The 133,962-nt window shown below is 40.4% G+C and overlaps 2 protein-coding genes across 2 annotated transcripts; one reads left to right on the forward strand and one right to left on the reverse strand.

Moving 5' to 3' along the window:
• Positions 1-16,145: 16,145 nt before the first annotated feature.
• Positions 16,146-111,287, forward strand: UHRF2 (ubiquitin like with PHD and ring finger domains 2; the record flags this gene model as incomplete). Its single annotated transcript, XM_084277872.1, has 16 exons — positions 16,146-16,298; positions 35,191-35,433; positions 38,320-38,582; positions 52,134-52,352; positions 72,555-72,664; positions 80,370-80,556; positions 84,472-84,595; positions 84,989-85,096; positions 91,557-91,661; positions 101,085-101,191; positions 104,296-104,458; positions 104,971-105,108; positions 105,899-106,022; positions 106,429-106,589; positions 108,562-108,660; positions 110,130-111,287. The coding sequence occupies 16 exons, from the start codon at positions 16,146-16,148 to the stop codon at positions 110,274-110,276; spliced, it is 2,451 nt and encodes an 816-aa protein (XP_084133998.1). The 3' UTR covers positions 110,277-111,287.
• A 2,120-nt stretch (positions 111,288-113,407) lies between these two features.
• On the reverse strand, positions 113,408-115,854 carry GLDC (glycine decarboxylase). The gene is made up of 3 exons (XM_084278030.1): positions 115,792-115,854; positions 115,023-115,103; positions 113,408-114,039 (listed from the first exon to the last, which is right to left on the reverse strand). The coding sequence occupies exons 1-3, from the start codon at positions 115,816-115,818 to the stop codon at positions 113,896-113,898; spliced, it is 252 nt and encodes an 83-aa protein (XP_084134156.1). The 5' UTR covers positions 115,819-115,854; the 3' UTR covers positions 113,408-113,895.
• Positions 115,855-133,962: the final 18,108 nt, after the last annotated feature.

Genomic DNA, 133,962 nt, shown 5'->3' on the forward strand with positions numbered 1-133,962 from the left:
CAGAGAATCAATGTTATAATGTAAACAGGAGCAAAATATTGGTACTTGCCTGGAGTTGTGTCAATGCATATTGAATAAAATTTCAGGCAAAGTCAGAGCAGCTGGAGCAACAGTGGCAAGACTTGATTCTGTGATGGTTTGACCCTGGCTGGATGCAAGATGCCCACCAAAGTCTATCACTCTCCCTTTCAGCTGGTCAGGGGAGAATAACTGTCAAAGATCAGGGAAAAAAAAAATCCAACTTTATTCAGCTTTCCTCCTGATTACTCAAAACACATTTAAGGCTTTGATCCATTAGAACTGGAAAATTAGAAATACAGACACACCTACACGAGGCCGTGCAGGAACAGAACAAGGGGTAAAACTAGAAAAGGGCAGATTTAGGTTGGATATTAGGAAAAAGTTCTTCACTATGGGGGTCTAACAGGTTGCCCAGAGATGTAGTGGAGGCCCCATCCCAGGAGATATTCAAGGTCAGGATTGATGTGGCTCTAAGCTAGAGAAGATGTCCCTGCTTACTGCAGGACTAGGTGATCTTTAAAGGTTCCTTCCAACTTAACACATTCCATGATTCTATATGTCCATTAGAACCCATCTGCAAAACTAAGCGGCAGGATATTTAGCTTTACACCAAAGTGAGTGAATCTTGGGTTTCAGTCCTGCACTCTTTACAGCAGGACAGTAATTTTATGAGCAAACAAACAGTATGGTAATATTTTTATTTTGTCTTTTAGTCACCTGTTCAATTTCAAAACCCACTGCTTTAACTCATCATGATGAAGTTTATTACTTCTTTTTAAAGTTACAGCTCTGGGGGATTGACTCTGGCTGGAGGCCAGATGCCCACCAAAGTCGCTCTATCACTCCCCTTTTTATCTAGATAGGGGAGAAAAGTTATATTGGGAGGCTTAGGAGTTGAGATAGGACAGGGAGAGATCATTCCACAGTTAACATCACAGGAAAAACAGACCCAACACAGACTAAAAAGGAAAACAAGACAAGCATCTAATTTATTACACTACAGTACGCACCCAGTGAAACCAGAGTAATGAGAACTGTGGCCAGATCTTAAAGCACCTCCCCCACCCCTCCTTTCTTCATGAACTTCACTCTAGTCATGATTTCGCTCCCTTCTTCCCCCACATTGTGGCACAGGGAGGGGCAGGGAATAGGGGTTTCAGTCAGTTCCTTATGGGTTGTTTTCCTTCTTTCCTGTGGGGTGGGCATTCTTCACACTCTGCTCCTGCTGCAGCATGGGCTGCCACCCACGGGAGACAGCCCTCCACAAATTTCTCCAACGTGAGTCCTTTCCCACAGAGCATCGCCTCTTCACCACCTGCCCCAGTGAGAGTCACTGCTATGGGGTGCAGTCTAAAATCATAGAATATCTCTCAGTCTTCTCGGGCCCAGACTGCTCCAGCCTGGGCCGCCATGGAGTTACAGACACCCCCCCAGCAAACCTGCTCTGGCCTAGGCCTCTCTCTCCACGGGCTGCAGGTCTGCTGCCAGAGGCTTGCTCTAATGCAGGTGACAGAGTCTTCCATATGTCTCCACCTGCTCCAGCGTGGGGCCTCTCCATGGGCTGCAGGTGGGGTGTCTGTTCCCTGTCATCTGCTATGGGCTACAGGGGGACACTCGCTCCACCATAGGTTGATGTGGCATCTTTCTATCCCATCACCACGGGCTGCAGGGGCATCTTTCCCTCCAGCACCTGGGGCACCTCCTCCTCCACTTCTTCACTGACCTTGGTGTCAGCACAGTTCCTTACGTCTTCTCACTCCCTTCTCTGGGGGCAAAAAGCAGCTGCCTGAGGTGGTTTTTTCTCCTAAATATCATTCCCAGAGGTGCTGTGACCATTGCTAATGGGCTTTGGCCTTGTTCAGCAACAGCTTCGACCTTGAGCTGGCTGGTGTTTGCTCTGTGGGGCCTGAGGGAAGCTTCTAGCTGCTTCTTGCAGAAGCCATCACTGCAGCCCCACCTCCCCACCAGAACCTTGCCATGCATACATAACATGAAATAAAATCTCCTACTTTCCCATGTGGAATATGAAGGTTTTAGAATAAATCAGAACTAGGTTCCACAGTCTCACGGGCAGGACAAAAGCCGAGGATGCCCAAAAATGGATTGCAAGATACAGGACCAAGTATGCAGGTACGTACTGTCCTCTGTCTGGAATGAAGTGCTTGTTCTACTAAAAGGCTTAAATCTCTATCTTATTGCAGGAGGCTGATATGATACTTGCAATTGTAGCCAAGATGTTTTTAAGAGGTGTAAGGTCAGTTCAACTATATGACACCCATTACTCTGTGTTTTTGTAGGACTGAGTCTGTTACGGCTCTAGCTACAAATATCAGTTACATAAGCAGCATTACACACACCTATGGAAGTTAATTTTCTCTCTGGCCCAGGTTTATTTTTTTTAAATTGGTCTGTAATGGTGAGCATAGTAATATTCTCTGATACGGATTGGATTGGAGTGGAGTGGAATAGAATGGGGCATCCTGCAGTTGTCATCTGGATCAACTCCCTGACCACTCTAGGGCTGACCAAAAGTTAAACCAAAAGTATTAAGGGCTTAATTTCCCTTAAGCATTGACAGGGTGAGGGCATTGACCACCCCTCTAGGAAGCCTGTTGTGGTGCTTGACCACCCTCTTGCTAAAGAATGGCTTCCTAATAGCTAATCTGAACCTCCCCTGATGCAGCTATGGGACATTTGCTGGTGATCAGGGTCTACTACAGACTGCCTGATCAAGGAGAAACTGCTGACAAGGCCTTCCTTCTTTAGCTGCAGGAGGCATCACGTTCGCAGGCACTCATAGAATCATAGAATGGCATGGGTTGGAAGGGACTCGAAGGATCACAGAGCTCCAACTCCCCTGCCACAGGCAGGGACACCAACCTCCAGCCTGGATCTACACAAGGTTGCCCAGGGACCTATCCAACCTGGCCTTGAACACCTCCAGGGATGGGGCATCCACCACCTCTCTGGGCAGCCTGTTCCAGCACCTCACCACTCCCTCTGTAAAAAACTTCCCCCCCTAATATCCAATTTAAACCTTCCTTCCTTTAGTTTTAATCCATTCCCCCTTGTCCTGCCATTGTCTACCCTTTTAAAAAGTTGAATCCCCTCCTGTTTATAAGCTCCCTTCAGGTACTGGAAGGCTGCAATGAGGTCCCCCCACAGCCTTCTCTTCTCCAGGCTGAACAAGCCCAGCTCCCTCAGCCTCTCTTTGTAGGGCAGGTGCTCCAGCCCTCTAATCATCCTTGTGGCCTCCTCTGAACCCTCTCCAACAGTTCCACATCTTTCTTGTATTGGGGGCCCCAGAACTGGACACAGTACTCCAGATGGGGCCTCAGAGGGCAGAGTAGAGAGGGACAATCACCTCCCTGTCCCTGCTGGCCACCCCTCTTCTGATGGAGCCCAAGATACCATTGGCCCTACGAGCTGCAAGAGCACACTGCTGGCTCATGTTAAGTTTCTCATCCACCAGAATCCCCAAGTCCTTCTCAGCAGGGCTACTCTCCAGAAGCTCTTCTCCCAGTCTGTACCTATGTCTGGGATTCTTCTGGCCCAAGTGCAAGACCTTACACTTGGCAGTGTTGAACCTCATTAGGTTCACCTGGGCCCATCTTTTCAGCCTGTCAAGATCCCTCTGGATGGGTTCCTTTCCTTCTGTCGTGTCAACCACACCCCTCAGCCTGGTGTCATCTGCAAACTTGCTGAGGGTGCACTCAATTCCATCATCGATGTCATTGATAAAGATGTTAAAGAGCACCGGTCCCAAGACAGACCCCTGGGGGACCCCAGTTGTCACCGGCCTCCACCTGGACATAGACCCATTGACGACCACCCTTTATCTACGATCTGTCAACCAGTTTCTTGGACCACCCATCAAATCCACATCTCTCCAACTTAGAGATAAGGATGTTGTGGGGGACTGTGTCAAAGGCCTTGCACAAGACCAAGTAGATGACATCGGTCATCCTGATGGGGGACTTCAACTACTCAGATATCTGCTTGGAAAACCACACAGTGAGCTGCAAAAGATCCGGGAGACTCCTGGAGTCCATAGATGACAACTTTCTTGTTCAGGTATTGGACAGACCAAACCAGAGGCAATGTGTTGCTGGACCTGGTGCTCACCAACATGGAAGAGATAATTAAAGGTGTCAAGATTGGAGGTAGCCTGGACTGTAGCGACCATGCCCTAGTTGACTTTGTGATCTTGAGGAATGTGGGCCTGGTAAAGAATGGGGTCAGGACCCTGAACTTTAGGAGTGAAAACTTTGATCTCTTCCATGACTTAATAGGAGCTATCTCATGGGCTATGCTGTTAGAAGGTAAGGCAGCCTGTGAGAGCTGGCTAGCATTTAAACAGCACTTCTTCCAAGCTCAGGACCGGTGCATCCCTTCGAGTAAGAAATCAGGAAAGGGTGGCAGGAAACCTGTATGGATGAGCAGGGAGCTCATGGGTAAACTCAAAGACAATTGTGGAAAGAGGGTTGGAGCAGCTGGGAAATATATAGGAATGTTGTCAGGGCCTGTAGGGATGCAACTGGGAAGGCTATAGCCCACTTGGAATTGAAACTGGCAAGGGACATAAGGGATAATAAAAAGAGGGGTTTTAGGTATATGAATAGTAAGAGGATGACCAGGGATAATGTGGGTCCCTTGGTGAATGAGGCAGGTGTCCTGGTAATGGGGGATGCTGAGGAGGTGGAGATACTGAATACCGCCTTTGCTTCGGTCTTCACTTCAAAGGCCCCCCAGGACCCACAGACACTGGAAGAAAGTAATAGAGTTTGGGAAATGAAGAGCTTGCCTCTGGTTGAGGTGGGGGTGGTCCAGGAGTGTCTTAAAGGGATCAATGCAAATAAATCCATGGGCCCCGATGGGATGCATCCACATGTGCTGAGGGAGCTGGTGGAGGTGATTGCTGAGCCGCTCTCTATCATCTTTGACAAGTCTTGGAGAACAGGAGAGGTACCTGAAGACTGGAGGATAGCCAATGTCACTCCGGTCTTCAAAAATAGCAAGGAGGATCCAATTAACTGAAGGCCAGTCAGTATCACCTCTGTCCATGGAAAGGTGATGGAACAGCTTGTTCTGGATGCCATCTCCAAGCAATTGGAAGAGAAGAAGGTCAAGAGGAGTAGTCAGCACGTATTCACCAAGGGGAGATCGTGCTCGACCAATCTCATAGCCTTCTACGATCTCATCACCGGCTGGGTAGATGGAGGGAGAGCAGTGGATGTCATCTTGGGGGTACCAGTCAATGAAAAGCTGGACATGAGCCAACAATGTGCATCTGCAGCCCAGAAGTCCAACCGCATCCCGGCGGCATCAAAAAAGTTTGGGCTTGTTCAGCTTGGAGAAGGCTCTGGGGAGACCTTACAGTGGCCTTCCAGTACATGAAAGAGGTGCCTATAAGAAATCAGAGCAAGAATTGTTCACAAGGGCATGTAGTGATTGAACAAGGGGTAATGGTTTTAAACTAGAAAAGGGGACATTTAGGTTGGATATTAGGAAAATGTTCTTCACTGTGAGGGTGGTAGATCACTGAAACAGGTTGTCCAGGGAGGTGTTGGAGACCCCATCCCTGGAGATATTCAAGGTCAGGCTTGATGTGGCTCTGAGCAACCTGAGCTAGAGAAGATGTCCCTGCTTTACTGCAGCGGGGATTGGACTAGGTGACCTTTAAGGGTCCCTTCCAACCTAATGCATTCCATGATTCTGTGATTCATAATCAGAGGGTCAGTAGAAAGGTTAGCATCCAATCAAAGGAAGTGGTAGATACAAGGAGTTTGCTTACATTAGTTTTAAATGTACACAGTCTGAACCATAGGTGGTGATATACATCTGAAGGGACTAATATTAAATCTTCATTACGAGTTTACTTGGACTATTAAGATTTTACTTAGACTAAAAGTACATTCTTGGCTTTGCATATAAGATATGTTCTGTGGCTCACAGTTGCAGAATTTGTACAAGAAATTGAGGGAGATTCAAACTGTTCTGTAACTCAATGAGTAAAATAGATTGATAATGAAATACCTACACATACATATAGACATAAAAACTCAGGATATGTCCCAGGAAATTTCATCTTGCAAAAGATTGTTTAGAAGAATTAAATGGGTAACAACAATATCCCTTGACATTCTCATATATCCTTGATTTTTTTTTTGTTATCTTGGTTTCTTTTTGTTAAAAAGTTAACTTTGCCTGTGTCTTGGAAATAAATTAAATAAGCCTTTCATTTAAGAAGTCATTTCCAGAAACTGACTAAGTTGGGATCCAGAACTAGCTGCTCAAGATGTTTGTATTTATCTGCAAAAGAGAATTTAACATTTACTTTATTGTTTTTGTCCTTCTGGATCTGTACAAACTGTCCATACTGAGATTAAATAGCTCCCCACTCATCGTGATGCCTGCTTTGGATGTCCTTCTTGGGCATTTAATTTGAGGACACAATGTGCAGTTAGCTTAAATTCTTTACTCAGATGTCTACATTCAACTCCAAAAGTGTTAAGTATTGCATTGCTGTGAGATTAGTTCTACTTATACTACCCATCATTACAGAGATCTAGCTGTTTAACCAGAAACTTTTGTGCTGTTCAGTGATGTAGTGAACTACTGGCACAAGAACCCCCTCCAAATTTCTCATATGCCCCTGGGAGAGCCACAAAGGACAAGAATGTTCTGTGTTTGTGTAATGAGGACCAAATGTGAATCATTTAGAAATTCTCTGCACATTGTTGCTTTGGGTTGTGCATAGTTCATGAATCACTTCTCTGATGGATAGTCAGGAACAGAAGTATTTCTAAAAAAGATAAACTCTAATGCCACTAAAAACCTGCTTGAAAATATAAAGCTTTTCAAGAAGTAAAAAGTCATCTTCTTTACAACTTTGTATCTGTTGGTTTTAGATAACCTGTATTTGTAGCTAAAGCAAATCCTTCCTACTGCAAAGGAAGATCAGGTTCAAGACCACCTGAACATATGTAAGTCCATGGGACCTGGTAAAATGCATTCCAGAGTCCTGAGGGAATTAGCCAAGCCATTCTAAGTGATATCTGAAAAGTCATGGCAGGGTAAAGTCCCTGGTGACTGGAAAAAGGGACACATTGAACCCATTTTTAAAAAGAGTAGAACTACGCGGGAACTACCGACCTGTCAGCTTCACCTCTGTGCCTGGGAAGATAATGGAATAGATCCTTCTAGAAACAGCAGGAGGAGGATAGGGAGGTTATTTGAAACAGTCAGCATGGCTTCATCAAGGGCTTTCTGTGATGGAGTGGCTACAACAGTGGACAAGGGAAGAGCTACAGATGTCATCTATCTGGATTTTGTAAGGCCTTTGACATGGCCTCCCACAACATCCTCCTTGCTAAACTGGAGACATACAGGTTTGATGGATGGACCATTCAGTGGACAAGGAATTGGCTGAATGGACACACCCAGAAAGTCCTTGTGGAGACCAGTGATGAGTGGTGTCCCTCAGGGGTCTGTATTGGGATTAGGACTGTTTAGTATCTTCATCAATGATACAGATGGTGAGATTAAGTGCACCCTCAGCAAGTTTTCAGGTGACACCGAACCAAGTGATGTGGTTGATATGCCATCCAGAGGGACAGGATGCCATCCACAGGGACCCAGACAAGATCAAGAAGTACACCCATGGAAACCTCGTAAGGTTCAACAAGGCCAAGTGCAAGGTCCTGGACATGGGTCAGGGCAAAACTCAGTATCAATACAGGGTGAGGGTGACGGGGTTGAGAGCAGCCCTGGAAAGAAGAACTTGTGGTACAGGTAGATGAAAAGCTGGACATGAGCCAGCTGTGTGTGATCACAGCCCAGAAAATCAACCACATATTGAGCTGCACCAAAAGAAGTGTGACCAGCAGGTCAAGGAAGGTGATTCTCTCTCTCTGGCTGCAGCAAATCCAAAGAGGAACCATGAAGATGATCAGAATGCTGGAGTGTCTCTCCTATGAAGACAGGCTGAGAGAGTTGGATGTGTTTAGGCTGGAGAAAACTCTGGAGACATCTTATTGTGGCCTTTCAATACTTAAAGAGGACTTATAAGAAAGATGGCTACAGACATTAATAAAGCCTGTAGCAACAGGAAAACAGGCAATGGTTTTAAACTAAAATAGAGACTCAGACCAGATATAAGGAAGAAATTCTTTACTGTGAGGGTTGTGAAGCACTGTAACAGGTTGCCCAGGGAAGTTGTGGATGCCCCCTGCCTGGAAACATTCAAGGTCAGGTTGGATGGGGGTCTTATCTAGTACAGTCTAGTGACTCTTATCTAGTCTAGTGACTTACCAGTACAGAGTGTCCCTTCCAAGCCAACCCATTCTATGACTATGGTTCTTCAAAAACATACAAGAATAGGCATAGTTATTCAACTGACCTTACATAATTTATGTAGTTGCAGCATTTAATCATTTGAAGCACACAGCCTCTTAATTTTGATTTCTATTTTCTGGAGCTTCTGATGCTGATTTGGGTTAAACATGGTACCGTTGTGTCGTTGGAGAAGAACTACAATTTAAAATACTTTAAGTTGATGAGGTACAGTTATGGTGAGGCCATGGGACAGCTTCAGTTCTACAGTGACAACTTCACAGAGAAACGGTGGTATCTTATGGAGTGAGGCACCTCCGTACTATATGAAGATGTTTAAAGGAAAAGTGGCACTTCAAACTGGAAAGGAAACAGAAGTCAGTAGGAGGGGAAATAACGATTGTCTAGTAAGAGGTGTTTTGCCACAAAGAAATCATGGAACTCTGGGTCCATCTTAATTTTCTTGCTTGATCTACTGTTTGATTTGCTGATCTAGTTTGATGCAGCAAAGCATGTTTGATGTAGCAATCATGAAACTACCTTCCATATATAATTATCTCACACTGCTTGGCAAGGTACAGATGTTAAAAAAAATACAGAATACTGGTGCAGCATGGTAATATAAAAACTTCCCTTTACTCTGTAGATTGCCTAGAAGCACTTTTCTGTACCTATTCCTACTTAAACTAAGCTGTCCTGATAGTGCTAAACACTATTTTAGATAGCTTTATATGAGGCTTGTACAAATGGAGAAGTTCCTGTTTGATTCCATTTGCATAGGTGGAAAAATAGGTCTAGTAGAAGAAATATTTACATGGTAAAATTATTCCTTTCCAGACTTCGGAGACTTTTCCTAAGGGGTGTGACAGGACTTTAGTCAATATAATTACCGAAAATATGATTTTCTGGATTGTTTCTTTAAAAGTTACCTGCAAAACTGGTGAAGTACACTTTTGCCTGCCTCACTAGAAATGAGAAGGCAGCAGAGGTCCCCTGTTACATGTATAAAACAGTAATTGTGCAAGAAGTCTACAGTAGGTTACACCAACTAAGTTCTTTATTGAAAAATTACGTCAGCACTGGATATCACAACACCCAGACAATTACATTAACCTTTCTTCTATTAGCCTGGTTTTGTAGGCTTATTATTTTGCAGTAAAAATTCTTACTGTGATTATTTTTCACATGCATTCAAATAAGAAATACATTTCCCCCTTTCAGCCAACTCACTACCTAAATTACGGTTCATCATAGTGTTGAAGGTGAGATGAGTTTTCTATTGAGTCATAATCAATTAAAAAATTCACTCTCTAGTGTCTCTTCTACTCGTGCAATGCCAACAGAGTGGCATGTACCCTGCTGATACCACAGGATCAGCTGAAGCAAAAAATGTAATCGAACAATAAAAATCACATGAATCACACAGGTTCAGATGGAAACAGAAAGATGGCATTAGAAAGAAAATTAGGTGTTTTAATAAATCCTGCAATTGAACATGAGCTTACATTAAAGTTCAGGTTTTAGTCACTTCAAGACTCTATTAATTGCTATCATACTTATGTATTTACTTAGCTACCTTGAGCTCTCTCACCAGATCACCAGTTACAAATCCAAATAGCTCTAATTCTCACCAACAATACGCTGGTATTATTTGGAAACAAGGCAGCCTATCTATCCTAACTCCAGGCCTATCAAAATAAAGTCGGTAACTTCAGAATGTTTTCTGATTTTTTTCCTTTGAAAAATTTTAGAACTTTGGAAATTATTTTGTTGTACTGAGGACAAATGAAGAGAATAGAACTAAGAAGTCTAAGAAATAAAATTCACAAATCTAAAACCATAAAGAAAAAAAACACACAGACTTCTAAAAAAAATAAAATCCAAGGCTTTGTTGTTTTTCCTCCTGGTTAATCCAAGCTTTGAGGGCTGGATACAACTCTAGGATAAGGCTGTGTTTGCACCATTCTCTTTTGCAGATGTGGTGATTTGACCCTGGCTGGAGGACAGACATCCACCAAAGCCGCTCTATCACTCCCCTTTTCAGCTGCAAAGGGGAGAAAAGATATGTTGGGAGGATTAGGGGTCAAGATAAGGCCAGGGAGAGATCATTCCATAATCAGAGTCATGGGCAGAACAGACTCAACACAGACTAAAAAAGGAAAAAACACCTGCCTAATTTATTACAGTACACACATACCCAGAGTGACACCAGAGTTGGGTAATGAGAAGTGTTACCAGATTTTAAAGCACCTCCCCTGACCCCTCCCTTCTTAGCAGACTTCACTTTAGTCATGATTTCGCTCCCTTCTTCCCCCCAGATTGTGGCATGGGGAGGGGCACGGAATGGGATTTTCGGGCACTTCCTCACAAGCTGTTTTCCTCCTTAGCCAGGGGTGTGAGTGTGGAAGGGGCATTCCTCACACTCTTCCCCTGCTCCAGTGTGGTGTCCCACCCACAGGAGACTGTTATTCATGAACTTTTCCAATATGAGTCCTTTTGCAAGGGGCTTCAGCTCCTCACCAGCTGCCCCAGAGTGGGTCATTGCTATAGGGTGCAGTCATAAAATCACAGAATGCCTTTCAGTATCTCAGGTCCAGACTGCTCCAACCTGGTCCTCCACAGAGTCTGAGGCACCCCCCAGCAAACCTGCTCTGGTGTGGCCCTCTCTCGGTCCAACAGCCAGTTCTCAACCCAAATGTTAGCATTTTTGCTCAGGTTCATTCTTGATTTTTCAACCTCTAGGTTTACATGGTGAGTTTCAAGTTCCTGCTTAATACTTAAAAGCTCCCTGTTGACCAACTAAGCATTAGCAGCATTACTTGGCATTTAAATTTCTCAAGTAGTTACTAAATAATTTAATATTTATCTGCCTTTCCGTAGAAGGCAGGTTTTATCATACACATAAGATATTTTTCTATATTATAACTATAAACTACAGTACTATCAATACTATTTTCAGCACCGTAGTTTTGCTCTTAAGCATCTTCTTAGAACTATTCATATAGAGAATACAATACAGTCAGTCCTGGACATAACACCACAGAATTTATAAATAAAAATTTGAAAGTAAATTTAATGTCTCATTACTGTAAGGTAGGATTTGAAAAACAATTAAAATACAAAAAATATTGACAAAATATCTGCATTTTCATTTAAAAAATCAACAAATCAAGAGCTCTTACATGCTGTAGTGTATTGATACCTAAATCGAAATGAGCAATTCAAACTAAGAAACAAAGTGTCACATCATATACAGAGAAGAGGGTGTAATCTCATTAACTGTTACTTTTACTGTAAAAATTATATGTCTGAAATAATTAAGCATGACCACCTTACAAACACGAATTAGCTAAGTTTTAAAAGACAAAAGCATATACTGAGATAAATTAGTTCTTAAAAAAACTTTTCTAGAACCAGCAGAATTACATGAGGAAACGATGTGGACTTTTAACTTAGCTCTGATTGGGGGTTATCAGAACAATGCACAATCCTTATATTTATTGTTTACATTTTTACTGTAGAAACTCTATAAATATATATATAAGTACCGATTATATAAAGTATAATTTAATGCTCACTTCACTGAGCTTTAAGTATGTGACTCCAGGAGCAGATATAATGTATTAAAGAAACAGGAAACATCTGCTCCAGGCTGTAAGGTCCTCAATACAGGGACTTTTCTCACTGTAGAAAAAAATAGAGTCTTGTTAGTTCTTAGTCAGGGCAAAACACTCAGTGCTCTGGTGCCCTGAACTTTTACCCTTCTTGGGGTAAGCCTCATCTCATTCCAGCTGCCATAGAACCCACACTTTCTAGTGCCTCAAGCCCCCTGGCAGAAAATCCCCATTGCTACATGTATCATCTTTAATAAGGCAAAGTTGTTACTACTTCTGTTTCTATACTAACCAAATAAAAATATTTATGTTATGAACTCATACTGCCGCAACCTCAGCGTTGTTCATAACTCTCCTTACCCAATGGAAAGAGCAGTCAGCTCTACACACGGGATACCATTCCCATGGATGCTTGCTGCATTATCTGCAAGACCCATTCTTGCTGCATGAGCTGTAACTGCACTGCACCTGGTTTCTGCTCTCTTCATCGAGTATAAATAAAGTTAATTAAGTCAGGCAGCTTGGTTTTCTCTCCCAGCATGTTTACTCTGGAATAGTCACATTGACTTCATGGGAATTAAGCTACACATTTCTGCCAAGTTCACTTGATGGACAATTTCAATTTCCTCCTCTTCTCCTTCCCTGGAAGGCACATCAGCACAACTGAGCAAATCAGTAACCAAGCATCCCGACAGGTTATTGCACTGCCTATAAGTCATTAAAACGCTTTCAGGTGTACAGCTCACTAGAAAAATAAGCCTGTAAAAAGATTTCCTGGCTTGCTGCTTGTCTTGTACAGCTCCTCCTTGAAACTCAGTGGCAGGCAACCCCCTCTCCTGCTGGCCTCTTTCTGCTTCCTCTTCTTTATATTACACTTCCATTCTTCCACCCTTCCTACACATTTGTCTCTTTGCCAAGCTCACCTCTGGCTTCTCCTGCCTATCCACATGAAGGCAATTCAACCAAGAGATCTTCTATTGATAAACATAAACTATGTAAGACAATCTCCAGAATTTGTAGGAATTCATGCAGAATTTCAAACATAATGTCAAGCAACTCATCATCTTTATTTACATGCTAAAACAACCTACACGTGAAAATTATGAAAATGCCTACACATGCAAAGGCTCCATTCTAATAGGTCCCATACTTCACCCCGCAAGTTTAAACCTTAAACTATTTTACCTCACAGAACCCCCCTTATTTGTGTCATGGTTTTCTTTTGAACATTTCACCATAAAATAAAAAAATCTCAACTTCAAAAAAAACTCACCCACACTGTTACATCATTCTCAATCTACTGAAATTAATTTCTCATTCTTGTTCTATAGTTTTCCTCTAGGAAAACTAACACTGTCTTTATCTCCTAAAATCTCATTTCAAATTTTCTTTTCCTATTCTCATTTGTCACTAATGTCTGGTTGCATCTCCAATTACATTGTCGCACTTTTCTCCCTACTCCCTTGTTTTGCTTGTATAGTCTTGATTCCTTTCCTCTCTGCCCTGCTCACTCCAGTAATTCTTTTGCTACCATCACCCCAGCACTATACAGCATGCTATACTGCTCAGTCACTTTCTCCTTTGGCATTACCTAATTTCCTCATCAGTATGAACCTATTCCAATGAGGGATTTCCAAATAGCCAGCTTTCTAAATAACCAGTTTTCTTTTCCTCTAACCTCCTCAACAACTGTCCCCTTTCACATCCTATTTCAGACTACCAGTTGAGAATTTTTACACTTATTTTGCTTCGTACTCTAGCCTCCAGACTGCACTGCACATCATGGAACAGGCAACCTGTAATCACTCCATAGCAAAGTACTCTCTCTCATCAGGAGCTCCCATGCCAGCAACCTGATCTGCTTTTCTTTACAATCCCAGTCACACATTGTGCCTCCAGATAACAGTGTTGTTAGAAACTGATCATCTTCCATTTTCTTTCCCCCTACCAAAAAATGTCTTCTGCTGTAAGAAGTTCATCCTGCACTCTCTACAAAGCATCTCTAAGACAAGCTGATGCTGCTTTCCCAAACTTACCTAAGAATCCTTTCAGCCTGTTTTTCCCTGTTGCAGGAGAGAGAGACATTTTACTGCTTGCTCCAAGAGAAAGGTTGCATTCTGGGGTGGATTACAATTGGATTAAATGTAACTGTTATTTGTAATGTAGAGGTGGGGTGTAACTAAATTAAAGCTGAAGACTGCTTGATCCCCTCCCTGCCCCCCCCCCCCCCCCCCCCCCAGGACTATAGCAACACATTCTTATTGTACTCCCCTGTGTTAAATAATCATTGGATGTTTCACTGAACACAAGTCGGCTGGGGCCAAAAGCTCACAAAAGATCATGTGTGCTGCAGCCTTGTCAGTATTACCACCAACAAACTGCAAACCAAACTTCTGAATTTGTGTAAATGGCAGTTTGGTGACATGCTGTGACAGCGGAAGTAGAAGAAGCTCTGTGCTGTTACAAGAGCAGAGAGAGATTACCAAGGATGGAGAGGAAAGGTATGGTGCTGGCATAGTGCTGTGGTTTGGATTTGTGATCAAAATTGTGTTGATAATGTAGGAACGTTTTAGCAAATGCTGCACTTGCAGCGGGCCAAGGACATTGCCATTTTTCATGATGCCCTGCCAGCCAGGCTAGGGGGTATGTACAAGAAGCTGGGAATGGACCCAGCTGGGGCAGCTGAGCCTTGTGGTATCCCAGATTGTTCGATGCGGTGCTCAGCAATAAAAGATGGAGGAAGGAGGAGGAGCAAGTGTGGGATGGTAGGAATGATGGCGCTTGTCTTCCTAAGTAAACTATACACGTGACGAAGCTCTGGTTTCCTGTAAATAGCTAAACATCTGCCTGCCAATGCTAAGTACTGAATTAGTTTCTTATTTTGCTTGTGCACACAGCTTTTCCTTTTCCCATGAAAGCATCCTTACCTTGACACGCTTTCTGGCTTTTGCCCTTCTGATTCTCTCCCTCGCCCTACTCTACCATGAGTGACCGAGCGAGCGGCTCGGCGCCGCTCCGCCGCCTGCCAAGGCTGAAGGCTGGCCGCGACAGCACGGCCAGCCCGTGTTTCCCCGTTCCTTTGCAGAATTACCCACTGGAGAAACACACGGGCAGGCACACCTGTGTCAGATTTGAAGGACGAATGAGGGTTGCCCGTTTCTAGTGTTGCCCCGTGTTTTCATCCCTCTAACACAACGGGCGCAGCCAGACCGAATCGGCATTTCTTGGGTACAGCTCGCTCCGGCTGGGAGGAGATTTCATGCCTTGGGAAGCGCCGGGGCCTACATTTCGCTAGTGGGCACTCCTGGCTGCGTACGGTTTGCATAGCCATGCCAGCGCCTGCCAGCCGCCGGGCCGGGCTAGGCCGCGGGCCCCAGGGGCCAGGGAAGCCTGCCCCGAGTGGGAGTCGAGGAGACCGTCCCCCTCGGCCGCCATGGAGACGTTAACGGTCGCTTCCACAGCGCGCCAACCCCTCCCCCCGCCAGCCTCGCGCCACCCGCCGGCCAGGGACCGCGCGAGGCTGGCGGGCGGGGCCGGCGCAGGGGGCGTGGCGCGGGGCTGGTGGGCGGAGCCTTGCGCCCTGCCGAATGCGGCGCCTGGGCTGCCGGCCCGAGCGCAGCGCGAGGGGGCGTGGTGCCGCCCGCTCGCCTCGCTCCCCCCCCCGCCCCCGCCCCCGCCCCCGCCCCAGTGTTGTTGTCTCAGTACGGCCGAGGCTGGGGGCTCTCGCGAGATCAGCGTTGGCGCCGTGACCTCCATGTGAGAGCGGCGGCGCCTGGTAAACACTCCCCGGGGTTGGGAGATGGCTCCCGGCGGCGCCCGTTAGACCTGGCCGCAGCGGTTCCCGCCAGACTCCGCCTCGCCTTGTGCCGCCTCCGGGGGGCTCGCGTCGCGGGCGATCGGGAAGCGGCGGGGAATCGGCTCCGGTCTCTTCCCCTCTCCGCGCCCCTCTGAGCGAGGACGGCGGCCCGGCGGGCGGGGAGGCTCGCGTCTGTTCCGCGGGATTTGAAAATCCTGCCCCACTGAGCCGAACAAAGAGCGGGGGAAGCGCCCGGCCCCCTCCCCTTCTCCCTCGCACGCCGCAGAAGCGCGCCCGGGCAGCGGATCCGTTTTCCACCGTCTGCCCCGCACCTACGTCCCTTCCCCGCGGCCAGCCGAGCGAGTGGGAGGGCGCGCACCATGTGGATCCAAGTCCGCACCATTGACGGCACCGAGACCCAGACCATCGACGACCTGAGCCGCCTTACCAAGATCGAGTGCCTGCGGGAGAAGATCCAGGAGACCTTCCGCGTGAGCCCCGACCGCCAGCGCCTCTTCTACCGGGGCAAGCAGGTGAGGCGGAAACGCCCCTTACCTGGATGGCAGGGGTGGAGACGGGGGAGCGTAGGGGGTTTCCCTCTCTCTCTCTCTCTCTGCGCGTCCCCTTCCAGGGCTCGGCTCTTTGTGTGGCCCGGCGCGGAGGTCCCCCATCCCCACCCATGTGTGCTCGGGATCCCGCTTTTGTTTACTCCCGTCCCATCGGGCCTAGAGGGAGGTGAGGGACCGGAGGGAGCCGAAGCGTCTGGCCTGACAAGAGGCACCGGCTCTCCGCGCGGGTTTTCTCTGCGCCCTCCCGCCCGCCTTTTTCCCCGAGGGCGAGCGGGTGTCGGGGAGGCCCCTTTGTGTGTTTGTTTTCCCACCTGAACCGCGGGAGGCTCCACCCCCAGCCCCTGCTTTCATCGTACCGAAGTGACAGGGGATGGGAGGGGGGCGAGACCCCTCCGCTTTCCTCGCACGCATACGCGCAGCCCCTCGCCCGCACCCGCCACCCCGGTCCCGAGAGCCAACCTCTCGGTCGGGCTCGGCCCGTTTCCCTCCGCCCTGCCGCTGCCTCGGCTGGGCAGGGCGGGCAGCGTGCGGCGCGGGTGTACCGCGGGCGGTTTCCAGGGCGGAAAGCCCTCGCCCCCAGGGCCCGCACGTGGCGGGGGGGAGGCAGGGGGGTGCAGGGGGGTGTGAGAGGCGGCGCGAAGTGCGACGTCCCATCAGTACCCGCTGCGGGGTGGGTACGACGCGCCCCTCCCCCGGCGTCCGGCGCCGCGCGACGGAGTAACGGTTTTCGGGGCCCGCCGGCTGTGAATCCCTCCCTCCCCCCCCCCTCCCCTCCCCGCGGCGGGGGGGGGGGAAAGGGTGTCCCGCGGCGGGCACGTGACGGCCCGCCCCGGCCGGGCCCGGGGGTCGTCGTCGGCGATGGGGCCGCCGCGGCTCCCGCGTGGGCGGGGCGGCGGGCTGGTTTGCGCGGGCACCGCTTGTGCGCCTCGACGCCGGGACCGGTGTGTCACGGGTGGGACCCAGGCGCCGCTGGCGGTCCGAAGAAGCGCTTCGTGCGGACCGCGGTCCCGTAGCGCTGGGACGCCTGCGTGGAAGCTTTCTGCGGGCTGATCCTTCCTTTTCCCCTCCGGTGCCAGATCCGTTTTCATCCGAATACGTTGCCTCCGGCTGTGCTTTTGTTGCTGAAGGGTGTAACCTTTCAAACTGCGTTATGTAAACTGTGAAGTGTGCTCGGTGCTTGGGCCCTTAAGTGAGGCACAGCTATTACATGACAAGAAAAGTGTGGAATGGGCAGTGTATTTCTCTTCAGATGCAGCCTCTCATAACAGATGAGTGTTGTACGGCTCACCTAATCTGAGTAATACAAGGCAGTGAGATTTCTGCCTCAGAAGAGATGAAGTGTGTTTCTTTACAAGTCAGGGGAAGAACACCAAAGAAATAAAAATTTAACTGTGAGCAGGAGGTAAGCGTTAGGGGCTAGATGCTAAAGCTGGATTGTGAAGTAGTAGGTTTTTTGTGCTCTACAGACCATAGAGAGTGAACGTTTGTGAAGGCATGTCTGTCAAGACTGTTATGGACAATCTCAAAGTTCTCTGAAGGGATCAAATCAAAGAACATCAGTCTTGAAGTTGTGTAAACCCATTCAGCTTCGTGCTGTGCCAGCACACCTCTTTTTTTCAGCACAAAGCGTGATGTGGGATGCAGGGTTTACCAGAGAAGCAGGGAAGATGAGCGGGTAATGAGTTGTGCTTTTCTGTGTAGCCTGTCAGTGGCCAGACCAATTAGCTTGAACATTTTAGTTAACAGATGTCTTGCTTAAGAAAGGCAGAATAGTGAAATACTCTAGCTGAAGTTGCCTATGTAAGCGGTATTTGTGAGTTTAGTACTCAGTTCATCCAGTTTAGGACACAGTTGGGATCGTGTTCAGTGAAGTGTTAGGGAGTTCCTTTTTTCTTTTTACAGCTTCACTCACATCTATGTCCATTTTCTTGCAATTACCATAATTAATTCTGAAGTTTCTTTGATGGTTAAGGATTGCTTTTCTGATGCTATGTTCTTAGTAGAAAAAAGGCCAGAGGAGTGGCACTTGCACAGCAAATTTGGATGTTGAGAGACATGACTTCAACTTTGTCAGGGTTCTGATACAATAAAAAAGAGCATTTCAGTTAAATGTGAGGAGAATAGAAAGCAGTATGCTGAGGTGAAAACATGGAAAAACTCAAGGTTCTTGCACGTGTTGGAAGACCCATTATATATGCCAAACTCTTCTTTTTTTTTACCTGTTCAGCTGTATTGCTGAATCTGTTCAGTCTGCTAGTAGACCTGTGACCTCGCTGCTACTGAATGTGGCTTACCATAGTCTCTTTGGGAACTTCTAGAAATATTTGTACCTTGCAAGTGGTGGGTACCCAAGGACTAGCTAAATAACCTGCTTTCTTGTAACGGTGGGAGGTGTATGAAGTTGTAAGGACATAGAAACCTAAGTAAGTCACCGTATATGGACTGAGTTTCAATAACTTCATGTTCCTATTTTGCAGTAGAGAACAGCTCAACTAATGCTTTGAGCTAGAGCAGTTATTTTGCAGTTCTTTGAGTGTCCATGTCCAGTTAAAGTAGTTGTCATGGCGGTATACTGTAGTTTGCTTTTGTCTCATCTTCAGATGTAAATGCTAGACCTTAAGTGGGCAGTACTTCATATCCCAGCTCTCAAGGATTAAAATACCCTAGAGCTACTGATGGAAACCTAGTGTTGTGATTAATGTCGTAGTTCATAATGCTATTTTTTTTTCTTGTAAAATAAGAAAAAGCACTACTTGGTTGAACATACTGGTTTCTGTTTTTTAACTCTTTACTGCCAGGAGGACCTACCATTCGCATGTGTCTCTGAAGAGTGAGCAAGATGGTATTACTCTATAAGCTGATCTGGTCTGTGATGGTGTCCCGGACTCTGGGGAATGTGCATTTCTGCAGAGCTGATTGACTGTATCAAACAGAGAAGTCAAGTCATTCTGTAGATCAAGGTAGAGCTTTCTGAGGAAAGGGAGTAGTACTCTCTGTCTGTCCTAATTGGAAAACATATGTAGCACTTCCTAAAGAAAATAGAAATTCTCAGCTTCATTCATGAAAGTGAAGGAGATATTATAGAAGGCAAATTATTGGCCTCATGACCTGCCAGAACAGGTTTTTCTGTCAGATCAAGCTGTAGTCATTGTGGGACTTCTAGCTTCCAGTTACAGTGCTGTAAAAATTGAGCAGTAAGTAGAATTACATTGAAGTTCTTTGAAATTTGAAAACTTGCCAGAGAAGCTAGGGTTGTAAGGATACTAATACGAACTTGTGTTTCACATAGATCTGGATGTCCACACTGCTGCATTTCAGCAGTATTTGTTGCTTATGGAATGTACAAAGTAATGTGATCTTTGGCTGGCTTCTTCCCTGCACCTTTCCCACCCTGTTGGAGGTTGAATTCAGTGAAAGCTTGTAAATGGCTACTGTTGTTAAAGAAAACATTGTGTCAAGTGACTTTTCCATGTTGCTTACCAGAGTGAGGGAAGAAGGACTTTGGGGTTCAAATGCTGTTTCCCAGTATATGTAAGAGCCAAGTGACAGAAAAGCTTTTGAACTTCGTAGTTGTTTTGATGAGGAAGACACTCCAAAACTGTATCTGGGAGATTGAAGTTGGCAGGTGGAAGTGAGAGTATCAAAGCCATTTATTTACTTGATGTGAAAGTTGTTGCAAACTTAGCTCTGCTTTTATGCACAAAATTGTATGGTAATGTGTATCATGTTACTTACCTGTGCTAATTGGTTCTCAGGCTCATGCTGTAATGCACAAGTGTTCAGGATCTTGTTTCTGTAAACTTAGCCAAAAAAATAGAGAGGTAGGGGTGAAGGATGGTCAGTTTGGCATGAGAGCCTCCTTGCGATAAAGCAGTTTCAGCAAAGCACGCAGTTATAAATCTGGCAATAGGTCATGCCTTGATTTGACTTTAGCCTTTCTTATAAAAGATGTCTTTAACTTCTGCTGACCTGGGCTGGCACATGAGCAGTAGATAGAACTTTGTGTGAGTGTGAGCTTCTAAGTGTCAGGTTTGTAAACTGTTTGTTTTAGGGCTTAAATACTTATGGTTTGGGTGCATTTCCAGAAGGATAGAAATACATTATTTCTCATGTCTTTCCCCAAAGAATAGGAGTGCAAACCCTATTCATAGAACAATCAAGTTTCTTCAGACAATCTCTTCCCAGCTTTATTTTGTTTGGAAAATTGTAAACATTTTCAGCTGAAGCTGTCCAAACCCCATCTGCTTCAGGCAGAATATGGGCGTGAGAAATCTTCAACTGGAGTTATTAAGTTTTATGTTTTGAGAAATAGTTTGAAAAGGCCTTAGAACGATGATCACTTCCTTTTTTTTTTTTTTTTTTTTTTTTTTTCTTCAGTGGAGGTGGTATCAAGTAGCTCTGTAGCTTGATGAGATAGTAATCTGGAATCTTTAGGGCATATGATAAAGCTGTGTTTCAAAATTCCTGAAACATAAATGGACTACGCTTCAAACTTACTTGGCAGCAGGTTTGGTAGCCCTGTTAGCAAGTTGTTTATGTGATTGCAGAAGCTGTTTACTGAAATCAGCTTCTTGTTATATTTTCACTGTAAAACTGCTAATGCAACATACCATTCCTTGTTACCATTCCTTTTTTATTCAAAGCACCTAAACAAACTAGAAGGAAAAGCTGGAGCTTGTGTGGAAACAGAATACTTCATACTAGTCTGTATGTATGACTCCACAAAAACCGTAACATGACTTGTAAGGAATTTCAGCCAGCTTTAAGGCTGTGTTTTGTGGCATGTATATTTATTCATGTAGTCTAGTTAGGGTAGTTTAGTACTTGTAGTTTTAAAAATTGTTTCTTTTCATGTAACATCCACCCCATCCTCCTCCTCCAAACCCTAGATGCAGAGCACACTTGATGTGTGGCCTACACTGACAACTGGATGCTGAAGACTTCCATTAAGAAATGTGATCAAATGTTGATGGAACATCAACATTATGATTCACTTTAAAATCTGTTACTTGGATCTATGTTCCTAACCATTTAACTGTTACAATAATTTCCTTCATATACTTGGCTATTCTATTTATTCATTTATTATTACTTTGGTTGTGGATTACAGGAAGTTCAGGTAATAATCAGTTCTTCATTACAGGTATTTTTACAAGCTGCAGATAGTTGTTCGCGCTCCCTGGCGTCACTGTTGCTGAACTTCATTTGCCTGTGTGGTAGAAGTCTATACCATCATTCAGGAGGTACTCGACCCCTCTCATCTAATCATCACAGAGATGGATGAGTCTTTCCACACTTCTCAGGATTTGAGTGCAGCTCTATATTTTGACATACTACTTTTTTTTTTTTTAACAAAAGTAACAGGTAGTCCTAAATATCAGTCAGAAGATGCTGTGAGCTTTTATTTACCTAATTAGAAGACTGTTTAGAACTGCACAAGAGAAACCTTGCTTCTTTAACTTCATCTTCCATCTTGAAGTTAGTGAACAAATGTTCCTTTAGTGGGATTTAGAGTTGCATCCAAGAAGAAAAGGTCATACCTAAATTAACATGTTGTTTTTCTGTATCTCACACAGTGATAAAGAAATAATCTTGAAAATCTGAACATCGTACTAAAAATATTAGCTTGGGAGAGGTGCAGACTTGAACCCTGTAGAAGTCATTGGTTAAGACTGAAAATGCCTGCCTTCACCTGCTGTCTTTTCTTACAGCTCTTGACTTTAAGCAGTTTTTATGTTGGCACTAATCTTGTACACTGGGACCTTTTTTGGGTTATAGTTAGTCCAGATCAAAAGGTAAAATGCTGATACCACCTTTACACTCTGCAGATACTTTCTTTGTTGGAAAACGTGGCCTTAAAATGTAGGCTTCTGTACTTAATTTTAGTTGCAGATGTTAGGGAAAAGTATGGATTTCTTAATGGAGAAAGCTAGTCTTGTTGATAGAGTACAAAGATGACTGAAGTACATTTATGGTGTTTTTTGTATGGAGATTGATGTGTAATTAAGGGTAGTGCCAGCAACAAGATTCTGTAATTTCTGCCTAGGTTGTGTGTCTTTGTGTAACATGCTAGACTTGCTCATTGTGTGAAGAGTTGAGGAAGCACAGCATATTCACACTCTGCTCTGATCATACTTGTTGGTTGTCAGTATAGCTGTAGAAAAGATACCATATTCTTCCTTCTCCATGAGTTCCTTTTGCCGCACGTTTTCTGTGGGAATCTGTAGGACAGTAATACCTGTCTAGATTATGATTTATTTGGAGTAAGATATTTGGTATAATCCTTTTTCCTTGAGTCCAGGCATTATCTGTTGTATACCACAAACAAGCAGTCAGAAGGGAGCACATTCTCTGATGTAAAGACTGATTTTATTACCTTGTTGGTGGGATATAGCACAAGAGTTGTTTCTTCAAATGTTCTTGTAGGCTTCTTCAAAATGCATATCTTGTAGCAAAAAAAATCCCAAACAAACCCCACAAACCCCCCCAAAAAACAACCAAAAAACCTTGAGTCTAATTTGAATTATATTTCCTAGACACTAATAACTTGTTTCGTTGCTGGTTTTTAAGATGTGATCTGCCTTTACTCTTTACTGGAGAGGTACGGATCTAGAGTCTGCTAGAGAACTTCCTTGTCCAGCTGTTTCACTTATGTGTTTCTTTAAGATTTCATTAACTGAGAGTGAGTAAGAAATAGCATTGATTTTTATCTTTTTTTTAAAAAAATTATTCTATTTATGAGCAAAATCTCCTCCTTGAAATGAGGCAATGATTTGCCATTTGCATCTTTACTTCTAACAGCAAGGTATGATGTCTGAGCTATTAAGAAATAAAAGTCAATGTGAGTCTTGGAGAACAGATTGCAAATGCTAGGTCTTTTAATGAAGCTGTGTAAATTAAAGTGCTTGTAGTGGAAAACAAGAAACAAGTTCGTAAAATTCAAATCTGTTTCTGTTTGGGCTTTACCTTCATTGAGGACCATTGTTTGAAAGCAAACGATGAAGAGTGTGGATGAGGGTGACCTAGGGTTACTTTGGTATTTCTAAGACTAAAGTTATTTTCTATTTAGGAATGTAAAACTTTATTATAGTTTTTTTTACTCAGGCTGATAAGTGGTGTTGTTTTGGATTATAAGATCTATTTATGCTATTCAGGATCTTTGCTAAAAATGTCAGCAGCAATAAGGGAGATATATTTAGCAGAAAGCATTCCAGAGTTCCAAGGTGAAAGCAGTATTGAACACAGAGTGCCTTTGTGCCTGCACGGTGTATATGCAAAAGCCTGGTGTAGAATGTGGAGGCAGTATAGTCACCCCACGCTTCAAAACCTGCCTTCTGTAAACACAGGAGAAGGAGCCACAGCTTCATGGAAGTACAGTCTTTGCTTGAAGATGTTTGGGTGTGGTTACTTGCCTCTTATTTTCCTGCTATAATGGATTCTCTGCACCGAGTTTCTTTGTGCAGAGCCGGGAATATCTGGACCCTCAACAGTTACTGATACATTACTCAGTGTTACTGACAGCAGCGGAGCTGTTCCATGTGCAAGAAGATAGGAGAGTGATCTCTAGAAAAAAGACTTTTTTGATACGCCGGCTTATTTTGGAGCTGCAACAAGTACTGTTGAAACAGTAGATATCCTGGAGTTGCAAGCGTGTTAAGACAGCACATTATTAAACATTCCACTTCATAAAACCCCAAATTTTCTTTATGTAGTTACCTGTTAAATTCTCTCTTATTTAGCTTATGTCTTTGTTGCAGTTAAGGCAACTGTACTTCCTTGGGAAACAGTTATTCTAAAAAACCTCACCATGTGCCTACTACTCAGAATGTGGTTAATACATTAATTTAAAGAACCCAGAATCCTGAAGCATAGTTTTTGGATACTATATAATCCACTTATAGGCTACAGTTTTCCATGTGGAATAAAAAAATACTGTTTAGGTTCTTTTTCAGCTTTGAAAGTGTGAACAAGCTGACCACACTTCAAGAACGGCAGAGGTCCACAAGCAAAGTGTCCAATGTTGTGTATGTAGTAAAGATTATTGCAATTTTCTTAACCTGAGGTGGTCACACTGGCCCAGAATTCACTGTTGCATACTTAAAAGCTCATTTTGAATTTTAAGTTAGACGTGTCATTACTAAATGCTGTTTGGAGATGTGATTGAAGGTGTCTGTAAAAACACTAAGTGGAATTCACAATTCCAGCAGCCTTCTGTCAAGCAGCAGAAGTTAGGTTTGTATATCAGTCTGGAGACAGCGAATAGAAGTCTAGAAGTCTACTTTGCTTGTTTTCAGTGAGCACTCAGCTGGTAGTTCTTGATTTCTTCAGACTGACTTACCCTCTGAGCAAGTTCTTCTGATGAACTTGAGCTTGAAGCTCTAATTTAGCCATATTAATTTCCTGTTAAAGAAATAGTACATGCAATACCTGTGCAGAATAAAAGATTGATGTAACTTAATTTTTCATTGTACTATGTTAATTAAAGAACTCTTCTGCATTCATTATAGTTTCTTTCATCTTTATTGCTAGATGTAGGCACTACTTTAGTTCTTGGAAAAGAAAACCTCCCAAGATGCTCAAAGACATGCTTCCATAAGTGATTAAAGGTCTTGATTGTCAAGTGAAATGGCTGGATTAAAGTGACCTAGGAATTTACCCTTTGGATCACAGTTTAAGATAAAAATAGTAGGTAATGTGTTTGTACAAGAATGATAATGTGTTTTCTTGGGAGGTCTCTGTATACATCATATAACCCCTAATCTGTGCTTATGCTGGGACTTGTAGACAAGTTAATGTGATAGTAATTGGTGAATTACTTGTCAGGTGTATTTTTTTTTCCAAGTCATACTGTACTCTGCATGATCATTCACGTTTTAAGTGCAGCTTCCACATGCTTTTAAAGTTATTTGTGGCTTGATGTTACAAGACAGTTCTAACAGTGATAGTAGGTATCAATTCTAGTATTGTGATGCTACAGTTACTCTTGTGTACTAGTGTAAACATAGTGTTGCCTTACCTTTAAGTATTTATAACAACCTCCTCCAAAAGTGCGTTAGAAATGGATCGTCTCCTAAACATGTGGTTACAAAAATGCATTTGAAAGATGTAATCTGTTTCTCTACATAGATATTTAATATAGCAAGTGTTAGATACAGTAAATATAGCTGCTCTTCAGTGTCACTTTATTTGGAATATGTTAATGAAGCCTGAGAGGCTATTGAAGCATACCAGTCATTATGAGGAAGAAAAATTGAAAGTGAAATCTACTGCTAAGAAAACAAACACATCCTTTTTTTTTTTTTTCATGATGGTAGGATCAGAAGAGTACATATTCTAATTACCCATTAAGAAGTCATAACTGACTTGAATGAGATAAAGCTTGCCTGATTACTTTTGTTTCTGGCTTGCATATATAAACTTATGAATGACATGTGTCCTTAAATGCTTAGTGAATGATTAAGTAAATGTATCACAGAATCAAGGAATGCTTTGGGTTGGAAGAGACCTTGAAAATCACTTAGTTCCAACCCCCAGCCATGGTCAGGGACACCCTCCACTAGACCCGGTTGCCGAAATCCCCATCCAACCTGGCCTTGGGAGGGTTGGATGCCCAAATCCCCATCCAGCTGCCAGGGAGGGGGCAGACAGAGCTCATCTGGGCAACCTGTGCCAGTGCCTTAGCACCCTCATAGTGAAGAATTTCTTCCTAATATTTAGTCTAAATTGATCCTGTTTTACTTTAAACTGTTAATCTTTATCCTACCACTGCAGGACCTGGTAAGGAGTCCTTCTCTAGCTTTCTTGTATTCCCCCTTTTAGGTACTTGGAAGGTTGCTATAAGGTTTACCCAGAGCCTTCTCCAGGCTGAACAGGCCCAACTCTCTTAGCCTGTCTTCACAGGAGAGGTGCTCCAGCTCTCTGATATCTTTTTCATCCTCCGCTGGACTTGGTCCAGCAGTTCAATGTCTGTTTTGTCCTGGGGACCCAGAGCTGGAGGTAGGACTCCAGGTGGGGACTTAACAGGAGTAGAGGGCAAAAATCACCTACCCTGGTCTGCTGGTCATGCTTCTTTTGATGTAGCCCAACATGGAGTTGGCTCTGTGTGCTGTGAGCACACTTTGGTGGCTTATGTCCAGCTTTTCATCCACCAGTACCCCCAGGTGATTCTCCATGGGACTGCTCTCAATCTCTTCACTCTCCAGCCTGTAGTGATGCCGGAAGTTGCCCTGACCCATGTGCAGGGCCTTGCACTTGGCCTTGTTGAACTTCATGCGGTTCACACGGACCCACCTCTCAAGGTTGACAAGGTCCCTCGGGTCAACATCCCTTTTGTCCAACCTGACTGCACCACACAGCTTTGTGTCTGCAGACTTGCTGAGGGTGCACTCCAACCGACTTTTCCTGTTTCTGACAAAGATTTTAAAGCAGAACTGATGCCAATAAAGATTCCTGAGGAACATCGCTTGTCACTGGTCTCCACTTGGATATCGAGCTGTTGACAGCCTGTCCTGGTTTCGGTCAGGATGGAGTTAACTTCTTTTGTAGCAGCGGATGGAATGCTGTGTTTGGGAGTTAAAATGAAAGCAGTGCTGATAACACCCCGATGTTTTTAGTTGTGGTCAAGCAGTCAAGGACTTTCTCAGTTCTTCGTATTTCTCTTTTATTGAGAAAGGAGGGGACGAAGCCAGGACAGGTGACCCAAATTGGCCAAAGAGGGTATTCCATGCCAATTACGTCCTGCTCAGTATAAAGGGGGGCTGGTGGGAGGAGGAGTGGGGGGGCTCCAGGACGCGCAGTTTTTGGGGGGACGATCGGGTTCCAGGACGGCTCTGGGTGGCACAGCCTGAGCTGTGGGTTCGGTGAGAAACTGCATTGTGTATCAGCAGTTTCATATATTTTTTTGCTCTAAAGTCCTGTTAGCATTGTTATACTTTGTCTTTCTGCTATTTTAGTGAACTCTCCTTATCCCAACCCACGGGCTTTTGGTTTCTTGGTTTTGGGGTTGTTATTTGCCCCTTCCTTTTCCCTTCCCTTGCCTCACCCCCCTCCACTCCCCCCTTCTCCCCCCTCTCTTTTCCTTTAAAGAGCAGGCAGCTGTGTGGACCTCTGCTCTCAGCTGAGGTAAAACCATGACACAGCCACTGTGTGGGTGACTATCAGCCAATTCCTTATCCATCTTATCTATCCATCAAATCCATGCCTGTCCAATTTAGAGAACAGGGTATTATGTGGGACAGTGTTGGATGTTTTGCACGTCTAGGCAGGTGGCATCAGTTGCTGTAACGCCATCATAAAAGACCACCAGATTTGTCATGCACAGTTTACCCTGGTGACTCTCTTCAGTATCTCCCATCCTCGATATCTTTCAACATGTCTTCTAGGAGGGTTCGCTCCATGACTTTGCCAGGCACAGAGTTGAGTGTGACTGGCCTGTAGCACCCTGGGTCTTCCTTTTTTCCCTTTTTAAAAATAGAGGGCATTTTCCCTTTTACCAGACTGTCATGACTTCTCAAATATGATAGAGAGTGGCTTAGCAACTTCATCTGCCAGTTCCCTGTGGATGCATGTCATCAAGTCACCTGGAATTGTACTTTCAGGTTCATTAGATGGTCTTGGACTTGATCTACAATGGCTGCTTCGTCATTCTCCCTGTCCCTGCCTTTGCCTTCTGTGACCTGGGCAGTGTGGCTAGAGCCCTTGCTTGGTGAAGACTGAGAATTCATTGAGTACCTCAGCTTTCTTCATATCCTGGGTAACCAGGACTCCTGTCATTGTGGAGAGGACCCACATTTTCCCTAGCCTCCTTTTGTCACTAACGTACCTGTAGAAGGTATTCTTGTTGCCCTTACTATCTGTTGCCAAAGTGTAATTATATCAGGACTTCAGATTTACTAACTAGATCCCTGTCTGCTTGGACAGTTACCTGTATTCCTCCCAACTACTTGCCCTTGCTTCCGCCCTCTGTAGGCTTCTTTTTTGTGTTTGAGTTTGCATCAAAGCTCCTTGTTTGTAGAATCATAGGCTAGAATCACAGATTCATTTAGGCTAGAAAATACCCTTAAGATCATCAACTTGAACCGTTAACGTAACACTGCCAGGTTGATCACTAGACCAGCTACTAGTTTAACTACACACTGGTGATCTTAGAATCATAAACAAGTTTAGATGAGAGAAGACCCTTGAGATCAAGTCCAACCATTAATGTAACTCTGCCAGGTCCACCAATAAACCAGATCTTAGAGCATCACATCTACATGACTTTTCAAATACCTTCAGGGATGGTGACTCAATCACTTCCCTGGACAGCCTCTTCCAATGCTGCACAACCCTTTCTGTGAAGAAATGTTTCCTAACATCCAGGTTAAACCTCACTGAAACAGTTTGAGGCCATTTCTGCTTGTCCTATTGTTTTTTGACTTGGGAGAAGAGGCTCACCTGGCTACAACCTCCTGTCATGTAGTTGTAGAGAGCAAGTAGGTCTGCGCTCAGCCTCTGGTTCTCCAGACTAAACACCCCCAGTTCCCTCAGCTGCTGCTCATAAGACTTGCTTTCTGGACCTTTCACCAGGTTTGTTGCCCTTGTCTGGACGTGCTCCCCCATCTCAATGTCCTTCTTGTAGTGAGGGTCCCAAAACTGAACCCGGTGTTTGAGATGCAGCCTCCTCAGTGCTGAGTACAGGGGCACAATCCTTTCCTTACTCCTGCTGGCCACGCTATTCTTGATAGAAACCAAGATGCCGTTGGCCTGTTTGGCCACCTGGGCACACTGCCAGCTCCTATTCAGGCAGCTGTCGACCAGCACCCTCAGGTCCTTTTCCATCAGGCAGCTTTCCAGTCTCTTCCCCAGGCTTGTAGCGTTGTGTGAGGTTGCTGTGACCCAAGCGCAGGACCTGGCACTGAGCCTTGTTGACCTCACACAATTGGCCTTGGCCCATCGATCCAGCCTGTCCAGATGCCTCTGCAGAGCCTTCCTACCCCTGATCCCATCAACACTCCCTCACAACTTGGTGTCATCTGCAACCTTACTGAGGGTGCACTCTATCCCCTCATCCAGATCGCTGAAAAAGATACTAAGCAGAACAGGCCCCAGTACTGAGCCCTGGAGAAGAGTGCTCGTGACCAGCTGCCAACTGAATTCAGCTCCATTCACTACAGTTCTTTCAGCCTGGCCACCCAGCCAGTCTTTTTACCCAGCAAAGTGTGTGCTTGTCTGAGCCATGAGCAGCCTATTTCTCCAGAAGAATGCTGTGGGAAAGGGCATCACAGGCTTTACTAATGTCTAGGTAGAACTAGGTAGTTCATCCACTCACACCTCCTGTAATTTTTACCTGACCTCCTCTTCTTAGATTTGGGATGGTTTTATATAGTTAATACTTAAATTGGTTTTATATAGTTAACTATTGTTAGAAGTGAACATACCACAAAGCCGACTGGGGCATTGGTTGGTACCTATTCCACAACTGCCAGACTATTTTTGACGACCTTTTCTATCTTTCGGTCTTGAATTTGTCTGTTATGTTTTTTTGGACTGTATTCAGTAATGCTTTAATGAATTTTGCTGACAGTAAGGCAGTGTTAGCTGGGAAATAAAAAGGTGGTGTATGTGTGTGGCTGTTTGTGGGTGGTTTAAGGGTTGTGGTTTTGAGTAAGAAACACTGTCCCAGGATTTACTTGAAATGGTAGAAAGGAAGGTATCATACTTCTCCTACAGCTTGTTAATATCCATACGTTGAGATAGGTCCTGAATTCTCAGCATCTGATAAACCCATATACAGGAAGGGCCGGAAGGAGGATCCAGGGAACTATAGGTCTGTCAGTCTGACCTCAGTCCCAGGGAAGACCATGGAGAGGGACATCTTGGGAGCTATCATGCAGCTCATGTATGATGGTCAAGGGATCAGGCCTAGTCAGCATAGGTTTACAAAAAGTAGATCCTGTCAAACTAACCTGATCACCTTCTATGACAAGGTGACCCGCTTAACGGACAAGGGGAAGGCTGTGGATGTGGTCTGCCTGGACTTCAGTAAAGCCTTTGACATGGTTTCTCACAGCATTCTAACTGAGAAACTGGCTGCCACTGGCCTGGACAGGTGGAATGTCTGCTGGGTTAAAAACTGGCTGGATGGCCGGGCCCAAAGGGTGGTGGTGAATGGAACCAAATCCAGCTGGAGGCCGGTCATGAGTGGCATCCCTCAGGGCTCAGTCCTGGGTCCAGTCTTGTTCAGCATCTTTATCAGTGACCTCGATGAAGGGATTGAATGTCCCCTCAGTAAGTTTGCAGATGACACTAAACTGGGAGGAAGTGTTGATCTGAACAGACTGGACCGATGGGCTGAGACCACAGGAATGAGGTTTAATAAGGCCAAGTGTAGAGTGCTGCACATGGGACATAACAACCCCATGCAGCGCTACAGGCTTGGGGGAGACTGTCTGGAGAGCTGTCAGGCAGAGAAGGACCTGGGGGTGTTGGTTGACTGCAGGCTGAATATGAACCAGCAGTGTACCCAGGTGGCCAAGAAGGCCAATGGCATCTTGGCTTGTATCAAAAACAGTGTGGCCAGTAGGTCTAGGGAGGTGATTGTGCCCCTGTACTCAGCATTGGTGAGGCCACACCTCGAGTGCTGTGTGCAGTTCTGGGCTCCTCATCATAAGAAGGACATTGATGTCCTTGAGCGAGTGCAGAGAAGGGCAACCAGGCTGGTGAAGGGGCTGGAGGGCAAATCCTATGAGGAATGGCTGAGGGAGCTGGGGCTGTTTAGCTTGGAGAAGAAGAGGCTGAGGGGAGACCTTATAACCACCTACAACTACCTGAAGGGAGGTTGTAGAGTGGTGGGCGATGGTCTCTTCAGCCAGGTGACAGGAGATAGGACAAGGGGCAATGGCACGAAGCTGTGCCAGGGCAGGTTTAGATTGGATATTAGAAAAAAATTTTTTACTGAAAAGAGTTGTGAGGGCCTGGAACAGGCTGCCCAGAGCGGTGGTTGAGTCACCTTCCCTGGATGTGTTCAAAAAAAGGGTAGATGAGGTACTTAGCGATATGGTTTAGTGTAGGATGGGAATGGTTGGACTTGATGATCTTCAAAGGTCTTTTCCAACCTTGTGATTCTGTGTGATACTGTTTTAATAATATAATTTGAAAAGTTGTTGTACAGTCCTTGGCCAATGTCACACAGAATAGGACATGCTAGTTTATCCAGAGGGACCAGGACATTCAAGAGTGATGTGCTCCACTAGTGTTTTCTTACTCTAGTCAGCTTTGAGTTAATAGTCTTACTGGCCAAGATTCCATGTATTAACATCAGAATAGTGCCAGTAATTCACAGAACAACACCTTACAGTTCTCTCTTTCTGTTGTGGAATGGAGTTCTCTAAACACTGATTGTTTTCCAATGTTGTTACACCTAGGATTTAAATTAGTGATACAATAATGTTGAGTATGGGTATGCTTGTAGTCTTGTTAGTTCTCGCAAGTCAGTATGCGATCTTGATGTTACTAGTTGAGCTTTTGTGTTTCTCTGCTTTGTTCCCTGAAGCAATGTCACAGCATCATTGAATTGGTCTAAATTTACATGGTTGCTAATACTCAGGGAACTTACTTTTGTTAAAGCTATGAACAGGTGCACTTTTCCTATCATGTTGCCAAACACTGCATTTGCCTCACATGAAGTGTGCTTATAGTAATCTTATCTCTCAGGCTGTGCATTCAGACAGAAATGTGTAACAAGTGGTGGGAGAGTGGTTATAAAATATTTCTGCAAAGAATATTAATCATAAAAAAGCAACCCACAACCACTTGTCCAAGAGCAGGGTGCTAATTCCTAATAAATTAGTTGTGTAAAGTAGACAGCTTTGCAGTCACCTGTTTATTCTGCTGACTGTCTTATTTCATGTTCATGAACTCTACCTTCTTTGATTCCTGTGAAGGGATGGGTAGTCTGTGCAGGGTGGTGGCTGTCTGCATTACTAGAGAAGGCTTCTTACTCAAGGCCCAGCCTAGGTATGCCCTGGTTTCTGAACATGTTAAATATATCTGTTCCCAGGTAGATTACATTTTTGAGGTTGTCCTCCCACCATGCTAATAGGATTTATTTGTGGATTGAAGACATAAAATTCTGGAATCTTAACCGACTAATACATTGCAAAGGCTAGGTATTTTTTAGTTGAGTGCTAACAGTAGTGGTTATGTAGATGTGGTAGATCATTCAGGCTGCTCAGATTTAGATCTTCACTGATTTGGCTTCAAATGTTAAACTGCAGTACCTCAAATTTTTTATGTCAGCCTGCACATCATGTCCTGAGAGAAAGAGAACAATGACAGTAATTCTTTGCTCTCACCTATGTGTTGCCTGTGTACCTTCAGTCTTCCAGGAGCAAGGGTGTCTTTTTTTCCTCTCTGCTGCATTAGCTTTCACAAGTTTTCGTCATGCCATAGGAGTCTAGAAATTACACATGGGAATCTCTGCTACGGCTTGTCTGATCCATTTGGAACAGAAAAATGGAGCAGAAGTTACGTTTTCTCCAATAACATCCTTTTTTTTTCATTATTTCACAAGTGATCTGTTCTGCAGATGTACTGCTGATTTTCTAAAAACATTTTGTAACAAAAAAAATGACTTGTTGGGGGATTGAATCTTCAAAGTGGGCATGGAGTAGTGCTCAGAGGCAGTCGCAACTACAGAGATGTGGATCTTGCACCCCCTCCCTCAAATGTACCATTACAAAGTGATTGATGGTCTTTGGGGTTTATTTGCACTTTGAATCTAAGGATAGCTGTTTGTAAAGTTCTTTAATAATCTTGTCAGTGAAAAGACAAACTCCTTGTGGCATGAAAAGGCCCCAAACCTGGATTTTCCGAGTTGCAGGAACACTTGTGTTCCCTTATCTTGAGAACTGTGAAAAACATAGGAACATAGAACGTGGTGGGATGGGAAAGGTTACTTAAACTTGGGTATGTAGCTTTCAGCATAAAACCCTTTCCTAAAGCTCCAGGCATACGAGGCAGTGCTGGTAGTGATCTGGAGAGTGAACTGTTCCTGCAGTTTTCCATTTAAAGACTTGTGTTCATTTAATAGTTACAGAATCAGAGTCTTCAGAACAGTTTTATGTGCTGTGTGTTGAAGTGATTGAAGAAAGTCAGATGAGGAAGGGTCATTCCCCCCCAGCTGTTGACCAGACAGTTGGGTCATCTTGAAACAAACTTTTATTCCTGTTTACACATCCCAGCTGTGGGTACAGCAGTATGGAGGGTAATTAATTTTACAGATGTCTTACTAATTTCTTGAGTGTCAGCTTATGTCCGTAACAGTCCTTTGCCCTTCAGAGTTGTTTTGAAAAAGCAAAAGGGATGAAGGAAAAAACACACATTCCACTCTTTGTCTATCCTTAGATCAACAGAACATTACCAAAAGCTGTATTAGTGAGAAGCTGGAGAATTTCTTCCCATTTATTTTTCTGTTCCTTCATGCTCTCTACTTTTTCTTCTTGTATTGATGCTGCCCATAAGCTCATAAAAACAGATGTGCTTGTGAAGATTCCTGAAGCAGCTATGTTGGAAATAGCACCTATTTTGCAAAAAAGGTCAGGTAATTTTTTTGTTGCAGTAGTAGTTCGGAATCAGGTGGAAGATTTTCCTCCCACTGCAATGTGAAGTAGAATGTAACTAATCAGATTCTAGTTTTGGTGTCTCAAAGCACTGTTATGCTTGGAGGTGAATTAAGTACCTACTCAAAGATACTGTAGATTTTTATGTGTTTAACTAAAGAAAACAGCAGTGCTCTCTCCCTGTTTTTCTTCTCTCCTAGCATCTAACTTGGTGTCTGTGGTGTGAGTTTCTTAGCTTAATTGTAGGCAGGTAAAATGATTGGATGAAAGAAAGATGGTAAGAGGTTATCTTAAAGCTATGCAGAGTGGGGAGAGTGGAGGTCAGAATGATACTTAGTAACTGTGTGCTATACTTCTATTTATATTCTGGTGCTCTGCAGGATCTGGTTGCATCTGGAATATAGTCGGGCCTGATCTACAAAGTTATTTGAGGGAGAGCTATGCACTTCATGTTTCTTTAATTCTGTAATAGCTTTTAAATTGACCAGTTAAAAGTTATTCTAGTGAGTAATCTTGTTTTGGTCTTGGGACTGGGACCTGGCTAAATCTGAAATAAAGATGGTTTTTTAATGCTGCCAATTTATGAGTTTTCATTACATAAACTTGAAAGCCCAGTACGTATTTTTGGTGTTGCTTCCCTCTTAAGTGTAGTTGCTCTGGCATGGTGCTTTCAGGTCAACATGGTATTTCAAGTCTTAGTTTTGAAAAGCAAATGGAATTGTATGTGCATAAGGCTTTTTATATCTAGATATCTTATGTAGAAAATGGTTTGCAAACTATTAGGAAAGTATCAGGTACTGCCTTGCTTTCTAGAAAAGATTGAGAAAGAACAAATTTTGAAATTCTGTAGCTGAAATGTATACAACACAGTGATTGTTAATTTAAAAGTTCCTGTGTATTTGTAATGTATAATTATTGTATATGTCATGTAAGAGGCAACATAAATCTTAACAGTTTTTTTAATTAGAAAAATCACAGCATTATTTTAAATGTTGATTCATAATTAAAAGCTGCAAAGTTTGTAAAGATGTCTGTTTTTAATTAAGCCTTTCAGTGATTTTCATCGGTTGAAATCATGGCTGCAGGTAGCTTGGTGAGGGTTTGTTTCTGAATATATGCAAGACACAGGTTTTTATTTACCTGAAACAGATGGTTTGCCTTTTCTGGTCTGCACAATTACTGTCTGTTAAAGGAAGATTTGCAAACTAATTTGTACCTCAAGGTGGAAATTTACAATTATACCTTTCTTTTTACAGCTAGAAGATGGACACACTTTATTTGACTACAATGTTGGACTAAATGACATAGTGCAGCTTTTGATACGTTCAGAATCTGAAGCTCCTACCACAACTTCTGTGACAGATCAGGATGGAGAAGTCAACCCCTGTGCTGTTTCCAACTGCAAGAACAAAGTCAAAAAAACAAATAGTGGATCACCCAGTCAGCCAAGTACATCATCTCGCTCCTTTCTCATTGATCCTGGTATTGGATTGTATAAGGTATGTACGGATTTTGAAAGCTGGAAACTTGTGTTACACTGGAGCATTTCATTTTATTGTTTAAATAAAATGAAAGGTGTTCTCTAAAAAGTTTAGAGTACCTGTGAAACAGAAGTGCTTTCTCAGAGCAGAAGCAGCTAATGTAAAAAAAATGTATATTTTCAAGAATACTAAAAATTATACCAGGTAGTCTTGTAATTGTCTTGTTCAATGCTAAAACAGAAAATAGAACAGAGAATAGTGATATTGTCAAACAGGAAGACCTGTTGAGTCGGCTGGAATTTTTGCAGTCTCTAATGCTATGGACTTAGCACATTTTCTTTCATTACCTGTGAATTGGTTGCTCTTTCAGCTAACTGTATGTATTTAATATATATGGAGAAAAATAAGGGTGCAGCAATTGCATTATTTGATACTTGTATATGAGAGTAGGAACGTATAGAGGATTTCTACTTACAGAATCTGGAAACTTGTAAGAATATATTTTTAGTCAACAATGTAATCTTTTAAAGTCAAGAAAAGGGCCAGAAACTAAGATGTTAGGTGTCTCAATAGATGGTGTATTTAATTATTTTGCATTTCATTTTTTTTGTCAAACATTAGGGAATTACCTTGTTACAGGTGGGAATAGTTTGTTACAATTTCTTCAGTCTGAGGAAAGTCCCATGCTCCACTAAGTTTGCATCCAGAATTATACTCATCAACATACGTGCTCTGTACTCCACATGATGAATAGTCTCAGCCTCTCCTTTCTCTTTCTGATTTCAACTACCCAAAGGAAAGATAGTATGGAACCTGTAATGTGTGTGGGAGAAAAGTGGTAGAGTTGATACTGGAAGTAATAAATAGTAATTAAATTGTAGTTACATGGTTAAATACTGATTTAAACAGTTTCTCTGCATGGTCAATGTATATTATGTAAATTAAAATGCTTTAGCTTGTTTTATATTCCAGTTGTACGTGATGTCTTATATTTGCATGGGCTCTGAAGGACTAGTAACAGGTGGAATTAACATTTGACTTATCTTCCTTCTTACTAAGACTGAGAATTACAAGAGAAGAGTTACAATAAAACTGGTTAGGCATGCAGAAATTATGTTAGACAACCCAAAACTCATTCAGAAGTGTGTGTGTGTGTTCCCCCTTCTGATTCTCCTCACATCCAAAAATCTCTGGTTGTAATATAAACATTTTAGCAAAGGACTCTAACTTGGAACAAAAAACACACAAACTGAAGCTGTAATTGCAATCTGTATTTTTTTTAATAGTGTTCACAAAGAGCTGCTAATAACCCAGTTCTTAAAAGGCACCGCTTCCATGAAATAGTTGTCAGTTGCTTCTCAGTGGTCTGTTCTTGCTTTTTGCAAGAGTGGGAAGGCTGTGTGTAGGTATGCTCATCAAAATATGGAAGCATGCACTGGAGAGAGATTTTTAAGGGAGCTTTCACAGTTTGGGTTTTTTTTCCCTCCTTTTGGTTGGTTTCTTTTAAAAATGCTTTGATGGGTTTTGACTTGGCTACCATGGCTTCTCTGGCACTTTTGTAACTGGTCACAAGAAGTAGCAGAGCAGGTAGAGTAATCCTTAATAGTGTGTGTCTTGCTCAGCTGTGTTTTTGAGGAGGAAGTAAAGCAGCATTTTGATCTACAAGTAGTTCAATTATGTAAGGTTGTGTAGGGATGCCTTTGTGAGGCTTCCTTCTAGAAGTGCCAGAGTCTACAGTTCATGTTTGAAATAGATTGTTAGATTTAAAATGGGGCTGCCCTCTGATTTATTATGTGGCCGAAATTTTCGTCCTGGTAAAAAGCTGTAGTTTGAATACTGTAGATTGTAAGAAATAAAACAAACATGTTGGCATTTTACATGTAAATGAAAAGAGTAAAATATGAAGTATTGCTTTCCTGGGACAAATGTGTTAGCTCAAACTGCTGTCAGTTGCACTTTTAGGTATACAGTAAGATTGTTCAATGCATAGAAAACTAGCCTTTGAGGTTAGTAAGAGTTAAGTATGTTTACCACTATGTTGATACTTGACAGAGACTTTGTCTGAACTGTACATATCTATATGTATCTCATATTGTTTATTATAAATGTTTTCTATGATATGGCTGTGCAGGAGTTGTTGCAATGTTTTTTTATTTTTTATACTTTGTGTACTGTTGGTGGAGTGTTCTTAAATCTTTTTTTTCTTTCTTTTCCAGTGTTCTCAGTATTATTAAAGGAACGTCTGCTTAATTAGCTGAAGATGTGAGAAAATGAAACATGATTTAGAATAGTAAAGTGGTTTGGTTGTGTAATACCAGTATTATTATGAGTACAGAAGGGAGAAAATCTGGGAGGCAGTTTCATTACTTAGAGTCATAAGATTTTGCTGACAGTGGTGGCTATCTTCTTATATTTGTTTCCTCCCTCTTGCTCCTTGAGCCTTGAAGGGTTAAAAAAACCATGTAGGCCAGAAAGATAGAAGGTTAAATATGAATTCCAAGTTGGAGGATTGGGAAAGTCCCTTAACCCCTCGGTTGTGAGAAAGCAATTTAATACTGTGTATGCTTAATTTTAGACATAAAGGACCATTGGTAAAGCTAGAGGAAAGGCTAATGGAAGAGATTAAACAAATTTTCAGGTCTGGAGGAAAAAAAAACCCTAGCCTTTTAAAAATTCGATGCAGATTATATTTATGCTAGATTTTAATAAGGAAAGGGTAATAAAGTACTGAAAGCGCAACATGTTAATGACTGCACATTACTTTAACTTGCTCAAGCTCAATTGGTTGTTACAGTTGCTGTTTTACTGATAACAAAGTTAAGCAGTAGCATAGGAAGTTGTCTTACTTTTTTTATTTGGGTTATATAAAAAAAGCATGAATTCATTATTGAATTTTCCTTTCAGATAAATGAATTGGTGGATGCTCGTGATGTCAGCATTGGAGCCTGGTTTGAAGCTCATATAGAAAATGTTACCCGAGCAACAAAGGGACATAAGAATGGTAAAGCTCAAGGAAAGAGTGGTAACACTTACAAAAGGACTAATGGAAACTTAAGTCAAGATCATTCTAGAGAGAATGCAAATAATTTGGACAGTACACCATCCACATCTTATTCAGACTGTATGGACACTGATGAAGAAGTTATTTATCATATCAAGTATGATGAGTAAGTGCTCCTGATACTATTTTGAGGACATCACATATTGTTATTGGGTTTGTATGAACCAAGAATTCCTTGAAGAAGCTTGGAATCAAATCAAGTTCAATATTGCAACCAACAAAAAAAATACTAGAAAAATTATAACACTTTCAGTGGGATATAGTGAAGCCATTGGAGTAATCATAATTATATAGCTGTCCAGTACTTGTCAAGTATTATTTTCTTTGTCTTTATGCAATTTAAAATCCCTCCTTCTTATATAAGAAAAAGAAATTACGTAACTGAATTTTCCTGTGTTTTTTGTCCAAGTAAAGTATTGGTTTTGGTTTTGTTTTTCTTTTTTTTTTTTCTTTTTTTCACTATTCCACATGTATATTCAGTTCCTCAGTCTGGAGCTGAAGGAGAACTCTTGTGAGAACAAATTTCTTACTTCATTTGGATCAGTTTTATTCTAAATAAATTGCAGATCTGCACTTGTAGTAAAGGTTTATTATAGGGAACTGTATGACTGAGGGCATGAAAGTGATTTGGAACTGGAGAAGGGGCAGTAAGGGTAGGTTTTGGAGGTTTTTTTCTGTTTGTTTCTGTAGTAAAAACAAATTCTGGATCCTGCAATGTGTGACTGTTTTTGGAGTGGCTTCTTTTTTATGAACAGGTGTTGCACCGTTTCATTTGTTTGAGAAATTGGTCTGGATTCTTTCTTTTTTCAAAATAAATAACAGTTGAATAAATAAATAGTGGTTAAGCTGCTAAACAAATAAAATTTTAAGTGAGTTGAGGATTTTAATTTTTGGTACTGGGATTAATAAAAATACTGCAGTTTGTGCAAAGTAAGATTGAGACAGAAGGATAGAAAGTATATTCACTGTTAACTAAATGTAGATTTCCAAAATCTGTTTTAGAGCAGATATTTCAACTTCAGTTATTTTGGTATGTATCTCTGAATCTTAGAACTTTTTAGTTGCTTTTACTAGTATCAGAACTTAATACACTTTCTCAACTCCATGTTGAGTTCAGAATCAATATCTGCAACTGTGTAAATTTTTTAATTCTCTAACGTTTTAAGTAGAAAAAGTGGAAGTAGAAATCTAAGTATTTCTTTGAATATTGTAAGAAATACATGAAAATAATTTAATCAACCAGTATAATCAAAATGAAAATACTGTGTCTTGAAATTGCATGTCTATTGTGGGTGTGATTGCAAAGTCCTGGCTTTAAGATCACCTAATTTTACAATAAGTAAGTGTAAGTTATCCAGGCACAAACATTTTTGATAAACAGGGTTTGTAACTTGCAGTGATTATATTCCTTATTCATAGATACTGTTATTTTTCCTGAGTACATTTTAGAAGTAGGAAATGTTTAACAATATGTCTGATTTTTCTTGGGTATATTCATACCAGAGAAGAAAGATTGGCCTCTATTTTTATGTACTTCAGGATTTAGCTGTTCACTTTAGGCAGGTGGAAACAGTCTTTGTACTCTAAGAGTATGTATAGCAATTGTCTATTATTAGCCAACAAAATTAGGTAAGGCACAGAACCCCAGTGTTGTAGGGTAGTTGTTAAAATTACAGTTACTTAACTAAACAGCATGAGGTATTGGAAATTTGAGCTTTTGAAAAGAAAACCTATTGGAAGGCTTTCTGGAAAGGGAGCCTTGCACATGTATCAGAGATTGTTTTGATAAATGTTACTGATACAAATCTCTGCAGGGCTCACTTTTTTCTCTGGCATGTATATTCATATGGTAGCTCTGTGTACACTGATGCCACATCAGTGTACACTGATGCCACTTCATTTTCATACATTATTGTTTACTCCTCTGGTGTCTGTAGACCACAAATGTATCCTGGCACCTGTATGCTTCATGTAGATAAAACAGGAGGTTGTGGTATGTTTTGCTCTAGTTGTTTTCTGCTCCAGATGTTTAATTTATCTCTTCACTCTTGTTCTTCAAGGTTCATACTGTACTGCCAGTACTGTCTTCTGCAGAGTAACCTGTTCCTGGGTGTCCATCTCTTTAGGTTTGGACCCAGCATTTCCCTGCCAGATGTACTTGGCATTCTCTAGTCTGTCCTTGCTATGCTGTTCTGGAGAAGCACTTTTTCCTGTTATTTCCTAAAGATGATTCTCTTGGGTGGAATAATTTCAGCTCTGCCTTGCCTACAGCAGGTGTATTCTTACAAGACATGAAAGCACTTGCTGTTATCTGAGACACAGTAAAAATGGCCTACAGATAGGTAAGCCTAGTGCCTGTAAAGCTATCAAAACTACTAATGTGTTGTAAGGAGGACTGTGAGTCAAGAGGTGGACACACGTCCACAACTTCTCAAATCATCACTGATGTTCTGTTTCCAGACTGATTCTCTCACCATGCCTGTTACATCCTTCCAGTTTGGAAAAAAAATCACCAAAAAAGATTACAGCTGAGGGATAGGTCAGCCATAGTGCATTGAATATAGGTTTACTCCAGCCCCTTGACTGATCTGAGGCTTCATTGTGATGAATGTTAAATGTGCTTTACTGTACCACATGAGGTGGTAGGCTCAGTCTGAAAGCCCCATCCCCCTGGGAAAAGAAAAGTTCAATACTTTTTCCTCCTTCTCTTTTCTCCTTTCTCCTCTTTTCTCCTGATCTCTGGAACCAGTAGCAATTTCATGTAGGAGTCTGTGCAGCCACTTCTCAGGAGCAGGTCTTCCATTACCATAGACCCAGTTCTTGGAACAAATTTCTCTAGGGCAGGCCTGTCTGTGCTTGCTGTCTTCAAAAAACACAGATCCATTTCTTGACTCAAATGGAGGCCTGAAACCATTCTTTCCTTCCTTTCTTTCCTTAGTTGTTTCATGGGTATTCAGGCTGTGCTCATAAATTCAGGGCAGATCTAGCTATCTTAGAACTGTGCAGCTGTGAATTTTATCCAAAAGTGAAGCTTTACTTCAGTAATTTTCTGTTGGACTGCCCTTGTCAGAAAAGTTCATCTTGAGCCTTAATTGCATTACTGATTTATACTGGAACATACTTCCTTCTACTTCAAATTTTCTTTGAGGGTGGTAAGAAAATCTGTGGAAGAGCATGAAGAACTAATTAAGTTTTTTTCATTCAAAATGTGTCTGGAAATGGTGTGGTTACTCTCCCTCCACCAGTTTCTGTGAGGGATAATGCTGCCCTAGCCAGTGGTTCTGCTTAGTCCTGTGGCTGTGCATCGAGGAGGCTGGGTCTGCACCGCTTACTTGTATGTTCCACGCTGTATTTAAACAGCATAATCAGAACTAATGATCATCTGGCTTTGGTTTCCTAGCTGGAAACATTTGGCAGTCCTGTCAAGTGAAGAATCCAATCAATCATTAATTCTTTCCCAACAAAATAACTTTTAGGTCACAGTGTTCTCCAAAGAACAGCTGTTCTTAAAGGGTGAAGCAGGACTTGTCCTTCCTTTAAGTAAGAAAGCTGTTTTTAACTGTGGTGCTGATAGATTTACATACCATTAGTCCTGTGCAAAACTCAAACATGTTGTATAGCAGTTCAGGTTTGATAAAATGCACTTTCTTCCAATCTTTCATATGCATGTGCCTTCTCAGAGGGGCTGAGTTGCCATTTATTTCCTCTCTTCTTTACACTTCTTGTTTAAATAGTGTAGTTACAGTGAATTTGAAGGAGAAGGGTATGGCAGAGCTCTACTAGCAAAGAGAACAATTAAGACAAATTAACCTTTCTGGGCAAGAGCTTAATTAGGATAATTTCAAAGGGGTAACTACTTTATGGCTGAACAGAGCTCTCTTATAAACTGTGACTGCTTCAGGTAGGAGGTATGACTTTACCCCTCCTTGATTTTGTAGGGATCAAGAAAGTTAAATTGTTTCTGTTGTGGCTTCCCTCCCTTCCTCTCCTCCTCTCTCCACACCCCCTGAGGCCTAACCTTTAACTCAACACTTGTGAAGCCTACCTATTTCTTCAGAGAGAGTTCTGCTTATTGAAAACCTAATGCCATTCAGAGGAGATAACTTTTCAGTTCCAGATTACTGATGTCAGTTCTTGATAAATTCAAAGACTTGGAGAACCAGATCTTCATTAGTGAGGAAAAGACCATAGTATTGGTTGTGTCAGTGCTGACATCCAGTCAGTACCGACTTGACGTAAAATTGTGGCTATATAGATTTTGCCTAATTGCCCATCTTCTTCTGCATTCTGTTTCTGAAAACTTTTCACCTGGAGCCAGCATTATTTACATTATAGATCTGTTCCTGTTTCTTCCAGTTCTAACAGTGTCCTTTTCCTCTCTTTCTCCCACTTCCTGTATTTCCATTTCACCTGTGCATTTGTTGGTATCATAAAGAGCCATTAAAGACTTTGAAATCAAGGTTATCCTATCAGGTTTCATACACATACATTTCTTCTGCTCTGAGCAATGGCCTTGTAATACAGAAGATGTGAACCTGAAGAAAGTTGAATCCTTGTTTGAAAGGATTTATGAGGAATCCAACACATGCTTAGGTCATGAAGTTAACAGGTACAACTGTAGGTAGAGCCTCTGCCACAGCTAGCTGAAGAATCTCTTCTGAATCAGCACAACACTTCAGTAGCTTGATGTGGCACCATAAGGACTTGTCTTACAGTGCAGTGTCATACAAGTTTGCCCTTTCCTCTTAATTCCATATTTGGAGTTTGTGGAGCTCTGGACATACTTTGTTTGAGAGAGACATTTCCCTTGCTCTGTATTAGCTTCTTGATGGTTAGGTCTTTCCTGAAGTAGTATAAAGACTTGCTGATTTACAAACACTGTATTTTCCTTCCTTTACCTGTTTAATTTGAAATGGAGAACTGCCATTTAAGAAGGCTCTCAGTGGTAATCACAGGAATGCTGTCTGTTTCTGCAGTATGCCTACCTGTATGCAAGAATATAGTATCGCACAAGCATAGGTAATGGTTTTTTCAGGGCCATTGTGTTTGGCTGATGATACTTATCTCAGGTTTTATATCAATTAACAGAGAAGCTTTGTATAAACCTTGAAGCAATATCTGTATGATGTGTCATAAAGTACACCGTGGTTATTTATTCTAGGGAACCAGATATTTTAGCAAGAGGAATCATCTGTTTACTTCATGCTTAATATGAGCCATGAAGTGATGCTCTCTGATCTGATGTCTCTGTTTCTCAGCCCAAGACATTATAGTCAAACCTGTGTCTGTTCTGTGTAGGATGTTTTTATGATCTGTAAGAATTTACATGGGTGTCTTTTCTCTGATGCTGTAAAGAGTGTGTCTGAAAAGCAGTTTGAGGTAGGATGTGCTGTAAGTGGGTTACGTGCCCAGCCTGCTTCTGGCTGTTACATTTAGTGAGGGTTCCTAAAAGCTTTACTATGTTCCTGGATCTGTGCAGGCAGAAGTGTATTTCTCATAGTAAATTTATTAAGAGGAGCATTTTTCTCCTGGAGTTGTAAATGTTACATTTTACTAAAATAGACCTTGTTGGTGGTGAACAGGAAGACTAACCTGATGGACTTAAGTGTCCCTCATCAAAGAAAAGTTGTTTGGCTGATACTTCTGTTTGTCTGATGGATCTTGAGAGATTATTGCATAAGTCCTTGCTTCCCTATTACTACACCTGGATTTACCAGGCTCCTCTGCTTCCATTTCATGACACTTAATGTTTCTTTTGGTTTTGGTGAGAATGCTGCAATCTCTGAGGGATCCTCATAATTAATGGAGTAGAAAACTAATAGTTGATGTTAAACATTAGGACATCTGGCTTGCTGCTTCTGTGCTTCAGAAAGATGACTTTCATGATTTCCCTCACACAGGGAGAATGACAGACTACAAGTGAGTTCAGTTTTGTGTGAGTGTTTTTTGGTTTTTTTTTTGTTGTGGGTTTTTTTTTTTTTAATATTACAAGATTGATTTTGGGACCTAGCCTAGATTTGGACTTAAACTAAATTTCAACATGCTTCTGATTTTTGTTAGAAAACTAGTTTTCCTATATTTTTCTTAAATGGTGTATCTTTTCATAAGTTGGATAGACTGGGCTTGCTTGGGACCAGTGACTGTCTCTGTGCTGCTAGCTGGAAGATGAGAGACTAGAGTGTTCTTGGAGATCATCTCAGTGGATGCTGATCATTCAAGAGTCTGTTACAAGACTTGTAAGGCAGAGCTTACATTGCAGTATATTTTAACTATATTTTAAATATATGTTACCCAGAATTCTACCGTTCTGGATATCTGTAGTATATTAGTACTGGCTATTTCAGAAGCTATGCTGTCTTTAGATGTGATCCTAGAGTAATTACTGTAGGAATGAAGAAATCAAAACCCAGGTTCTAAGCTGTGGGTATGGGGAGCTACCAGTTGTGCCTGTAGACTGATGTGAAGGTCGTTAGGAGGGGTACTTAAGAGCAACTAGTTTCTCTGAGGTATAATTTCCACGTGCATGCTCATCACTTACCTATCCTGGAACTTGCCACTGTTGAGGTTTTGAAGTTGAGCAGAACCAACAGCTGGCTTGTGCAGATCAAGCAGAGAGTTTTGAATGGGTGGATTTTGCACATAGCCTGGCGAGGCAGGCATGACCACGAATGCAGCTTTCCTGTGGTGACACTTGCATTTGCAATGGCCTTCCTTGGGTTACACCCTCATTTCCACTTTGGGTATGCTGACCCCTGTTTCTGGTGGAGGACTCAGGTAGTTGCTGCTAGTGGTGCATATGTGTGCAGTCCATGTACCAAAAAAATAGGGTGGGAGGAATGGCAAGAAGCGAACATAATGCAGATCTGTGCCTGTTACAGAGGCAATTTTGTTTACAGAATAAACCTGTATGCATTTTTAAGACATAAATTTACTGATTAGTAAGTGCATTAATTTTCCTCGGTATCCAGTAAGATGTTTGTTGTTACTGGTTCTGTCTGTAAGTTGTGATGCTGTTGCATCTAAATAAAGAACTTGTGTTGATGTGCTATACCTGCTTTTAGCACTTAGTATTACCAATGAGGACCAGTGGTCCCACTTAGTGTTGTGCTGAACTTTGTAGAATCATTTAACAAAAAAGACCTGCCTTAACTCATACTGACTACAGCCTGCTTTGGAGGTAAAGGTACATAAGAATATGCCACTGCCATACCTGAAAGCCTCAGTTAGTAACTGTGTCTCATTAGCCAGTTAGTCTTCAATCAGATGTATAATGTTATAAAAAATAATTGTGGAAAATACTACAGTAATTTTAGGTCCTGGGATTACAAATGGAGTCCAGGAAAAGATTAGTGTGTGTGGTAGCTTGTAATAAAAGTGATTTGGGACACCAGTTGGACTCCTGTGTTCCCAAGTGTAAATTGAACTCAGTTGTATCAGTCTGTCAGTGGTAATGGTTCATTTTGAGGTGGAAGGTTTGCTGTTAAACACTACTGTAATTAGTGGACCTGTCAACTCAGCACTTTGGTGTTCTCATTTCTGTTTCTGCTTCTGTCTGGGAAGCATTTGTAAGCTTGGATGTCTTTAACCATTTTAAACTTATTTCTTTCTGAAGTGTCCTGATAGGGGCATAGGTGCCTCATGCTAGCTGAAAAAGATACAGAAATAGGAACTTGGGCAACAAACTTTGTTTAGACAGATGGGGAACAGTTTAGGAGGAAAAAAGTTGGGAGGGATCCTACTTGAAATCCCTTTTTTAAAAAAAAATATTTGTTCATTCCGCAGATTTCATTCTGCTTGAATGGAAAACATTTATTCCTGTAGTATTTAATGTTTTAGGAGCTTTTCAACGTCTTTAGGTGCAGAAGGAGAAGGTCTTCAAATACAAAGGGAGCTCTCATTGTCAAGAGGATTACTTTTTTTTATTTAAAAGTTTTTCTTACCCATAGATTCTATTTATTCAGGACTAATATTTATTCAGGACTAATCAGGAGTGCAGACAGTAAAAGAAGTCCACCTTCAAAGTGGTATGAGGAGAAACAGTTCCCAATGAAGGCTAAAGGTATTGCTCACCATCAACCAAACTGTGAGGCATTTTGTTTGAAAGTCTATGAACCCCTCTCTAGCACTCTAAAATGCTCTTTCCTGCTGTAGCCATTACCCTTATCAAAAAGTCATGTCTATTTCAGGTGATTTGTTTACTCTTTCAAAAATTTCTCTTACACAGATTATCAGACATAATTGAAACAGTAGGAGACCTGGTAGGTCACATCTGAGTTTTCTTTAAATCTTCATTAGAAAAAGAGTACCAATACCATGTGGTTCTCTAGGCATATTAGTTCCCACTAGGCTATTAGGCTGCACACTACTGCTTTTAATTTAAAGAAGTTGATTCCTTGTAAGATTCTGTGTCCCGTTGGCAGTTGATTTCCTGAGTGCACAATATCAGAGTGTTTGTCTGAATTAGTTTTGAGGGTTTTAACAGCTGGCATTAACTGTAAGGGTTTGATTTTTAAGGATGCAAACACTTTCCACAAACTGAAAAGGAAAGAGCAGGTATTTCTTCTGCCTCTTCAGAAAGCCTGTGAAATGAAGAGAGGTGGAATCTTTGCTGTCCTGTTATTGGTTGAAAAAACACCTGAAATGTCAACAGTTAAACTATTCCAGCTGCCCCTCTTCCCCCATAATACTCGGCTGGAAAAAAAGATGTGGTCAGTGAGAACAAGATTTAATTCTTCCTACTTCTTACTTTGTCTTTAATTAGCTGCTGTGAGTGTTCCTGGAAAGGTACAGGATTGAACACCTGAGGGCAGGGTTTTCAAAAAATAAGTCAGCAATTCAGTAGTTGTGTGACGTGTGGTCCTGTGTGCCAGCTAGTGAAGTAAACCAGGTTTTCATTATATTCAGAGTATTTAGATTCATTATAAACCAGTTTTGTATTAAAATTTATATTTAAACTCAACCTTTTATGTGTTTCTTAGGCTTCAGAACCTTTGTCTTGATATTCTGTTTCCAGTTTGTCGTCTGTCAGGCATCTATGTTTTCCACACAGTGCAGTGTAAGTCTAGAAGTTAACTTTGCTTAATACTCAGAACTAAAATAATTGGGAAAGTAAGATGTTTCTCTTTAGTTTATTAATATGGTTTCTCAGTGTTTAAGCTCCTTAATTGTGCAGTGATTAGTTGTTAGGTAAGGTTTCCAATGTCTTGATATGTTCTGTCTGACTTATCTTTGTTGATACCCATTTTTCCTTTCAGTCTGTTTTTTAAACTATGTTACTTTTTTTTCTTGTAATGACAATTTGTCAGACCTACAGGCCTTCTTTTGGAAGTAAAAGCACATAGCTTCTTATTATCCTAGTGATTTTTTTTTCTTTCATTTGTAATTGTGGCTTAGATGCTCTTCTATTATAGTATTAACTCACCTCAAAATAGTAGAGCAAAATTATGCTTATTATTTCCTCAGGTAGTCAGTTGTTGGGAGTGTGTGTAGTGTGAATGTAGTTTTTATTCAGGTTTTCCTGATCAGATTTACCTACTCCCTGAGTTAATTCCTTTTCCTTTCTTCTTTTGTTTATGCCCTTCTATTCCTTAATTTCCTGGTATATATTGAGTGCCTCTTCTGTTTCTTCATTGGGAAAATAAATTATACTTTTATTTATATTGGAAAATAATAATTTAAGAAATTGCACATCTGCACTTTCCTTACCATACTAGTATGGAGAGGGGGTGCTTTAAGTCTTGACTCTTATTTCAAGAATTTTATCTTACCAGTTCCAGTTGTTATGGTAACAACTGGGAAAAGTGGGAGAGGATATGTTGCAAGTTCTCAGTAAACTGAGCAGGCTTGTATATATTCTGACATAAAGCTAAGATTTTTTTTTTTTGAATGTTTTAGGAAAGAGCAAATACTGACCATAGCCAAGAAACACTGGAATTTTCACTTCATGGATAATTCTTTGCTATGGAAACTGTCACCACAGATACAAAATCTTAAAAAATAACTTGCTATTCTGCTGTTAGTATTTACAGTTATAAATATTATAGGAAAAGTTACAGGGAAATACGGCTTGCAGATGAACATGAGAGTTCTTATTCATCTTACTGGTATGATTATGTTTACTGTAATTATGCCTGCTTTTTTCAATATTAGTTGCCAACTGTTGTGAAAAACACAGAAAACCAAGAAAATGTCTAAATTTCCTTTTAAGTAAAAAGGCTGAATTTTGTCTATCATCTTCGTTTCAATTGTAGCAAACTTATGGTGGTCTAATTAGAGCACTGCTGTGCAAATGTTTGTTTTCTCTTGAGAATCAACTTAGGATTTTGAAAGTAACTCTATAAATAAGAAAACTCAGTAAATGTTAATGTCTTAACAGTAGTCCTTTATTATAGCTTGCTGGAATGGGCTTCTCACTTCATTAATGAGGCTTGTTAAAAGATTGCATTTGCTCTCTTTGTTTTGATTTATCCATGTAAGTCCCTGTATTCCCATTCAGTGATGCTATATTTAAATACTACTCTTGCATGATGAAGAGATTAGATTTTAACATTTCTAATGTCTTTTTTCCATACTTAACTCAGGTAAATGATGGCATTAGATACATTTGAGGGCACAAGCTTTCTGTGGAAGTACAGTTTACTTATTACAATGAGAAATAGTGGTGCTGTACCTGACATATTTAGTGTGACTGTGAAATTTTGAGCCTAACTCAAAAGCTCATGACAAATGCTGGTTCTGCTGTTCCACCTGGGGTGTCATGTATGGACAGATGTGAGTGGTTATATGTCTGCTAGCCTTCACTGGTGTCCTCAAAAGCATATTGCTGTGTGTGAATGCCCAGCAGCAAAACACAGAATGTCTGGAACTTGATGCAAAAGAAGGGTGAATTCTGGCATAGGAAGTCTCACTGGGCTGTAAGCTGTCTTTTTTATTTCTGAAGTTTCTGAGCTTGATCTGTGATTTTGTCCTAATTGGCTGAAGAGTTTGCCTTCCTTTCCTTTCCTGGAAAAGCACTTGGTTTCTTTCTGTCTGTAAAAGAGGGCTTTGGGGGGGAGTGTCTTTGTGTCTTGTTCTAGTTATGCTGATAAGCAGTTTTCTTGGGGTTCCTTCATAAGATACTTCCAAGTATGAGGTGGAAAAATTATTAACAATGACAGTCTATGAGGTTTCTTAGCAGTACAGTAGGAAAAATTCTGTTTGGAGTTGTATAGGAGTGGGAAAGATGACATATACCTGAATTTGGGGAAAAAGTATTTCTTGTTCATTATATTTAAAAAAACCAAAATGTCCAGAGTTCTCTCAGGACAAATGGAACCTGAAGGGATTTTTGTTTTTCAGAAAGGTCTAGATTTTTCAGGTCAGAGCTAGTTTCTATAAACATAAGCTGCTGTGAGGCACACATTTTGGTTTGGGGGGGGGTGTGTGTGTTGGCTTTTTTTGACAGTGACTTCTGAAACTTCTTTAATATGTTTGTTTTTGTTTTGTTTTGTTTTGTTTTTTATAGTCCCGCTGATCTCATATGTACTTCTCACTTGATTAATTCACTGTATGCATAAAGGATATCTATTTTTATCTATCTTTAGTTTCATGATGTTTAAGCCCTATTTTCATTTCAGAGTTTTAAGTAAACTCAAGTCCTCATTTACTGCGTGCTGCTTGCTGACTTCTCCAAACTTCAGGAAGGTTTACTGCAAGATGAATAAAACTGACGAGTAGCTCAAATATAGCTGTCATAAGATTCCAGTAGCCTCTTGTACTATAACACTGTGTCATTTAGGCACTCAATAAAATAGACATTATCTTTGTAGCTGCTTTTTGCTTTGTCTTATTACCCGTAGGTGAATCTATTTTAAGTTTTTTGTAGATACTACAGTATGATGTTCATAATTGTTACAGTAGAATTCTGTAATAGTTATTTTAAGAGAAAGTTTTATGACATAAAGGTGACAAGACAGATGTCAGCTTTGCAGCACACACTCCCATTGGAAACAAAGTAAAAAATCTCAAAAGGAACTGTGAAGAGTTACATTATAAGATACTGTCACGTGGATAATGGCTGAATGAATGTAATTCTTGGCATGCAGATTTTTATAATTGTGATCTGAAAATGTTGGGGAAAAACACTATTAGGACTTAAATTTGGAACTGGTTAAGGTTATGGTTTTTTTACTTGGCTGTTAGTTTATCTATAGGTACAGACACTTTTGTGGCTCATGTTTCTTTAAATGAAAGAACGGCAATAGAATGCCAGATCTAGCCCCTCTTCCTCTTTGTCTGTAGTATGAAGCTGGTATGCTAGGTTTAACAGAAGACATAAAACAAAGTGAAATGAACTTTTTTAAAATGTCCCCAATTATATCAGTGGGCTTTCCATCAACTGTTTAGGAGTAGATGTCCTGATTTTAGTATGTAGTTTATCAGAGCCTCATACTACTAATTAAGTTTTAGTATTTGTGTAGTGATGTAGTAAGTTACAATGTCTGATTTCCTCAAGACCTTAAAGTTCAATAAAGAGAGTCATGCTGGGAAGTGACAGAGCCAGTCTTTCTATTAGTAACACTAGGATTTTGCCATTACAGTTTAACAGGTATATTAACATCTTATGCACAATACTCACCCAATAAAGTATGAGTGCTTTTGCTAGAATACCAATAATTGCATGATGAAAATGTAATTTAAGATACATCATCCTCAGCAATGTTTGTTGAGAAGAAAAAATAATTACTTTTCATAGCACTCATTTAATTTTGTCAAATTTGTACTGTAGACAAAGTATCAGCAATTATTCTTTACTCTTGTATTTTTAAGTATTTTTTTCATGTATGATAGCATACACCAGAAGGAAGAAAGCAGTCTGTTACAAACCCTAGCAATTTGTGGGTAAAGTTAAGTAAAATTTCTTCTATTATTGCATTCTTTGCTATATATCTTGCCAAGAGAAATTATGATTCCAACACTTTTCTTTCTAAATTTTTGTTTTGTGATTTAAAAAGAGGAACACTTGCCACTTGTTAGTTCACATATCTCATTGAGAGTCTTTGTTCTTTTTCTCACTTACTATATTTTGTAGTTAGACTTTTTTCTTAAATGGTACATGGAACATGAACTTGGGCTATATTCACTACATTTTCAGTTTGATATCCTGTGTTTGTAGGGGTGAATTTTTCAAAAGAACTGTCCTGAATGCATTATTCCTGAAGTTAGTGGGAAAGTAACAAGTATATGAAGGCCAAGCTAAATTAGAAATATGCTGAGTTGAAGAACGTAGTTTTAATCTTCATTACTTTTTCATTGTCATATTAATTTGAGTATTGACTTGGAGTAAACTGGGGCCATGTGCATGTAAAAACCTTAACCTTGATGGCATTCCAATCAAAAAGTCATCCACTACTTACAGATTTACTTTTGTTTGGTTATTTTTGGGTTTTTTTGAGAGAGAAAACTCATGGAAGCATTTCTTTTCGTCTGAGATTAGTCAAGTTCCTGGTTTGTGTTTATATTAAAACTAAACTTTCAATAAAAGTATCTGACTTAATATCTTTTTATGTTCCTTATATGCCCAAAGCATATTTTTAAAAATTACGCTTTTGAAAAATTATCTGTAATTTTTTACTGTTATAGGAGTCCTAACCAACTGTTGTTGGTTTTACTTTTCAAGGTACCCAGAGAATGGCATTGTAGAAATGGACACCAGTAATCTTCGACCCCGAGCAAGAACCATTCTGAAGTGGAGTGAACTAAAAGTGGGCGATGTAGTGATGGTGAACTACAATGTTGAGACTCCAGAAGAAAGAGGATTTTGGTTTGATGCAGAAATTACCTCTTTGAGAGAAATCTCAAGGACTAACAAAGAGGTTCATGCTAAAATTCTGCTGGGGTAAGATTTGTTTGACCAACTCATAAAATCTCTACGTATCATATAAAGTATGTTTCTTGGATTATTTTTTTTTGTCTAGTAGTCATCACAAGATTAAAATTAATGTCATACTTTGATTCCACAGCTGTCTGAGTCATAGAATTGCAATGCATAGTTCTTACAGTGCGCGGACTTAGCTATGAGTCAGAATTTTCACATTTCCTGAGATTGCTGGAGGCAACCACAAGGTTTCATGTATTATCTATGATTCAGGTTGATCAGTGTGTTTTTATTTGTATTCCTTTACATGTTAGATATTTACATGTTTATATTAATTTGTATGTGTTAGATGTTCAATTCTGCTGAAAGCTGAAGAGTCTGTTTGCAGTAGGTTTTGAGATAATCAGGAACCCTTAGGTGTTGCTGATTATTAGTCATCTCTGACAATTTGAATACATCTCTGAACTGGCCAAGTGAAATTTTAGAGAATAAAATATTTGCGTGCATATTACAGCTTCTGATAAGTGAAATGTGTAACTACGTTTTCACATGGCTGAACTCACCTGAGTGTCCTTGCTTTGTCTTCCTATTTAATTTTAAAACTTCTGTATAGTTCATTAGGAACAGTGTTTTCTACAGAAATCCATATGGTAGTAGTGCTAGTAAGGTGCGTGATTCCCTTCTTAGGGATGAACAGATGACCATTCTTTATTGACAATCTCTTTGAGGAACTCACTGTAAGCTTCCTTCTCATTAGCTTTCCTCATTCCTTTTCTAACACAAAAGAGCCAAAAGTTGATGCATCCAGTCTGCCACTTCTGTCCTTGCAGAAGAGGGAGGGGTGTATGGATACTTCTACCTTAGGAATAAAGCTGATCATAAAATTAAACTGTAATTAAAGTGAAATATCTTTTTGCTTAAGGAATGATTGATTTAATGTTGGCATGCCCCACTTTTATTCAGTATTCTGGGAATATATTCCTTAAAATTATTTGGACTGTTAGTGTATTAGTGTAATTTTCTTTATGAGAAGAGAGAATTGTAATCTGTGGGAAGACTTACAGTGTAGAACGTGGTTAAGGTGAAGAGACATGCAAAAGACTTACAATCAGGTGCAATTCAGTATTTTGTGTTTCAGAAAAAAAGTACCTAGTACTGAGAATTAGGGAAGACATTGACTTGATAAATCATGCAAATAAATGAAAATCTGTTTTGTGGATGGTTTTGCATTTTTGTATAATGTAAGTTTTACTGGACAACGTCAGTGCACCATGGGCTTCTTGTATTAGGCAGAGCAGGCATATAGGGACTTGTTTTGTGGACAAAGAAAAAAACCCAACTTCAGTTGTAAAGGAAGAAGAGTAGGTTTGAATTACTCTGGAAAGGAGAATAGATTAAGAAATAGACACTAGAGAGGTGAAGCTTTTAATTGTAATGCATTTAATATTAGTATGGCATTTGGTGAATCAGAGATGGAATTCATGAGTCCACAAGACCGTATGCAGACAGAACTGCCCAGGTACCAGCTAACATGAAGTTCAAACCTAAAACTGCTGCCCGCGTGTATTCTGTCAGCTTTTCCCCATCTATTAAAATACAATAATCAAAATATGTTTTCTATTGACAAAAGCAAACGTGGTTGCTAATAAAAAAATAAATCTGTTGATGCTGAGTGGAACTCTGTAGGACAGTCTTTTTTTATTTAAACTGGCTGAGACTTATTTTTCAAATGTGTAGATTGTAATTTGAAATACCATGGGTGCCATAGCAAGTACCATGGGATTCCCCATAGTATTGACACTTACTATCCTCTGGAAGGAATTGGGGATTGGGAGTGGCACAGTTGACAAATAGCTTATTCTAATATGGTGAATTTAAGTTAATTTTTGAAATGGAATCTTGTTTCAGTAAGTTTTCTTCCTGACTAACACATCAGGCTTCATTTACGTGTTAAAAGATTGTATATACAGTAATCTTACTTTCTGCAAACTAGTTGATAACAGCCGTGCTATTTTTGAAATTTATCAAAGATCATTTTGTATTACCTGTGCTGAATGATTCCTCTCAGTTAGCGGTAAAAGTGCAAGGTAAATCAGCTACTTTTCATAACCTTGTGTAAGGAACATCCTGCAAGAAGAATCACTTTACACTTCAGGTATGCTAGTTTGCAAAATAGTACCAAGTCAGTTAGTGTTTCAATGTTTATTAATATGAAGATTAACATAAATATATAATATAAATATATAAATTAAGGTATGAATATACTATACGATTATTTCAGCCTGTTTTATAATTAAGCTCTTATTCTATAATTTGTTATTGAGATGTTATGATGAATTCTTACCATGGTAGTATTAGCTAATTGATTTAAATAAAGGTGAAATCTATTTTGAATACTTTGTGAATATTATGTTAGTGATTAATTCATGCTATGTTAATGACTAATTGTTTGTATACTATGTAAGAACAATCTTAGGCAGTAAAGGGAGTCAGAGTTCTTAGGCTTGCTTCATGTCTTGGACATTTTCCCCATTCTGATACTATGTCAGGCTTTGTGTAAACCAATGTTTTATGTGGTAGTGGAATGTTTGATTTATTGATCTTGATTGCTTTTCATAAAGATTTCATGAAGCTGTTGGCACAATGACAGGAAATAACCTGTACTGTTTGTGATAATGCTTTGGAGATAGTAGAACATGTGATGAGTACTTATTTTTCTACCGTTTGTTACATGCATGATTGTTAGGTGTTACTTATGTCTTACTCATAACCTGAAGGAAGTGTCCTGTACAGTCTGTCATCATTAGTTTGTCATTTGGGAAACAGATACAGATTAGAGTACATTATCAAAGAGAGTACTGAGACTGAACAGGGGAGAAAAAGGCATCATTTTACAGAAGAATTGACCACATGCTGATAACTCTCATTTGTACTGTATTTGCATTGCAACTGAAGTGTCTACTTGTGGGAGGTCTAAAACCTGTCCATGCTGCACTTACCTGTGTCTCAGATACAAATCCAGGGAAACAGTGGTGCTTTGACCAAAGAATTTACATGGGCCCAGGATCTTGGGTATGTCACGACTGTGTGTGCCTGCTCACAGCTCAGAACAGTCTCTGTGTGTACAGTACATGTGAACTGATTCTAATTAAATTTTCAGGGTGTACCTGTGTTTCTCTTTTTAGGGACTATCTTCTGTTTCATGATGCAAGCAGATATTTGTAATCCAGAGTAGTGTGACTTACCATCTTTGCACTTCAGAGGTCATCTATCAAATGCCTTTTGGTGATGTGTAGTTGTGAGGCAAACTGTTCACAATTTATTCTGACACTGATACGATTAAAGTCACCACACCAAATCAAACCAAAGCGTTCAAATGCTGTTTTTTATTTTCTTTTTGTTAGACTTCAAGGTAAATAGAGACAAAATCAGCTTTTAGTTCAGTTAACCTTTGAAAGTTTGAGCTTAGCAAGAACTCTGTCAATGCCAAGTTTTGTATTTGGTTTAAGCTTTTGGCCTTAAACAAGAATATCAGAAAAATCTGTTCACTCTGAAGATTATCATCTCTGGCTAAGTGCATGTATAATGAATTTGAGGTCTCTACCTGAGCAGTGGTAATGGAAAATAGTAGAATGTGCCCTAAATTTGAGGTTTCTATTTGTTATCTTTTAGTTCTGCATGTTTTTCTGTGAGGCTTCCTGCGCACAAAAATTAAGGATTTTTTTTGTTTTCAGATCATTCTTTTTTTTAATATTGACTGTTTTTCTATGCAGCCTGCCAGATCTGAGGCTTGGCTTCCTCATTTGAGCACAATATCTGCACTTTATTTTTTGTAGGATACATTCTTCTTTATCTCCTTTTAGATCTCTTATTCCTTTCTGACATGTTTTTGTTCTCAGAAGGCATTAGGTTGTTTTTTTCCCAGTCTTATGCTACCTGTATGGGTTTAAATTTGAGCTGCTTCTTACTTCTTTTGAACAATTATTTTCTAATTATATTTGACTTCTGTTTTTTCAAGTTATACATAATACTTGTTTTTATGTCTTTGCAAAGGTACAGCATTTAAACACATTATAGAATAGTGACCTAACAGTGAGACAAGTCTTGCATGTTGTTCTGGATGATTTCAAGAGTTCTTGTGCTTCTGTGGATTTCTGTCTAGTTAGTTGTCACAACCCCCCCCATCCCCACCCCCCAAAAACTGTATCTTGTGTTGACCCTTAGCAAAATAACAGTGCCATAATTCCTGTTCCTCTCAGTATATATTGTGATAATCAGCATGCCACAGTCATTGTCATACTTTGTAGGTACCCAGGAGCGTGGTTCTCATACTGTGCTGCTTCTTTAGGCCTGGAATTTCTGTATACATGGTTTATCCCCTACAGATATATGTATACTTTTGTGGTATAATTTTCTACCCAAAGTAACTTCCCAGGTTTTTTGTTTCAATGTAGCATCTTTGGCTGTTGCTGGTTGATCTGGGAAGACACTATTTTGCTCTTAAGTGGACTATTAACAAGATTTACTTGGAGCCATTTTTTAAAATAGCTTTCATGCTGTATCAGCAGGTATTCTGATAATAAGAATTCTAATTGCTGAAGAGCTTGCCCACAGCTTTCTTGCACAAACGTAAAAATGGCATATTTCTTATAGGCAACAAAACTTCTGAAAGGGTGAATTTGTGTCTCCCTCTTTCCTCTTCTCCTTATGACTTCAGTGGAGCTGGTCACCTCCTTTGAAGAAGAGACCTCCTTTTGAATCAACGCATCTGTTTCCAATCAAGATAGATTCTGGTTGTCCAAGAAGCCTGCTGGGATTTTTCATGGTCATTCTGTAGAGGTGATGCATAGAACTTCTTAAACACTTCTGCCTAGTCTCTGCAGCTAGAGATGGCTCTTTTTGTGATCCACAGACTTAGGTAATGATCTTGCAATTCTTAACAGGAATGACAACAGGAGGAATATTTTGGGTCCAAATTACTTATGCTGCTGGATAAAACTCATGTTTGGGGGTGGGAGGAGGGATGGGTGGGTTTATGAAAAGAATTATCTCTTTGAAGATAAGAAGTGAAATTTATTGGGAATCAAACTGTTTATTTTAAAATTCCAAATTAGTTTTTTCATCTTTCTTCAGTGATTTCATTCTTGAGGAAAACATAAAGAATGAGAAGATAAAATGGACAAGGGGTCAGAATATTACTAAAGATTCTTTTGGTAACATAGAGTGCCTGCTCTTACACACACAAAAAACCCAACCAACCAACCAAAAAAAAAAAAAAAGGAGCCTGAGGTGCAGGACAAAGTACCCAGAAAGTATTGGAACACAGTGTTGGCTACTGGGATGTGGGGCAAAGGTTTGTCCACTGGGACTGGAGAAAGGGTGGTGTCCCGAATGTGTTAAGTCAAATGTGAGAGATAGAAGAAAAGTATCTGACTGAGAATAGTTCGTGAAGGGGACTGATCAGAGTGAATTCTTTAAGCACTCACAGTGAAAGTTATCCTGTCCACTAAGGTCATAAATGAGATATAGTAGTTTGGTTCAGCACCTATGAAATCAAAGCCAGCAAGTTTAGAAAGAACTGACATTTTGAAGTCATATGAACCGACATATTTGGCTCACTTGTTTTTACAGGTGTCCTTTTCATGTTTCCTCTTTTTCCTGTTCCTTTTTCTGTGGACAAAAAAATCCATTTTACAACTCTACTGGAGTACCTATGATAGTCAAGCTCTACACAGATCGTAGCTGTTCCTTCACACACTGTTTTCCTGCATGCTTTGTTCCCTTGTTTGAAGACCACAGATCTTCAGAAGATTCCATTGTGCAGACAAGAGTGGAAGGATTAAATTTTTAAGATTTGTTTACCTGTAATGATTCCTTTTAGAAGAAATATTTTGTCTCTTGGTATTATTTTATCCCTCTTCCTGATTCTTAAAGAGAGAGCATAAAAAGTAATTTATTTGTCCTTTTTGCCATTCCACTGCACACAACCTCTAGGCAGGGTTAGGCTGTGGTTGGACTTGATAATCTTAAAGGCCTTTTCCAACCTAAGTGATGCTGTGATTCTATGATTCTTAACTGGCAATAGGAAGAAACTGGTACTTGAGTTTTTCAGTTTGCTTCCCCAGAACAGCAGGGAAGTAGACTAGGTACTTCTAATTTATGTTGAGTCTTTTTGGCTCTGAATATACTGTTCTTTTCTCTTGAAAATCAAAAATCTGAGTTGTTAAACAAGTCTGCCTTACTAGGGACAGTGTTATCTCTTAAGCTAAGTAGTCCCGTTATGCAAGAGCTTCTCAGCCCTGATGGTGAAAGGGTAAGACTTTGGAGGACCAATGCTCCCAAGGGAACAGAGCAGGTAAATCCTATTGGTCAAGACTGGACAGCTCACATCACTGGAGTGGGTGGGGTATAGATACAAACTTATGAGGAAAGGGAAAGGTAAGGAGGGGCAGGGCTGCCAGTTTGTGAAGAAGTTTGGATGTAGGGAGCTCTTCAGTGTGATGACAACAGTCTGCTGGAGAGCTTTTTGGTCAGAATGGGGGCAGTGACCAAAAAGGATGATACTGTGGTGGTAATTCACCTGATCTCAGTGAGGAAGAGGACAAACCTGTCTTAAAAAGTTTCTGTATCACAGGCACTGTATTGCACATGGAGGACTCAAATTCCCTGATATCCACTGGCAGGATAAGACAGAAATGTAAGCTCTTAAGCATGTCAGGGATAACTTCTTATTATAAGTACTGGATAGATCAACAGGGTGATGCACAACTGGATCTGCTCTTTATTGTCAAGAACGGCTTAGGTATCAGATCATCAGTGGCAGCCTTGGGTGTACTGGCTGTGAAATAGATGCTAAGTTCATGATGGGAATGAGGAAGGAGTAGCAGAGTACAGATTCTGGAATTCAGTAGAGCAGATTTCAGGTTTGCTGAAGGATCTGGTCAATCAAATTCTACAGAAGACAACTCTGGAGGGTGAAGGAGCTCTGGAGATCTGGCAGGTGCGTGAGAACAACCTCCTCCAAATGCAAAGGTGATTCATCCCAATACTCAGACTTAGAAAAATAGATTTACTGGGAGACTGGCAAGGCTGAACAGGAAACTCATGACTAGCTCCAGGGCAATAAGTCAGTTGGAAATGGGGGCATTATAAAAAAGAATTTTGAACATGGAGGATAATGTAGTGAGAACCAGAACTTGTCTAGAGATGACACTTGGAAGAGACATCACAGGCAGTGCAGAGTGCTTTGACCACTGCTTTGGCAGTAGAAGGCTTAACAAGGAAAATACAGATCTATTGATGAAAAAACAAATTACACAGTGTCAGCAGATACTGTCTTCATTGCCTTCACTAACTCTCTAGCTTTACCTAGCAAAAGCATTCAAGGAGAATCCTCAGCATTGAGGACTGAGTTAAGGAGTGCTTCAAGAATCTGACCAATACAAGTCCATGGGACCAGATGGGTTGCATCCAGTTATGCCAGGGGAACTTGCTGATGCAAGCGTGGTGTTCCTTTGCAGCAGATGTAAAAAGTGGAAATCGGGGAGGCCTCTGACACTGGAGAAAGGCAAATGCACCCACCTTCAAAAAAAGCCAGTCAGCCTTATTTCAATCTGAGGAACACCATGGGACAGATCTTTTGGAAGTGCTGGCTATATGAAGATGATTTGGAATAGCCAGGGTGGATATTTGCAAGAGCAAATCATCCTTTACAAACCTGGCTGCCTTCTCTAAGAAAATAATTTGCTTGGTGGCCAAGATGACATTTGCTTCATCTTCAACTTTAACAATTCTTTCATCTGTGTCCCATAATATCCTTTCCCAGTTGGGATGCTGTGATATATTTTTAATAAAAAAGGTAAGATTGAATGATCTGGCTTAGAGAATAGTGGTTAATGAGTTGTATGCTACCTGGAAAGTGACTAACAAGCAGGAACTGCAGGGGTGTGTCATGGGAACTGTGTTGTTCAGTATCTGAAGCAGAAGTGTGGCAGTGGCGCAGAGATACCAAATTGATGGAAACTCCTTGGTATTGCCAGTCAGAGCAGGCTGGAAGAATGGGCAGACAGAAGCCTCATAAAAATTAGCATGGATAAGTGAAGAGTTTTCTTGCATGGAAGGCAGTTTCTTGGAGCAACGCTGACTGGGAAGTAGCTCTGAAGGACCTGTGGGTCTTGGTAGACAGCAAGCTAAACATGAAACAGCCGGATATTGTAAAGACTCAGTATTTGTGCTGTATGAAAAGGAGTGTGATCACAAGACCAGGAGAAGTTACTTATTTCCCATTACTGAGCATATTAAACTGCATAAAGAATACTAGACTCCCCCCAAAAAAACTTCACACATGCCTTTTTGCCTCAACACATGAAAGATGAAAGAACTAGAGTTAAATCAACAAAAGGCTTCTGAGATGGTTCAGGGAGCACAGTGGTACACAAGGCAGGCCGACCAGAGGTGATGGGCATAAATTGAAGAAAAAGAGGCAGATAAAATTGGATCTTTGGATTGCATACAGTATTTTAACTCACTAGTTTATTGTTATGTGTTAAAGCTTTGACTGCTTTAATCAAAAAAAAAGTGAGTAAGCACTAAATGTTAAATGCTGTTATGTTTTGGTCTTCATAACCATTTCACAATTGCCATGAGACAAAAGTATCTTCTGAAGGTAAAGAATGGGTTGACTTGAGGTTTTTGTTTGTTTGTTTTCCCAGAACATAAACGATACCTTCAGTATTTGTAACACTACCCCTTCTCTAATAAACCTGGAGATTTGTAACCACAGTCTCTTGACTTATTTTCTAGGGGGGATTTTTGTTAAGGTGTTTTGAAGTTTAGTTTGTTCCCACTGAGGAAGCTAATTCCAGAGAGAATAAAACAGACCTAAGTGCAAAAATGCAGAATGTGGAAAAGAGACGCAATTGGTAGTGAGCACAATTTTATGAAAAGCATTCTGGAAATGAGTAGTGCTGAAATACATTTAAGAGAATCACTGAAAATGGAAAGGAGCTTTTGGGATTGCTCAGGAAGCATCAGCTAGACCAGATTACTTGAGACTATCTCAAATTGGGTTTTGAGTATCTTTATGGATGCAGACTCAACAAAACTCCCTGGACAATTGCTGTACACGAGTATTTTATGTGGACAGAGAGAATTTCATGTGTTTTCTGTGACAGTTATATACCTTGCCAGTATATACCTATATACCTATGTCCTGGCAGTAGGCACCAGTGAGAGGAGGCTGGCTCCCTGTTTATTCACATGGACAAGAGCATCCCACACATGAACCTTCTCTTCTCCAGGCTAAACACTCTGATACCATAGAATCGGTGTTGGAAGGGACTTCGGGAGATCATCGGGTCCAACCTCCCTGCCAAAGCAGCTCCCCAGCTCATATTGCACAGATAGGCGTCCAGATAGGTCTTGAATATCTCCAGAGAAGGAGACTCCACCACCTCCCTGGGCTGCCTGTCCCAGGGCTCTGTCACCCTCACTGGGAAAAAGTTCTTCCGCATGTTGGTGCGGAACTTCCTGTGCTCCAACTTGCAGCCATATCCCCTTGTCTTGTCTCCACAGAGCACTGAAAGGGACTGGCCATTTCCCCCTGCATCCCATACTTAAGATATTTATAAACATTAATAAGGTCCCCCCTTAGTCTTCTTTTCTCTAGGCTGAACAGTCCCAGGTCATTCAGCCTTTCCTCATAGGGGAGATGTTCCAGCCCCTTAATCATCTTTGTAGCACTTCTCTGGACTCTCTCCAGAAGATCCCTGTCTTTTTTATCCCAGTGAGCCCAGAACTGGACACAATACTCCAGGTGGGGCCTGACTAGGGCAGAGTAGAGGGGGAGGATCACCTCTTTCAACCTTCTGGTCACACTCCTCCTGCACCCCAGGATCCCACTGGCTCTCTTAACCACCAGGGGACACTGCTGGCTCATGGCCAACCTGCCATCTACCAGGACCTCCAGGTCCTTCTCCACAGAGAACATATCAAACATGTTCAGTTCATTAATCATTTTTGTGGCCCTTTTCTGGAACCACTCCTGTAGGCCCAATTCTGTCTTAATAGGGGGAGCCCAGACCTGGCCTCACCAGTGCTGATTAGCAAGGAACGTTCACCTTCAGCAGCTGCCTGCTGGCAGTGCTCTCCTTACTGCATTCTAGGAGGCTGTTGATCTTCCTTGCTTACTAGGGCATATTGCTGGTTTATAGTCAGCTTGTTCATGAGCTCCCCATGCCTTTTCTCTACGGATCTGCTCTCCAGCCACTTGGCACTCAGCATGTACTGGTTCATGGGGTACTACTCAATGTGCAGGACTTCCTGTTTCTCTTTGTTGAGCATTCATCTGTTAACTCTCCAGGTCAGAGTGCATCTAGTACATTGGTGACTATACCTTGTTTTCCATCATCTGCGAACTTGCTGAAAGTTCACTCTGTTCCCGTCATTCAAGTTATTAGTGTGGGTGTTAAACAGAGCCAGGTCCAGGATCAGCCCTTGGGGTGCTGTTGACTTGCCTCCAACTGGACTTTGTGCCATTGGTCACTGTCCTGTGGATTCAGCCAGTTTTCAGTCCTTCCTGTGCACTTATCTGTCAGCTAGTATGCAAGGATGTTATGGTTGAACATGAATAACATCTCCTGCTCACTTTTCATCTTCCAAGCAAGTCACCTCACTGTAAAAGACTGTCAGGGTGGTTAAGCATAATCTCTACTTTGTAAGTTCATGCTCACAATTCCCGATAACTTTATTGTCCTCATATCTGGAAATTATTTCCAGGTTTATTTTCTCCATCAGTTTCCCATTGATTGAGGTGAAACTGACCAGACATGTCAGCAATCCCTTTCTTGAAGATGGGAGTGACATTTGTTCTCTTGAAGTTCTCAAGAACTCACTATAACCTTTAAAAATTAGTAGCCTTGTGCAGATGTCAGGCAGGTCCATAGCATTCATGTATACAAGCTGCATCACCCCGTAGACTTAGATATGTCCAGTTTAAGTGCTCTGTCATCTCACCCTCTTTCACTGAGGCTTTCTTCCTTGTTCCAGACATTCCTTTTGGTCTTGTGACTGGGATTCCTGAACAGGTAAAACAATTTGCTGAGTAGCTTGGCATTTTCTGGTTTGTTGTGTTTTTTGTTATCAGGGGCCCTGCCATGTTTAGCAGCAGGCCCACGTTTTCTTTAGTTTTCCTTTCCTGTTAAAACAGTTGCAGAATCACTCCCTGTTGCCATTCATGTCTCTTGCCAGGTTAAAATCAGGGTAGACCTTGGCTATCCCAACCCTATGCCTACACAACTGAATAGAAACTCCATAGTCTCATATGGGTCAGCTGTACCTGCTTCCACTTCTTAAACCCTTCCTTAAACCCTAAGGATCCTGAACTCCATCATATCAACATCATTGCAGTCAATTGCCTGGACTTTTAATGTCTCATGTTCCAGTTCCTCCTAGTTTTCAAGTATTTGGTCTAGCAGTGCACCTGGCCTTGATCACCTGTGTCAGAAAGTTGTTACTGCTATGGAAATCTAGGTTGGTTGTGTTCTGCCCTATGGTCATTGCAGCAGACATCAGGGTTCTTCAAATTTCCTGTGATTTGTCTGAAGAGAATTGGGAAATACAAGGAATTAAGACATTCCAAAATGAGTGACTCCTATCTAAATGCCAAATTAATTAGGACTTTTCTCTCCGTAGACCCCTATGTACTCTCTGACTTTCAGAAAATCTTGGTGAGATAAGATTCATAATGTTCTGAGCAAGAGCATCCCTGGCTGCCAAACTTTTTCATTCAAGTAGTGTGGTCATGTATTTTCCAGCTGTCATAATCCGTTCATTACTTTTTAGGCTAGAAATGTGGCTTTGGCTTTGTCTGTGAGCAGTTCTCTCAACTGCTCAAATCAAGAGTATTTGTCTTTGGTTCAGTGTGAACCATTCTACGTGAAATGTCTTAGTGTCTTTGTATTTAATATTTTATGGTGGATACCTTAAGATTTTTTTTTGTTTTGTTTGTTTATTTGTTTTGGTTGGTTTTTTATTGGGTTGGGTGGGGTTTTATTTCTTGGCTTTGAAACACTTAAAATTTTATTTATTCACTTAGTATTATTTTTATTCTATTTACCAACTTCAGTGTTTTCAAGCCTTTTCTCTTGCTGTGCTTTGTTTTCTGGAAGGCCTTTCTATCCTGGCAGTATCCCTGTGAGTTTTTTTTTGCGAAGGGAGGTGCTTCAGTTTTAGCATTTTTTTTTAATTAAGGTTTTCTCTTAATCCCTGTAACTTTATCTAAACTCATGATGAGTATGCATGCTGTATCTACTTTCAGAATTACAACATAAAATCTGGATGAAAGCTTTTAATCTAGTAAGAACAACGGGCTTGTAGCTTTGCTCCTCCTAGTGTGAAAGAGCTTATTTAGTAGTGCAGATCCCATGGATGATGTGTTGAGCAGACTCCCTGTGTTGTTCCAAATCTTGCAATTCAATCTAGAAATACACAGAGAAGTGAACTGAGCTTAGGCCATACCCTGTGATGACAAGCACAGCTCCTGTGGCTTTGTTTATTATGTAAGAAGCCACTGGGGTTCCATCTTTGTGGGCCTTTGATTGGTTCTTTATGCCCAGTTCTTTATGAATGTTCAGCCAAGCAGCTGCTAACATCTGCATGTTTGAACCTGGGTTTGGAAACTCTGGGTGCCCATTTAGCATTGTGATTGTGCCAGACACAAACTTAATCGTGTTGGAGAAGAGCGTTGCTGTAGTAATGGCGGACCGTTGGAACCAGTGACTGTCCTGCAGGACCATGGACAGGGCCGCAGGGAGGCGGCCTGCTGGCCTGTGCTGATCTTAGCTGCTGGGTGGGTGTGATCCACCTCCCTTCCCTGCCTTTTACTCTCAGTGGATTTTGTGGCATAGGGCAGAGGCTTGCTCCTGAGCAGCTGTGGTAAACAGATTATTAGGACCTGTCAGGGGGACTTGATGCTCTCTCAGGATGGTACTTTTCCCTTTCCCCAGGTACTAAGCTTACGCTTGCTTTTTAATATTCATTTCCTTTACAGATTGCAGGCTTATGGAAAGAAGGATAAGCCCTGCAACCAAACCTTGAAGTATAGTACATTCTTTTGTGACTATTCTGTGATTCTATGAAATGCATCAAGCATTATGCCCATTACTAAGATTAGATAATTTAATATTCTGGCTGGCTTGTCTGTGTATCCCCAATGTGAATATGTAGGTTTGCTCTCTGTCTGCGTGTTGTGTGTATTTTGGAGGTTTTTTGTTTGTTTTGAAAAGCATTAACAATTCATATTAGATGATGATTTTTTTAAATAGTAAGATCTTTGATGTGTCCTAGAAAATAAGTGTTGTTTTTGTTAAGTTTTTGGAGGGGTTTTGTGTGGGGTATGTGTGTGTTAAATCTTAGTGCTGTATGTAGAATCATAGAATAGTCTGTGTTGGAAGGGACCTGCCATGGTCAGGGACACCCTCCACTAGACCAGATCACATGATGTCCAACCTGGCCTTGAACATTGCCAGCAAGGAGGCATCCACAGCTTCTCTGGGCAACTTGTTCTAGTGTTTCACCATGCTCATAGTAAATCCTTTCTTCCTAATATCTAATCTAAACCTGCCTTCCAGCTGAGGTCATTACCCCTCATCCTATCACTCCCTGCCCTTGTAAACAGTCCCTCTCCAGCTTTCCTTTAGTCTCTGTTTAGGTATTTGAATCTATAAGATCTCCCCAGAACCTTCTCTTCTCCAGGCTGAACAAACCCAACTCTCAGCCTGTCTTCATAGGAGAGGTGCTTCAGTACTCTGATCATCTTCACGGCCCTCTGGACTCTTTCCAACAGCTCCACGTTCTTCTTAGGTTTGAGTAATAAAGTTTCAAATAGTTGTAAAGTTGGATTGTGTCTTTGTCATTATAGTAATGTATGTATTAAAAATTTTAAAAGTTGAATTAAAAGCCCAACTAATTTGTATTTTCATGATGAAACCAGTGGGTGTGAAATATTCTGAAAAAAATCTTGAAAATGCTCTTTTGTGCTTGCATACAATACAAAATAAAAGAACTTTTATGTAATTAAATGCAACCTAGAAAATTTTGCTCAAATTGTAATATACTGTCTTCATGTGGGAAATCTTGCCAGTTACCTTTAAAAGAAGCCTATTAAGAATCAAATCTGCAGTGATGTTTGATTGCCATGTTTTAGCCTCTGTTTAATTCAGTGTAGATAACGTGTATTTGCGGTTTGTTGAAAGTACAGTTCAGCCCAGGTTGTAGCTGATGATTAAATGTAAAACAACCAGTAGAGATTTTCATATTCTAACATTTAATGTTAGATTGAGGTCTCTTCCATCTAATATATTTTGAAACATGCATGCTGTTACACATACTTACCTCAATTTCAAAACACCCTTTTGGGTGATGATGAATGATGATATTTAAGGGAACGTCACAACAGAGTTCTGTTTTTCAAGAGTAGATTTCTGTACAGGTTGTTACAACAGTACATATTTAATTCTCTAGCCTCATGATTTTAACACATTTGTAACATTTTGATAGTAAAAGTTGATAATTGTTCCTGAGCTTTGTTCAGGAACACAGTTTCTCTTGTTTCAAAGGCAAAGTCAGTCCTCACTTTAAAAAGTGTGTATTGAATCAGGATAGAAATTTATGCAGCTGTTAAATGAGAAAGCACAGAGTGTAAAGACGCCATGAAATGCTGTTGATGTCAGTGTCATTGGCTAAATTGTTTCTAATGGGATGATAGTAATAGTTCTAATGAGCAATTTGAGTGGTAATATTGAAAAGATGGTTGGCGTATTTCTGATGAAGTTATCCACCTGTTTGTTGTTGATGTGGGAGAAAATAGACGAGCTGCTGGCTGGAAGCACTGCAAAAGCAGAACAGACTGATGGATCATAAATGGGATGTCAACAAAGCAGTGCATATGAAAAGAGATACTGACAGTGGTAGTAAATTTGGTCCTGTTTTGATTTTTGTATTGTTTGTTAACTAAATATATACATTTTGAGAATATAGCAATCATCACATTCTTTTAGCTTTTATTCTGTTTGTGGCTGTTTCTCTGCTGACCTGGACAATACCCTTTGACAGCTGCAGTACAAGCTGGCAAATGAGCTAGTTGTCTGAGCTAAACATGACTTCGTGTGAGTAACGTTTTGCGCTTCGGAGGCATAAAGATAAATTGCTATTAGACTCTTTACCTTTTAATTATTTGTGTGAACATAATATTTATGTGTGGGTTTTTTAATAGTAAATTTTTCCTTGTTTTAAATCAGCATTGTATTTTGACTCAGTGTGCGTTGAAATATTTTTCTTCTAATTTCAGTGTGGTAAAGTGATAAACCCAGAAAATTCCAGACAGGGTTCTGACAGTTGTAACTGAATGTCTAGAGTTTTCAGTGTGGTAATTGTCGTGTAGCGGCTTCTATTTTCTTGAAAGTTGACCTTTGAAATATCCAGGATAATGCCGACTTGTCATAATTCTAGTCAGCTATGGTTATGTATGTCCAGAGTATTTTGCAACTGAAGGTTTAAAAAAATTTAGGAAATGAATAAAACCCCCAGATATGAGAAGGTTCGGTTAAATATTTCTCTCTGGCTATGGCTAAATTCTCTGAAAGCAAAGCTTGTATTAGAAGCTGTGTTGTACTGAAAGGTCTTGCTCTGGTTTGGGATTTAATTTCTTTAAAGCATTTATGATACTTGCGTGAAATAAAAATGCAGTCCCATTCACTAGGTATAACATATAATTAAGTATTTTTTTAAAATAATATATGGAATGGCAAGGTGAATAAATAAAGGTGATATATCTTGTGTACATTTGCTTGAATAATATAACCACAAGTTTACTAGATAACCCTAATTTTTAAGATAAATGATGTGTAGCCTGATCATTAGTAAAGCTATTGCAGTTTAATGTGACAGAAGAGTTAATATTTGACGAGCAACTGGCTGAGCAGAGATTTTTAGCTTTGGTAAGTCTTAAAACCATTTATTGTTGGCCATCATTTGTCACAGTGGAAGTTGATCTTCCTCTCTAGTTCCGGATATGGAGCTGTGGCATATGTTGGAACATACCAGCTTTGTAAAGTTATTTGATAGTATTTGCTTGCTCCTTATGTAGCTCATAGCAGAAAATAAAATGTTTTCTCTGGTTCAAATACTGGCTATCAGTTAGGAGAAACATAGTCTGAAAGTTACTTTCTAAATATCTTTATCCCAAAGGAGAAATACAGGAGATACCCAAAAGACAAGGAATGTCTACCATGACTAAATATGTGGTACAGAAATTATGAATTCCATGTGTTTTATCAACTCCATCCACATATGGAATGCTACTGCTTATGTCAGTAAGATTGTTGTACTATGAGGAGAAAAGCATGCGTTTACCAATTATCTCCACACAACTTTTTTGAGAGTTCTGTGGTTTTGAGTATTAATCAGAGGAATTGTTTTATTTAAGTAGTTATGTATAAAAACCATGTTGCAGTTAACCCCTTTAAGGTTGAGATAATATACACATGACTTTTTGTAATGAAGTTGATTAAACATCCATGCTTCTGCACACTTCACAAAACGTTTTTGCTGTGGTGCCTTTTGTTAACACTAAAATCACTGAACCAACTTATTTACCAGGAGTTTACTCCTAATAAATATTCTACTTCAGGTTTAACTTGTTTCCCAAAGACATGGGTAGTAGTAAAGCAAGTGTCTAGATTTCTGAACACAACTTTATGATGTTTTGCCATCTTTCTTCTTGTCTAAAGAATGTATGCAAGCACTATGCGATGAAAAACCTTTAAAAAAGGTTTCTAAATTTCTGGAGAAAATGCAGAAAGAGGAGGATATCCCTAGATACAATTTTCTTCGTAAAAGAGATATGGAATATTTAGTCTACACACGTGGAAGATTTGAAAGATACAAAATTGGGGGAAAGTGCACTCTGCAAATACGCTGAAATTTGTCTGAAGTGTACTGGAATTTGAGACCATCCCATAGCATGGCTAAAGTCATGTTTGTAGCTGCTGCATCCTTTGTCATTATTTATTGACAAGATTTTAACTCAGTTAATAAATTATGTTTCAGGTTTTTTGTGGATGCCCATGTAGTTGTATGCTTATTATTATCCAAGACATTATTCAACTTCTATGACTGTTTTGACTTTTCCATATGGAGACATACATGTATATAAACCAATGCACGTCATTTTTTAATATGAACATAAACTTTCACATTGCTTAGGTGAAAGAAGACCTAATTCTGCATTTTTGTTTTAAAATACATTTAGCACTTTGAGTTGTGCCACAAATAAGCCCTAAAGGAATCAAGTTGTATAGGCAGGCGAGCAGTGGTATAGGTAAGGAAGGTCTTAACATAATTACATTTATAGCAGTAGTGTCAGGAGATTTGTTTAATTTTGTCTTTAACTTTAATCTTGATCCAACAAAATGTATAGGGCAGTTAAGACTCTCTTGAGGTACAGAAGATAAAGCAGGGAAGCCATGAGGCTTTGAAAATTGAGTCTGTATTTGTTCATTAGGTTTTTCTGCCATGATACGTTTACAGTCTTGCCCTTCCTGTATTTGAATGTATAGTGGCTTTATCACTGTGAATGAGTGGGCATATGGTATAGATAATTAAGTGCCTTTGCGGGCTACTGCAGAAGAGAGAAGTTTCCACTCTCACCTACTCTGCAGAGGTGTATTGGCACCCACAGTTCTTTTAGTGGAATAGTCATTCTTGGAGGTCATCTTCCCTGTTTCAGGAGCAATTTTCTAGTTAAATAGTTCACTTTAAACTAACTCTGGAAATTGTGCCTTAAGTACAGCTGCAGATTTGGTAACAGCACAGACAGGAGGTATCTCTGTATCCTTATGTTGTCAGAGGCGCACTTGGTCATAGCAGAAGCTGACATCCAGCATTACAGGACCATGCAGCCTCATTCAGACTGAGGTGCAGAAAATCAGACTTGCTGTGAATAGAAACCTGAATAAATCTGAGGTGTGTCACCCACAGTGGCCAGAACTGCTGTTATGTAATGCTCTGTTGAGTGCAAATAGAGATTATCTTAAAAGCATGGTTTTTCTGGTCAGGAAAACAGTCTCTTTAATAGATGTGTTTGCATTGATGTAGTGTTTGTGTGTGCTGTTGCAGTATCACAAATTTTTGAAATTCACTAACTTTTACTGCTTATCCATGTGTCCAACAATGGGGAATGTTTTCGTTCCAAAAACTGCAAGGAAAACAAAGGATTAAAATAAATACAGATGCCGAAGTAAACCATTCTTGATACACTTACAAGACAACTGTAGTGAATCAAGACATTTTCAGAGTCCTCTCAACACCAGTTCCATGTAGATGTAAATACTGTGGTGTTCAGGGCCACCAGGAAGTGTTGCCTGTGGTTTTTTTTCCCTGGGTTAGTTTTTTTTTCTCCCCTAATCAGTCAGCATATGGCAGCATCCAAGAGCTAGTCATCCAAATGGAAGTGGTGGGAGCAGACAAGGAGGTAGACCAGACGGCAGCGGATCCCAGACTAAAGCCTGCTCTTTCTGGAGGTGTTCTGTTACTGTGGGTATTGTTGTTTAATATGGACCTAATATCTTGTTTCCCTACCTGTCTACAGCTTGCTTTAGTTTTGCAGCCTCAGCCTTTTTATGGGGATATGTCACCTGGCTGAATTTCCTTAAAAGGATTTTTCAAGTCACCTCTGTGATTGGTTCTTACAGTGTAAGGGTGTAGCCTCTCTACACTCTAAACATTTGAAAGAAACATTTGGTTTTCATTTACTGATGGTCTTCACCTGGAACATAGTTTCCAATGTGGCAATATTTAATCGTTGTGTGTACAGACATTCATTCTCATTATTTCCCTGCTTCTCAGGAGACACTTGTAATGGTGCAGTGTGCTTCAGCTTTGCTTAGGAGAGTTTTGGACAACCTCCTTCAAATACTGAACTGTAACCAATACAATAGTTTGAGGTTTTTTCATTCACGGTAAACGCTTTAAAAAAGTGTGTAACCTTCACTCTTTCCTAACTTGGAATTAGCCTGACTGTGTGCTGCTACTTCTCTGTTATGTCTAGCACATCTGATGTTTATGTAGGAAAGAAGAAAAAAAAACCACTGTATTTCTGTGTTACGGGAAGTTCACTGGATATTTTAACTACATTGCAGTAATGGTAAAATGTTAAGCTTCATAATTCTCACTATAGTATTTCTGGTGTGTATTCATTTAGATGCTCGTGTAGTTTCAGATTTTAAAGTGTTTTTCCAGAATCAAAACAGGGCAGTACAACAGAATTAGATTAACTTTTGAAGAGTTCATAAAACCCAAATCTCCTTCACAGATTTTCTTTTTAATGTTTGGGTCTCATTCTGCAAGAAACAAAGCTCTCCAGCTAGTAAATTTATTTTACCTTGTGTCAAACTGCTAAACTGAAATCACTAATGACATGTGGTGCCATTTTATCAGTGAGAATAGGTTCAGTAGTTAATACCTCCAATTCGGGTTTTACTGAAAATTCCTGCTAAGCTCTAGATGAGGCATTAAATTGAAAATGGTAGCAGAATGGGCTGTTGAAGAAGACAGAAGATCATCCTGAGGAGGAAAGCGTTTTAAAGATGTTGGTTGACGTTAGCAGGACTGCTCATAGTAAATAATTCAGTATTGTCCGTGTCTGCTGTAGTGGGGTTTAGGTGTCCAAAACATGTAGGATTGCAGAAAGGCTTGTGAAGCTTTCTATTGCTTTTCTTATTCTGTGGGTTCTATGTAACATCTGTTATTGCACCTTGTAAGTCATGGTTATGGTTCATGGTTATGGTTCACTTCTCATATGATGCTTTTGTAATGACATGGTGTATTTGAGAGGGTATGATTTCATCGGGACTGCTGTGTTCAGCCAAAACCCCTCAGGTTTTGAGGTTTTAGAAAATTACTGGCTCTCAGAAAGGGCACTCTGTGCTGTCAGGTAGTCTGAGGGTAACGGAGAAGTCTTTTCTTTAAGGGAGTTTTAAATACGTGTTTTGGTTTTCTTAGAAGGTACAGTACTAGACTGAATTTTCTATGTAATTTGGAATAAAATATTCTATCAGTGATTAAGGTACTAGTTAGCTTTATCTCATTGCTTAGGTTTCACAAAGCACAGAATCTAGGTCTGAGAAACGAAGTTGAATGTACTTTTTTATTCTTTTTGTTTTTCAGAGGCCCAGAAGACACAATAAATGATTGTAAAATCCTTTTTATAGAGGAAATGTACAAGATTGAAAAGCCAGGAGCCTATCCACTGACATTTGGGGATGGAGATTTCAAAAGTATGCTTTTTTAAAAATTATTTGAATAGAAGTACAAATTTAATGATGTTTCTTTTAAAAAAAAAAAGTAAGGATCAGTATACAGAGGTAATAATAGTTGGTTTGTGTTTTCAGAAAGTAATAAAATATAATCCTTTCTAGATTTCTGTTCTAAAAATGTATTTACTGTCAGGTGGCTCAGTTAACATATTCCAAAACTGGTAAGCTCTTAGAGAAACACCTGATAATGTTCTAAATGAACTGTGCAGAATTAATTCATAGTCTCAATTAAGTTCATGGACGGGTGTGCAGGTCAGCAAAACTGCTTTTGCCACTGACATGTTATTTAAACTTTTAATAAACTAATAAAAGCCAAAGACAGTGAATCAGTCTGTAACGATGATTTCAACCCTCTTATTATGTCAGAATTAAAAGAAAAGATTAGGAACTTCGTGCCAAGGCTGTTTATACCATGAAATAAAAGGCGTAATTAATGGTTGGATTTTTATTTCACACTGCATGACCTTCTAAGAAATAACTATGCCGTAACTTCTCATCCTCCACACAGCCACTGGAAGGAATTAGTCCCAGCTTTTCTAACAAGTAGTGTGAAATTTTATCCTAAATTTAATATTTGGAGTATGAGAAATTAAAAAATCTACAGATCACAGGATCATAGAATGGTAGGGGTTGGAAGAGACCTCTGGAGACCAACTAGAGCAGGCTATACAGGGTTGTGTCCAGGTGGGTTTTCAACTCTCCAGAGGAGGAGATACTGCTTTGCATTTACATACAAACCTATTTTTGTAAGTCTGATTGTTTATGAAACTTTTTAAAGGTCTTAAAAAATAATTACTGTCCATTTAATTCTTCTCTGAATGTCTGTAAAGATTTGCACCCCTCTTATGTTTTATTTCGTTTCGTTCCTGGTAGCATTTTTATTCATTTCAGGAGATTGTTCACGAACATTTGTAAATAAAAGCAACACAGAAATACAATCTTTGTAAACCTAACACTGGAAACATAATTGATCTGGCAGTGTCGTCTTACTTATTGTTTTGAACTGCTCTTTTTTCTTGAGGCCAACTTTCTCACTATTCTGCCCTTTTCATTTCTGTTCCTATGATTGCGATTTTTTGGTCAGCTCTCTTGTTTTTGTTCACATATGCACAGTGCACATCAGTTGAGCTGTCTGCAATAGGCGTTACACCGATTACCTCTGGACTGTGTTTACATCCCTATTTGTACTTTGATTTAAAATTTTAAAATATATACATGTATATGTATAAACACGTACAGAGATTGCATGCAATGAAAAGCTGCAAATATTTCTTACAGTAACAGCAAGTGATATTCAAAATTTAATTTGTTTTAAATATTCTATTGGATTGTTGTAAGCAGAATCAGAAAATGACAAATTATATTTTCGACTGTATTAAGCTACTGCCCATGTCCTTTCCAAAAGATGGAATGACTGTTTTGAAAATAGTCTTTAGCTGGTAAACCATGTTGCCTACCTCTGCAGAAAAAATATTTGTTCCTTGAGGTGGCCATATTTTAGTTGGGATTTAGACAGAAGTATGTGAGTATAAATTTAGCAGTTGTGGTTAAAAATAAGGTAATTGTTTAATGGAAATCTAAATTCTGCAGCCCAGGAAAAGAGTAGAGTAAACCTACTAGAAAATGCTATTAGAAAAATTAGAAAATGAAGCAGCAACATAATTGTAAATATGTTTCAAACATTTCTGTATTTTTAAATATATTAAATAGCTATTTATATTTATTTAAATGGAAATAAGACATAGATGTCAACATCTGTTACTTTCATCATAATCTAAATTTGTGCAATGAACATGAGATGACTTTTCCTGCAAAGGAAGAGAATATGAAATGATGTGTGCAGCTAAACTCTACAGCATGGTAGGGGTGTCTTCCTGTGACCGATGTACAGATGTAATCACTACATTTGACTTATGATGTGATTAAAGCAGAAATGTGAGAAATTAAAGTCATGTAATGAAAATGACAATTTGTATTTTGTTTGCATATTGGAGAAAATTTAAAATTCTGGATGTTTTTTAATTGAACTAAAATATGTAAATTTTTTTCATCTTAAAAAAATTACTGACCTTTGACCTAAAAACCTGTTCTTTAACCAAAACCAGTAAATTGCATAGGCTTAAACAACCTGTGGTGGTAAGAGATAAAGTAGTTTCTTTTTGCTTGGTATTTATTGGATGAGGTAGACTTGTGAGATTCTCTAGGGAGTTCTCAGTCACGATTTTAAATTTTTTAGCAGTTTGACTGGAATTGGTGTTGACACCTTAGGCAGACCATGAGTTTTCCTTAGGCATTCTGGAAAATCCACCAGAGTTGTTCATTAGCACTCTCACAATGTTTCCTTTCTCTTCAAATGACCCACATTGTCTAGGCCAGACTTTGGTAAAAGAGATTTTTGCTTTCCTTTTAACTGAACTTCTGCCCTTGAGGTTTTGTAAAATAACCACTGCTTCTAGCCTCACTTTGCTCCTCATGTTTTCTAGCCAATACCTATCACTAGACCTTCTATCTGTAGCTGATAACTTTCCCTCTTAAGTAATTCTTCTTTTATGTTCTTCAGCTTTTGTTTTTTCTGTGTCAGAGAAAAAAAATCTTCCTCTGTTACAGTGCTTGTTGTCATAAAATGGCTTTATTTGGAAGGGACTTTTAAAGGTCGCCTAGTCCAATACCTCCTAATGTGGGCAGGGGCATCTTTCACTAAATCAGGTTCCTCAGAGTCACATCCAACACCTGAACACTTCCAGGGATGGGTCATCCACAACCTCTTTGGGCAACCTGTTCCAGTGCCTCATCACCCTCATCAAAATATGTCTTCCTAACCTAGTCTGAATCTACCCTTAAAAGAGGGTTTAAAACCATTATCCCTTGTCCTATTGCTGCTGGTCCTGGTAAAAAGTCTTTCTCATAAGCTCTTGTTAGGCACTGAAGGGCTGCTATAAGGTCTTCCTGGAGCCTTCTCTTCTCCAGGCTGAACAATCCCAACACTCTCAGCCTGTCTTTGTAGGAGAGGGGCTGCAGCCCTCTGATCATTTTTGTGGCCCTCCTCTGGGCCTGCTCTAACAGGTCCGTGTCTTTCTCTTAGTGGGGATCCCAGACCTGAACACAGTACTCCAGGTGGGGTCAGAGAGCAGAGTAGAGGGGAAAGTCACCTCCCTTGACCTGCTGGTCACGCTGCTTTTTATGCAGCCCAGGGTATGATTTGGTTTCTGAGCTGGAACTGGTGGGTTATATCCAATTTTTTTGTCCACTGGTACCCCAAATCCATTTCCACTGGCCTGCTCTCAATCCATTCAACCCTAGCCTGTATTGATACTGGGGACTGTCCTCTACAGGGCCTTGCACTTGGCCTTGTTGAAGTTCATGAGGTTCCTGTTGGCGCACTTCTCAAGCCTCTCAAAGCCCCACTGTGTGACATCCCTTCCCACTGGTGTATCAACTGCACTACTTATCTTTGGCATCTACAAACTTGTTGACGGTGAGATTGATCTCACTGTATTTGTGAAGGTATTACATAGTATTGGTCCCAGTATGGACTCTTGAGGGACACTGCTTGTTACCAGTTTCCACTTTGATATTGAGCCACTGGAGGGAGACCATCCATTCTTTGGATGCTGCCATCCAAACAAATCCTTATCCATCTAATAGTTCATCCACCACACCCATATCTCTCCAATTCAGCAGCAAGAAGGTTGTGGGGACCATATCAAAGACCTTATGGAAGTCCAGGCAGTCCATAGTTGTTCTCTTGTCCACTGGTGCAGTCAGTCCACTGTTAGTGAAGGTTACTTGATCAGTCAGGCACAGTTTGCCTTTGGTGAAGCTACACTGGCTATCCCTAGTCATGTCCCTCTCTTCCCTGATTCAAGATCACTTCATGAGCGTTGGTTCTGTGATCTTACTGGGTGCGGAGGTGAGGCTGACTGGTCAGTAACTCCCAGGGTCCTCCTTTCTACCCTTTTAATAAAACTGTGCAGTGTTCCCTTCCCTCCAGTCCCTGGGGCTTTCCCTGACACTGCCGTGACTTTTCAGATGTGGTGGAGAGCAGCTTGGCAACGCCATCAGCCAATTCCCTCAGGACTTCAGGTGCATCTCTCTGGGTCCCATGGAGCTGTGTATGTCCAGGTTCCTCAGTTGGTCTGGAGCCTGATCTTCTCTTACAGGAGGAGGGACTTCATTCTGCCAGTCCCTGCCTGTAAGTTCAGGAAGTTGAGAGATGAGGGAAGAGTGATTACCAGGGAACACTGAGCCAAAAAATATTGCTGCATACCTGGGCCTTCTCCATGTCAGTTTGCACCAGTGCTTCTGTCTCATTTATGGGGGAGGACAGGGAGATGGGGGAACGGGTACATCTTCCTAATTTTCCTTTTCTGACCAACATGTAGAAGCCATTCTTACTGTCTAGCTGTGCCTTAGCTTTCCTATTCCCATTCCTCCACCCCTGGGCAGCTTGTTCCCAGAGTACATGTGCCTGGTCCCACTGTGTGTACATTTCCTTCTCATGCTTCGGTTTCAGCAGAAGGTCCTTACTCAGCCATCCTGGTGTCCTGCACACCTTGTCTGCTTGCTTAACATGGGAGTTGAGGACTCTTATGTTTGAGGAAAAATGTCCTTAAAGAGCAGCCAGCTCTGTTCTGCTCCTTTGTCCCTGAGGGCAGTTTCCCAGGGGCTCCTGCCCAGTAATTCCTTAAACTACTAGAAGTTCAGTCTCTTAATATGCAGGGTCCTGACTTTAATCTTTGGCCTGTTTTCCTTGAGATTGTGGGTTCTGTAAGGGCTTGATCACTTCAGCCCAGGCTGCCACTGATCTTGACCTCCAATTAGTTTATGTTGGTAAGCCACAGATCCATTAGTGCTTCTCCTCTGGCTGGGCTGTCTATCACCTAGATTAAGTAATTATCTGTGATGGTCTCCAAGAGTCTCCTGGTTGCCTGCAGCTTGCTGTGCTGCTTTTTGCAGCAGATGTCAGGTGGCTGAAGTCCCCCAGCTGGACCAGAGACTGTGAGTGTGATGCTTCAAGCAGTTGAAGTCAGAATGCTTCATCAGCAGACTCACGTAAATCAGGTAGCCGGTAATAAGCACCATCCGTGAGTTCCCCTTTGTTGTCTTGGCCACTGAAGTTCACCCACACACAAGCTCTCGACCTGTTCATTGCTGTATTTCAAAGGCAGCTTTGTGCCATCAGTCCAGAAAGGCCAAATCATCCACCCCTCCTTCCCTGCCTGTCCCTCCTGAATAGTTTATAGCCATCCATTGTAGCTCTCTAGTTGTGAAATTCGTTCCACAAGGTTTCAGTGATAGAATTAGATTGTAGCTTTCCAGTTCTGCGGTCACTTCCAGGTCCTCCTGATCGTTATCCATACTGCATACATTGGTGTAGAGATATTTCAGTTGAGCTACAAACTGTATCACATTTTTTGAGTAAAGAGCTTTAAATACTTTGAGGCATTTTACAGGTTTTTCCCTGTTGGTTCTTCATATATGAACAGCCCCTGACTCTCTTTGTTGTTCAAAACTCAATCACCTTCCCCCTCTAAGTCTCGTTGTTCCACCTCTGAAGATAATATTCTTCAAGGTCCTCCAGAAAGACACTTAGCATTCTAATCCCCTTTTCTTACTTTCAGATTGGAGTTTCTTTCCACAGAGATTTCACACTGATCTGTGTGCATCAAATTTTCTGTCAAGTCTGTTCAGTTGGGATGGCAGTTTTTTTCTCATCAGGAAGTGCCTGGGATTTCTGCAAAACCTTAGTCATGCCTTTCCTTATCACTGCACTTAGGAAAAATGTCTTAAGTACCCAGAAGTCCTCTGGATACATCAGGGATCAACTTTGTCTTCCTATTCAAGAATCAAATAATATAACAAATATTTACTTTAATTGCTTATGTTAGCCAAGCAAACTAGCTGACAAGGAACTGTTAATCTTTACAGCTTCTAAAGGCAGCAGCTTAGAGTATGACTCATAGTAAAGAAAAATGAAAAATAAAGCTGAGAGAAGAAGGAAGCTTGTTCTTGAATATTGTTCTGTTACGCTAATCAGAGAAACCTGGGATAGTTCTTCATGTTTGGGATTTGACAATTTCTAGTCCCCCCAAAAAAATGTATCAAAAGGCAGCAGTCCTTTAGTATTAAAAAAATTTTGTGTTTTCCTTAGGGTTAAATCTTTCATGGGAACAGGCATTTTTTTCTTAAATATTACAATTTGTTGCTTCTCCTCTTCTTTTTTGTGTGATATTCTGTCTGCTTATCACCTGTGGAAGAATTTGAAGTTGGTGCTGCTTTGAAGGTCTATACCTGGGTTTTGGGCTTGGGGGAAGTTGTTTGCTTTTATTTTCATCCTGGGACTGCTCTTCGAATTCTTTATTAATGAACTTGTTTGTGACATCACGGACATACTTAGTAAGGTTTTGTCCCAGAGAATGAAAGTGTTATTTTTCGTATGACTAAAGACTTCTGAGTATTTTTGGCAAAGACCATGACAGGAATAAGGTGGTCTTTGTCACACTGTCCTTCTAAGTCAATCGCCATTCTGAGTTCAGAAGTTCCCCAGTTTGCCTATGTAAGCCTATGGGCTTACAAGGAAATTCATCCCAACTGCTGGTACTCCCATCTTTCTCAGTTTCTGAACATCTATAACCTGTGGGGTTTTTATCTTCCAGAATGGTACTCAAAAGAACATTTCTGGCCCATTCTAAAATTTAAGGAAAATGTTACCTCAGGTGTTTAAATTGTCCCTTTTCCTACTTCCAGCTCCGAACTCTCAGTCTTTTTAGTTTTCTTTGTCTTCTGTTTCAAAGCCAGTTACATCTTTGAGATAAAACATTCCAGCCAGAGAAATTTGGAAGTACTCAATTGTTGTATTAGACTAGTTTAAGATCAAATTCAGTTCCATGGCATTTCTAGATGACTTTTTCACAGAATATGCTATCTTTTTTTCTTTCGATGTTGAAAATCTTTGGGTTTTGATCAAGTCGTCTTCTGAAGTCTTCTCTCATTTCTCTGAACCGTCTACTTGTTTCAAACATCTCTCCTGTAAGTGTGAATTCTTCAACAGCTATTCAGTGTTTCTTCCCTCACCTCTTGCATGTCTAGTTCAGGCTATGAAAAGTTTTTTCTCCTTTATGAAAGCAACTTTTCCCTGACTGAGGAACCAATGCCAACAGTTTTGCTTCGTGGTGGGGTTTGTCAAACCAAATTTCCAAATGAACTGAAACAGAAAGTTAGTGTTTCTGTGTAAAAGGAACAGCTGGTGATTTGGGGTTGTTTGTGGTCTCAGACTACTAATTCTTCTGTTAAACTGTGAGTTTAAGGAGAACTGTTCCAAATCATAGCTTCATCTTCATTTGACAGTTACTAGTTTCCTAATGGGAATTTCATTATGGTTGTATTTAAGAGGTTGCATAAGGCTTTCTGTAGGGAGAGTGTGCAGGTGGCATGTAGGTAATGGGAGGACAGAAAATAAAGGAGATACTTCTGATTAATTATTTTCATTACTGCTTGTTTATAGAGCAGAAGACATCCCATTAGCCTGGATAGTCAAATACCTCATTGTAAGAAAAGAGCTCTTTCAAGAGGACAGTGTTCATGTGCAGACATATTTTTTCCTGTAGATGCAGTAATGCACTTTTCTACGATACATGGCATTTGACTTTTTCTTTGTTTTTGACAGGAAAAAGTGGCCCTGAATGCAAGCACTGTAGGGCTGATCCAGATAAGGAGTGCCGTTTTTGTTCGTGTTATTTGTGTGGTGGAAAACAGGATGCTCACATGCAACTCCTGTGTGATGAATGTAATATGGCTTATCATATATACTGCCTGAACCCTCCCTTAAGCAAGATACCAGAAGATGAGGACTGGTAAATATACAAGGATGATTTACTTGTCTACATTGCCATTCTGTACATGGTACCTTTTGGTTATTTGTACCTTGCGAGAGACAGTGCTGAAGAATTTTTTTTAATTCTGCTGTTTTTCATCCATCTACTTAATATAAACCTTACATTTTCTGTCAAGGTAATCCTTTTAAATCATTCACAAAAGATAGTAAGCTCTAACGACCATTATAGAGATTCAAAAGTGGTATGTTCATTTTATTCATTGTGATCTTCTGCAAGATTACCTGATCTGGTTTTGTGTATCAACAGTGGTTGTTCTGCAGCCTTATGATTTTGTTGAAGCTTCACTGCTTGAACAATCCTCTTACACTCACCCTTTTCTTTCAATTCATCCACTGTCCATGTTGCTGCCCCTGTGCCCTTCCTGTGTCCTCTTGTTGCTTCTATTTATTTCTCCTGCTGTGGGAGAACCACCGCCTTGCTACTACTCTTCATTTCTGCTGTCCCTGGTTCTGCCAGCAGGAAAATCAAGCTAACTGGCGTTGTTAAATCAAGATAATTATCCTTTGAAGGGAAACTGCATGGACCCATTAGCAGCCCATTAATTTATGTTGGGCTCTGTACCATTTTTTGTCTCTATTAGCCATCTACAATTTATAGTGGTTTTGTTTATCACCCAGCTGTGACTTAAATGAAATGTTAATCCTTTATCAATAATAATAATAAATAGAACTTTATTCTGTTACAGTTTTCCATTACACAGACAACAGTAAGAGTCTAATATGTCTATGGTACATTTTATGGAATCTCTTTGGACCTTGTGATTAAATTTTATCTAACGTCTTTGTAACTACTTTGGAAGTTTTAGCATTCTCTGGAAACAGATAAATCAGTGTCCTTTATCATAGAAAATGCCATAGTACATTTATTTATTGATCAGTGCCTGAAGGTTTGCTTGTTTTCTGGGGCATTGCATTTTTTCTGAACTCCCATGTTTATGCCAATGTGTGATTTTGTGATTGGGACCATGAAGTATGATAGGTGTTCCTCAGTGTGTACAGTTGGCCATAGGGATACTGTTGTTGGAAGTTGATCTTTTTCTCATGAAACTTCTGCACTGGGAAGAGTTGTATACACAGCTTTTGGAGGAACTGGCTTGAAACACTATGTAGAAATGTTTTCAGTACCTACTAGAAATGTGTATGGTCATGTGGACTAAAAGTAACACTTACCTGAATATTATCTATGTGCCTTCCACTTACTGCATATGCAGAATGATTACAGTGTTTATTCAGCTGTGTTTATTACACAGCATGGTAGTCTGAATTAACCTCAGGTTTTCTGCTGTCAAGGCAGACTGGTCTTCTGTGCGTTGACATCTTCTTGCTTCTTATTACTTGTCAACATAAGTGAGTTGATGTCATGTGTTGGAAACCATTTTCAACTTGTAAGTGGTTTATTACTCACAGTCTATAAGCACTATTCTTACCTGATTACACCTGACCTTTGTATATAGCAGCTGAGAAGTTATTTTTAAACTTTCCTTCATTCAGAATATTCAGTGAGACCATCTGTCTGGAAGTACACATCCTTTTGGTCCGTTCTTTCTTCAGTTGCCCTTTACTTTCAGAACGAGCACTCCAGCAAGTCTCTATTTTTCAGTACTAGTCACAGGATAGTATCTCATAAAGTAAATACATATGCTTCAAGTCAGTGACCCCTCCCCACAAAATACCCAAATTCTTTGTTCTACCCTGAAAACAATTTGATCTCTCTTGATTTCTTCTGCACCCTCGAATACACAGGTTTGATAGGTATGCCAAGATACTGGTACTAAAATCTCACCAGAATCTCTTTGGTTTAGCTATTGTGCTGAGTTTATCTTGGCCTGCTGGGTACTTGTAAGTGCTTTAGTCTTCACTGGCACCAATTATTTTTCAAAAGCTTCTTAGGAAACATTCTGAAGGGTTACACTACTTCTATTTCAGAGAGCTGTAGGGAAAGTTTGAAGAATATACATTTTTGCAAAGTGTAGCCATTACTGCTCTGTTCTCCCTACTCTCTCCCAGCATTACGGTAACTACACTGCATAGGTCCTCAGGAATGTTTGCCTTCATACAGAAGAACCAGTGCTCTGTAGACAACCAAAGAAGAATTACATTAACTGAAAACATAGTCTTTGAAGTACTTCAGCGCGTATGTTAAGTGCCCTTTCAGACCATTCCACTTACATTTCTGGCCAAAAAATTGCGAATCGCCACAAGTAGCACAAATGTAGTGCATATAATTAAAATGTCTGGAAAATTGGCTGTTGAACTTCTCAACTTGTATGCTATGTAACAAAATCTTTTTTTTTTTTTTTATGTGAGTAGATAGCTGCATCTGTGGATGAAGTCACTGGTGGGAGTGGTGGGAGTGGTACTGTTACATAGCTGGCTTGTGACAGTTAATTTTGGGATACTTGGTGATGCCAGCCCTGTGCAGTCTTGATGCTTGGTCGTGTATGGAAAGAGTGTAGTTGCACTGGGCAAAGCAGTGTCTCCTACCAAAAAGGCGGTCTGTGTTCTTCCTTCTTGCGTACTAGCAAAGAGTCATGGCTGACTGATCCTTAACTTTTTGACATATTTTGTTTGGTTTAGAAGTGGAAAAGTTTCTATTTAGTATTTTTGAGTAAAATTTGACAAACTGTTGGCAAGGGATAAGTCTGCAGTTTGGGAAAGGGTAAGTTTGTCTTGCAGATATTAAGCTACTTTGTATGTGAAACAGTATTTAATAATCCTTACCATACTCCGTTTAAAAAATATTAGGGTGATACGGTTACCTATCAAGAAGTGGGGAATGACTTTGTTAATGACCTTTGTGAATTTTCATTATGTCATGTTCCTCCTTTTATTTGGTCATTGCATACTCTTTAGAAGGGGACTACAACAATAACATCGTTCAAATTCTTAGTATTAGGCAATTGCAGCATGTTGTATTACTTTTAATTTTTCTTTATGTATATAGTTTCATCATCTTAATGGTTCAAACCCTATCAATGTAATGAAATCTGTTCCTGTGGATGTTAATCATTAATTCTTCTATTCATATCCACATACAAAAGTTAATAAATACAAAACTGTAGTAGTAGTAGTGGTAGATATCTAAAGTAGGCTATCAATGTTAGTGTAGATCAGGCTTCCTCCACTAGTGGTGTATGGGCCAAACCTAGCCCGTGGAATCCAGAAACATGGAAAATTGCCTTTGTAATTTGCAATCAACTCCAGTGGCATTCCTGGAGTGGGATAAAAATGTTATTAGAAGCAGCAGAAGTATACCAGTGTACTCCCTTTCTCTCTCTGCTGTGGTCACTGCATACTAGTATCTCCTACTTTACTATTAGGCTGGCTTCGTGTTAGCTGGAATTAGTCTCAGGACTATATTCCAGCTAGTATCAGTAATGTGAAGCTTGTGTGTCAACACACATTATGTGATACCTTGGCTCTGTTTGACATTCAGCAGTCTGCAGTGAAATTTATTGCACTACAAGAAACAATAAGGGTAGAGTGGGCAGGACATAGAACAAACCATGAGTACTTATTAGCAGCGTACTCTCATCTCAGCTGTCCTCTTTACATGACCTAGTATGAAACAGAGCAAAATGAAGAGAGAATACAGAAGTGGGAACATCCCACATATCACGTGAGAAAGAACAGCTAAATGTTTTGCCTCTAGCCCTCTACCTTCAAAGGTATTGAAATACCCTTTTTTAAAAGTCAACAATATTTGTTCATGTTGGGTTCTTTTTTTTTAAGCCATAGGCCTCAGCTTAAGACTGGTTATGTTTACTAGCTTGAAATGTTCAGTCAAGATGGACAAATTGACACTATTTTGGCTACAAGAAATGTATTGCCATTATTATGAAGTAATTGAGAATTTACTGAAACCTTTTTTTAGGTATTGTCCTTCCTGCAAAAATGATTCTAATGAAGTTGTAAAGGCTGGAGAAAAGCTCAAACAGAGTAAAAAGAAAGCAAAGATGCCATCTGCCAGTACTGAAAGCCAGAGAGACTGGGGCAAGGTAGAGTGTATTTTAGAAATAGCTGTTACTCTTGATTGTTCATGTATGTGCTACATCTGTAATTCTATTTATATATGCACTACACAAAATTCAGTACTGGGTTGCACAGACAATAAAACAATGTTAAATCCAGCCCACTATCTACTCATAGTTAAAGCAGTGGAAGAATTCTTAAGGTGACTAGATGTAAAAAAAACAAACCAAAAAAACCCCAGACCCCAATCCCTTCCCCAAACCCATAAACACATAATACACATTTAACATTACTTACAACATTTTTTAATATATTTTAAAGTATGTGTTTGTTATAATGATCACATTTCTTGATACATTGAATTTGCAAGTAGTCTTCAATATAATAATGCTAATTCACTTTGTCTGATGTATTTTTAGGGCATGGCCTGTGTTGGTCGCACTAAGGAATGCACTATTGTTCCTTCAAATCATTATGGACCTATACCCGGTGTTCCTGTTGGGACAACGTGGAAATTCAGAGTTCAGGTATGTTGTTTCAGTGTTAGCTGTGGTTAAATTAAGAATATCAATGAACAGGTTGGCCACTAAAATAAATTTCACTGACGTTTGCCATTTTCACCAGGACTAAATAAATTATTTTTATGATTCTAGTATTGGAAATTATGATGACAGTAGTTAAGGTTGAATTACACTGATTTTATAATAAAACTGAATAAGAAATCTTCTGTCATTAGGATAAATGAGTTTCAGATGTTACAATTCTAAGTGGGATACTTAGTGAGTAGAGTCAAGTATTTTCTGAAGTGTACTTCACATGTGCTGATTATTCCACTCAGGAGATGTAGGGTGTAGATTTTGAAAACATTAGATGAAAAATGACTCCCTGTTGGATATTTTTTGGTCATAGTAATGAATGTCCAAATCGCCTTTTAGGTTGATGAACAGCAAAAGCCAGTATAAGCCTGTACTGCTACTGGAATTAGCTGTATGTTCAGTCTTTGCTGTTTCTTGCACTGTCTCATTTTCTATTGCAGATATTTCTTAGGGTGTTATGGTGAACTAGATTGGTTTAAAAAAAAAAAAGAGAGAAAAGTAATCCTAAATTTCCCAAACTAAACATATTTAGTTTGTATAAGCACAGTGCCAGTACTCAGAGGAGCAGGAAAAAACAAGGAGGATGGAACAGCTTCATTTTGTGCCAGTACTGGGGGTTTTTTATGGCTTTGAAGTGTCCATCAAACTGTAAACTTACTTCCTTTTTCTCCAGCCTTATCTGGTAGCACTGACTTTTTTTGTTTATCTTTTATTTTTCTTCTTATTGTTGTTGTAGTTGGGGAAATACATGCTTCTTTATTTACAGAATCAATTAGTGCTTTGTCTCTTGCATGTGTAAATGATTGTAATTGAATGTTGTCCATCATTTTTGGAAGAATACAAAGTGTTTTTAACCACTTCAGGAAGGGCTAGCCAAGAATCAAAAACCTCTTCGGATTTGTTTTCTGAGCTTTTCATCACCTCCTTTCTCATGAGTGGAAAACAGATGTGTTATTATTCAATTGGTAGCAGAGAACACTTAGCAGGCAGTTGTCCTCTGATCGTGTTGTCTTCCAGTACTGTGTGAAGAATTCTGTATTTGGAAGGCCATGCAAGTTTTAAGGGCGATATGGTTAGCAGCAGATATTTTGCCCTTAGCAGCAGTTTTCAGTTTCTTTCCTTTGTAGAAATCACAGTGAAGCAGTTGAAACTGAAACTAGTTCTGAAACCTAAACTAGTTCTTTTGATCCTTTCTCACCATTATGTCCATTGTCAACAATACCATCAATACAAGCCTCAGATGAAGCAAATTGAATTTGTAAAGTAAAATCATGCTCTTAATCATACCATTTTATACTAGATGACTTGCTTACAAGGAAGATCCAATTTTGATTCTTTGTGATGTTTTATTGACCTGACCTGTGTTTTTGTGGAAAACAATTAAAATCACAGAATCACAGAACCACAGAGGTTGGAAGGGACCTCATCCAACCTCCCTGCTAAAGCATCATCTCCTACAGAAGGTTGCACAGGATTGCATCCAGGTGGGTTTTGGATATCTCCAGAGAAGGAAACTCCACATAGCGTCTCTGGGCAGCTTGTTCCACTGCCCTGTTAGCCTCAAAGTAAATAAGTTTTTCCTCATATTGAGGTGGAATTTGCTGTGTTCCACTATTGTGTCCGCTGCCCCTTGTCCTGTCACTGGGCACCACTGATAAAGAGTCTGGCCCCATCCTCTTGACACCCAAGAAGCGTTGATGAGATCTCCTCTCAGTCTTCTCCAGACCCATCTCTCTCTGGGGAGCCCTGAACTAGACACAGCAGTCCAAATGTAGCCTCACCAGGGTTGAGTAGAGAGGGAGGATAACCTCCTGGCTATACTGTTCTTAATGTACTCCAGGATACCATTTGCCTTCTTGGCCATGAGGGCACATCACTGGCTCATGCTTAACATCTGGTCCACCAGGACCCCCAGGTCATTCTTCACAGTGCAGCTTCCCAGTGGGTCAACCCCTAACCTGTACGGGTGCTTAGGTTTATTCCTCCCTAGGTGTGGGACCCTACACTTGCTCTTGTTGAATTGTATTTGGTTCTTCTCCACCCAGTTCTCTAGTCTGTCCAGGCCTCACTGGATGGCAGCAGAGCCTTCTGGTGTATTGTCCACTCTTAGTTTTGTATCATCAACAAATTTGCTGAGAGTACACTCTGTCCCTTTGTCCAGGTCATTGATGAATATGTTGAGTGAGACTGGACCTTGGGACAGACCTGTAGCCACAAGCCCTCTTACTAGACTCTGTGTCCCTTATCACATTGCTCTGGGCTCTGCCATTCTGCCAGTTCTCAATCTACCTCACTGTCTGCTCATCCAACCCACACTTTCTAAGCTTGCTTACAAGGACTTTATGAGAGATGGTATTAAAACCCTTGCTGAGGTCAAGGTAGACAGCATCTACTGTGCTCCCTTCATTCACCCAGCCAGTCATATTATCACAGAAGGCTCTCAGATTGGTCAGGTATAATTTCCCCTTGGTGAATCCATGTCGACCACTCATGACAACCACCTTCTCCACATGCTTAAACATGACCCCCAGAATGAGCAGTTCCACCACCTTTCCAGAGATGGAGGTATGGCTGTCTGGCCTGCAGTTTCCTGGGTCCTCCTGTTTGCCCTCTAAGACTGGAATGATAGTGGCTTTTCTTCAGTCCTCAGGCACCTCTCCTGTTCTCTGTGACTTTTCAAAGATGATTGAGTGGTTTAGCAATAATATCTGTCATCTCCCTAAGCTCTTCTGGGTGTACCCTGTCAGGGCCCATGGATTTGTAGATGTCAAGTTTGCCTGTATGTTCTCTAACCTGATCCTCCTCAACCAAGGCAAGGTCTTACCTTCTTCAGATTTTCTCTCCTGCTTCCAGGATCTGGGTATCAAGTGGGCCAGCCTTAGCAATAAAGGCTGATGGAAAGAAGGCATTCAGTAACTCTGCCTCCTCTGTATTCTCTGTCCCCAGAGCCCCCACCTCATTCAGCAGTGGACCCATATTTTCCCTAGCCTTCTTTTTGCTGATGATGTACTTGAGAAAGCCCTTCGTGCTCTCCTTGGTATCTCTTGCCAGTTTTAGTTCCAAGTGGCCCTTGCTTTCCATGTTGCATCCCTATGGTTTCATCCTTAAATTTTCCCCAAGTGTCCAGTCCCTTTTTCCACACTGTAAAATTCCTTCTTCCTTTTGAGTTTTTCCAGATGCTTCTTGCTTATCCATGCAGGTCTCCTCCCTCCTTTTCTTGGTGTACCAATCTTAAGTTCTGAGGAAGTGGTGCTTGAATATTGACCAGCTGTCTTGAACCCCCTACCTTCTAGAGCCTGAACCCAAGCAGGTCTCTGAAGAGAACAAAACTCTTATGAAGCCCAGGGTTGTAATCCAACTTATTGCCCTGCTCCTTCCACCTTCCACGCAGGATCCTGAATTCCACCATCTCATGCTCACTTCAGCAAAAGTGCCGTTGAACTTTGCATCCTCAACCGGTCTTTCTTTGTTTGTTAGCACAAGGTCCAGCAGCACCCCTTCTCATGGGCTTCTCAGCTGTGTCAAAAACTTGTCATGAGTGCTCTGCAGGAACCTCCTAGACTGCATGCCTGCCTGTGTTGCCTTTTGAGCAAATATGAGGGTTGCTGAAGTCCCCCATGAGAACCAGGGTTTGTCATCATGAGGCTACTTCCATCTGTCTGTAGAGGGCCTCATTGACTTGCTCTTCCTCATGAGGTGACCTGTAGTAAACACACGCAACAGTGTCACCCATACTAGCTTACCCCTTAATTCTTACCCATAACCTCTTGACTTGTTCTTCATCTAACCCTAGGCAGAGCTTAATACATACCAGTTGCTCTGTCACATAAACAGAACTCCACTTGCCTTGTTGGCCTGTCTTTCCTATGCAGCCATCCATGACAGCATTCCAGTCACGTGAGCTATCCCACTATGTCTCTGTAATTGCATGGCCCTGCCACCATTCTTCCTGTTTTATCCCCATGTTGTGTTATATAAATACTATTCCTTTTGTTTGCTTTCAGATTATGTAAATTCTCATAAGTGAGAGAAGTTTCTAAAATCACTTACACAAACTTGAAATCTCAAAATCAAGGTTTATTTTCATTGCTTTGGCAATAGTCGAAATGATTAGTTCATCTTTTTGTTAGGAATTCCGCTGGTAACACAAAAGCTAAAAGGTATCAGATATTTCTAGTGGTGGTAGGAAAGAGACAGTGCTGCTTTTGTGTGGAAATTAAGGAGAGAATACCATTTTTCTGTCCCTGTGTGTGGTCTAGACATCAAAAGACAATAACCCTTTCTACATAAATATTTATTTTGGGGTACATATGACAAACTTCATCTTTGGGGTTTTTAAGATTGAAATGTTTTCTACATAGAAAGTTAAATTGCACTTTTGTTTCTCACATGGCTAGTCCTTTTTATGAACAATTAGTTTGTCTAAGCAGATCTGTGGGAATTTAGAGACTATAGTTTCGTTATTTCTGATTTGCATAGTTTTTTATGACTGAAACTCTCTTTTCCCTAGAAGGAAATTGACTAAGTATTGCTTCTGGAGAGAGCATCTGAAGAGCATCTTTGGCATGAATTGCTTACCAGAGTTCATCTTTGGGGTGAATCTCCTACCAGAAACCTAAATTTAATTGATAAAACCTGAAAATGAAAGAAGGAAAGGATGGAGGAAATGAAAGGATGTTTGCTACAGCAGGGAAGATGAGCGCAATAGTGGGCCCTTTTTTATTCTGAATACACATAAATGGTCTGAAAAAAATTGGCATATAGCTGATAAAGTTAGGTGAGAGTGCTAAGTTGTGGATAGTAAACGTGGAGTGGGGAACAGTTCTAACTACGTAAGTTGTAACGGGCTTTCAGCTACTACTTGTTATTTAGGAAAGAGGTGTTCTAATAGCTAATTTTGGAATCGTGTCATGTTAATACCTAACAGTGATCCAAAAATAAATGAAGTGTTAAAATTATTAGGAAAGGAAGGGTCAGGAAAATAAAATACCTTATTACGAACAATCATCAGGATGATTAAAGAAATGGAGTTGTTTCCATTCATCTGGAAAGACGTGATTCTGGAACAATGTTGAAAATGTGGAATGGTGTAGATGGCTACAAAATGGTGCACAGTATAAAAAAAGAGGGATTAAGGACCAATATACATACTTCTGTAGTGCAGAAAGGGGTCATAAAAAATGTTCTTCACAGTGAACAGAAGTAATACTAGTTCACATGACAAATGTTACGACAGTGAAGTCTTTTCTTCCTTGGTACTATAGATCCAGAATTTTTAAGTAGTTGAGGAAGTTTCAGTCACAGACAGCTGGATGGATGTGGAGGCTGCGCATGGAAGTATTGTGTCCTTGCATGATTTTCATACTGTGCACAGCTCTTGTCTGTTGTTAGAGACAGCATTTTTGGTCAGCTAGAACTCTGATCTGGTGTATTCTGGTATGAAAGTATAAGACTGTAGAAGAATGTAAACTTTCCTTTGGGAGATGAGTTCAGGTTGGGAAAAGAAATTCAGGAGTGGGTGAGGCAAAATGAGAAAAATGGGCAAAGTCAAGGTCTGAAGGAAGATCTGAAGGTAGGATATTAATTGGTTTTCTGCTGGGAACCTTTGTTCTGTCAACTGTATTTTTGGCCTCATGTACTGAGAAAATACTTAATTTAAAATGTAGCTTCTTTTTTTTTATTTGTAAAGGTTTTGGCGTTTTAAAATATAATTTGGTAGTTTGAAAAAAATGTATTAAATCAATTTTTATGTTCCAGCGGACTTCAATGATGTTGACAGTTTATGCTGCAGCTGCAGGCCTCTAGTGGTCTGGTTGCAGCTTAGTTGTATATTCATTACAGAGAGTTATCCTGGTTGGAGAGCTAGCTTATGGTCCAAATGTTGTTGCAATGGCTTCTGGTATTTCCTTAGGCATTGTGATAATATTCCTCTGCATTGGTCACATTTACAATGTGTTATGTTAATAGTACCTGACATAATGATTTTTACACAGGTCACTGTGGTCTTCCTTAGTTAAAAAATGTAAAATGCTACCAAACTGGCAGGTCTCCATCTGCTTGGGATTGTTCTAAATGACTGTGCAAGTGGAGTATGGCAGTGAGTACACTCTTAAATACTGCTTATGGAAAGAATCACGGAGATTTTTCCCCTAGAAGAAAGGGTACTTGTACATCTTCCAGTGTCACCACTGTCCTATATTGTCCCTCCAATTTTTGGGTATCCTTCTTCTGGCTTTTATTCCTTAACAATGTTGAATTCTCACCTTTAATGGCAGTCTTACGTTAACTGTTTACACAGACACACCTGTTGATGGTTAAAAGTGATTGTATATGGCTGGTTGTTTGGAAAAAAAATTTAAAATGCTAGCAACTGGCTTCTTTCTGTTCCCAGGTGAGTGAAGCAGGTGTTCACAGACCACACGTGGGTGGAATCCATGGACGCAGTAATGATGGAGCTTATTCACTTGTATTAGCTGGAGGATTTGAAGATGAAGTGGTATGTCAGTTTTGCAACCAACATTTTTGCTGGTTTGTAAGAAGTGTTAATATGACAGTAAAAAAAATAACCACTGATAACAAACTGAATAGTTCTTATTATTTTGGGGAGAAATATTTAAACACATCTTTCTAAAACAATGCTTATGTTTATACTCAAGTAAAATATGTCAGTTACAGCTGGATTTTACATTGTTTAGGGTAGCCAGATTTCAGTATACTTTCAGAGTTTGAATTTAGCATTAGTTAAAATCTTGTAGTTTAATTATATCCAAATAATATGTTTTATGATTTTTATTGCTTTCAAGGTAGGTAGATGCTTCCTCCTTTGAGTTTGCTGTGTTTCTAAACATGAGACATTTATTTTAATGAAGCAAGAATAAAAGGTACTTGATTCTATGAATTTCTGAAGGTTCTTGACTGCTACTGGTGAGCACTTACAGAACTTCTTAAGAAAGTCTTAGTATCTTGCATTGTTATCCCCAAAGGTGCTGGGGAAAAAGAAGAAAAGAAAAACAAAACAGCAAACTAACTTGATGTTAACATCTAAGTAGAGCAATAAAATCAGTTATGCTGATAAACAAAACAACTGCATCACAACTTTCATCTCATGATGCCAACAAATACTGATTTATTAGTACATTACTGTTTTTAGCAATTAAATAATGTTTACATAGAGTGTAACGCTGCCTGGAGTTCTGTTCCATCAGGTTGAATTTTGAATCATGCAGCAGTGAAGGATAAAGCAGTAAGCAATTTTTTTTTTTTTTTTTTTTTTAAATTAACATGCATATCTCTTACTTACAAGGTAACAGGTACTTGGTGTTGGGATATATTACTACGTCCTTAGGGTCAGCCCCAGCCCAGGACGCTAGAGAGGAATGCTAACTACACTGTTCTTCAGTAGTATGGCCTGCTATGTTGGGATGCTGCAGACCCCTTTTTTTAATTTTTTTTTTCCCCCTTCCCAGCTTGGTGGTGATACTGATGTCCCCGCTTCTGTAATTATTTAATTCAAAACATTTAATAAACATAACTGTATCCTTTGCATGTATTTTCCAGTTCACCTAAGTGATGTGATTGTGTGTTTTTATGGACAACTTAAGCACTCTTAAAGGGCTAGATAACATACTTATTTTTGAAGAGACATAGCTGGGGAGAAATATTGTGAAAGATAGGCTAAAAATTTGTATGAAGGTCAGGTACATTTTTGTTAGTTTTTATTCAGTTCTTTTCTCATATACAAGATTTTATTTCCAAATTTACTTCCATTTTTCCTGTTTTTTTTTTTCAGAAGATTGAAATTAAACTCCTACTGAATATGCACAGAACAAATTCTGTACTCTTTAAGTACAGTACCTCATTCCACAAATTAAACTTTTAAATAAAATTTCAGATAAGATACACTGCTCACATCTAGTCACTTTATTGTATGAAAACAAGAAGAGACAAGACTCTTACTTGAATTTCAGTGGTATGACATAGCTACTTGTGTCTTAATTTTTATAAAATTGAGAAATCAATACATTTTCACTGTACGTTTATAAACTTTATGCACTATGTATACATAATGCTGAACATGTGCCATCTTAATGCTCTTATGGCTTTAACAGTTTGTTACTGGGTAAGATAATTGCAAAATTAATATATTGCAGGAAATAGAATTCACTGTTATTTTTATGCTGTGCCTTTGGAAACTTAAAGTCCTGCAGACCCAGACTTGTCCACAACTTCGCTCAGGTCAGGATGTTCTAGATGTATTTGAGTCCTGGCTAACAAGAAGTTCTGACAGCACAGGATCTGTCCCTCAAGTTTGACAGAAGGGGTACAGTCATAGTTTACAAAATGAGCATTGGTTGAAATTGCTTTGCACATGATGCATAACCTCATTCTTAATTAAACCCATATAAAATGTTTGCATAATAATGTCTGTCTTGTCAATTTTTAACTTTGAATTTTAGTGACAACTTAATGTGGCTTTCCTATTTAAGATAAAATATTAAAATAGTTACCCTTAGAGTCTTGAAAATGTTGATATATTGATATTGCTGATGTCCTGGTCTTTTTTTTGACATTAACCGTAATAGGAACATTAGCTGAAGAAATTGAGAAGTCTCTCAGGAATTTAAAAGAATTATTTCAGAACAGACTTAGCATTTAAAAACTAGATATTGGATATTAACAATGCTTGTGCAGTCAGTTCATGATAAAAGTATTTTGAATTGTCTGTTCCTCCAATCAAATAGCTGAAGAAATTTCACTTTTGTGTTGAAAAATTGCCATTGTGTTTTGTGTCATTGTCTTTATGTATCAGAGGTGAAAGTGCTGCTTGTTTTCAAGAGTTTCGAGATGTGTATTTCTGCTGAGTTGAGGTCATGCTCTAAAGATGGTAAATTAATTTTGTGGTGTGCTTAGTTTAACCTGAACATAGATTGTTTCTTCTTTAAATTCTTTTGCACATAGGATCATATGGGAAATTTCTGAACTGAGATTCACAATGTCTTGAGAATAACATCTGCTGTGATCATTCACATCCTCTTGTAAACGATTCTGAGAGTGAAAAAGAGAATAGAACCTCAAATTACCCGAAAGGGACTCCAGACAAATATATTAATTGCTTAGGTTTGGTTCATGGATATGTTATACCAACCCATTCATTATCTGGAACATAGCATTGAGAAATCCCTTGATGAAATGGCCTGCTGTGCTTTTTTAATGTTCTGTGTCTATGCATCAATCCTGTGTGTGGGTAATTGGTTACAAGGTGTTAATACAACTATTGCTCCGCTTGTTTGAAATACTCATATTGCAAATAAACAGTATTTAGCTCACTGGACTTGCCCAAGCCCTGTGATGAGGATACAGCATTCCAGAACCTCTGTTTTATTGTGCATTGCACAGTGAAAGCATTTGGCCAGTTCCAGCAATGCCAAGGATGCAGTGCCAGTAAGGTAGTGAATTGCATTCTTAAATTGCTTTAAATCCAGGTCAGGTGGCATAAAAGCCTCATGTCTGAGTGCTTTATATCCAAAGACCATTTTCACTAGCAGTTGACCTAGGTATATGTGTATGACCTACTCCTTTATTAACCAGCTTCCTAGGTTTACCTGGGCCATCTGAATCCAGCGTGAACCCTGGTAAAAGGCAGATGTACTATCCTGTATAAATTTCCTGAATTATCATGTCCTGCTGACTATATTATCAAGGGAACAGTTTCTGATTCTCCCACCTGTTTTACAGTACTGAGAATCCAATGTAACAAGTTCATTATAGCCATTACACAGAGAGTGTCTATTGTGAGTCACCTGGATTCAGTATGTAGCTGAAAACCAGATGCTTGATGTCATGAAACTTAGTGAAGCCATCACATTTCCAAGGTTGAAGTGCCCTTCTTGTTTGGGACCTGCTTATAATGTGAAAATACTTGAGTGTCTATCTCACTATATGGTAGTTACCACATATCTTCCTTTTCACTCAGCTTTATTATTTGTCCACTTCTGGTACCTGCAATACCAAGGACATACTTGATGTAATTCGTAGTGCAGCAGCTTTAATACTTAGCTCTTACCTGTATTTAAGATTTTCAGGACAGCTCCTATTCTGCAACAGTCTCCTCTCCATCTTTTCTGTTATTCCATATTGTTAGCTCTCAGTCTATACAAAATGCTAATTAACACTAAAAACCCTACCCCTTTCTTGCATTATTTTCTGAATGTCATTGTCTCCTCTATACCTACATTATATTCATAATTATTTCCATATTATGAAAAGCCTTATTTTGTTACACATGTGCTTTTTTGTCATTTTTTTAGTTGAAGTACTGCATCTGTCAAAGTAGTCTTATTTACCTGTTTGCCAGCTTCTTTCATAATGGAGTGTGGAAAAATTGTCTATTAAGCTTGTATCTGTGCTTTTCCAAAGTTCATTTGCAAGATGTCACATATCTGGTTGTTTCTAAAGCATTGAGGAACCCATTTGGCGCAATGATAGAAGTAGATTTTAAAGTAGATATTAATGTTGCTAATGCTTAGCAAAGTGCTATTTAGCTATTTTTTTATATTTCATGCTCTCAGTGAAACAGTCTGTCAGCAACAGAGCCTTAGGTTGAGGACATAGGCTTTGTTTTCTGCTTGTGAATACCTAATTTACTGAGAAAACTTTCTTTCTGAAATTCATACATTTTGAAGAGACATTGGTCACATTAGTCCAGTCCAGGGAGTATCATGAATCTATTCCCTTCATAAAATTCTGAAGGATCAGCATAATTACACTAACCTATGTTGTGTCGAACCTCGAGTTTCCTTCTGGACTTAATAGTCTTCTGTCACATGAAGACTTACAAAAAATTATTTCTTATGATATTAAGCATTTATTTAAATACAGGGGAGGAAAGGGTTGAAAGTAACAATTTTCAGTTGTTTATCTCTGTACAGAGATAAATGAATGTCAAATAGTAATTGCATGTCTTTTAGACAGGCAAGATTTTCCTTGCCTTTTTTTGACTAGGATTATAGTCAGATAATTGAATTACTCATACAGATTGCAGGATTTTTTCCCCTCATACAAAAAATCATCAATCTGCAATACACAGTCAAAGATTAATTGAAATTTTAAAATGTTGCTTCAGAAAACTGTTGTATCTCCCAAGTAATTTCTCACTACAGAAAAGTGGCTTAGACCTGAAAGGGCTTTCTGTGTGTTGTTTCTTTGGAGAACCTGGTCTGAAGTCAGATTTGGTTTTGAACAGAGCAGAAGATAATGAATCCCTATTGGGTAGGCTAGTTGTTTACATATTAATGTTTAAAGGTCTGATAATCTGCCATTTTGACACCAAACTCAGAAAGGAATAAGAAAAACCTCAGAAGGTGGCTCACATACAGTAGTCGTCTGGTACTTTAACTTGGGAGTTATTTTTTTAAAACATTGACCCTCTTTCATTACTAGTTAGCCACGTTCTGCTGTTACCAGCTTTGAAGCTGTGCCTCACTGCACAGGGATCCACACCGCCTGACTCTGAAATGGTTAAATGTTTTTGGCATCATGGAATGATGCTGTCAGGTTCTTGCTGTCAAGGGTGGTTGTGAGGAAGGCTCAGAAACACCAATTATTCGAGCTTTGCACGTAATGCAAGGGATTTTTAATGATTTATATTTGTTATTGATTTATAAATGATTGGGCACCTTTTACTGCAGTACTAAACCCCGAAATTATCAAAAATAAAATCAGACAGTTGAGTGGGTAAGCCAAATCTGTCAGCCCTTATATGTGCACAGACTCCTGAGACTTTAATGGTGATGAATGACATGATTCAGTTTCCAGTATCAGTACAACTAGGGAAAGCAGATCCTTTCAGATGTAACTGTCTAATAGTCAATATTGGATTTAATAACTTCATTTAAATAGGCTTATTGCTTTTTTATTTTGCTTTGTCATATTAAAATATTTTCCTTTTTTCATCATGGCTTATTGAGGTGAAATAATGAATCAAGTGGCTGATGAATGGATTAAATTTTGGGGTTTCTTATATTAAAAAAAGAGTAAACCTTTTTTTCGATTCAGACTGAAGATTGAAGCACATCTAGAAAATCTGTTTCTGTTAATACCATGTTTTACTAATTGATAAATGCAATTTTTGTTTATATGTTGGGACCAGACTATGACCATAATACAAGAGCTGTTAATGGAAAGAGAAAATAATTGAGAGCTGTCTTGAGATAGATGATGCTCATGTAACTTGAAGTAGCTATTGCCCCCCCTCAGCTGCTGCGTAAAAGCAACCCATAGAAATAATGTGATCAAACACTTAGGAGGAATTAAAAATCTTACTTTTTTCATTCTCCATTATCTCTTTGGTAGACTTAGAACTCATTATGTAATGACACTGAAATGGTGGAGTGTGATTTAATAAAACTGACCACTTACGTTCTATGTCTGAGCATAACCAGCTTATAGTACTAGAGGTTCTGGCTCATCTTCCACTCATATGCCACAACATGAGATGCTGCGTCTGTGCTCATGTGGTGGAAGTTCATTTGCTCTATAACATGATCAAACTTTATAAACAGGAGAGTTAAGAAATAACTTTATGGAGACAACATAAGAAAAAGAGACAGAAGGCATTAAGAGAAGACAGAATAATAAAGGTCTTACTAGCTGTTGAAAGTTTTGGTGCAAGGAAGTTGAATTGAGCTGTGGAAAGCAGAAGATAAATGGGAGAAGTACACATTTTAAGGTAAGAAAATGATGAAAAGGTAGGAAGAAAGAAGAAGAGAGAAGGGAAAAGTCAAGACTGTTATAATAGCCTGATGGTTACTTTGTTTTTTAAATAAGAACATCAATAATTCAATAAATAAGACATCAATAATTCACTTTGCCAGATGTTTAACTATTGAATGCAGAATTTACAGCAGTATCAGTACCTTAAGATCTACTTTCTGATCATCTTGTGAAAAATAGCTTTCCACCTTCACCTGTCACATAGAGACTATCAGTTGAACATTGTACAAGTGATAGGAAGATCCTGCACTGTCTATAGATAGAACTCAGAAGTATTGAGAAATTGTTTAGTGAGTCCTTACTCATCAGAAGGTCGCAAATAATAAGCTGTGTGAATATTCCTGGCATACTCCACTTGCAAGATAAAACACCATAACCATGATGGAAGTAGGATCTGTAGGTTGCCCAGTAGGTCTCCAGACTACCCCATTTCACTTCTGCTTGTCATGGGCTGAATTCCTGTCCACATTTAATCCTCTCTGTCTGTCTATCACTTATTCTTGCCATTTTAGATTTTCTCTCTGGAACCACTTACATATTCTCCTGAGCTTTCTTTCTCTCCTTGTTTATGAGTTGCACTCAGAGGTTCAAATGTCCTTCCTGTTTCTCTTCACACAGTCTAGGTCAATGCCCTGCAGGGCAAGATCTCTCTTATTTTCCTCCACTTCTAGGAACTGTGTTTCTTTGTTCTCTGCAATCCTACCCCTCCCTGCCCTCCCCCTCTGCCCCCCTGCCCCTTATTTTTTTTCCTTTTAAATTCATCTGATGTGAAATAAGTGAGTGTAGTTATGGGAAATGAAGCAGAAACGAGCCTTCATGACACTGGCGACTATTAAAAGATGCTATCCTCTTGGGTTTTGACCTGTAGCAATTTTGCTCCATAATGGTTCCATTTCTCCGCCATTCTCCCCCTGGATTTCCAGTGTCACCAAAATCTATATAGTTTTGCCTATTTATACATTGAGCACTTGGATAATTAAAGAGAAGCAAATGTAATCTATCAAGTGTGGAGTCTGTCTGAGGTGAGCGTAGGCATTACACCCATGATACTTCTTCAAGCACAATGTCTTCTGGTTACAAGTGGTTCATGACTACCACCCAGTGAAACACTCGGCCGTTCTCTGAAGACATTGTATGTTTGGTATTTTCAGTCCTTTTACCTTTAGCCCATTATCCATATCATGCCCCAGTAGGTAATTTGAATACTGTTGCGTTTATACCTTCTCTTCTGAGTTTTTTTGCTTTAGTCTGTACTGGTTTGTACTTGATTTATGTTTGCTGCTATATAAGAAAAAAGCCTATTCTGTACTTCATGAAGATTGTACTGCCTGGCTGTTGATAAACAAGTTTGTCAAGAGCCTCTCTTGTGTTATGAATAGTTTTCTTCATCTTGCGTGTGTAAGTAGTGTTTCTGTCTTTACACTACTTTTTATATTCTGATATATATATATGTTATTTCAATATTTGTCTCAACATAGTGTTCTAAAAAGAAGGAAAAATCACCTTCTGATTCCGGTTTATTTCTGTTTGTACATCAAAATCTGCCCTAGCAATGTTCCATACTCCACTGCACCATGAACACGTGTTCAGTTTCTTCTTTTTTCTGAAACCCAGAAATCTTTATGGATTCCTGACTTCCCAAGAAATGTTTTTCTTATTTTCTTAAATTGGTACAAGCTTCTTATTAAGTGTTAAAAGTGCAGTGTGTTTGAAACAGCCTGATACATCAAGCAAATCCACCCCATTCGTATTATTACTATCACAATAATTTTTGTGTAATCTCTTGCATTTTTCTTGCAGTCACTGAGAAATTAAATATAGCTCAGTTCTGTGATATTTTATACATTTGATTTTACATGGTTTCTTGGTAAATAGTCCTTGTCTGGTTGGTCTTTCATTCTTTTGAAGCTGCTTTGTATAATGTCCTCCTACAACATCATTCTATTTCTGTTATTTTGTACAGATTCATTGTACAGAATAAGTAGACTTTTAAGAAAGGGTATATCAGAATTTATACATATCTTAGTTAGGTTTTGAGTATTTTTTTAATGTCATAGCACTTGCTTGTTATTGTGTCTATCGAAATTTTGAATGAGAAATACTCTTTAATACTGCAGCTATATTTCTGTTAGGTTTTCCCTACAAATAAAAAAATGAAACATAACTTCTATAATTATTCTGTGGCCTTGTTCAACCAGCATTTCTTTTTCTAACTATCTTTTTTTCTGCTGTTGTCAGTCATGAAATCTGTAACAGTCTTGCACTGGATCCTTAGTAATGTCAGACTTTTAATAGTGGTAAGAAATTGGTTACTACTGTGTACATGTTCAGATTTTTGCTATAAAAATTCATATGATTTTTCCTATTAAGTATTTATATTATGCTATTGCTTTATACAAAATTTGCAGAATGTATATATTTGTAGAATGTATCCATTTCTAGAAATACTTGAATTTGGCAGAAGTAATACAAATTTCTGCTACATTTCGTAAAGAAAACAGTAATGTTGACTTATGTGTATATAGTATTTTACTTTTTTCTTACAATTCATGGTAAAAGACATTACCAACCTTCTTGGGAGTTAAAGAAAATTATGTGTAGGAACTATACTACAGAATTATGTCATCAATTTACAACATGCAAATCTGAATGAGTTTAAGCTCTTGGTCGTTCAGAGGAGGTGGGATTGATGTTGGTTTCGAACACCTGCTTTTATGTAAGGCAGAGCAATTTGTACTTCTTAGCACTTAGCCCCCTGCGCAGGTTGAAGTGTCCCTCCATGGTATTTATTATGTATTTTGCAACCATGATTTTCTTGAAAACTAAATGAAAGCTCTAAAGCAAGTAACTACTAGCTAGAATGTGTTCCCTTCCTCAGAAGGAAAAATGAATGTCCATTTTTTTAAAGAAAGGCAATTTTTAGGAACAGTTTCCTGGTTAGTAAGTTAGATCCAGACCAGTAGTTTTGTGCTGGCACAGCTGGTGTGGAAGGACAGTGACACTGAAATTGAAAACACATCTTTCCATGGGTTATCCAATAGTTGTTCTCCGACTAAATAGAAGACAATAAATTGGGTTTTGTTTGGGGTTTTTTTATTGGGTTGCTTTATTTTGGAGTGTTAAAAAGAAGGATAATTTTATTGCACAGGATCGAGGAGATGAGTTCACTTACACTGGAAGTGGAGGTAGAGATCTTTCTGGCAACAAAAGGATTGGAGAGCACTCATTTGATCAGACACTGACACACATGAACAGGTAAGTTCTGAAGATAAAATTAACACATATTCCAAAACAAGGACCTGGGTCATAGTGCTTTAATTCTGATTGATTAATTAATTAATTATTTCATATACATACTGCTTATGTAAACAAAGGTGCTTTTGCATTTTTATCAAGCATTGTTTCTTCGATGTAAAGAAACACAAATGAATTTAAAAGAACAGAAATTCATTGCATTGCCATATTGTTGGTGCAGCTAGCAGTTGTGTCTCTGGTTTAAATTGTCCTACAATTTGCTTCTTCGATTGTTAAATCAGTTATGAAATTTGAGTAGGAAGAAGGCATGTTTGTTTTCACATGTCCTATTTGCTAGCCCTTTCTTCCATTATAGTAAATGTTCTGTGAAAAGCAAGGAATTAGGATGTGTTAAAAAGAGGTGTTTGAAAAAGAAACTCTGTCCAAAAGATGAATTAGACATCTGCTTAAAGTATTTTGCACCCTCTGAAAGCCTACGTGAACAAAGAGTTCTCCATCCTTCTCTATTTCTAAGAGCATAATCTCTGTTATGCTGCTGACCATTTAGCACCTGCAGGAGCTGAGATTGACTGGGGTGTTTTCTTTGCCAGGTCTGCTTTTAGATAGGAGCTGCTGCTGTCAAGCAGAGTGGAGAGGGATTCTTTCAAGCTTTTTGGTGGTCTTTCGAGGAGAAAGAGAGCAAAAGCCTGACTTGGCAGCTGAGAAGGCGAGGGAGGGAGAGAAGGGACGTGATATGAACAAGAATAAGGAAGGAAAGAAGGAAGATGGAAGGAAGTAGGCTTAAACCATAGGTTTACAAGCATATTTAGTGAATAGAGCAAACTTGCTTTTGGAAACAGAATTGAAAGCTGGATGCCTTAGTCTCAGTGTTTCTCTGCTCTTAGCAACTGAGAAATCCACTGCTGAAGCTTGCCTTGTCGCTTTGCAGGTGTCAGTGCATGTGGAGTATAACGAGGTGCTGCTCTCAGTTACTGATTTTGATGTAAGGTTTAAAGCATTTTGATACTGAAGATTATGATGATTCTGTGTAGTTGAATCAGTATTAATTTTACTTGACCAGGTTGTTTGGGGTTTTTTTAATATGAGAAACATTTTTAAAGTCAGCATTACATGCCTGCCTGACTGTTCTGTACAGAGTGGGTTCTATGCTTGTATCATGTCTGTTTATAAACGGTATTATTTCTTCTGTTCTGAGATCTGTGGTGGGTTTGAGTCTGATACTGAATGGTTTCAATCCCTCGTCAAATCAGTCTGTGGTAGTAGAAATACGGTTCATTATGGCAGCTTGGTCTAGTAGGTATCTTGCTCCAGGTTTTAAGACGTAGTTAGTGTAGCTAGTGGATAAAGGGCTTTGCTTATCCATGAATTGGCTACTATTATTTAACTCCTACTCTGAAGCAATTTAGGTATTATATGAGAGATTTCAGTTATTTAAGATGGTTTTTTGGTAGTTCCTGTGTACTTTTTTTCTCTATTGCGTTTTTCATCATGTTTGTTACTTTTGTGTAGACACTTTAAAAGCCTTAAAATCTGCAATTAATGGGGAACAGCAACAAGGAAGCTTTGCCTTTTGTTATAATTTATTAAATACTATTTAGGAAGGTATTTTTTTAAAAAATTAACAATATTAAATATAAGATGATTGATTTGTTTTATTTAGCAATACCAACCAAGTTTTCATCTGAAACCTTCTCAAAAAAATATTTTGTGTTCCCATTTTTTTTTCTTACCTTATATGAGTGGTGGTTTGACCCTGGCTGGAGGCCGGATGCCCTCCAAAGTCACTCTATCACTCCCCCTTTTAGCTGGACAGGGGAGAAAATATGTTGAGAGGCTTAGGAGTCAAGATAAGGACAGGGAGAGATTATTCTACAATCAGTGTCATAGGCAAAACAGACTCAACACAGAATGAAAGAAAGAAACTCTCTCATTTATTACACTAGACTGCACAGCCAGAGGTAATGAGAAGTGTGACCAGATCTTAAAGCACCTCCCCCCACCCCTCCCTTCTTCATGGGCTTCACTCTAGTCATGATTGTGCTCCCTTCTTCCCCCCTCCCACATCTTGGTACAGGGAGGGGCAGGGAATGGGGTTTTCAGTCAGTTCCTCATGAGTTGTTTGTCTTCTTAGCTGGGGGGGGGCATTCCTCACACCCGTCCCCTGCTGCACTGTGGGGTCCCACCCATGGGAGACTGTCCTCCACGAACTTCTGCAATGTGAGACCTTTCCCACGGGGCTTCAGCTCTCACCAGCTTCCCCAGCGTGGGTCACTTCTATGGGGTGCAGTCATAATCACTGAATGTCTCTCATCTCTCAAGCCCAGACTGCTCCAGCCTGGTCCTCCATGGAGTCGCAAGTGTGTTGCCCCCACCCCCCCACCACCCAGCAAGCCTGCTCTGGCGTGGGTCTCTCTCTCATCTCTGTGTCTCTCTCTCTATGGGCTGCAAGTGCTGGCAGAGGCTTGCTCCAACGTGGGTCACAACATCTACCATATGTCTCCACCAGCTCCACTGTCAGGCCTCTCCACAGGCTGCAGGTGGGGTCTCGGCCTTTTCCATGGGCTGCAGGGGGACACCTGTTCCACCGTGGGTTTCTCCAGGGACTGCAGGGGCATCTTTCTCTGTGGTGCCTGGAGCAGCTGCCTTCCCCTGCGTTTTACTGGCCTTGGTGCCTGCACAGTTCCTTACTCATTCCCGTCTCTGTGGGCAAAAAGCAGCTGCTTACAGGGTGTTTTTCTCCAAAGTGTGATTCTTAGAGGCGCTGTGGCCATCACTGATGGGCTCGGCCTTCATCGACAGTAACTCTGGTCTCGAGCTGGCTGGTGTTGCTCTGTGGGGCCTGCAGAGAGCTTCTGGCTGCTTCTTGCAGAAGCTGCCCCTGTAGCCCCTCCCTTTCCACTAGAACCTTGCCATGCAAACTTAAGACAACGTGGATCTTATTGCTTCCATCAGATCTGTAGGTGTTAAAAAATACACTAAAAACTTAGCTGCTGCTTGATAAAGCATAATTAGACAAGTAACTGGATATGACTTAATTACATTAATTCTGAAGAATCTGTTGTTTGAAGCAATCTAGATTATGAATATTTTAAATCTTTTTCTAGGGCTTTGGCCCTTAACTGTGATGCCCCACTGGATGACAAAAATGGAGCAGAGTCTAAGAATTGGAGAGCTGGTAAGCCAGTCAGAGTAGTGCGCAGTTCAAAAGGACGGCGGATCAGCAAATACGCCCCAGAGGAAGGCAACAGATACGATGGCATTTACAAGGTATTCGGATTTCTACTGAGTGCAGCGTAACATTTTTCTTCATCTGTTTCAAAATTAGATTGCAACTTATTCATTATTACTTTTTTTTTTCCTCCATGAAGCTTTTTAGCCTTAGCTTATTCTACCAAGAACTGCAATGGAATTATTCAGAGCAGTGATATTAGAACATCATCCATAATAGTATATATAAAGTTGAATATGTAAGCTAATTTATATGTACTTACCAAGTCATAATCATCCCTGGAAATCAAATTATTTCCTCACTCCTTCTAACTATATCCTAGGTTTTTGTGTGTTTAGTGACTTCTCAGCATGTGATAAAAAGGTGTGTGCCTTTTGAAAGCAGTGTATTTATAAGAAATGGAAAAAATTCACACCTGAAGGAAGAGCTGCTGTATAATAGTAATGTATAACTTTGTCTTTCCATTTCCTATTGAGCAATTATAGTATAGCTATGTGCATGTGTGTGGCTCGTGATAAAACAATGGCAGTAACGTTATGTTGTTCTTCAGGTTGTGAAATACTGGCCAGAAATTGGAAAATGTGGATTTTTAGTTTGGCGCTATCTTCTGAGGAGAGATGACATTGAGCCTGCACCTTGGACTTCGGAAGGAATGGAGAGGTCAAAGAAACTGGGTCTGAGCGTACAGGTTGGAATCGGGACGCGCCGAGTTGTTTTTACGTTCAGTTCTAGTAAATGAATTCCAGAAATAGAAATCAGTTAAATGAAAGCCTCATTTTTGTCCTCGTACTTCACTGTGGCAGGATTTAATGCCAAAAACTTCTACAGATTATCTGCAGACTAGAAGAATCCTGTAATAGAACCATAGCAGAAGGAATGGCAGATAAAGTTTTCTGCCTTAGCAGAAATCCATGGATTGGAACTTTTAAGAGTTTGAATCCACTTTTGCAGTCATTAGGCTGAAATAACTTCAACAAGCAACTATTGTTATAGCTGTCTGAAATTGAAAAATTGGTTCTTTTTTATGTCTTTTCCTCTCTGTGTGACTGAGGAATTTGTATTGATAGTTTATTTCAGCCACAGAAATAAACTGACCCATGAGGTCTCTGGGCACTGCAGAATCTATGAAAGGTGGAAATAATTAACATACTGTTTCTTTTCTCAGTAAAGCAATGGTCTCTTACAGCATACTATTACCTTCAACTTTGCCTAATTGATTTGTACAGTTGTAAGGGTATAGCTGTGGATATTGGGTTCCATTTGATACAGACGAGCCTGATTAGATTCTTTGACTTGACTATGCTTTCTTAGTAATAGACATGAACTTAGATGTTTTCTCCATCATGTAGAGTTTAAAAAAATATTTTGTAGTTATTTCAATATCTAGTCACAGGGTTTTAAAGCCTTATAGAAATTAGTCTTCTCACTATTTAGGAATTCCAGTGGGTTTTCTTATAAATCTATGGGTTTTATTTCAGTATCCAGAAGGTTATTTGGAAGCCATGGCTAGTAAGGAGAAGAAAGATAAGGTTAAAAAGCAAACTGTGAAGCATGAGCCAACCAGCCAGAGTAATGGAAACCAGAAAAGGACAATTGATGATGGTATTTCTTTTCACATTTTTAGCATTCATTAGCCATTCTGTCATGTTATGTTTATTAAGCCAGTAGTACAAAAACTATGCCTAAGTGTGAGGTTATTTGCAATTTACTAAAGTAAATTGATAAGCACGTGGTCTGTAATTAAGTATTAGTGTAGGGATCCTACCCTTTTGTTGCTGCTAGGTTTTTTTCCTCTTAAGCTCTGTAGAAAAAATGAACAGTATTCTGTGCAGCTGTGTGCTGCATTCCAAAACTATACTGAATAGCATGAGTTGAAGTGGGGAGTGGATTGCTGTGTTTCATCTGTAGTCTACATTTTAGCCTTTTAGCAAGAGTTTTGTTTTCCCCTTTTATTAGTTCAAACTAACGCTCTATTGTTGCTGTGTCTGATGGTCATAACCTTAAGCAGGTATAGAGGAACATAGGAATACGTCCAAAGCCATGAGGATGGGAGATGGAGGGAAAGGAGAGGCTTTCCAGCTGACCCAAGAGCAGCAATGGCTGATTAGAGAAGACTCTATGAACCAGAAACTGTGGGATGAAGTACTTGCTTCCCTTAAGGAAGGACCAGTAAGTTTGCTACAGGCATAGTTTTTAATGTTTAGCTTTTCTTTAGACTGTTGGAAGAAGTGTCGAGTCTCTCTTAAAACTTAATTTGCTTGTTGAACTTAAGCTTAATACAGACAGTGTCTAGGGTTATTTTTATTTCTAAGAGTTTGATTTCAGTTACACAATTTGCTGTTGATGGCTTGGTTTATGCCTGCATAACAGAGAATTTTTTCTTGCTCAAAAAACATTTTGAAGTTAGAAGTGGCTGCTTCTTTTCATTTTTGAAAGGAGCATGTTTTCTTAAATTATAAATGTATTTTTCTGTTATGCTGATATGAGAAATCAGATATGAAGAAAGATGGTTTTAGTCACTACTTTTCCTTCAGACAGAAAATACAGCTTGCTTTCTTTGTTTAAAATTGAAGTACTGTCATCTTCAAATTTTGATATGAAATGAAAATAGTTTTCATCCAAATCCAGATTATGCCACTTTGTAGAAAAGGAGCCTTAAGTAAGAGAGAAAGTACTTTCCTCCCCCTAAATGTCAAGAAAATAATAAGAACAGCTCAAGGTAAAAGACACTATAGACACTAGTATGAAAAAAGTCAAAAAAAGTAGTATCTCCTGAAATATTACATCTTTCAGTGATAATTAGCCTTACTAAAATAAAGTTCATAGTTATTTTAGCTGTTTTGCAGAAGAAAACTATGGCCCTGAGAAGTTGAAATAACTTGATAAAACTCAGCTCAGTGAACACCAAACCACCTATTCGAAGATGGATATCTAAAAAGTGGACATAGATAATCACTTCATTTGAGAATTACCAGTGGCTATTTGTCATGATTCTGTAACAGAAAAAAATCATCTATAACTCTCTTTTTTTCCACTAACAGTACTAGCATTTGCTATAATGTTGCTGCAGTTTTCTCTGTGTAGGAACTGTATAAAAGTTCTTCACTGTTACCTGTCTTCTGTCCAGTATCTGTAAAGACTAGAAGGAATTTCAGTTCTTAAAATTGTGCATGCTGACAGGCAGTAGAGATATCACAGAATCATAAGGTTGGAAAAGACCTTTAAGATCATCAAGTCCAACCATTCCCGTCCTAAGCTAAACCATATCCCTAAGTACCCCTTAAAGCCTTATAGAAATTAGTCTTCTTGGTATTTAGGAATTCCAGTGGGTTTTCTTATGAATCTGTGGGGATCATTTCAGTATCCAGAAGGTGATTTGGAAGCCATGGCTAGTAAGGAGAAAAAAGATAAGGTTAAAAAGCAAACTGTGAAGCAGGAGCTACCCCCACCCCTTCCTTAAAGAACAGGTGGCTGTGTGGTGCTCAGCTCTCAGCTGGGGCAAAACCAGGACACTGGTAAATCTGCTTTTTTTTCCCATTACCCAGGCTTGTATTCTTGAGGTACTTGGAGAGCACTGACATGCCAGAGACAAGCATGCTTATGTGTGTAAAACACACGATACAAGTGTGTCTAGAGATTCCTCAGAGAATCACAGAGAAGGTTTAAAAACCAGAGAGGTTGATTTACACAGTGCAGGGAGTTTGGCCTGAAGAGAGAAGCAGCAGTTAAGCTAGCCACAATCCACAAGCACAAGTGGAGGTGCAGAAGTGGCTTTCTTAGCAGACGTTTGCTTGGCAAAGAAGCAGGGATCTTTCAGGACATGCACATTTCTAGCAGTGTTCCTGAACAGAATTACTACATTTTCTGACCTGTGTTAAAAATTAGGCATGAGTGGCCCTCTGTTTCCTTTTGTTTCTAACAATGCAAACAAGTAAACAAACTTTAAAACACTCATTCTCTGGTTTGTGGAAGAGCAGGGAAATTAAGCAGTTACCACTTCCTGACTGCTTTTAGAAAGTTGGACTCGTGAATATGGAGGACTTAAGAACTTCTGGATGTTCATCATCTTTATGTAATAAGTGGCATTTACAAGAACTGTAATAGCATTTGTCTTTTTTTTTTTTCCTTTGCCCTGCACTAGAATTTTCTGAAGAAACTGGAACAATCCTTTATGTGTGTCTGCTGCCAGGAGCTGGTTTACCAGCCAGTGACAACAGAGTGCCTCCACAACGTCTGTAAAGTAAGAATAAACTCTGGGCTGTTTTCTTGTCTATGAGGCACCAGCCATCAAAGCCACATGTATTTTAGAAAGAAAATAATTATTGCCTAACATTCTGAGCAAAAACATGCAGCAAATTCGCACGCGATAATGCAGGAGAGGTATGTGTAGTGTTGTTCCTGATAGATGTAATGAGTGAAGTTTGCTGCTGTTGTCATTCCTCTGCGATCAGTGGAATTACACTGTTTGGTCCAGGACCTAGATGCTGGTACAGTAACAATAATTTAGTTTTTCATTGTTAAGGAATAAAACTAGATTTTATAATGGTGTGGCACTCTCGCTAAGAATTGTTGTAAGGATGCAGGGTAACTACAAGAAAATTATTTGGGCTTTTTCAGAGTAAATTGTGTTACCTTGTTAATCTTGGCATCGTTTATGTTTGGTAGGATGGCTGCAGAGGTCAATTTACAACTCATATATCCTAAAGCCTTGAGCAGTTGGATGTAATGTAAGGAGTTTGCAAGGCAGTTTGAGCTAATTTGTTGTAACACAGGTGTGGACAGAATCATGTACTGAATTGTGCATATTTGAACTGTGACTGCCATACCTAGTTGTTTCTGCCTAAGAAGCTAGAAGGACTCAGATCATTACCATCCTAGTACAGATATGATAACACAAGTTCACTGTTGGAGAAGATACACATCACTCCAGTAAAAGTCAACATGTTGTTACGGGTGGCCTGCACACACAGAATGATGATGGCTCCCTAAAAACCATAAAAAGTATTGCAAGGGGCTTAATATTTAGGATTACAATAACTGGAAAACCATGGAGAAGAAATGAATGGCAGCAAATTCAGAAAGCAGAGAGTTTGAAGATGTCAGTAGGTAGTTGTGAGTACAAAATGTACCAGTTAGCATTGTGTGCAGTAGTTTGATAGTAAGCTGCCATTGCTGTTTGAGCACAGATCTGCCCTGATAAATTTCTGATCTTCAGCTCACATGCTTGGGCTTGTCTGCAGCCTGTGGTAACATTGTAAGGAGGGCAGCACTGACACTGTTGTGTTATTCTACGTATGTCCTTAAGGCTTAACGGAATCCCATGGCGTGAGCTGGATGGACAGTTACATAAACAGTATACCTGATGTACTTGCCTTGCTCTTGAAAGTCTGGAAAACTGTGGCAATCTGTGAAGCCAGGAGAAAGCTGCAGAAATGGCTGTAATTGACAGGAAGCACTAATGAAAATGATGGGGAAATCTCAGTAATGATTTCTTTTGATTCCTCCCAAGCTCAATGTTTCACATACCCAGCCCAGAGCAGATTTTCTTTGTTGGGGTGCTTTAGTCCTAGAGGCAGAGGTTCCCTGTTTTTTCTGTTAGTACAACAGATTGCATCTTTGGTGTATAGAGATCCCCTTGTTTTTGCTGTTAAAGCTGTCAGTCTGCAACAGAGTTCTCACAAGTTACTTCTCTGTCTTTGTCTGTCCCAGAGCTGTTTACAGCGCTCCTTCAGAGCTGAAGTCTTCACATGCCCTGCTTGCCGCTATGACCTGGGAAAGGGCTACACCATGGTTCCCAACAAGATCCTGCAGACACTACTGGACCAGTTCTTCCCTGGTTACAGTAAAGGACGATGATGTGCTCAGATCCTTCCGTACTTCTCCCAGTGACTTTATAGAGAGTAAAGGAGATAAAACATGAGAAATTCAACAGCGGACCAGCCAGCTTGATGGGTCTCAATATATTGTCACATTTTAAAGCAGCTAGCCCTCTTTCCCTCATAGCCATTTTTCTGGTGTAGTGAGAACTCTAATTCTTGGCTGTCTTTTAACATCAAGGGTAGTTTTGGCCAGTTAACAAGTCGTTTTTAAAGAAAAAAAAAGAAAAAAAAAAAGAAAAAGAAAAAAAAAAGAAAAAAAGAAAAAAAGAGAAGCAAAGCCTCAGCTCTTACTGGCCTAGCTGATGCTTAATTTATGATTTTTTTTTTTTGTAACTACCTCAGGACAGAGGAAAATAAATTGTGGGGATAAAAAATAGTTAGTGAAGTTTTTTAGCTACACACTGCCTCCTGAATATTAGTTGTGCCTGGTCCATGTGGTTTGATTTACAAGAAAAAAAAACCCAAACCAAAACAGAAACCTGCATAAAAACAGCAAAAAAACCCAGAAACAGCACTTAAGCCAGCTGGATTAAAGAACAGCAAATTCTGTGGTGTGCATAATCCTTTTTTGTCTTTTTCTTCCATTACGCTGTATTTTTTTGCAAGAACAGGCTGATTTTTAGTCTATTTTTGTGAGCTTCATTGTGCTTTTCTTGTATCTTATGCAAGTTGACTACTAATGACTAATGAGAACAATATGAATGCATTGTTGCTGCATTAGTGTAAAGTGATCTGTGTTTTTTGCACTTAAAGAGGGTATTCAAGACACTCTAGTTGTGTAAAAAATATTTCATATAAAAAAAGCCACTTCTGTATTAGTTAAACTGTATGCTTTTAGTAGGTCTTGTATCAGTGGCAGTACATCTACACAACATTGAAGGCAGTGCTAGCTTGGATAGGGTTCAAATCGCTTCATATTGTGATCTGAAATTTTATATACAATATATTCCCTCCCCCCCAAATATACCTTATTAAATATTTTATGATTCAGAAACCTTGTTAATTTTGTTTTTACTATTAGCTACATACTTAAATTACAACATTTCAGTAGGCTTGGGGTTTTTTATCAGATTATTAAACACTTTGTTTAGGTGGGCTTCTTATTTTTCAGACACAAAGCTTTATATTCCTTTACTCATTCCTCACTGATAAAAATGTTGTTAATTAAGACAAAAAAAACCCCATCCTGGCATTGGTATCTGTGGGCTCACACGTGTTCTAAAGCAGCAGCAGTCACATAGCTGGCTCTGGTGTTCCAGAAATTTGGAGGAAGCTGCTTGGTGCTCAGTCCATGTACCAGAGTTGGAGGGAGCCCGTTGTGCCCCTTGGCTATGGCGATGCTGGCTGCCAGAGCCCCCTTGGTGCCGCTGGGAGCCGTGGGAGCCACACGCCGGGGTCAATCAGAGGTTCCCACCCTGGGCACCGGGCTGCCCCCGCAGCCTGTAGCCTGCCAGTAGGCACATGTAGAAGTTTATGTGGAAGTACATATGTCACACTGAGTAACTTACCTCATTGTGGTAGTGAACCCGTCACTGAGGTGCACCTGGCCGGGCTCTTTTCGGTGGCTGAATGTTACCTTAGCGGCTTACTCACTCCTCTCTCTTGCTGCTCTCCCCCACCACTTCTACTTTGGGCTTCAGTTGCATCCAAAACATAATGCTGGTACTAGCACTCCAGTCAAAAACCCACCCCCACGAGGGCGTTGCTGAACAGTTTTGAAAGAGGTAACTCCTCAGCTTTCCCTGTGCTTACTGGAATGAATTGTTCAGTAGGTGAATTGGTATTGGCGCTATGTGTACAGATTAAAAGACCTGTCAACAGGTTCTGCTACCCTGCTAGAGTTCTGTCTTTTCCAAAATGGAAACTCAGTATTTTGTGGGGAAAAAGCTGATGCAATTTTACCTCTGAAACAATCATTGAATCTATACAGGAAGCATGTAAGATTTGTGGCTTTTTTACTTGATAGTTGAGTATTTTATATCTTTTAATGCTTTATTCCATTTGATAGCTTTTACCAATTAATTGATGAGAGAAATTTGTCAGTCTGAGGTTAACAATGCGATGTCTCTGCTTTAATAAATACAAAACCATGTAAATTTTACAGATGTTTTCAGTGATAGACACTGTGAAGCACTGAAAGCAGCTCGACAAGACTGTGGAGCTAGATTGGCAATGCAGACAGGCTCTCCTCTCACATTACAACTTGGAGAGTGCTTTTTCACAGTTTTTTTACACTAGTAGTGCTGTATCAGTAGCCTCTGAAAGGCACCCTTCTCAGCGGTAAATTAAAGACGATAAAATCCTCATTTTCTTCACCATGTGTTTAGACATTTTAGGACCTGGGTACATCTTTTCACATCAAAACTGATACCCAGCCTAACCCTCTGTCCTTTAATGAAATTCACTAGTCTTCTGTCACCTGTGGTATCTTTGCATAGTTAAAGCCCCCAGTGAAGCCTAAAAGTGGGTAATGAAAAAGCTGCTGCCCCAAAACTTGCACTATACAGGACAGGAAGGTGCTGCACTCAGAACCAGCGCTCTGACCACTGGTGTTGCTTTGTGTCATTTCGGAGATGGGTGCCAGGCGTGAGTGCAGGCACGAAGGCGACTCGCTGCTGGGTGTGAAGCGCAAAAGCCTCTGTGTCGGAGGGCTGGAGCTGAACCTGTGCATCAGCTCTTTCTTACACCAGCAGGGCAGGTTGTGTGCACTGTGTAAACCAAAGTAGCCCAAATGAGAGGTTTGAGAAATGGTGGAATGCGAAGACTTTGTCAGGCCAGATCTAACTCACACGCAGCAGTAAACAGTCTGTTAAAGAAGGTGTTTTCGAGCCTCCTTCAGAGTAAGAGGAGAGGATTAGATGGAACTACAAGGAATTGCTGATGTGATACAGAAAAAAAGTTAAGATTGTTCGAGCTCATCATAAAAAAAACCCAAAAAATCCCAGAGATTTGTTTGAGTATTAACCTCTGCCATTGTTTTGCTTTGTGTAGAAGCTGTTACTGTGCAGCAAGTCTAACAAATGGGAACCTGAGCTTCACAGTTCGATCCTGCTCTTTTGGATAAATCCATCTGAGAAGTTAAAATCCAGAACGTGACAACACTTAAAATTCTGACCAATTTTATTAGAGCACTAATGTTGATACGTAAAAAACACAGTATGAAATATTATCACTAGCAATGCTAGTTGTTAATACATGAAGTAAATTAAACAACCTACTTCATCCTTTTTTACAGAATACAAACGCTTACTCCTGCAGTTAATATTCCTTACTATTGCCTTATGCATCTGCACCTTTTCTACTTTTTTTTTAAGACATCTTCCAGGCTGCTGCTTTTCAAATTGGGTGTTAACGGTTATAAACCTCTAGCACAAAATGGACAAAATGCTGAATCAAGGCAACTTCAACATCAACTGCTGTGGAACAATCACATTTTGGTTTACACCTAACACGTTGATTGTATTCACATTTTAACTGAGCAGTGGTCCAATTAACAAACACAGTGATTATCCAAAAATATACACAGTATATAAAACCCCTATCAGGTCTGGGAGGAAAAGGCCATCCTCAGGAAGTCCAGGCAGCTGGAAGCAGTCTCAGGAAGATGCTCTCTTCTGTTCAGAAAAGGGAGATTCGTAGGCTTCCATCGGTGGGCAGGTACAAACCAGGTGTTGGTCTCCGTATATGTCATCAATGCGAGCAATCGTGGGCCAAAACTTGCTTTCAGGTTTCACAAATGGCTAAGTACAGAAGAAGGAGGAAAAAAATAAAAATCCCCAAACCAACTTTTAATTGTTCTGCGAAGCAAATCTGACTAACTGCAACAGACATTCGACGTTTTAAAAATGACAAATGACGGAGAAGTGGGTGGTTTTTAAGTCATATTTCAAGTCTTCCCTGAAAGTTAACGAGCATGTATAATAGAGTTGGCAGGCAAAAGACTGTGTCCTCTGACAAATGCTTGCAAAGAAGCAGTTGTCATGAGATAAAAGAAAACTTGTGACCCTTTGAATAACTTACTTATGGAAAGCAACCATGGAAAAGCAGAGGAGACTACCACAGCCTGTGCTGTTCAGTTGTAATCTAATATATAGAACAAGGTGGCAAAACTCATAGGCAGAGTTAAATTCTTCCTCTTTGAAACAGTATATAGCAGTAAGGTAGATGCAATGCAGTTTTAGGTAAGAAAAGTTAGTTACAGTTCTGCTTAGCTGTTAACGGTTGTGGAAGCAATCTTATGTAGCACTCTGGAGAAGTCTGGATTTTATTCGGCTCCAATTTTGACCTTTATTTCTATCGGGCTCACATTTGTGTGGCTTGCCCCATGCTGACTGTGCATTTTGTCACACCCTCATCCAAGTTCCTTGGAGCAAAGCTATGAACACCAGGACTTGGGAGTCTGTTCTGGGCCCTGGCACAGTATGTCAGAACTGAACGGGCTGTCTTCCACAGGAGTACCTAGTACTAAAGTGCTGAGATTTGAAATCCAAGTTTGCACTTCATATGTAAAGGCTTTTCTAAAGATCTTTTTTCCTCCTCTTGGAAAACAGAACTAATGGAACTACTGTAGAGCTCACACACATAAGAATTGAGCAACAGTAAAACTGGCTCTGAAATTTTTATTCTTAACAGATTACTTCATCTCCATCTGACCACAAAGCCACAGAGCAGAAGCAGCACATTTATGTATTGCCACACCACTGGGGCCCTGTTATTTACTCACCAGTGGGAATGCTGCCACTTCTCTGGAATAAGGGCGATCCCACTTGGAAGAAGTGACACAGTTGAGAGTATGTGGTGACATCTGCAAGCAAAAAGACACGAGATTACAGAATTTGAACATATCAGAGTGAACCTTCCTTGAAGTTCACACTGCTACAAATAAATAATGGCTGTCTAGAGAGTCTCTACAGAATACCAGTTATCTGGGGAGAAAAAGGCAGATTTAAAACAGGAAACGAGTCAGTATCTGGATTATTTTTCAGTTTGCCTGAAGAAATTACCCAAGGTTTGAACAGGTTACCAACTTTTCACTAAATCCCCTTGGCATTTATAAAATCCGTACAGCGTTACAGGACTTGCACAGAACTAAAAAGCTTGTAGCAATTTTGTGCTGAAGGTGCTAAAATAATTCAATCTTTCTTTTACTAGTCATTTTAAGGTCATTGCCCTTAAACCAGATAAATAAGCATCTCTCATTCAATACTTTGAGATGGCCTCAAAAATTATAGATTGTGTTCTTGTCTAGATAACTTCCTCTGCTGTGTCAGCAAAGGCAAGGCTTCTGACCTGAGAAACTCAGCATTCAAATTCTGAAAGAGTTACTGGTTTCTAAACAAGCAACATTTCACTGGGTTCGTGTGTGTGTGTTCACAGTTTGTACATGGTTGGTTGAGAGTTGCCGAAAGACCAGGAAGCGGACTCCCCTGCTCTCAAGTTAGGTCTCAAAAGGTTAAGCTGATGCTGGCAGTTTGGTCTGCCCATCATCTTACCTTTAGTGGGTTAACCTGAGGGTCCATCCTGCCCTCCTCTATTTCAGCAATTTCCTGCCGAATACTGATCATTGCATCACAAAATCTGTCCAGCTCTGCCTTGTCTTCCGACTCGGTTGGTTCAATCATAAGTGTCCCTGCCACTGGCCAGGACATGGTTGGAGCATGGAAACCTGATAAAGGAGAAACCAGTTATGGACAATAGGTTATGAGCTAATATATGCACTAGCTAGCAATTGATTCACAACTTCAGCCCTTTCTATAACCTTTATGAGCCTGAACTTCATGGGCAATGCTGGCAGTGTAGTGTAGAGGTACGAGAGACTTTTTAAGTATCTTACTTTTCAGCATTGAAGGGGTGATGCCATTGTGTTGTTTACAGCAGAGTGACATGCTCTTCATTGCTTTGCTATTTTCAAGCCCAAAGTTTTAACTATATGATCTGCAAGGTCCTTTCCAACCCAAACCCTTCTGTGATTCTGAGCTGGGTTATTTCTGTTGGTGCTACTCATTTCAGTGGAAGTGCTTTGTCATGTTACCTTCTTAGGACAGGCTGGATGGCAGAGTGAGACAGGTATAGATCTCTGTGCTGCTAAACAAGGTAGAAAGAAAAGGTCATCTCTCACGATTCCTTTCTGGTTCCACTGCTAATTACACTTCTCTCTTGGCTGCAGAGGATGGAACTTTACTAAACTGATCCACATAACCTACTGAGAAGTCTGTTTACCATCACAGCAGCCCACTGAGGATGAGCAGGAAGGATGGTTTCTTTGGTATCACAACTGGGCTTTGGGTTATTTCACTGATGAGGTGTTGTTGGTTGGAGTTTTGACAGCTTTTATGCATCTTTAAAGATAATTCTGTGGGGTCAGGCAGTTCAATGGGTCAAAGAGAGAGTAGCCACAATCAGATTACTCAGAGCATGTATACAAAACTGCCTAAATTGTATCAGGATGGAAGTGCATACTATTACCCTACTTCAAAAGTGTTATGCTACCTTTTGGCTCGAACCCACCTCTCCAGTGGCTAAGCATCACATAATCACAAATTTGAAGGCAGTTTACGCGACTGCGGAGGTAGCAGCAGGCTTCTAAGTAGCTACTACAACTCAACTGATGCAAATAATCTCTCTAAGCCCTTAATGAACATGAGGAGACCTGAAAGGATCATGAGAGATTCATCATCCATAAGCACAGGGCTAGACTGTTCCCCTTTAGAAGACATTTAGGAAATTCTCACGCTGCTTTTTTTAAAGAAAAGACATTTGACTTACCATAATCCTGAAGCCTCTTAGCAAGATCTACAGCTTCAATGTTGGCTGTTTTTTTGAAAGGTCTTGTATCCAGAATGAATTCATGGGCTACATAACCTGTACATGAAAAAACATACACTAAGTTTACTTACTAGGAGAATAATGCAATCTAACAAGGAGTCTATTGTGATTGGTTTTGTGGAGAACATGTCAAAAAGACAAATTAAAAAATATCCACTGGGCAGAAACTCAAACTGAAGAAATGATCAGGTGAGAGACACATTTGACCACTGGACCTCTGTGCCACAAGTCACATTGAGATTAAGCTTCATTCCCAGAATCAGACCTAGGAAAGGGTAGCCTGAGTAGCTCCTATAATTTACAAGGACTGTGAAAAATAATTGGATTTGTCAGTGGATAGGCACCATTTAGGTGTCTTAGGCTATCTTGAATTAAACATGTACAAGACAAAAAGTTTTGTATTATGACAGAGAAGAGCTCAAATCAGGTGCTGTAGGCTAAAGGTATTAGTTATCTAAATTCATATCTATGATCCTGGAGAATCTTGTTCCATCTCAATGCTGAATCCTTCCAAGTTTGCAACTTCCATTCCCCACTGTGAGGAAATAATATATTCTCTTAAAATGCAAACCAGCAGGTTTAGCAAAGGTGTGCTCTGTTAAATTCAAGACAGACATTTTGAATAGCACACACATTGTACCAATGTTCTTTGGTGCCATTCAGCTTAAACACATAAAATAGCATTCTCTGATGGCTACTTTCTTGTGACAGATAATTCTTTCACCCCTTACTCATTACGTATGTCCTCCTGCAAAATTGGAGCGCTGTTGCAGGGGACTAGAATGTTGCTAGAGTATTTTGCCTTGCCAAGGGGCTTCTCACAAAGGAGGGTAAGGAACAGAAATGAGAAAAAATTGGTGTGATTGTGGTCTGTTTTGATGGCTTGTTTTGGGGGGATGTTTTCAGAGAAAGTGTGCAAAGTTCAGATCTAGAAATTGCTTCCAGTTCTTAAATTGTTGTGCCACTGGTTGGGGGTGATTTGGAGGTCTCAACTTTGTTGCTTCCTTCTTTTTCTGTTTATTAATCTTCTACCAGACTACAAGAAGAACAATCTGATGCCAAGATTTGCTCCAACTTTTGAAGTAAGTTCTTCTAAATACAAACAGGCATGTTTTCTTCTGCTTCCAAGCATCTGTACTGTATCCAGTTCTGTGCTCCGCAGTATAAAAAAGGCAGGGATGTTACAGAAAGATTCCAGCGGAGGCTACGAAGATGATTAATGGAGTGGAGCATCTCCCCTGCGAGGAAAGGCTGAAAGAACTTGGGCTGTTCAGCTGTGAGAAAAGAAGGCTAAGAGGGGATCTTATTAATGTTTATAAATATCTCAAGTGTGGGACACAGGGAAATAGCCAGCCCCTTTTCAGTGGTCTGTGGGGACAGGACAAGGGGCAATGGCCTCAAGTTGGAGCACAGAAAGTTCCACACCAACATGCAGAAGAAGAACTTTTTCACAGTGAGGGTGACAGAGCACTGGAATAGGCTGCCCAGGGAGGTGGTGGAGTCTCCATCTCTGGAGATATTCAAGACCTGTCTGGATGTTTATCTGTGCAACCTGTCCTAGGGAACCTGCTTTGGCAGGGGGGTTGGACTTGATCTCTGGAGGTCCCTTCCAACCCCTACAATTCTGTGAATCTCAGTTCCATTGCAGTGCTTCCACAGAAGCATTCCAGAGGTTATTTCTCTCCTTGCAAACAGCATTTAGACAAGTTTGAGATGCAGGTGTCACTCAGCATTGAAAAAGAATGACAATGCAAGCCAACTTTCCCACTGGGGAAAAGTCATCTTTGTAGAAGCAAATTGTCCAATACTTGCCTTTTGCTCCTCTGAAAAGGATTTTGTAGTGCTTCTCTAGCCTTTTTGCCATGTAGTTTGCATTTAGTATAGCAATCTCAGAAGCATGTTTCAGACCCTTTGCTCCCATTGTCTGAAAGAGAAAATAACATGATGAAAGAAGTCTAAAAATGCTGTCAAGGTAGCTAAGTGTGTTCTTGTACTGGCAGGCATGATACTCAACAGCACCTTAATGCATCTGGCTAGCTTTAAGGCAGTAACACTGCTCCTACACGGTCCTGCACTACACTCACAAGGTATTGCTTGAGAGCAACTTTGGTATACGTAGCTTACGAGGTCACTTAGTGTACAGGAGGTTTTTTCCTAAAGCCAAGAGAACTTTTCCTTAAACTGAGAAGGTCTGAAATGGACAGGAAAAAAAAAGTGAGCAAAACTCAAGAATGTCATCAGCGTGCTTGCAAGAAGTGCACACACCTGTGACCATCCCTACGGTAAGAGTGCCCAGAGAGCTGCCCAAAAAGCTGTGGGTGCTGCCTGTAGAAATTATCTCATGTCAGGGATGATACTGTGCATTGTAACAAAGACCAGTGCCAAATGAACAGAGAGGCACTTACTTCTCTGCTGCTGGACAATACTGGAGTTGAGCTGCGATTGAGCTTCTTAACACTGTGCTTAAAAATTAAGTTGGCAAAAAAGAAAGTCAAAACAGCCCTCAAGGCAGCCCATTTAGATGGGACAGTGTAAAGTGATGGTGCTTGTGTTGTGAAAAAACAGCTTTCCTTAAAACTTTACAGCATCTTAAGCATTCTTTAATAGGAACCAGCTTTCAGTCACAGGTGATTTTTTTACCCACAGCTGAAAAGCCACCTTGAAAGTCATACCAGCTCATATTTGCTCATTTCAAGTTCCAGTAGAGCTGCTTTCCCCTGGAGTAGGATTTTCTATGGTTAGGGCATCAAACTGGCAACAGGGTACTCTGAATGACACTGCCCCTTCATTCATGATCCCAACTCTTTCTCGCACTGAAAGCTTTAAATGTTGCTCAGAGACCAAGCACACTCTCTTCTCAAGCAGAATTTGAATCTATGTGCATCTCTGTTGGCTGACTCCTACTTACATATATGTAACCAATTATTCACAGGCTTATCATTACATTGCAAGGCATTAAAAAATTAACGATAAGCCTGCAAATGATTGGTTGTCACACATCAAAAGCCAAAACTAATCTCAGTTTTCAACTAATCCTGGTTTTCAAATTCAGTAAAATCCCCTGGAATTGATGTTCTTATTAAATGGATTTTGGAGAGTGAAATGTAGCATACAGGTCAAGTATACTGCTGCATACAACCATAAATATTCTTGGAAGGAAGTAATTACCAAGCAGCTTTTAAACACAAAAGCTTTGATATCAGAGACAGTGGAGGGTCAAGTCTTCTTGCAGCTTTCTGCCTCATGTCCGCTTGTCTCAAGTCTTGGTACAGACAAGGGACATAAGAATTAAGCGGGCTGCATAGACACAGCAGTTGTCCTGCCATCCCTTCCTACTGCAACAGATGGCAACAGGTTAACTCCATTGTCTGACTGGAAAACAAGGAGGTTCAAAGGTCGTAAACAACCTATAACCATGCTGTAACCACACAGATTTCAGCCTGTGCAATCGTCTTACAACAAATTGTTCATGTGCTTCCAGTGGTCCTCAGACTTGCTGAAACAGAAACAGACCCTCAGCCTATACTCCTTATAAAGGTCTACTCACCTTGATATACACCCAGGAAATTGGCAGTATAGCACTGGAACCCCAAGGTGCAGCACTGACAGTACCCAAAGGACATGCATCTTTATCCAGCTGTATTTTGATGACAGGATGGGTAGGCAAGTAGGGTGCCAAATGTTTCTTCCTGAAAGAAAAACATTGATTTTAGGACTTAAATGTATGTTCCTGTGCTACCATTTCTGGATAATTTCAGCAGTAGCTTTTCTTCACCTTCCTTCCAAATACAGTCCTCCAGAAGGCTTGGTCTATGTCTGCTTCAACCCAAAGTTTATGAGCATAACTAGTGAGAATGGAGGATGACACTCAGATTTCAGCCTATTACATGAAATTCATGCATCTATCCAAATCAAAGTGATCTTTTTAGAAGAGTAATATGATTTTATTTTTGAGGAATATGACTGCCCCTGATTCAATGAAATGTAACAATGCTGAATAGATTGATGTAGATGTAACTTAAGAGACAATATCACTTTAATACAATTTTGCAAGATAGATTATCCCATGGCTTGGAGTAAGTGAGTTGAAAAAAGCCGTAGTTAACATATCTGCTAGCATGGAGTTATTCCAAAGGGACACAAGTGATGCTATCCATAGATTGCAATTAGAAGTTTCCTCCTTAAGCAACGTAGTTAGACAAAATCGGATGGCATTAGATCTGCTACTTGCCAAAGAAGGAGGTGTGTGCATGGTAATAAACCAAAGCTGTTGTGCATACATAAATCAGGAAAAAGAAATTGAAACAGATTTAAATAGTAAGTGGAAACAAACACAGATTCTTCACCAAATAGCTCAAGATGATACATCATGGGGATTTAAAGAGGTTTGGAACAAGCTTACTTCCTGGCTCCCAAACTTTGCCTGGCTCAAACAACTTTTCACATTTGTTATTTTGATAAGTATTTTAGTTTTAATTTCTTGTGTGGTGATTGAGTGTTCTTTGTGGTGTTGTAAACAGACCACTATAACATACGGGGATTGGAGGAGAAATAAAATAAGACATCAAGTAGAGCCAGGTGAATACTTTTCAAAAACATTAAGACAGGATAGTATAATTTGAGATTACAAAAGAATTTGTAAGGATAATAAAAAGGGGGGAATGATTCAATGGAATGTAATAACGCTGAATAGATTGATGTAGATGCAGCTTAAGAGACAATTAATATATGTTCAATATAAGAATTTTCATGTTTTTAAGAATAGATTTCTTTTAGATTTTAGTAGAATATGGCTGTAACCATGTGAGCTGTTTCATGAAAGCGGCTACAAAACTCAACCATAACAGTGCAACAGCCTTGAAGCTAAAGAAAGTGAAGATAGGGGAGTCCTAAATAATGAGACCAATGACCAATTAAGAGACAGAGTAAATCTTGTTTTCAGCACCAGAAGACCCCCTGAGTGGCACTGAGAATGCTCTATCTGGGAGGACTTAATGTAAATGACTTAAGAAATAGTTTGTATAACCCTGCCTTTTCTTAGAGATTATAATGAATATGTATAGTTAATCTGTATAAATATGAGAAATTTGGCTTTAATGGGCGCACGCATTTGGAGGAGCGATCCCCTGTGTGCCCAGTGCTGCACTAAAGGGTACCTGCTTCATAGTCACCAAGGCTACTAAGTTTTGATTCCAGCTTTGCGAGGCATCACCCCACAGGATGCCACAGGTTCATGTAGTTCATGTACCATTTCTGTGTTCTGACTACATACACTACCAACCCTCCAAGTCCACAGATCATGTCTGCCTTTAATCAGAAAGCAGACTGCTGAGCGAGGTCTACTGCGCACACGAATGGGGCAACATGACAGTCAAGGTTTGTGAATACATGTGAAATATTCATGAGAGGTTCAACAAGGCCAAGTGCAGAGTGCTGCACATGGGACATAACAGCCCCATGCAGCGCTACAGGCTTGGGGGAGGCTGGCTAGAAAGATGCCTGGCAAGAACATTCTGGGGGTGTTGGTTGACTGCAGACTGAATATGAGCCAGCAGTGTGCCCAGGTGGCCCAGATGACCAATAGTATCCTGGTTTGTATCAAAATAGTGTGGCCAGTAGGTACAGGGAAGTGATTGTGCCCCTGTACTCAGCACTGGTGAGGCCACAGCTCAAGTGCTGTGCCGAGTTCTGGGCTCCTCACCATAAGGACATTGAGGTCCTTGAACGAGTCCAGAGAAGGGCAACCAGACTGGTGAAGAGGCTGGAGAGCAAACATTACAAGGGGTGTCTGAGGGAACTGGGATTGTTTAGCCTGGAGGAGTCTGAGGGGAGACCTTATTACTGCCTACAACTACCTGAAAGGAGGTTGTAGAGAGGCGGGTGTTGGTCTCTTCACCCAAGTGACAGGTGATAGGACAAGGGGGAAAAAAAAAATTTACTGAAAGAGTTGTCAGGGCCTGGAACAGGCTGCTCAGGGAGGTGGTTGAGTCACCTTCCCTGGATGTGTTCAAAAAAAGGGTAGATGAGGTACTTAGGGATATGGTTTAGCTTAGGATGGGAATGGTTGGACTTGATGGTCTTCAAAGGTCTCTTCCAACCTTGTGATTCTGTGAAGACGTGACTGTCCTGGAGAAGGACAAAAGTTTACGAACAACAATACACCTCTCCCATTCATGGCTCTGTACTTAAGTGAACTGCCAATCAAGTTTCTCTATAGGGTGTTTGGGGTTTTATTAAAGAAAAGGCTAATAAAGAGATACTCACACTCCAATTGGTCCCATTCCAGGTCCTCCTCCTCCATGGGGAATGCAAAACGTTTTATGAAGGTTTAAGTGAGAGACATCAGAGCCATAATCTCCAGGACGACACAGACCCACCTGTAAAGGGAATACTCTGTCTCAAAATTTTAAGCCCTATTACTTCATTCAAGAAAAAATAGGCTGAAAAAGAAGTTATATGCTTTTTAATTTTCCTTTAACATGATGCCTCGTAAACAAGAATTGATGTAAACATGTTTTAGCTTTAGGAATTCCTGTTCATCCCTGTAAAGAATGTCTTTGACAAAGATTAGGCAGACTAAGCCAATTTCAGCAAACAACTACATTTTACAATAGTTTTCAGGTCAAAATGAGATAAGAGAATTATTTTCACCATCTAATTTTCATTACTGTTCTTGGAAACCTCACCTCCTCCCTCAACACTGTGCCACCTTGTGAAGAAGCTGTGTTATGGTATGAACTGGGTACTGCTGCTCTGGTTTTACTCTAAGGAAGTGTAGACTCCCAGTTGCAATTAATTCCCATAGAAGATTTTTACCTGGGCATTCATATTTGCTCCATCTAAGTAAACCTGGCCTCCATGTTTGTGAATCAGGTCACATACATCTCCGATCTCCTCTTCAAACACACCGTTGGTAGAAGGGTAAGTGATCATGATGGCTGCCAAATTCTCTTTGTGCTTGTCCACCTTGTGGCAGCAAGGAAGGGAGAGGGAAGAAAAAAATAAAAAAGGTCATTTGGGCTCCTAAATCTTTTTAAGAGAAGATTTTTACAAAACCATGTAAAGTCAAGTATTTTACAGGTGAGAAGCAAGTCTACCAGCAGGTAGTCTCAGTCATTTATAGTCAGCAAAAGATACCAGGGTCTTTCCTTCAGCAATACCTATGGAAAAACTAGTGCTTTCGAATAAATCCAAACATTAAATTAGGGAAGAAGGCATGGTATTGAACGATGTATGTTTAATAGTCACTTCCGGGACCTGAAGACAAGCCAAGGTGAAGTGATCTAAAGACCACCCACTCCCCTACTTTCAGCACTGCAGTTCTACAACTACCACAGGTACCTACTTATATATATATATATGGAAATGTATCCTGAGAATCCCCTGAATTCCCAAGATTCACTTGCAGACAATCTACTGAAAAAAGTGAAAAAAGTTGCCTAGCAACACCTTCCCCAGCAGAGGTAGGCTTGAACTAAGTGAAGGCTGAAGTGCAGGTTCAATCCTTCACACCCATAAACATTCATCACTTCAAATACTAGATCTCAACCAAAAAAAGTCTTTTATAAAAGGGCCTACTGTGTAAAAAGACTTTCTGCACCAAAGATCCTCACATTAAAGAAGGTCTCACAAGTGTCACATGGCTAGTGTCTGAGTGAGCAAAAAAGGAAAGGATTACTTATCCTTTTCAAGCATGTGTTCACTGTTATTGCCCTAGTGCCTCTCAAAGGAAAGTCTGATTCAGCTGCCAACACTATTACCTGCAGAGGAGAAGGAATGTTCCTGCCCTGAAAATTAACGATAATTAAATACTCACCATTGCTTTTAAATGGGAGAGATCAATGCTCCCATTTTTATCCACTTCAATTGGCTGAATCTTCATCCCTGCCATTTGTGCACTTGCTGGATTTGTACCATGAGCAGATTTAGGAATAAGGCAAACCTTAGAAGGAAAAAAGAAGGAGGGACTAAAATACAGCTAGCTAAAAAAAATAAATCTTAAAGCATTATGGTCTGTGCCCAGCCACAACTCATTATCCAAGTTTTCAAAAGGGATTCTGAAGGAATGTTTTCCATTCAAGTATCAGCATCTAAGCACTCATTAGAAAAACAATGCTTTATTTGCTGCATATTTACGGTTGCAATTCCAGAATACTATCTTAGATCATCACATTTAGAATCTTTTCATCTCACCCCTCTTTTAATAGAAAAAACAAACCACTATTTTTTATCATAATCAGCCTCCACATGTACAGTGACTTGAAAGGAAAAACTATCTAGTTCCAACTTTCCACTGCATCTTCAGCTGACTTACAAAGAATTTTCTTCTGTGTTCTTTTCAAAACAAAAAATTCAGACTGAAATATCTTGGCTACACGAAGGCGCCTCAGGCAGCTGCTTGCATGTTCTCCACAGTTCATTCAAAAAGAAAAAGGAGAAGTACTTTTACTTAAACATATATAGGTCCTTGTTAGTGAAAGTGAGGAAAATGGAGCCCAGGATGTTTCCAGGCATTTATATTAGGAAGCCCACCCCTTCTAAAGACAATAATTATGCCTAAAAAAAATCCAAACCCCAAAACCAACAAAAAAAATCAAAGCATTTGTTTATTGTGATTATCTGGAAGGTTTAATTTACGTAAGTTTATTAAATAAGTTACTCAAACTTTGCTGCATGAAGTAGCTGCCAGAAAGGCACTTTGTTTCCATGAGAAACCGCACAGCGATATTCATCATCTACCTCTGGCTCCACAGCTCCCCAAGGCCCCAGTTGCAGCAGCCGGCTGCTCGCTGCCCTCTTCGCTGCCCAAGTTCCCCTGAGCGGCCTCAGGGAAGGGACCCCCGCCACAGCCCCAGCGCTGGGGAGCCGGGTGGCACATTCAGCTGCACAGCACAAGTGTGAGGAGCCCAGATCGCTGCTGGGTACAGAAGTTATTGGCGTGGCCACGGCAGGGTGGTTTGGGGTGTGTGTGGGGGAGCTGCCAGTTGAAGTCCATATCCACACTTCTTTTCCCACGAGAGGGCACCAAATCCCAATGACGTCGAGCGCCAAGACTCTCGACCTGCTGTTTTACTTACTTCCTCCAGCCCAGGGAAAGAAGGGTCGTTCCAGTTGAAAGGTCAACATTTTGTGGACATTGTTATTTTTTTCCCCGCCTTCCACCTCCCCCATCTTTCCCCCCAAGATTACCTCGACTTTACTAAAACATCTGAAATGTGTTAAGGGTGAGTGACTGCGGTAGGCCGCAGGCTCTCTCTCCTGTGCAGCTCACTTCTGAGAGGCTACAGGCACAGACGCCTGAGGATCTCGCACAGAGTAAGAGAAACAAAGCCTGTGTGGATAACCAGAAAATATGAATAAAGTTTCAACCCAATTTCACTTCCCACCAAGTAAAAATACTGAGGGGAAAAAAAAAAAAAGGCAGCTTGTAATTGAAAAGTGGCTGATTCTCCAGAAGTCTGAGGAGATGCCACAAAGAAACAAGAACACCACAACTACTCACTATTCCTTTTTAGGTAGTTTCCTCACACAGAGGTTGCAGTTCACAGGAAGCTGGGACTATGACCCTTCCATTTTGAGATGGCAAATGAATTTCAAAGCCAAGTATAAAATCAGGTACTGAAAATACGAGTACCTACCATTTAAAGCCAAATCTACAGGTGTGTGAAAGAGGACGACCTAACTAAATCCAGATTTACAAGAAGTTTTTGATGAGGTTCCAAAAAAATGTTCCTACACTAATTTACAGTGGGGTAAGTAGGAAGGATACATGGATGGATAAATATTTCATGAAAATACAAGAAAGTACACACATAGATACTAAGTTTTGACTGTGGAGGAAGGTCATCCTAACAGAACTTTGTAAGGACCGGTGTGGGCTCCCTAGCATTTCAACTTACTGATAATCGGTTTATAATGGAGACGTACAGAGAAAAGCTGAACATCCTGTTCATACCAAATCATCCAGGTCACTAAAAGGACTGACTGCACAGTTCAGAAAAGCAGCCACAGTACTGAATAATAGCATTCAAACCAGAATATACGGGAGCCAGACTGATCTAGAATATTATACAAGGTAACACACAACTGGAGTCATAGTTTTGAAGCTATTGCCACTCAAAAGAACTTACAGTGCTGAGGGAAGGGAGGGAGGAGGGACAGTGACTGCATTAAAAACTAGAAAAGAAATACAGAACAAAGGATAAGGTACAGAGAAGTTCTGGGAATAACCAAAGGGCTTTTTTGAAAGGGATGGACAAACAACTGCAACCCGACTAGAAAGGCAGAAATGAGGATGGATAAGGCCATGATAAAAACCTCAGAACTAACACATGATATGCCAGGTGTTAACAGGGAAGAACTGTTCATCATCTTTCAAGAGTGTGGCGGTATCAGAGGAAGTCTCAAATGTCAAGTTAAAAAAAAATAAAAACATTTCTTAATGAAGAAATATGATTATATGCTAATGGATGATAAAGCCACAGAACCTCGTCTCCAAGTTACTGTAAATATCAGAGGTGATATGTTCAGTATTACTTTCAGATTGTTCAGCTATAACTGCCTGCCATCAAATGCAGATAATGAATTCTCTTCAAAAGAAAACTAGAATTCCAAATTATTTTAAACATAGTGTACCAGCAGGAATTAATTCCTCCTTGGGGTTAACTGCAGTTCCATCACCTCTCATGTTTACAAGAACTCTCTTTTGTCGATGACTCCTTGAGGTCAAATTTTCAGCAGTTAGTATATTAGAGAACACTGATCAAGCCTTTGGATTCTAGAATTACTAATTGAAGTGAATCAACACTGATTTGCATTATTCACCTACAGTTTCTGTGGCCCTTGTAAAGTGAGGTTACCAGAAATCTACTTCAAACAGTTTGAATGTTTGAAGAGAACTGGCTGAACCTAGAGATCTTTGAGGCGTACCAGAGGCTTGCCTGCTTCTTCTCTCAGGAGTGGCTGCACTGGGAACCCACTGACATTTTAAGTAGCATGAGTTTTAGACAATCAGCTCCTGTTTCCTTTGTAACTCAAAAACCAGGAGAGGGGGCGGCATACCACCAAAAGAAAAATAGTGGCTGTCTTTGTCCTTTTGCTTTTGTGGCATGGACATCTGGGTGTAAGTTCACCACAGGATCTGAATCACTGTTTCACAGTCAGGACTAGACTGTGTGATGGCATCAGTGATTACATCCACTCCTTGATCATAAGCCCACCCATAGGCTTTAGGTCTCTCCCTAAATGTCCTGATGTTTTCTGGACCCACTAAAGCCAAGAATAACTTGTTTTTAAGTTCCCAGCCCATGTCTGCCTGCGTCACTTCAATTCTGGCAGGCTGGTCTCCCTGCTTGTTGTTGTGGTGCTCAGTGGTGCTGTCCATGGTCTTGCAAGCACCTTATGACACGCGGTTTTACCATAATGCTTTGTACCTGGGCAGCGATGCCTTGCCAGATGGGCTGCCAGTTGGCAATGATGTAGCCAAGCGTTTTGTCAGTGGGTCCAGTTGTTCTGTCAGAGGTTCTAGCTGAGCCTCAACACAGGGCTCACAAGCTGTAACCTGGCATACACACACATGCTCTATTAATCCACCATGTCTAGACAAGTTTGCGTTCCTTTCTTGTTAGCCAGTGGGAACACAGTTGTTATCTAATTGCTAGCAGCCCGAGGGGGGTGACAACATCCGTCTTGCTGGTGTAGTCCTAAAAACTGTATCTCTTGTGCAGGTCCTGTGACCTTGGTTTGGTTGTATGGCAAAACCAGCTTTTTGAATGATTCTTTTCCCCTTCACATATGCTTCCTCTGTTGTGTTGCCCGTTACAGTGATGTCATCCATGCAATGCGGGTGAGCGGGGGCTTCACCCTGTTTCAAGACAGTCTGTGTAAGTCAAAGACTTGTAGGTAGGGCTGTGCTCTACCTGGGGCAGTTGGGTTCAGGTGTATTGGACACCATGCTACAAACAAACTGTGGCCTACTTTCTGCTGCCAAAGGGATAAAGAAAAATGCTTCAGCAGTATCAGTTGTGGCATACTACTGGGCCACCCTGACTCCCATTCATATTCATCCCACATGGCAGATGTCAATAGTGACATCACATCATTCAGGCCACTGTTACTCTCCACCCTCAGTCAAGACTTTTGCATTGGCCTTATGGGACTATTTAAGGGTTATTAAGTCTTGATTATTGCTCCTTGGCTCTTCAACCAATGAATCAACTTACAGTCTTAGTAGCCAGGAAGTTTTGTTTGGTGCAATATGGCCATCATGGTGCACCATCATGCTAGCACAAAGCATCTACTGTTCTTTGTCATGCAGCAAGGTAAACAGTTGCTTAATCTTCTTTATGTCAACTGTGGCTGTGCCAAAGGCCCACCAGTACCTTCTTGGGTCCTTGAAATACGCTCTCCTGAGGAAGTCTATGCCAAGGACACATGGAGACTCCAGGCCATCACAACTGAATGCTTCTGCTATTTGTTCCATTAAGAGTCACCTCAGCCTCCAGAGACAACTGTTGGCATTCCCCCTGACTGCACAAATCCACGCCCTCCTACTCTTATGCCATACACTGTGTGTCAGTATCCACATGGATCCTTATGCCCACATGGATCCCATCTGCCAGCCCATCGAATCCATTCAGTCCATTAAACTTTGTTATCCCTTCCCTGCACTTAGCCAGAGGCAGGGACTCTTGACTACTGCTTGTCAATTTCACTCCTGAGGTGTCAAACCAGAAGTTCTTTCACCAAACAGAAGAAGAGGCATTTTCCATCTTTATTCTGGGTCCGGGGGCCTGCTGATTGCTTTCTAATGTCTTGGCAGCAACTGGTATGGAAGCCTTCTTGATTGATCCCTTCTTAGTGGCTGTCTTCACCTGCAGTTCAGGTACACAGGCTTCTAGCTTTCATGTGAGTGCACTGTCACTTTTCCTTGTGTCCTACCCCAGCCATGCAAGAAGAACCAGAGGGTGCCTGCCATGTAGCTCTGTTTCCCTCTGGCAGGGGGAAACTAACTCCATGGGGCATCCCTGACTGCCAAGACACTGCTTGTGGGAATGAGAAGTGGAGGGATTCTCTTTGAAACACCCTGGAACTAGCAAGACAGTCTCTCCACAGATGGTATCTCAAGATGTGGCCAGCCCACCACCACCAGTGAGTTGGCATATGACACAGATGCATTTTCCACAGACATCCACTACAAGTCCCAAGTGTACTGGATGTCACTCAGATCTGTGGAGACCTGTTTGTTGTCCGGGTCACTTTAGATGCCCCTCCACCACGGCTAATTCTCTTAGATCCTGAACACCTTCCTCAGCAAGAGTTCAGTTGTCTCAGAAATTGACAAGATCACCCTTGAGAGGAGACCTCACACTCAACAGGAACCCCCTCCAGAGGATGCAGACTGTCACCTCTCTTCTGATTTCTTTGTTGATGTCCTAGTCCCTAACAAGAGATCACAGCTGCTGGGCTTCTCTACTTTCAGTTCCTGCCTATCCCCACCAGCATCCCAGGCAGTAATACACTTGCCTGGCAGGCAACCGTCATTTTTTTTTAACATGTATCTTGGAGCTTGCTTGGGGTTAGGGATGGGGTGGTTTCTGCCCCTTGGATGACTTGTGTCATTTCCTCCTTATGTTTCCTTGCCATAAGACTGGCTTCTTGATCAGATCTCTCCTGTACTTTTACTGATTGAAGCCAGTGCTTCCCTTTACTACTGGGTCAATCACTGTGGTTGTGGTTTGGGACCATGTCTCAACCACTGCATCCTTAGTGGCCCACTTTCACCCACTGCTCTGACAGAGCTAGATAAGAGGCCCATCAGGCACAGGCCAAGCTCTAAAACAGTGCCAGGAACTGCTTAGTCTCACTCAGGTAGGCCAGGCACCCCTTCATCAAGAGGTGTTCCAACTCAGTGGGATTGCATGCCTGTTCAGATGTAAAGCCCCAGGTTATAGGAGTTGATGACAGTCCCAGGCACCTGCCCAAACCCTTCTACACACCCTACCACTCAGGCATCAACTGCTTCGGGGTACATTTCTCTGTCAGCTTAACAAGAAGTTGCTGACTCTTACCCCAGGGCCAAAACAGGTTCCACGCGCCAAACAAGCCAACAGCGTTAGATAATGGGATCAAACATCTTATGCAAGGATGCACAAAGATCTCAGGAGCTCATGCAACAAAGCTGGACTCATCAACCCCAAACAGGAGGGAGGTGTAAGGTTTTGTTCCTTCTGCAGCGCTGCTCGTGCATCATAGGAATGGCACCACAGTCAAGGTCACAAGCCAGTCCGGGCACAAGGCTATTGCTTTCATCAAAATGTTTCCAAGGACAGTGAAATACATGGGCAATCTGCACAGCAAACAGCAAGAGCCAAAAACAGCCATTAAAGAGCCTGAGACTCTGATACACAATAAAGCAAACAAGCTCTGTGACGCACACAGGAGTCTGACAATCAACAAATTAACATGCTCAGATCAAAACTGTCATTACCTCAAGCCCCAAACTGGGTGCAAAAAAGGACTGTGATGGGTTGACTCAGCCAGTCACCAAACACGCACACAGCTGCTCACTCACTCCCATCTCCCATGGGACAAAGAGAAAATAGAAGTAAGGTGAGAAGATTCATGGACTGAGAGAACGACCATCTAATAGGGAAAACAAAAGCCGTGTGCATGAGCAAAGCAAGACGATGAATTCATTCGTTACTTCACACGGCCAGGCAGATGTCCAGCCACTTCCTGGAAAGCAAGGCCTGAGCTTTTACTGCTGAGCATGCCATTTTATGGCATATAACATCCCTCTGGTCAGTGTGGGTCAGCTGTCCTGGCTTTGCCTCTCCCAGCCTCTTGCCCACCCCCAGCCTACTCCCTTACCAGCAGGAGAGGGAACAAGGGACAGGACAGAGCAGTGTGGGAGAGAGAGAAAGCCTTGACACTGTGCAAGCACTGTTCAGCAATAACATTGCTTTAGCCACAAAAGTACAGCACCATGTGGGCTGGTACAGAGGAAGTTAATTAACCCCATCACAGCCAGACCCAGTACAATCACCCTCTGAGGGAGTCCCCCTCCCTCATTCCCACTGCCTGTAACAAAAGACTTTTTAAGGCAGTACCCACGAAGCGTGAGGGAGGCAGCTGAAAGCTTGTCACGGATGAGGATGCACAACCTAGTTTCTCTCTAGGTGAGTCCTAGCTGCTGAATCAACTCTCCTTTCTCCACTTCCCACCCAAAGTTCTTCCCAGCACGGCTGTTGACACTTACGGTTCTATGACGTTCTCCTTTTGCATTTAAATAAGCTTTGATAGCAGCCAAACCTGCATACTCTCCTTGGGCTCCACTGCAAGAGGAATACAAACCCTGTTACAAAGGTGCACAAACCAGAAAGTGCCAGTTCTCTACTGAAACTTCAAAACTCTCCACCCTCATCCTTCTCAAGGGCTTTAGGCAAGTGACAATAAATTCATTAGAAGAAGCGCATCCCATGGACTAAATTACTAACAGACAAACATCACTTAATGCCTCTTTTGCAAACACTAGATGAAAAGTTACACTATTTTATGTGCTTACACTACAATCTTAAATCCTTTTGGTGACTGACACTACATGCTTTGGCCAGAGAGAGGCAAACTAATACTGTAGTAAAGTGTACACAGCGACACGTAACAACTCTTTCAGTGTCAGGTTAAGTCCTTGCTGCTCATTTTGTATCAAAACTGCTAATGGACATAAACAGGCTGCAGTAGCTTTGCTTTATTTGTTTCAGTGAGCATGCAGATCCTAGGCATTCTTCAGTCAAAACTAGTGTTACCCAGAGCATCAAATGTTAGTTTCAATAATTATATAGCTGCCAGCTGGTAAAGCTTATTCCTATGTCAAATTCTTAATTTTAGCTCATAGGGGAGTATCAGTAACATCAACATTTTAAGCCAACAATGGTGAAGAAAGCAGCCTTCATAGGAAAAAAAACATGGGGGGGAGAAAGCTTAAAAGTATAGAAAAGAGCAAATCATTAAAAGTATAGAAAAGATGAGACAAAATAAAATTCTGCAGTTTTGGAAAACCAAATTTTATTTTCATCACCTTGCACTGAAGGCTTCTCTTAGTCAAATTTAATTTTAGAAACATCTTCCTTTTTTGGCTTGCACATTTGCTTTAGAGATAAATTTTTGGAATCATGTTAAAGAGTAAACTTTCAGGAAAAGAAGTTTCCTACCTGTTAGGTTGGAAGGAGATTTTGTCATAGCCAGTAATCTCACACAGGTCCTTCTCTAAATCCTTGAAAAGTTGCTGGTACCCTTGAGCTTGATCCAGTGGCACAAAAGGATGGATGTTGGCAAATTCTTTCCATGAAATAGGCTATATTAACAAAAAAGAATGAGCTGTAACAAAAATTTGTGCTGAAAACTGTTTTGTTGCTAAACTCTATGAAGGAAAGAAGCCACCCTGTGCTAAAATAAAAATCAAATATTGCTTGTACAGCAAGGCAAGTTCTAAACCCATTATAGGATGATTTCCTGTACCTTTGTTTTTTAAACATAGATACTTAAAATCCTCAGTTTCTCCTTCTAGGTTACCTACCCTTATGTTGAGCTGTGGGATCCCATGGCAAACAGAGAGATGTGGAATAGTACATAACATTCAGTTTGTTTCAGGCAGTTTTGTTGCTATCCATTTGAATTAGAAGGGAATATACAAGACAGAAACCAGTGAAGGGAGAAGACCTAGAGAAGGCAGTGAGGAAAAGGGGACAGAGGAAAGCTAGAGAGAGATTAAAGCAAGAAGCTGTCAGGGAGGAAGCAGAGGAAGCTCTTTTGGAGTCTAAAAGTCATTCAGCAAATGA

This window comes from Gallinula chloropus (assembly GCF_964237585.1).
Source record: "Gallinula chloropus genome assembly, chromosome: Z".
In the NCBI taxonomy this organism is placed as follows: Eukaryota; Metazoa; Chordata; class Aves; order Gruiformes; family Rallidae; genus Gallinula; species Gallinula chloropus.

Coding starts and splice junctions, on each gene's coding strand:
- GLDC (XM_084278030.1), bottom strand. CDS start 115,818: ATGGACCCTCAGGTTAACCCACTAAAG. Junction 115,104..115,791: donor CTCAGGTTAACCCACTAAAG/GTAAGATGATGG, acceptor TTTTGCTTGCAG/ATGTCACCACATACTCTCAA. Junction 114,040..115,022: donor AAGTGGCAGCATTCCCACTG/GTGAGTAAATAA, acceptor TTCTGTACTTAG/CCATTTGTGAAACCTGAAAG.